Source organism: Pantherophis guttatus, chromosome 2, assembly GCF_059756535.1.
Source record: "Pantherophis guttatus breed Tessera chromosome 2, ASM5975653v1, whole genome shotgun sequence".
Lineage (NCBI taxonomy): Eukaryota > Metazoa > Chordata > Lepidosauria > Squamata > Colubridae > Pantherophis > Pantherophis guttatus.
In genome coordinates, this window is record NC_142064.1 from 125124747 (window position 1) to 125246642 (window position 121896).

The 121896-nt window shown below is 40.5% G+C and overlaps 2 protein-coding genes and 1 long non-coding RNA gene across 3 annotated transcripts; 1 reads left to right on the forward strand and 2 right to left on the reverse strand.

Moving 5' to 3' along the window:
* Positions 1-4123: 4123 nt before the first annotated feature.
* On the reverse strand, positions 4124-35057 carry TWIST2 (twist family bHLH transcription factor 2). The gene is made up of 2 exons (XM_034419316.3): positions 33892-35057; positions 4124-6710 (listed from the first exon to the last, which is right to left on the reverse strand). Exon 1 carries the CDS (start codon positions 34475-34477, stop codon positions 33905-33907), a length of 573 nt encoding a protein of 190 aa, XP_034275207.1. The 5' UTR covers positions 34478-35057; the 3' UTR covers positions 4124-6710; positions 33892-33904.
* A 19675-nt stretch (positions 35058-54732) lies between these two features.
* Positions 54733-85749, forward strand: LOC148115311 (uncharacterized). Its single transcript, XR_015732378.1, has 2 exons — positions 54733-58629; positions 82940-85749. It is a non-coding gene; the product is annotated as an uncharacterized LOC148115311 (long non-coding RNA).
* Positions 75960-98126, reverse strand: SLC48A1 (solute carrier family 48 member 1). Its single transcript, XM_034419315.3, has 3 exons — positions 96642-98126; positions 79774-79941; positions 75960-78625 (listed from the first exon to the last, which is right to left on the reverse strand). The coding sequence occupies exons 1-3, from the start codon at positions 96778-96780 to the stop codon at positions 78489-78491; spliced, it is 444 nt and encodes a 147-aa protein (XP_034275206.1). The 5' UTR covers positions 96781-98126; the 3' UTR covers positions 75960-78488.
* Between the last annotated feature and the right edge of the window lie 23770 nt (positions 98127-121896).

Below are 121896 nucleotides of genomic sequence, written 5' to 3' on the forward strand. Positions count from 1 at the left end.
TGGTTTGTGACTCCTTGCCAACTTTTGAAGATATCGACCTGGCAGCTCCCCAAGCCAGATAAGTTCTGTGACTGTAAATTCACCCTTGAAAGACTTTGCTGGATGTGAATGAGAAGAATTCACAGTAACTTAATAAAAAAGGGGATTTTGTTGGGACAAGGAATCTGCTTCATGGTTTGGGGAAGCTTAGGTCAGAACATTAATGACTATAAAGAAAAGTGAGGTTAAACTATAGTAGGGATCAATAGAAAGATGTGTCCCTTTGTTGCTTATTCAAAAAGTATAGCATTATAGGGAACAATCTCAACTTCTTCCTTTCCAACCAGTTTCCAATCAGGAAATTGTTATACTAACCCTTCCCTCAACTGCTATCTTCTACACTCATCTTCACTGCACTTAGCATAGGCACCATCCCACATGCCTTCACCTCGAGCATCAGGTAGCCACATCTGTCAGTCATGGAGGATCTCACCAACATAGCTTCTGTTTTGCAGATGTGTTGTCCAACCAGGTTTTCCCATTTCTAACCTGGAAGAACCAATACTTGAATTTCTGCCTATGCAAATCATATTGACCCAGAACCTAAGCCTGAGGTGAGGAGTATTGGTGCCCTTGTGCCAGGGAAACAGAGTTGGTACTCCAGCATAGAACATCTAATCTAATTCACTGGTGCAATGGCACCTCCATGCCAAGATGCCTGTATTCGAGGCGGCTAACTCAGGTTAGGGACACTGAAGTGACTTCAAAGAAGCAGGGCAGAATTAAGAAATCTGGCTGCTAGAATAACAAACAAACAAAAATCACTTGCTAATTGAAGGGCATAGAAGCAGAGAGTTGAAAAAAATGATAGTCCAATGTAAGTGAAGAAGCTTGGCAGAACGTGAACATGGGAAAGGAGACTCTCTGGCCCACATGCCAAGCTCTATCCTTGTTTTATCTTATATCATTTTCTGCAGTATCCTATATGTGTTTTCACCTTGGGTATACCTGATGGTGCCCTGCTGGTTTCCACATGCTGGCACTGAAGCCTTCTCTGACATGGACCAACAAAATTCACTTTTGCTGTGGAACCTAGAAGGTGGTGGATGGGCCAAGTGGCAAATAGATTTCTCTTCTAAATCTTATTGTTACCTCCCTACATCTATTGCCTTATGAGAGCATCAAGTGTTGCATGTTGTATGATCCCGAGTGAGGTGGGGAACCCAAAGCAAATATAGGGGAATAAAAATGCCAAAAAATGGGGAATTTGTTGGGGTTTTTTTTTTTTAATCAAGTGGTATCTAACTGGATTGCATAAGCTGGACTTTTAGAAGGGTTGTCTCAAAACCAAAACATCTTGTCCACTGTTTGTCAATTTGCTATCAAAAGCAACAGGTTCCTCATTTGTCCCGAGGTTATCATGCAGATGCAAAGCAAATTAGAAATGAGATGTAACACCTCTAGGTGTCTGCAAGGTGTGGTCAGAAAGGACAAGATGGTAGCCACAATTGTGCTATTGAAGCTCCAGCACATATCTAAAAGATGGACAGATTGCACTCTTGTGAGGCACCCTCCTCCAGATATTGTTAGATCACAACTCTCCACCTGCATTTACTCTAAGAGCATTGGAGACTTGTCCAGCGAGAGGTTGCATCACACCAATACGCAAATCCTTCCTCTTCAGATCTGTTTTCAGTTGATGAGGAAGGTACACATTGCTGTTTATTAGCAAGTTTGCCTCTTTAATTGTTTTTGTTATCTTTGAGTCCATCTTGACTCCTAATTACTATAATGGACAAATCAAAGCGGTTTCCTAAGGAGCATTTTTTGGAAAAGTGTACATTTTGCTTTTCCTCATTAGATTAGATTAACAGTTGGAAGAGACCTTGTAGGTCATCTAGTCCAACCCCCCCCCCCCCAAGCAGGAGACCCTACCCCATTTCTGACAAATGGCAGTCCAATCTCTTCTTGAAAGCCTCCAGTGGTGAAACCCCCACAACTTCTGAAGGCAAGCTGTTCCATTGGTTGATTGTTCTCACTGTCAGAAAATTTATCCTGATTTCCAGGTTGAATCTCTCCTTTTTCAGTTTCCATCCATTATTCCTTGTCTGGCCTTCAGGTACTTTGAAAAATAGCTTGAGCCCCTCTTCTCTGTGGCAGCCCCTCAAATATTGGAACACTGCTATCATGTCTCCCCTGGTCCTTCTCTTCCCTAGACTAGCCATGCCCAGTTCCTGCAACTACCATTCATTATACATTTTAGTCTCCAGTCCCCTAATCATCTTGGTTGCTCTTCTCTGCACTGTTTCTACAGTCTCAACATCTTTTTTATAGTGTGGTGACCAAAACTGGATGCAGTATTCTAGGTGTGGTCTTACTAAGGCTTTATAGAGTGTTATTAGTACCTCACTTGATCTTGATTGTATCCCTCTGTTAATACAGCTTAGAGAAAGAGTGATTGGGTCAAAGTTACCAGGATGAGAACTCGAATTTCTTTACTCCTAGTCTTCCACCTTAATCACTAGACCAAATTGGCTCTCATATTACATCACATAGTCCCCTGGAAAGTTTTAGAGCATCCATGGGGCCCTAAAATCAGGCAGCACCAGCTGAGTTTCTCAGCCTCCCATCATAAGGGGGCTTTTCTTGTTGCAAGATATTGCTATAATCTGATTGCTGTTGGGAGTGGGTGGGGGTTAAAAGTGAAAACTATCCCTGACTGGTGCAGTTTACTCTGATGTCACAACGACTCAAGTGCAACAATGGGGGAAAATGTTTTTGACCTTGGTGCCTGTCCTAAGGGTACATCTGGAGTGAAGAAAGAAGCAAAAACAAGCCTTCGGCTTTGTTGTTTCCTGGCATAAACATTTCAAAGGAAATGAAGCAAGGGGACTGAATTTTGAGGCACTGCTTTAGATTCTTAAGGCTATTGAGGTCTCGAGTGGCTGACTTAATTCTCAGGTGAGTTAACCCAGAATGGAGTTATAGCCCAGCATAACTCAGAGGACATTGTTTGCATGAAGTTGGCAGGGCCTTCAAATTGTGTGTGCCCTTTGGCGAAATGCAGAAATTTAAGAGTCCTTCATTCCTTGATGGTCAAGACTTTTACAAGAATCCTCTGCTTAATTTCTGTGCCAGAATGCTGGTATTGGCAGAGGAGCAAAGAGAATAATTTTTTAAAAAGTGGCATTTGATAAAGCACTTGCAAGGTTAGTACACCACTTTCATTTATTGAGATGGGTCTAGGGCAGTGATGGCTAACCTTTTTGCCGTTGTGTGCCAAAAGTGGGGGGAGCGCGGGAGGATCGCGTGCGTGCCCACACCCATAATTCAATGCGCCCCGCCCCCTGTGCATACACGCATGACCCCCCCCCGGGTTCCCCCCACTTTTGGCACGCGATGGCCTGGTGGGCCCAGTAGGCCTGCTTTTTGCCCTCCCCAGGCTCTAGAGGCTTTCTAGGAACCTGGGGAGGGCGAAAACAGTCTTCTCCACCCCCACTGGAGGCTGGAAATGGCCTGTTTCCAGACTTCCGGTGGGCCCGAAAGGCCCAAAAATCAGCTGACCAGCGCATGCATGCGTGCTGGAGCTGAGCTAGGACAACACTCACCTGTCCACATATATGGCTCCGTGTGCCATCTGTGGCCCGCATGCCATAGGTTCACCATCACAGGTCTAGGGTTTCAAAACTAGGTGAAACACGTTAAAGACAATAGGCCCTTTAAACCATTCTTCTCCCCATTTTAGGAAATCGGCAGAAAGAGACATGAATGGAATAGAAAAATAGCATTCTGGTCACTTGCTAATGCCTGCAGGTGAAACTGGTTTGAAAGGCACAAAAACAGCTGCTTGAAAAAGAACTTAAGATCTCTTTCCTTCTCAATTCATGTTTAGCCGTATTAGTATACAGGCAGCTGAAACACAGTTTTGTTCATTCCCAGTGGGAGATGGGAACTGTAGTACAATACAGGGGAGCAAGTTGAAAAAATGTGCTGTATTGGAAATAGAAATGTCCATCTCTCTCCTTTTTGTCTGTGTGCCCATCCCCGTCCTTGTTTTCAACAGGATTTGCATGTGCTCTCATTCTGTATGGAGCTCACAAAATAGTTGTGTGTAGCCTATAAATAAAGCCCGTACAACGAGGACTTGGTTAAAAGAATTTTAACAACTCAAATAACATGCAGGTTACAATGTACTAGGAAAAGTGTCCTTTTTCAGACCAAAGTCATCCCTTGATGATGATCAAACTTATTAATTCTTCATAGTAAGAAGCAATACAAAGCTGAATTAGACTGTTCATCAAACCTGGAGTAGCATCCACTAGTGAACGGAGGAGGTCATCAGTGACTGAAAGGGCTCTGTGGTGGATCCCCCACTGTTTGATTCTTGAACTTCAGCGAAGAGTAAACCAATAGGTGTGACTGAACTGTGACCCCCAGTTGCGTCTGTTAACAAGGCTAATGGCAATGGATGCTGGGAATTGTAGTTCAGCATGCAGCTAGTGCTGCAAAGATTGACCCGGTACTGGCAAGCATGCTCCCTGCATTCATAAGTGGCATGGCTAAAGTAGAAGCATGGATTTATTCTCAACCAGGCTGTCCCACAAACAACCCTTAGAATTGAGCTTTTGGTGAAGGTGGAAGACCTTTCATTCTTTACCTTGTGATATAGTTTTACATTTGTGGATACAACCAAGCAGGAGTATTTAGTTCTTTCTGGGCTGCTATGTTCATCCTATTGCCATAAAGAATAGCTATCGTACACCATGCCTATTTAGGGCTTTCTCCCAGCGGGACCTAAAATGGCCGTTTCAGTTGTTGTGGAATTGCTAGAACTTGCAAACTGAGTTTAAGGTTGAGAAAGCGGGAGCCAAAACTTAATACAAACCAGGTTTCTGTCAGGATGCTTGCAGGCAAAGCTCGTCTTCTCTTATGCAATCATTCCGTCTTATACAAGAATTTGAAAGCAGTTGGCACGGGATCCAGACACGCTCTTCTTCTTCATGCAGCCTTCCCTTCCCATCACTCCCTACCACCACCGCTCCCTCTCTCCCCACTTCTTACAAGCCAAAAGTCACCAGAGGAAAAGAAGGCAAAATGCCAATTTGCAGCTCTACAAGCCATTCTCAGCTGGAATAATACGGTGCCAAAAGAGCCATTTTTGAAAAAGTTCTTACTCTTGTGAAAAAGGCTCCCATTTTTTTCCCTACTCCATTCATAGCAAGCTTTCGGATCCTTCTTTCTGCTCTGTCCTTCTGGTGGTGAAGGGGCAAGGGGGCTCCTTTTGTTTCCCATTATGTCATCCTCTGCTGTTCTGCTGCTTCCTGATTTCAAAAAAAAAAACCTCACGGGAGAAGTACTCCCTTGATGCTTCCCCTTGGGACGGAGTTGAAGCATGGGAAGCCAAGGAGATCGCACATCACTAGAGAGATGATGCCATTATGGAAGACTGAATGCTTGCAGATGTCCCTTCGATATCCCCCTACAACTCTAGGTAGTCCCCCTATATATCCTTCATCCTTGCTGTTCTTTGCCATCACACTGAATGGGAATGATGAAGTGCAGAAGGCTTTTTCAGCACAATACAAGTAGTCCTCGACGTACGACCACGATTAAGCTCAAAACGTCTTGTCGTTAAGAGAGACATGTGTGAAATGAGTTCTGCCCCCATTTTAAGACTTTGCTTGTCACCATTGTTTGATAAATGAGTAACCCGGTTGTTAAGTGAACCTGGCTTCCCCATTGACTTTGCTTGTCAGAAGGTCGCCAAAGGTGATTTACATGACCTTGGGACATTGCAACCATCATAAATATGAACCAGTTGCCAACCGTCTGAATTTGGATCACATGACCATGGGAATGCTGCAAAGGGCATGACTGAAAAACGGTCATAAGTCACATTTTTCAGTGCCACTGTAATTTTGAATGGTCACTAAACAAACTGATGTAAGTCGAGGACTACTTGTACTAGCACCAAAGCGCCCTGTTCTGAGAACTTTTTCCAGGACCAAGATTTAATCTGAAGCCATGAAATGATACCACAGAAAGCCTGCTTCCGGGTATATGCAACTATTTCTTTTGCTGGAGAGAGAGAGGGAGAGGGAGAGGGAGAGGCAGGGAGAGAGGGAGAGGGAGGGGGGCAAGGCTTCACAGCGGCTCTCTGATCAGAATTAAGCCCTGGCTGAGGTTAGAAGGAACGTTGCATGAAAAGCATTTAAGTCCTTCGAGGTTTAGAGTATTATTATGATTTTGGCAAAGCAGCACTCTCTGTACAGTCCGGTAAGAAAAGAAAAAGAGCCGTCAAGGGGAACAGGTCTACCTTTGGGAAAATGGGAGGTTACTGCCAAATATACAAGAATTGTGAGTGTCAGGCAGGAGGTTCTAATAAGAAGAAAAGGAATTCTTAACCTGCAACTTCAAAAATAAATTAGCTCTTCAAAGAGTTCTACGTAGACCTGTTGAGATCAGCTTGTTACAAGCCAAGCTTCAGGCCGCTGCCTCATCTGGTGCCCAGTTCATCCCAAGGCAAATACGGAAAGCTTGCCCTCTCAATCCTGGATCGGCCTTAGGCATTCCTTTCCCAGTCTCCCCACCCCACCCCAAGATGGCAGGGCTGATCGTATCTTGAGTGCGATGAAGCAGCATGAATGGTCCAGGCCTTGACTCTCTGAATAAATGTGTCTCGCTGCTCTTGGGAAAGGGGGTTCGCCAGATTTCTTCTTTTCTGAGGATGCCTAGGAAAAAAAAATAGAGACAGCCAGAGGGAGACATCAGTAACAAATTTGAAACTTTAGGTTGGTTTTCTTAGCGAATGTGAAAATAATCTGGTGTACGAGCAGGGGTTCCTCAAGGTATGGCCAAAACAGTCAAGATAGCCGCCACAACAGGACAATTGAAACTCTGCTTGTCCTTAATGTGCACTGGACATTAAAAGAAAAGTTGAACTCAGTGGTAAAATCCAAATTTTTTAACTACCAGTTCTATGGGCGTGGTTCGGTGGGCATGGTGTGGCTTGGAGGGTGTGGCTTGGTGGGCATGGCAGGGGAAGGATACTGCAAAATCTCCATTCCCACCGCACTCCAGGGGATACTGCAAAATCCTCATTCCCTCCCCTCTCCTGGGTGAAGGATATTGCAAAATCTCCATTCCCACCACACTCTGGGGCCAGCCAGAGGTGGTGTTTGCCGGTTCTCTGACCTGCTCAAAATTTCCACCACCGGTTCTCTAGAACCTGTCAGAACCTGCTGGATTTCACCCCTGGTTGAGCTTCATATCATTGTGTCTACTCTCTTAACTGTTTTGGCCACACCCTGTAGATATCCCTGGTTATAGGACATGATGACAGCAAGAAAGGACTTTCCTGATTCAACCCTCTCTCCTCCTAAATTGAGCACAATAGATATGGCTCTTTGGCATAAGGCCAGGTCCATGTGCAAAACATGTGAGGGTTTGGGTTTTTTGTTTGTTTGTTTGTTTGTTTTTTGAGGTGGGGGATATTTGGTGTGAGGTGTTAGGAAAAATACAGTCATAGAAACAGCCTGCATGCAGAAAACTAGCATACAAAGAAGAAGGTTAGGAAATAACTTACTTCTGGCAAATGTAATTCTTTAAATGCAGAGAAATTTTCATTTTGTTAAACAAAATGCACACTCACTCATTCTTGTAAATTGATGCATTATACGATCCTCATCAAACATTTTTTTAATTAGGTTATGAAGCATTATAAAATGAAAAATACAAAAGTAAATAAAAGAGCAGTGAGACGGGAGGGGAAAGGAGGAGAGAGGTGAGGAACGGTAGGGAAAAGAAAAAGAAGCATTGACTTCTGACTCTCTCTGTTGCCGTAGAATAGGGCATTAACACCAAATCACAGCTGTTTGTTTTTCCATAATAATATGAACAAGTCATTTCTATAAAGATCTATCCATCTAAACTGTAAAACCCAAAGTCAAAGTTACATTCTTTTCCACATCAAGCTTGATCCGTTATACAATCCTGTGAGCAACTTTTGTATGGATAACTGGGCTAAAAATGCAATTGATAACCATTTCCTCACCTGCAATTTTAATTGGAACAATATTACCAAACAACTATTTCAGTGGTGGGTTGCCCCCAGTTCGCACTGGTTCTACAGAACCGGTAGTAAAACTGGCAGGAGGCTCCGCCCACGGATCCTGACATCATAAAAACACTTCTGTGCATGCGCAGAAGAGCGCACACGCACCCATTGCAAACCGGTAGTAAAGGTAAGTAGAACCCACCCCTGAACTATTTGGATTAGATAACTTCAGAAAGCGAAACTTAAACCCTTTGGAGATAAGACAAATGTGGAATTCCTAAGAATTCCGCAATGAGAGACAATACATTGCTTAAGGTTTATGAAGGTGCCACAAATCGTACATTTTATCGCCAAGGTGCATTCGTCCCTTTACTACTAAAATTTTTGCTTTTATAAAAGATTTGTATTTTCGTTGGAAAACCTTCAGGTTGCACCTTCTGAATGCCAATCCATCAACATATTTAATATCTCACCTTCCATCTTGCCACTCGGTCTCATTGTGGGCCAGTTATCCTTTTTTCCCAGAGGAAATTAAACACATTTAAAAAAAAAAAACCCTTTCCAAATGAGAGAGGGGATCTTTTTGAACTCCACTTCCTTTTTGATTTAAATGAAAGCAGCTGAAATGGGTGTGCTTCTCGGAGATCACAGACCAGATGTTAGATATATAATGATTTGATCACTTAGGCATGTACAGTATATGTAACTCTACCCAACTTTTAACATTTAAATTCTCTTAACAAGTGCAAAGTACCCACAATCCAATCCTATTCTCCATGCCCTGTCTGGATTACATGTCGCTCTAATGCATTATATAAAGCTATCAAAGGACCGTTAATGAGATCGTTAGTTGAAACATTTAGAGAATGAAACAAAGCCCACGATTCATCCTTTCTTCTTAGAGGGTCAACCTCTTAATGATTTTGGAGGCATCAGGTCAAAGATTAAAATGTAGTTTCATCTCGATGAGAAAGAAGCAACATGGGACTCATCAGACATTTTGCATTACAACTATATGGATTTAGTATGTTGTCGGACGCTGATGCACTGGGAGACCAAAACATCTGAAGGCTGCAAGTAAGACTAAACTGTTCTAATAGATTTTAAACAGTGGTCAAGCTAGGCCTTTGTGACTGGAAAAATCCCGCTCCTTTCCTTTCCTTTCCTTTCCTTTCCTTTCCTTTCCTTTCCTTTCCTTTCCTTTCCTTTCCTTTCCTTTCCTTTCCTTTCCTTTCCTTTCCTTTCCTTTCCTTTCCCTTCCTTCCTTCTTTTTTTCCTACCCTTAATAAATTTGAATTGTTACCAGTGGTGAAATCCAACTTTTTTACTACCGGTTCTGTGGGCATGGCTTGGTGGGCGTGATGTGGCTTGGTGGGTGTGGCAGGGGAAGGATACTGCAAAATCTCCATTCCCACCCCACTCCAGGGAAGGATACTGCAAAATCTCCATTCCCACCACACACTGGAGCCAGCCAAAGGTAGTATTTGCTGGTTCTCTGAACTACTCAAATTTCCGCTGCCGATTCTCCAGAACCTGTCAGAACCTGCTGGATTTCACCCAATTGTTACTCCCTATGATTGCCAGAATATCAGCCCTGGTTCTTTCGAGGTTTCTTTCATTTTGATAGCTGATTCTTTCTTTTTCTCCCCCCACCCCACCCCTAATACTGAACTAACATATATTCCAGGAAATTGGAAGCTATTCCACTGAATGAAAAAGATGTCAACAAGCCGATGAACTGCTAACATGCCCCTCCTTTGGTTTCTTCTAAAGACAAACAAGGGATTTTCCTAAAGGCCGTTACAACCTCTCCACACTTTCAAGACTGAAAGCTAGAACGGATCCTTCTGATTATAACATAGAGCTTGTGGGGGGGGGGGGAGGAATAATTTGATTTATTCTATTTTGGCCCTTGGGGTCCAGCTATGCATGATAACTCTGACCAGATCTCCCAGAATGTTATGCTTGACTTCAGAACATCCATAGAATTACTAATTCTGATCAGGGAAAGGCTGCTGGAAGCGGATGGGGTTAACCCTTTTCTGTTATATCCAACCCAGGACCTCCACTCAATTTCTATCCACCCTTGGTGCTTCCTAGCAGGAAAACAGCAGGGTAGGAAAGGGGTTAACCATCCCCTTCTCCCCCACCCCTCCCTTGTTTCTCTGATCAAATTAACAGTGCCTCATAGCTGCTTTGAAGTCAAGAAAAAGACATCTGGAGAACCGGTCATGGATCTTCCATGTCGACATGTTAACACGTGGACTTAAAAGTGGTTTCTGAGCCCGTCTCCTGCTGTGGGAGTTATGGGCAAGAGAAAGCAATGTTGACCGCTTCAGATAAAATGCAAATGGCTGTCCTGAAAAGACTTCCAATTTTTCTGCGTTTGGGGGATGTTGGGATCAACTACCAACTATGCATTGTGCATGAAATGGCTTCCTAGTCCCACTTGGTTTGTTCAGGACTATATGTGTTTGACAATGGCCTTCTTTCTTAGCTTTCACCTGATTCTGTTTCGGAAGCATCTGAAACAAGAGACAGGAATGCTATGGAAAGCTACAAAGATCCAACACTGGGTGGAACCAACAGAGGAGCTGGAACCTGGTCTGACGAAAGCTGGGAAGTTTGGAAATGGTTGAATAGACTGTGCATGGGTACAGCACGATCCAGAGACACTAAACAAATGGGGCTCTCTGGTGACTTCTGTTCTTTGCTGTTGTGTTGACATGCAGACAACAACACATATGTATACCTCCCCTTTGTATCCTGATCAGTGTATCTTTGAGAATCTGATGGCAGTGTGACAGATCTGCAATTATTGTTGCTAGCTTCTGGCCAAGATCTGTTTAATTTGTACCTATTTTAACCTTGTATTTTATATTTCAATTTTTATGTCATGTAGCATGCCTCGTTTTAATTGTGATGGTTTCACCGGTGCAGGATGTGTTGGCCATTCCTTGCTTTTGATGAACCTGACAAGGTTGAGGGAAAAGCAAAAAAAAAAAAAAAAAAAAAAAAATACCTCATAGATTTCAGTCAGGTTGATTTTCTTCCTTAGTCTGCTCCAAACTTGGCTACCTTGTCAAAGATGTGAGGGAAAGCAAAAAAAAAAAGAAAGAAAAAGAGGAAAACATTCTCTTACCTTTCTTGGCCTAGAAAGCAGATGATGAAAGTGGTGGTGGGACAAATTAGAAAGACATGTTGAGATTCCATCCATATTTGTTTGGAGGACGATGTATAGTGTGGGAAGCATTTGCTGTGCTTCTCGTGTGATGACCTTTAAAATCAGGAGCACCACTTGTATGTGGATGGCAAATGTCCCTCATTATTTTTAAATAGAGGGATTTGTTCACTATAATTAGAGCATTTTAAAATATACACAGAGCTTTGGCTGAGGCCTTTGGCTTGTTTCAAAATTGCAAGCGATGCCCTCTCTTTCTCTCCAAGAGCTGGTGCAAGGCCACGCATACTGCATTTCCCCCCACCACACCACCCTTTGAATTCTTCCTAAAGGGACATTTCTTGTGATGCGCCAGAAACCACTTTTTAGATTCCCCTTATTTTGATACAATTATTCAAAGCTAGCTTTGCCAAGAGAAACCCAAGATGGTTGATGGGGCACACATAAGTTTGTGTGTGAATCTCTGCTGTGGGCATACCGTGTTTCTCCGAAAATAAGACCCTGTGTTATATTTTTTGAACCCCAAAATAAGTGCTTGGCCTTATTTTCGGGGAGGTCTTGTTATTTTTGGGGCGTGTGGAGCGAGATGGGGATCCTCTTGCTGTCTGATTTCCAGCTCTTTCTTCCTAACCCTAACTAGAGGAAATGGTAGGGACCGGCTGCGCACATGTTTAAATATTTTTGGGGAGGGCTTATTTTCAGGGGTAAGGCTTATTTTCAGCGGAGGGCTTATTTTTGGGGAAACACAGTAGAGTATGCAACTCATAGTCTGTATCACCGTCTTAGCTAATATTTTCCCCCTTAATAGCTATCTGCACAATTCTTGTGCACCACTTTTAAAAAGTGCACTATGTACTACTGGAGGTACATAATGTATGTTTTCATTGATTATCTGTTAATTCTTCTGTATGATCTGTTCAGCTGTTTCTTACCTTTGGCCCTCAAGGCCCTAGGTCTCCCCTCTCAATTTTCCTCTCTACAGACAGGTTGGCATTGATTGTTAGGTGCATAGGTTATATGAAATAAAAAGTGAAATAAAGCCTTTTGTAAGGCTTTCCAGTGGTCTAGAATTTTAGATATTTAAAAATATGTCTTGCCTACTTCATAGAGAAAGGTGAAGAAAATCCATCTATTGCATGTGCTGTTGGCCCTGCTTCATCATTCATTTGAGATGAAAAAAATTAATAAAATTCAAACAAAACACGTTGGGCCCACTCACCCCTTATTTGAATTTCTGTAACAAGATTGTTCCACCTGCATTCCTTGCAAATGTTTCTTTTTTTAAAAAAAAATGCAGTGTCCTTCTGCATTTTATTGATTGAAATGCCTGCAATTTCCCCCCCAGCATTTTTCAGTGTATGCAATTTTATAAGTGTGTATAGTATTAAACAAAATTCTCTGAAAAAGTCTTAAAGGGCTGCTTGATGAAATTTGGATAAGTGTGAATTTCAAAAGCAGGCTGTGTTTTGGTTTCCATCCTGAAATGACAAAAGTAAGTTCATCTTGAAGTGTTTGTGACTTCTATGCAAACAATAGTCCTGGCTGGTGTCTTAAACAAGGTCAGCCAAGGCAAATCTCCCCCTCCTTCTCTTTTGCTCTGTTTTGGAGTGAGAAGCTGCCTTTAAACAGAAATGCCTTGTTCATGGGAATGACGGGCATAGATTGAGATTCCCCGCATTCACAAATGTTTTGGTGATGGTGTCATTACAAGGATCATCTCATGGCACAAATTTGAAACTCAGATGAACTCAGCCTTGTTCATCATCTCCAGTAAAAGGTTTAAAAAGAGTCTTTTTTCTAAGAATACCCTGCTTTGCTTTCATTTTACTTGTCAAGAGGAGGGGTTCTGTTCTCTTGTTGCCAGAATGAAAATCTGCCCGGAATTTTGTAATCTGTTAAAAAAGTTGGCACGTTAGAGGTTTTTGTGAAATTCTTTGCATGGTCTGCTGGACATTTTCTAGCATAAAGAAATGATGAAAATGCATCTTAAAGAAGGCCTGGTCAAAACTTTTCCTTGGGGGGAGAGGAAGGAAAGAAAGGAGAACACAATTATTTGTTTTTCTGCATACAGCCTTCCTATTTTACTTTTATTCATTTATTATCTTCAAGTCAGCCCTGCCTCCTGGCAATTCCATGATCAAATCTAGGCAGTTTTCTAGGTAGCATTATCAGAAATGGTTTCCCATTGCCATCTCCTTATGGTTGAGAGAGAGAGAGAGTGACTCGCCCACTCTCAGTTGGCTTCTCCATCTAAAACAGGAGTAAAACTCAGGTTCCCTCACTCCCAATTCAATACTTTAAGCCCTGGACCAAACTGACTCTCTTCTGTTCTGGCACTTACAGCTTAATCTCCTTGGAAGACTGAGCACTTCCATTTCACTCCCCTAAAAATTGGGTGAAGTTTATTTTTATTAGCTCCTGCCCTGCTTGTGAACACTTACGCCAATTGGGTTTTTAAAGACATGTTTATCAATGGGACTTAAAATCTCAAAATTCCAGAACTTGCACACGAATTGAACAGCAATAGACTAAGATAAGCTAGGCCAATCATAATATAACAAAACCTCCTTCCTTCCTTCCTTCCTTCCTTCCTTCCTTCCTTCCTTCCTTCCTTCCTTCCTTCCTTCCTTCCTTCCCAGATTCTTGGAGGCCTTTTCAAAGAATACAAAAAAGGGAAAAAGGGAAAGAACGTCTAGTAGGATGAGTGAATGTACCACAAGGGTAGGAACATGTCTCCCAGTAATGCTTCTTGGTGCCTTCTCCACTGACTGACTGACTGACTGACTCTCCCTCTCCCTCTCCCTCTCCCTCTCCCTCTCTCTCTCTTGCACCTAATTTTCTGATTATTCTTGATTCCATTTCTCCCTCAACAGTGCAGCAATCAATCAGCTGGCTCCAGTCCAGGATATGAACTGGAATGGATCTGTCTGCAGTTTCTCAACCAATTTACAGGAAATTGGTCCTGAAGAGGTTTCAGCAATGAGGGCTTAGGAACAAATAGCTGAGATACCCCAACAACTGCTAATTTTAGGGGCAGTCTTATACAGAAATTATGTCTAGTAATGAAAACCACATATGGCCAGAATTTATAGCTCTTTGTGGTAGGACAAGGGCTGCCATTGGCTTTGAGGTGAAAACTGGAGGCCATGTGCTAAAAATTGGGCAAGCTCAATTCAAAATTTCAATGTCATTCCATTTCAATTAAGTTGACTCAAAGTCATTAACATGGATGCTCTCCATATATTTAATAATCTCTATCTTCTGTACCTAAAAATGTTGAAAGTCTTCTGTGCACAATTCTGAATTTGTACCTGGGGTTTTCTTGTCAATTTCTCACTTAGTATCTCCCAATGCCAAAATACCAATTGGCTTTCAGGATTCTTCTTTGAATTCATGCTAACCAGTATACATGGCAATGAATTGGTCACAGTCCCTGCACCAGATGTTTCAAAAGACCGACATCAAATTCAATTCCCTTTAACCCAGAAAGAATAGTGTTCCTTACCTTACCTGGGCCTCAAATACTAATGCTTAATTCAGTAACTCCAACTCCTGATCTCTATTTTGCCACCCTGTAAAACAGGCAACCTGGTGTCTTCCAGATGTTTTGGATTAAGATCCCACATTCTTTTGCCATTGGCCATGCTAGCTGGAGTTTGTGGAAGTTGAAGTTCAAAACATCTGGAGGGCATCACGTAGCTTGCTCTTGCTATGCAGAGTAAATGCAAATATTACTGGATTACAATGTCTAGGAAAATAAGCCAATACAGTGAAAACTGAATGAACGAATGAGTAAATAAATGAATAGCTAACATGAGGGATGGTGGGAGTTGTAGTAGCTGTTTCAAAGAGTTGAAGGTAGGTATATTTAAACAAGAGTCAGTCTACAAACCCAGTCCATTCTGTTTCATTTGACACAGCATGTTAAAAATGTCATTTTCCAACTAACTGGTCATCTAAATAGAGTTTCACACATAATAATGCTAACTTCTATTGAATGGATGTAAAACACAATTTCTTTTCAATCATCAAGTTTGAACTGATGATACCAACTACCTTCCTGGCAATATACGCATAATAAGGGTCAGCTTTTCCCAATCTCTGTTAAGAATTGTAGTCTCATACCCTGCTTCCCCCAAAATAAGACATCCCCTGATAATAAACCCAATCGGGCTTTTGAGCGCATGGCAATAAGGCCAAGCACTTATTTCTGGGTTCAAAAAAATATAAGACCGGGTCTTATTTTTTGGGAAACACGGTACATCTGGAGAGTACCAGATTGGGGAAAAGTTATTATGAAAGCATGCACATGGTCCCATATTTAATGGATGGAATTCATCTCCCAATATTATGTTTCTGACACCACGACAGAACTATGATGAAAACCTGGTTTCTCCTATAACTTCCTCTTGCTGCAAAAAAATTAGTTGTTTTAGTAGATTTCCGGGTAAACAGCAATGAACCATCTCCTAATTACTTAGTAAAAGCAACAGCAAAATAAGCCCAACTGACTCCTAAATGAAAGAGTTAAAATGAAGAGGGCTTTGGAAAACTCGGAGCAAAATTTAGCAGGGTTCTCAAGAGGAACATTTAGGTCAGAAATATTCAGTACTAAGCATTTGTCTTCTGCATCAGGTTCCAGCTGCTACAACTCAAGGTCCTAGTGAGTAGATCTCACAAACCTGAAGTAGATCCATCAGCTCTAGAACCTACTATTGAATTAAAAATACTTTTTATCTATCTTTATCCTTGCAAGGGAATAAAATGTATCAGCATGAAAAGGGCTATTTGCTGTTCATTATTCTGCCCTGGCTTTTTTTGCCCGAGTCACTGAAGTTGGCTAATTTCCCTCTGCTACAGAGAGTGACAAAGTCCAACAGATATTACACAGGCTGCTGAGACTGCTTTTAGAGTCTGTTGGAATAAGGAAGAAAACACTGCTTTAATACAAAACATTTGCTAGACCAATTCTCAAATACAGCTCATCTGTCTGGAACCGCACTGCATATCAGACATTAATACAATTGAACATGTCCAGAAATATTTCACAAGAAGAGTCCTCCACTCCTCTGCTCACAACAAAATACCTTATGCCCACCAGACTTGAAATTCTGGGCTTAGAAAACTTAGAAGTACGTCACCTTCGGTATGACCTAAGCGTAGCTCATAAAATTATCTGCTACAATGTCCTATCTGTCAATGACTACTTCAGCTTCAACCACAACAATACATGAGCACACAATAGATACAAACTTAAAGCTCCAAACTCGTTTGCAGAAAATATGAGTTCAGCAACAGAGTGGTCAATGCCTGGAATACACTACCTGATTCTGTGGTTTCATCCCAAAACCCCCAAAATTTTAACCTAAGACTCTCTACTGTTGACCTCACCCCATTCCTAAGAGGTCTGTAAGGGGCGTGCATAAGTGCACCAGCGTGCCTACCGTCCCTGTCCTAATGTTTCCTCTATTTGTATCTATTTTATGTATTCAATTCATGCTTATACGTGTATATATATATTACCTAATACGTTCTTGACAAATAAATAAAATAAAAATAAATAAACATGGGAGGCCTTAAGCCCCTGTCATGGGCTGGGGACTAGATGATGGCAAGGCCATGTTAACCCAGCAAAAAAAAAAAAGGATATTGCCAAGTTTATGGAGATTCTCAGTCATCCAGGTCATGGTTGTCCCAAATGTGCTTTTATTTTCTTCAAGAGGCAATTGGACATTCTGTTTTTTCTTTGAAGATGTTTTGCTTCTCATCCAAGAAGCTTTTTCAGCTCTGACTGAGTCTTATCTTAGATAAGAAGCAAAACATCTCCAAAGAAAAATAAAAAAGCACCTTTGGGACATATTGCCAAGTCATGTCCATGCTGTGATTGGGTGCACGTGAGGAGAAGCCATTAGACAAGCAGGCATCAAAAAAATGGAACATGCTCAGATAAAGACTAGCTAAAAGGAAGAGCATCCCACTGCAATGTATTCTTAAAAATGCAATTACTGAGTAAGTCCAATTTTATGAAGAGCCAGTTTGGTCTGATTAAGCTACCAGGTTAGAAACCATGAGTTCTTGTCCCACCTTAGGCACAAAACCAGTCACTCTAGTCTAACCTTAGGGCCAGTCACTTTCTCTTAGCCTTAGAAAGAGGCAATGACAAACCACTTCTGAAAGTTGTGCCAAGAAATCTACAAATATTTAACCAGGCAGTCACCAAAAATCAAAACATACTTGAAGGCATCAAAAAAAATGCATAAGTTACCAAATAAAAGGAAGAAAATGTCTGGAAGAAAAAGCAAGTTATGGGAGTGTTATGTGACAGGACCCAGAAGGAGAGCCCACCTTTTGGAACATTATCCCATTGGAGATTAAATTGGCACCAATTCTGCTTGCCTTTCCAAAGGCTCTAATGCATAGTCATAGTTCTGTCAACTTGCTTAGGAATCCAGTTATGGTTTAGGACCTATCAGATAGCTATTTTTGATGGATTCATGACTTGGACTTGCCTGCTTTTTCTGTTTCTCAATTTTAATTTTGTTTCCCTCATTGGGTTTTTAATTTGGTTTTAAAGGGGGTAACTGATATTTGTATTTTGTTTAGTAGTTGTGTTATTTGGTTGTTTTTAATTTTATGAACTGCCCAGAGTCACAAATGTGAGATGGTTAGTTATGCAAATTGAATGAATGGATTAATATTCCATAGTATAGCTTAAAGTAACTGTGGTAAAACAATTCCATATCCCCACATCTATATAAATCTGAAGTTAATGAGTATATATGTTGTCGAGGATTTTGCTGTGTTACTCTGAATTACCTCTCACTCCACCACTCTTCTTCCTTTTCTTTGGCAGCAGACCTCAAAGTGGTTCACCACATCACTTTTTGCATTTACGTGATGGTAAAATAAACTTAGAGTTGCCCGACTTTCAATTTTGGAGAAAATAATTGGAAGCCTTGTGGTGCACCAGCATAACTTTAACTAGAGCGAGAGTAAATCGAAAGCTTTTTCTTTCTTTTTCTTTTTCTTTTGGAAAAAAATAATTCATTGCCATCCGAATATTCATGAGCCATAACCCAAAATTGATCCAAAAGTGAAAGAATGCTGGATGTTGTAGTTCATGGACTTCTGGAGATCACAGATTCTCTATCTCTGATTTAAAGATTGTAAAACTTAGCTTTGACCTTGAGAAGGAGATGGGAGAAGTAAAATTATCACTGAGCCCGGGAAAGTAGAAAGTGTGCAAAAAAGAACAGCTTTGCCTTGACTTTGCTGCATTTAAAAATGAGCAGAAAAGGTTCCAGACACATTTTCAAAATTTATTATTTATCTAGCGATCTACCTACCTACCTTCTATCTATCTATCTATCTATCTATCTATCTATCTATCTATCATCATCATCTATATATTATATTCCCTATTTCTAAAACACCCGTCCCCCTTAGAGGGTTTTGTTAATAGTCCCTACACCGATATAGCAGCTTTCGTGGAACCCTTCTATGTCTTTCCTTGACTTGGCCTATCTTGAAGGGTGTATAATGGTGTTCTGGGAATTGCAATTCTAACATGTCAATTGAGAAAGGCTGAAAATTAAAATTTAGCTAATTCGGATTAAGTGATCTTCAGTTTGTACTCTTGTTTAGGAACAGTCTTCCCAAGCTGGCAAACTCTATTAGTTGTGATGCCTTGAGATGATGATGTGAGCAATAGCCTAGATTGATCTAGAAGGCATTAAGACAGGAATGGATGTTTAAGAATATCAGAAATGCATGTTGGATCAGATCAAGATTTCTCTAGTTTCTCATTTTGACATAAATCCCAACAAACCTGGTTTTCCAGAGTCCTGAAATTTTGAGCATTGTATGTAACAGTGAATTGTACTAGGGTAGTAATTAGAAAAGAGGTAACACTGTGCTACTAAAAATGTGAAAATAACAAACAGGATGATCAAAGAAGAAGGAAAACTACAGAAGAGTATTTTTCTTTAAAAAAAAAAAGAATAGATTTGGCATATGAAATGCATTTGTAATCTCTGAGAGAATAAAAAATTGTAAAACATCCATTGGTTCCAGTATACCTCCAATTCTCTCTTCCCATCACCATTTCCTTCACCATTTCCCTGAAGGAATTGTTGGGCAGGCAATTTGGACCTTTATATATATATTGGACTTTGCACCCCATAACCATTAAACTGGATTATCCAGGGAATTGTGGGAGCTGTTGCTTCTCAAAAGGGGTTGAGGAGCATGAAGGTGTTTTATCTGTGATCTCGGGGGGGGGGGGGTTGAGGCGTGCCCTCTCAGTTTGCATAGGAATCGATGTGAATTTAGTATAGCTCCTAATAATTTAAGAATCAAAGAATGATGATGAATGATGATGATGACAGAAAAAAATATACGTGCTTATTTGCCCATATAGCACTTCTCTCTCTCTTTTTAAATTGTGGGGCCAAGAATCAATACTGTTATGAAGATGTACTAAGGAGTTTTCAACTGACTGCTATTTCAGAAGAGTATTATTATTATTTCACTTCTAATTAGTTAATACTAACGGCAAGCATATTTTGTGAACAGGTCCAATTGGAACTTCGTTTTTTTAAAAGCACAGTATTAGGAATTCACAGCAAAATAAAGACCAAACTGAGGCAACATTCTTTCAAGCAAATCAGGTATAACAAAAATGCTCACAAGAATCTGATGAGGCAGGAATGACATCCTTCTCGGCCATATATCTAGCGGCCAAGCAATTCCTTGTGGTGAGAAGAGATAGCAGGACCTCTGAGGAATGCCTCAGAGGAATACCTAATCTAAGGAAAATCCTACATTTGTATGTGATACAGGGCCAGGCTACCTACAGAACCGGCTTCGTCCCATCTCATCAGTCTGTCTCTAAGCAGTTGTCAAGCTGAATTTGAAGATCTCCAAACGTTTAGCAGCTGTATGCAGATAGGTGAAAGTATTTTTGAATGTTAAAGAAGTGTGGGAAAATCTGTGATAGAATGCGGCTTTTGTGGATAGTTGGGCTAACTTCCATATGGTTTCCGATGGTTCCAGTATTCATGCCAATTGCTAGAAGAAGCAAAAAAATAAAAAAACCGATGATCTTACATTGCTGTTGAATGTTGTATGGGAAATGGAATTTTATTTTGAAAGGAAGTTTTCCAAATAATAATGGAGAGAGAAAAGAGGAAAAAAGAAAGGAGAAACGTTGTGTTGAAAAAGTTTGGCCATGAAAATCATGGATGCATTTGGATTCATATCTCTGTGTGTTTGCGTGCGTGCGTGCACATGTTCACACACATACGTGTAAAAGAAAGTCATCGTAAGATCTTGATTATCTTACAATCAGTTGATGTGCAACAATGGGCAAGTCAATTTTTTCACAGCTTGGAGATAAAGATGATAATCAACTAATGAGTGCACTTCATGAGGTTAGAAACTTAAATACAATTCAGTTCTCTCCCTCCCTCCTCCCTCCCTCCCTCCCCCTCTCTCTCTCCCCCCACTGAAGTAAATTAAACACAAAGTGAAGGAGGGACATGCCCCCAAGATACTGTGAGATAGTATCAAGAATGAGGACTCTCTTTTGCATAAAATTGGCTTGTGATAATCTATATACTTAGGTACACTAGAAATAATTCTTCTAACTAACTAACTAACTAACTAACTAACTAACTAACTAACTAACTAACTAAGAGAAATGTGATACTGCCCATCTCATCCCAATGGAAAACTTTGTCACCAGGTGATCTTTAATACTTAAGTTATCCAGTTTTTAATGGCTATTGCCAGCTATTCTCCTTACCTATGGTGATTTTAATACAGTCTTTAAAATGAACTTGTATTGGGGACTTCCAGCCTTTCTAAGGGAGATCTGTTTATCAAGCCAGCTGTGCAAGTCTAAGCATCACTTAGGCAGCACCATCAATAACTTCTAACTATTTTCTTTCTACTTAGGATATTTTACCAGCACTAAGTTGGTCCAGACATTTCTTTTCAGCATGCATGAGTATATATTTTTTCTTAACATGAGCATTCTAAGGGATTTGGAAGGAGGGGTGTTGGTTAAACGTGAATAAACCAAATTTGGAAAAAAAATGTCAATTTGCACATATTATAGCACTTGGTTACAGGAAGTTTAATTTGTATAAGTTTCCACTCAAATGCAACCTAAATGTATATTTATCTAGTTATGGTATTTATTCACTGCCTCAATCCAATCACAATGTCTGAATCAATAATAATAGTGTGGGATTTCCAAATACAAACTGACAAAGTCTGGGCGTGTAACTGTGGTTGAAAAGACAAAAAAAAGTGTGGGTAATTGATGTGTGGTAATACCAGGAGGCTGGGTTGACAAAATCAGAAATGAGGAGGTAATAAGCCACCTGGGAAAGCCAAGGGAAATCATCAAAACTATTAAAAAGAGAAAGTTAGAATATTTTAGACATGTGATGCGACACTCAGAAAAATACGGCATACTTCACTTAATCCTCCAAGGAAAGATTGAAGGCAAACGAGGTCCAGGCAGAAGAAGAATATCATGGCTTCAAAATCTAAGGGACTGGTTTGGACAAAACTCAGCAGCACTTTTTGGTCCGCTGCTGATAAAAATAGGATCATCAACATGATCGCCGACGTCCGATGACAGATATGGCACAAGAAGAAGAATACCAGGAGGGACAGAGAATAAAAGACAAAGAATGGGAGAAGATCACAAAGTATACAAGATCTGAAAACTGAAGTTGAAAGATGGTTGCATAAACTGGCCATGGTGGTGATCAGCCCATTGGATGTCTTACCCAAAAAACTTTGGCCAGCACTTAGAAAATCTGTGCATTGACAAAATTTCCATCTGTCAATTACAAAAGGCCACATTAGTTGGACCGGCGTACATATTACGCCAATACATTACGACATCCTACATTCTTGGGAAGAACTTGATGCATATGAGGGCCAACACCAGCTAAAGAATTGGCAGCTGCAATTGTTGTGTATAAAAATATAAATAAGAATAGCACAGAAAACAATATAGTAAAAAAAAGTGCATTATAAAGCTAATTCAGCATCAATGACTCCACCATGAATCCCCAAGGAGACTCCAATTTCAGAGGAAGGGGTTGTCATAAAAGTTGGGGCTATCTTCAATTAGTGCATAGGATGGGAACCTTGTTATATCCTATGGTAAGTGGGGAGCCTTAACAGCCAGTATTTGCCTGGCTGAATTATCTTCTGATGCCTCTTCCAGTTGGAAAGAGTCAGACAGGATATGAGAGCAACTATGACTTCCTTCTTTGATGACTGGTTATCAGAGGCACAGTTCCTCCGAGAATGGAGCCATCGGGAGGAATATTATGATTAAAAAGTCTCCTTGGAGTGATTGTCTCATCTGCTTTTGGTACCCGGGTACCAAGTGTATCAAACCGACTTGGCCTCTAGCCAACATTATCAAGAAGCAAAGGGATCTCTGGATGTGTTTATGCTTGCTAAGGCAACTTGATTCCCGTACCATATTTGGACCTGACTACAGTAATATCTTGATAGCAAGTAAAGGCCATGCTGTAAATAAACACAGGTTCTGATTCCATTACTTGCAATTTAATTTCAGTTAAATATTCAATTATTTTTTACTAGCTGCAAAATTCATAATCTGTCTGAGAACAACTCGGGGGGGGGGGGAATATATTGTATAGGGTATAGGGATAGATTGTATAGGGTATTCTATACAATGGCAAGACTTTCAATATTAAGCCCAAAATGCTCTTTTCTGCATTAGCAACAGACTGTCCTCAGACATTTGGGATTGCCTTTTAGAGAGAGAAAAAAGAGGCTGCTTTCAATGCCAGTGGCATTCAAGCGGTATCAAACTAATTGTTGTATTAAAGTTAAGGTGTGGTCTGTACTGCACAGTTCCTTATGAGACTATGTTTAAATTTTAAACCTAAAAAAAAAAGAAATCAAGAATTTAACACATCAAAGAGACTGATTTGATTGTGCAAGGAAAAAATGTGTGTTTTTCTATGCTGTGAGTTATATTCCTCAATAAAATTCTGCATAATTCAATCCTAATAAGACGGAGTTACTGCTTGACTGTTAGTTCCCTGTCTGCCCCAGTAATACCTGTTGATGGGATGGCACTAGTCTGAAGGAGGAAGTCTATTATTTGGGGACTCCAGAACTTGTGGGTCCTGCTGGAAGAGCAGATGGAGGGTTTGAACCAGGGAAGCCTTCACCCAGCTTCAGTTGATGTGCTACCACGTTCTTATTTAAGCAGAAGGTCCTTGCTACTGTGACTTATGCCCTTGTCACTACTGATTTAGACTAATGCAGTGCTCTCTACAATTGTACGGGATGACACTGTGGCAGCTGCAATTGGTTCAAAGCACAATGGTCTAGGTGCTTGCTATCATTTGCCAGAGAGAGCATTTATACAGTATGAGCCATACACCGGTGGCCAACAGTTTTCCAGGTGTAATTTAAAGTGCCGGTATTAACCTATCAAGCTCTACCTAGTTTGGCACTTATATATCTGCAGGACCTCACTCTCCCAGCTCAACTAGTTCAATGTAGCCAGGAAAAATCTGTGAACAGTCCCCTACTTTAGAGAAGTGAGAGAGACTGAAGTTTGGTAGTGGCTCCGGTCTCAGGGACCTCCCTGTTGCTTCCTAATCCTTTGAGTGCTTTTCTAAAGCAGATTAAAATAGAGCTCTTCTGGAAGATGTTTGGGCTACGATATCATCTTTATTGGGTTATAGATTGGCTTTCTTATCTCATTAGTATTCTGTGTTGATTAATTGGCTTGTGCATCTTTTAATTGTGTACTTTTATGGTATTTTGGTTATTTTATCTTGTGAACCACTGAGAGTCCTTCAGCGATTTTTAGCGGACTATCAATGTCATAAACAAATATATATTCTTTCAGCTACATGCTAGTTGTGTCAAGAATATTAATATTTATTTATTTATTTATTTATTTATTTATTTATTTATTTATTTATTTATTGGTTTGATTTATATGCTGCCCTTCTCCGGAGACTCAGGGCGGTTTATAATGTGTTAAGCAATAGCCTTCATGCTTTTGTATATACCTGCTTAGTAGGGCTTTCGCTCCCCCCCCCCCGAGCGGTGTTCTTTTTTTATACAAAGTCAGCTTATTGCCCCCACAATCCGAGTCCTCATTTTACCTACCTCGAAAGGATGGAAGGCTGAGTCAACCTTGAGCCTGGTGAGATTTGAACTTGCAGTAATTGCAGGCAGCTGGTGTTACTTAACAGCACTTTAGTCTGCTGCGCCACCAAGGCTCTAATAAAACTTAGACTGACTTTTCTTCACAGGGACAATTTCCTTCCACTGAAGATTCATTACGAACTGAATTGATCCAGGAAACTGAACACTTTGCACAGCGGAGTTTTCTCTACCCCTGGGGAATTCTAAAGAAAAAAGGTGGTGGGCTTAATTTGAAGAGGAGATTGCAGTGATGGTCTCTTCCAGACTTGCTGTCCCTGCAGACATCTCTTTGCGTTGCGTCTCAGATGCCGCATTTCCCCAGAGCAATGTAAGGCTGGGTATAAAGCTGGCAAGGTAATCAAACCAGATACAAAATGATTTTTTTTTTTAGTGAGGGTTTAGTTCAACCCAGAAGACATGTAATCAGAGGAGCTGCTCCAAATTTGTCTTTTATTTATTTGTGGCTAAGAGAAGAGAGGAAGGCCAGAGATAAGTTTGTTTCTTGGGCGCTAGGGTGATAAGGTATGGAAGATAAATGCTGAAAGAAGGGATTCCGATAGCCACTGAGCCATCCCTTCTGTTTCTTAAGAAAGTCTGCAGTCTCTTGAAAAAAACAGCAGTGGCAGACTAAGAAAAACACTTAAATCTGCATTTGATCAAGGTTGCAGTTCGAGTGGTGAAACCCTTGGAGATCGTGATTGAAATGGTCAGGGTCAAATTCATAAAGAGATAAAATTGGATGTTTGCTGATCATGAGGAAGCGTGCAATAAAGGCAATTGTGAATTGAATTATGAAATGTTTTGCACAGATTCTGAATCAGGGGTGAAATGCTCCTGGTTTGGACCGGATCGCCAGATCCAGCAGCGATAGCAGCGGGTGGTTCGGAGAAATGGTAGCAAAAATCCCTGCCCACCCGCCTCACCCCCATGCCCAGCTGAGCTGCGCGGTCACCAGAGGCTTTTTTTTTTAACTTTTAAAACTATTTTTTTGGCCAAAGAAAAAAATGCTTTTAAAAGTAAAAAAAAAAAGCCTCTGATGATCGCGCGGCTCAGCTGGGATCGTCAGAGCCTTTTAAAAGCATTTTTTCTACAACCTCTTCAGCCGAAGCATTTTTTATACAAAAAATGCTTTTAAAAGTTAAAAAAAAAAAAGCTGGCCATGCCCACCTAGTCACATTACCCGACCACCAAGCCACGCCCACAGAACCGGTAGTAACAAATTTTACATTTCACCACTGTCCTGAATGGAAAGTGGGCTGCTGAATACCCTAATGTGAAAATAAAGGCTGTGTAAAGCCTACAGGCAATGCTTGGTAAATGGCTCGATATGGGAAACCATTGAGCAGGGAGTAAAAACAAAGCTATAGGATTTCCCCTTATTAACAGGTTAACAGAGTTGGAAGGGACCTTATAGGTCATCTAGTCCAACCCCCCGCTCAAGCAGGAGACCCTATATATTTCTGCATAGTTTAAACAAGCTTGGGGTGGCATTGAAGGTGTGACGATTCAGGATATGAATGTGCACTTACATGCGTATGTAGAAGATGCCATATTGTCAGCTGCAGATTTCAATGCTTCTCGGCAAATTGTGTGATGCAGTGAGGCGTATGGCGCTGAAAACTAACGCATCGGGGATCAAAGTAGATGCATCGGATAAAGGAAATTGTAAGTTCCATAAATAGGGAAAACCTAAGTAGGTGAAATGTGTCTAACTTGGTAAAAGGTTTACTAAAGCATGGGGAATAGGCAGAAAAATTTAAGATAAGCTTCATGGTGTTATGAAGGTGGTGGACAATATGTGGGCAATTGCAAGGAATGGATAGTTTTTAAAAGGGCCAAAAATGGCTGCGTAAAAGAGAGTTAGAAAAAGAAGAAAGATTTGTCCATGGATGGGTTGGGTGGGGGAGGCATAATATCAGGAATTAACAGTGATGAATGAATTGACCGCAACGGCGAGTGATTGGAAATGTCATGAGGTTCAAAAAGAAAGGAAACAGAAAAAAAAAATTTTTTTTTTAAAAAAAAGAACGACTTTCAATTTTCTTTGGTATGGACACTAACTCTCTTATTGTAAAGTTAACATTTGCCTGCATTGCTTCTATAATCCCATTAATCAGCAAATCCCAAAAAATCAATGTTTCATTTCTTTCACTTTCACAAAAAAATCCAAAAGTGGTTTCCAAGTAGAAATAAAATTGGTCTTTTCTTTAATCAAAGCTGTCCATTTTGCTATCTCTGCCAATTCCATCAGCTTCATCATGCAGTCTTCTATTATAGAAGTTTGTAAGTTTTTTCACCTTTGTGCATACAAAAATCTTGCCGCTGATATCATATATAAAAAGCAAAATTCCATAAGATCTTACATTCTGTTTGTCAATTAAAACAACAACACCACCAAAAATCTTTGGTTGCACTTGTATATTTATTTTTAAAAACTTTTTTTTCTTGCTTGTTCATCTTTTAATCTTGGGGAGGAAGGCTAAAAATCAATAAAGTTAATATAATAAATATTTTTTTTAAAAAAGTCATGGATAGGTGGAGCTGACTAGTTCTTCAAAAAAAAAAAAAAAAGAAGAAGCGAGAAGATTAAAGAAAAGGCAACACGTGGTTCAGTGTCCAATATAGATGTAACGAGAGAAGGGATGTTTTCTCAAAGGACAGAAAGATAAGAAGAAGTAAAGTGAATGGTGTTTGTGTGAACTTGATTTAACTATACTTCTTTCTCTTATTTCATAGCATAAATTTCCTTTGCTTATTATTTTTACCGCTTTTCTGAGGCTTGCATAGCATGGTGAAAGGGAATAATACGATGAGTATGCGCATGTATACATTTTATTACAAACTGTGCTTTCTGCATTAACTTGTTTTAATAACCTGTGACCCAAAATAGACTGAAATAAGTGCAGAGGAACATAGGTTTTTTATTTTTTATTTTTTTTTAAATCACTAAACCTAAGGAATATGGGCTGCTACCTTTACAATGCAGAGAAGGAGCAGGGCTAGAAGTTACTTCTCTAAGTAATCTATCATGTATGTAGCGTAGAAGCCATATCTGACTTTGAGGATGCACAATGTTAGGTATGAATCTACTAAAGCGTTTCCCGTCTCTTTCAGCAGAATCGTTAATTTGTAACGATTAGTAAGACTAAGCTTCCAGGATCTGGGCCTGCAAAAATCCAAAGCACCATTAGTTGGTATCAAAGGGATGTTGAGAAGCGTTGACCTTTTGCTGCCATCTAATGGTTGCCAGAAGTTTTGCAGCTTAGCTTTAGTGGCTGTGGAGTAGTGTAGGAGTTTTTAGTAGATATACATAGCACTGTACAATTTAAAAAAACAACAACAACCACAGAATGGGGAGCACTACAGTTCTGTTTATATAAATATCAGTACCCCCCAACAGTTTAGCATGCATTTTAGGATTTCTTTTTTCGGACTCACTTCATATTTGTAAGTACTTTTTCAATCTAGCTCATTTAGATAGAAAGAGATTACAAAAATGCTAATCAGTTAACCCACTTTACTGTCACAGTGACTTATCATGCAATAACTCATTGTTGCAGCCCATGCCAAAATTTCTGAACCAGCCTCTGGCACTTCCAAGCAAAGCTTGGAAATCCTGGAAAGGGTTCATTCCACAGAGAACATGAACAATCAGAAGATGGATGTGGGATTAAGGGAAATTTACTACAGATCAGGAAGGATTGCCTACTTCCAGTAGCCTAATGGTCATAATAATTGAGGGGAGGGGATTCTTCATGAAATTATACTATTAAAATCATGAAATCTTACAAGGGTGGGAGAAAAAAGGCTAGATCTATGTGTGAAAGGCATTAATTCTTATACTATTATTCATTCCTAGACTAAGCTAGGATTTTTTTTTTCTTTTCATTATGATTTGTCCTTGCTCTTTTGAAAAGAACAAGGCTCCTTTGTTGTTCTAAAAAAAAACAAAGCAAATATATTCTTTAACCATACCGTAGGCAAAACGGACAAGACGAAATCCAGGGTCTGAGTCAATCATCAATCATCTTCCTGCCTTTCTCAATAGTAGAACTTGTGCAACTATATCCTGGAACTTCATGTGCTTGGTCACTCATTGGAATGTGAGACTTACTATCTGGTGGAGAAATGTTTTATTTATCCCCGTGCTCTGTTGTAGCCTGGCAAGTAGGGTTGACTTGACTTTCAAATTCAGTTCTGCTTGCATATTTGTTGTTTTATGATTTTTGTAAAGATCTGTCTTGCTCCTTGCATGCAGTTTTGATTTATCGGATTAACAGTTATACAAATATAATATAAAAACACGATCTAGCTGGGTAGCAAAAGAGAGATGGAAGACCGTCCCTTGCCGGCTGCATTCAAGCAAAGAGTAGAAAGCTATCTGCCTGGGATGTTTTAATTTAGGTTCCTACACTGAACATGGGGTTTGACCTGATGTCCTCAATGGTCACCTTCAATTCCAGATTTATCTGAACTGGAATTAATTCTTGGACTGACACAGGATAGCCATACATGTATATTAGTTACAGTGGACTCTAAAATGGAAATGCCATGCAGTAAAATTGGAATGAAGGCATGTAACTATGAAGGTGCTGTGGGTGGAGGTTGGAAGTATGCTGGACAACCGGAAATCCACCAAGGTAGCTAAGAAGACCTAAAACAACGTTTATTGAGAAGGTATCCTATGTGAGCTCCAAAACTGTGAAATAAAGCTAAATATAAGAGATGAGAGCATGGCTGCATCCATCAGATTACAAGATGGCCTCCTTTGATCAGGAGAAGTGACTCTCTAGGGCTTCCGATTTATGCATTTATTTGTAAGAATTATATCCTATCTTTCCTCTAGGATCTCAAGGTGACAGATGTAGCGCTTCCTTTTGAGAATAATTGGCCGGAATTCACCCTCTGAGCTTTCATGGTTAAAGCTGGATTTGAACTTGGGTCTCCCCAGTCTAGCAGCTTAACACATACTGGCTCAAGATAGGACTGCAAGAACATAAGACTTTCCATATACAATTTGTGTTTTTTCCCAATGTGCATACTTCCCCAAAAACATATGACATGTTTAGATCTATTTATTTGATTTTTATCCAAGCTCTATTATTTTATAAGTAATTCAAGGCAGCAGACATAATACTTCCTACTCCTATTTTCCACACAACAACAACCCTATGAGGTGGGTTGGGATGAGAGAGTGTGACTGGCCTAAAGTCACCCGGGTAGCTTGCATGCCTAAGGCAGGACTAGAACTCACACTCTCCGGGTTTCTAGGTCAACATCCGAACCACTGCACTAAACTGATGCTGATGGACAAACGAAGATTCACTGTGTGCTAAATAGGCATCTGTGTGGCAATGTAGATTAGAGAGCAATCTGCTGAAAATGCTATCTTTGAAACAATGGGCAACTCTGGGCAGAGCAATGCCTATTCGTGCAATCAAATTTTCAGATGAAAATTTTCTAGATGCCGCCTTTTGTATCAAAGATATAATAACAGAAAGAAACACTGGCAGTTCCAGAATCTAAAAAAAAGCTGGACTTTCCCTTGCCCTGAGTCTGATTAGGATATTTTCTCTTCTCTGAATAGGAAAGTGGAGAAAATAACAAATGCCCTGAATAGTAATGATCACATTTCAACTATTCTTTATTAAGAAACCATGTTTAATACATGAATTGGAGTAGGTCTGAAGGCTGGGCTTCACGGGCCAAATTAAATTCCTTTGGAAGCCCTGCTCTGTGTAGATGGGAATGTTAAACCCAGGCAAAGTGGAAGGCCTTGCTTGGGTACAATTCTACTTGCATGGTATATTTATAACTAGATTAGATTGCAGGATGACCCTTATTATCTGAGGGACAAAATACAAGCAGTTCGCATCTCTTACCTGCATGTTAGAGGGATGTCAATACAGCAGATATTGAACAGAAGGCCACCAATTTCTACACCAGCAACACGGGGAGAACATTCCAGCTTGAGCTGCATGCAAATGCCAATTTATTACTTAATTCTGAGCCTAAAGAACTCACTTCTCTCCACTCCTTTTCCTCTTTAGCTTCTTGTGCCTTTTTCATGCATGCATGTCGTAACTTTTTTGTTTAGAAGCCTGAGACAGGGCCTGTATTCCACTCTCTTTTTATCTATCTATCTATCTATCTATCTATCTATCTATCTATCTATCTATCTATCCATCCATCCATCCATCCATCCATCCATCCATCCATCCATCCATCCGCTTTTGATGTGCATTTCTTAAGGAGTTAAAAATGCAGCACACAAAGTGAATGAAAACTGTAAAACCAAGGGAAAAGAGTAGTTCTAGACTAGAGCAAATGGTTGGTCACCGATCTATTTTTGTTTTGTTTTGGGGATTATTTTTTATGGGAGGAGAGAAATGACTCAACTTTAACCAACTTGTGGGTTGCTATCGTCTTGACCCATCTACCGTGTTTCCCCGAAAATAAGACCCTGTCTTATATTTTTTTGAGCCCTGAAATAAGCGCTTGCCCTTACTGCCATGCGCTCAAAAGCCCAATTGGGCTTATTATCAGGGGATGTCTTATTTTGGGGGAAACAGGGTACTTGCAATAGGAGCTAAGCTAACCACATCCTGAAGACTCAGAAAAGTGCTCCTGGGCTTGATAGCTATTTGTACCTTTTTCCCGGGCAGCAGATTGCCCAATGTACTATATGGGAATGAACAAAATCTGATATCGCTATCATTCAAGAGAGCACAGAAGCGGCATCAAGAGACACTTTGAATCAAAGGTTCATGGCCACAGAGTTAGATCACATCTCCTTTCCCAGGTTCTTCTCTACCCAAAGCAATCTTGGAGAGCAACTACCTTTGCCCTCAGCTCTAATTACTTTCTTTTACTCCCACCCTGTCCCTAATTTTGAGCAATGCATGGGCCATACACATCAAGAAGAATGTTTCAGCATGTGCCAATGTGACCTGGTGCTTTAGAACATGCTCTCTTGTGTGAGTGGTTATTGTCAATGGTAAAACGCCAACGGCCCTTTTAGGAAATGCAAGAAAAAAAATGGGGAGGGAAGAGAAGAATAATTTCAATCTTTCAGATTCCTAGTTTTGGAAACCTGCAAAGTTTGAATTTGAAGTAAACATTTTCTCAATGCATCTTTCCAGGGGCAGACGTTTTCCACTATAAATTTATCTTTGTATTGATCTGCTGCGGCAAGAGTTTAGCACAGCTTTTGAGTAGCATAATCAAAAATTCATATTTGTTCCTATTGTATATTAAACTTTCTGCATTTTTTGAAAAAAAAACCTGGATGCTTTCTGATTTTTACTGTGGGGCAGAATCAGAATTAATGGTTTTTTTAAAGGCGTTGGAAGCTGCTATAGGAAATGGCTGGTTTTAAAAAAAAGATACAGAATGGGAAATATATATATATAAATTGATTGTGAGAGGTTAATGGAAACTTTATTCATTTCACATAGTTTTTCCAGGGTTCTTCCTCCTCTCCCCAGAAAATAGTCAACCTGTGAAGATGCCTGCTTTAACTATACAATTTATAGTATCGTTTTATGCAATTATTGTAGCTTCTAGACGTGGTAAATTGGGCTTACATGCACGTATGTATAAAACTACAGCCTTCGTTCTTTAATGTCATATATTTTTTATGGTCTCCGTTGGGTTGCACACCGTATATGCTTTTACCATGTTGTGCATCATTTTGCAATTTATCGGCACCCATGCAGGGATACCTGCATAATTTTCACTCTACTGGCTGTAGAATTTTTATTTGTGGCACTGCAGATTTCAGAATATGATTACCTTTCAGGATAGGAATCTCCTAGGCAGTGACAAGTTGAAAGGCCTGTCCTGTGGAAACCACTTCCTTCAAAAAGGCAACTGAAAGCTAAGGTAGGTTTAAAATCCTTGATCCCGCAAGGAAACGGAGCAGGAATTTGTATGTTGCTTCAGGCAACAAAATGTCCTGAGACTGGCAATTTCATCGGAAGCAGAAAAATGGTGAGTATTTAGGTAGTCCTGATCTAAAGTCATTGATGCTTCTAAATTGTGTCGATCCATGTTAATCCATGTTAAATGCTTGGGCAACCAAAACAAAAGAGTTCTATTGGTTCCTTAGGTCTATCTGTCCGTCTATCTGTCTGTCTCTATATCTATGTCTATGTGTAAGTCAGTGCCTATGTATTATTTGAAATGAATAACAGATCCCTCTTTCTTTACATCAAACCAACAAGCCCTGCTATTTCTAATGCACAGTGTTTCTGGATCACAAGAAAGACTCCACTGAAGGAAAGCTGTTGTTTGATCAACCTGTACTCCTTAGTATATCGAAACAACAGTGGATTTTCTCCCAGAAAAACAACAAGAAGAACAAATGGGTAAAAAGACTATACCTTTACATAAACGACGTGTGAAAGATATGGCGATAGATAGCAATTTGAAGGGGACTTGGATGAATGTAGATTTTTTTAGAAATGAGCATTGCAGCCTTTTGTGCATAAAAATGCTCCCTAGAAAGACTATATAAATGATAAAGCGTTCAAAGAGGGACCCCTTTCGTGCCCGCTACTTTCCTCTAAAAGTAAGTCTAAGCAGATCAAATAAAAATGTAGGTAAGTTGGCAGAGACCTAGGAGCAAAGCTTTTTTTTTTTCCCCTCCCCTCCCTTAGACCGTGATCAGTTTTGATGCTGTGATTCAAGAACAGTTCGACTAAAGGACATGTTCAGATCACATCCAACAAAACTGGGCCTTTAAAAGAAACGAAAAAGAAATTGGTGGATATGTTCACGCTATGCAATTGTGTCATGTTCTTTCTGAAGTCATTCCCACTGAATTCAATAGGGCTTGCGTTCAAAAACATTTGCTTAGGGCTGCAATGCTTGGAGCTTTGCCCAAAGGCTTAAAAATAGACATTTTCAGACTGGAAACTCATGATAATAGGTTCTTTTGTTTGGGGGAGATGTCAGGGAGAGAGAGCGCTGTTTGCCTTTGGTATGGGGTCTCTAATATCCAACCTGTTGCCTTCGCCTGAGAAGAAGGTTACGCTGACAGGTGATGGTGGAACAACAGTGAAAGCAGAATCTCCAGAGATAACACTTTCGGTGCTCTCTTTCCAAAAAAGCCAATTGTCTGTCTGTTGCAGCCCAACATTGCCAGGATCTCAAGTCAATCTGGAGATCAGGTCTTTGGATCTGGAAACGCTTATTCCCTAAATTCAGCTGTGGGGCAGTTGGCTGAGTTGTTCCCTGGTGGTGGAAAGACACTCTGCACATGGTCAAAGTTGCTCTCTTTGGGGGGGGTTAAATGGTGAAGTGCTACATCCCAATTCTGAAACCAGAAAGAGGCGCTTTGTCCGCTCCCACCACTGAGTTTCTTCTCCAGGGGAGTTGTAATGCTGGCAGAGAACAAGAGGCAGCTGGGGAGAAAAAAAAGAGTGGGACGCAAGAGGGAACATACCTGTTGTTGGACCTCAGTGGGATGCCGACATGGACCAGGCCCCTTCCATCCTCCAAACAGAGAAGGCATAGCTAAGCCTCTCGTGGGCCAGGTAGTTGCAGCTGGAGATCTTGTGGTCAAGTTCGTCACTCTGCAGGACCTGGTAGAGGAAGTCGATGTAGCGGGCAGCCAGCTTGAGGGTCTGGATCTTGCTGAGTTTGTCCGAAGGCAGGGTAGGGATGATCTTGCGCAGCTCAGCAAAGGCGTCGTTGAGCGACTGGGTGCGCTGACGCTCCCGCACATTGGCGATCACCCGCTGCGTGTGCATGTCCTCAAAAGTCTGGGACACCGGGCTGCGCTTGCTGCGCTTCCCCTGTGGCAAAGGGCTGCTGCTGTACTCTGGAGGGGCTGAAGTCAAGGGTTTACCCAGCTGGCTCCTCTTCCGAAGACTCTTCTTGGGCATCTTCTCGCTTTCCTCCTCGCTGGTTCCCATGCTGCCCTCCGGTGAGTCTGGGCACATGCTTTCCTCTTTCATCCTCTCCAAGTTGGCTTCCCTTTCCCTTCCGCGCACAGGATGAGGAGCTGGACCTTGCAGGCCACGGTGCATATAAGCCAACCAGGTTGAGCAAACTCCAGGACAAGGATCCCCAAGAGCCGAGATCTGGAAGGCTTCAAACGTTTTTTTGTGACTCCAACCTTCACTGATCTGCTTATTCACCTTCCTTTCCCCCCTCCTTTAGGGCTTAAAGAGAGGAGGGACATTGTTAAAAGTCTCTTAAAGCCCTTTACGGATAGGGTAGGGAGTTTGAGGGGAGGGGCTGTGTGCAGACCAATACAACCGTGCACAATAATGCAAACATCAAGGGAGCTTATGGGTTCCAGATTGCCTTCCCTTCTTTTTTTTTCTCCTCGGCATTCTCTCTTCTCCAAACCGCCCCCTCCCCTTCCTTCAGCTCTGAGACACAGATGCTCCAACCAGCCGCCTGGATGCCAGAGGTCATTCCCTTCATCGGTTGTAATTGACAGGGAACCACCGGCTTGACCCCACCCCACCCCACCTCACCCCACCCGCAACTCTGCCCTGAAGAGTGCAGAGCGGCTCTTCCTGCAAGGCTGATCCGTAGTCAACGGTGCCATTTCCACTTCTGGGTAGGCTGCTTGCCTGCTCGTTGCTTCGAAGAAGTTCTCACTTTGGACTCGGAGAATTCAGCTCTCTCTCTCTCTCTCTCAAGTGAGCTGACCTCTGTTTGAGAAGCTGCGTCTCAGCATTTGAGTTAAACAGAAGGCTTTTTAAAAAGGGCTCTGCTTATACAGAAGGCTTTTTTTTTGGCCCTGACCCTATGTGCCTGTTTGCTATTACTGTATAGCGCTTGCTTGCTCCCTACTCTAATAATAATAATAATAATAATAATAATAATAATAATAATAATAATAATAATAATAATTTTATTTCTATACCGCCCTTCTCCCAAAGGACTCAGGGCGGTGTACAGCCTATTTAAAAACACAAGACAAACATCAATTTAAAATTTAAAATTATTAAATAAATTTGGCTCCATTTAAAACCCCAGAAATTTAAAATACTTCTTTCTAGGTGAAAGAAGCATGTGATAATCATATGCACTGATAGTCCTTGACGTACAATCGTTTGATTAATGACCGTTCAAAGTTACAACGGCACTAAAAAGCGACTTACAGCTAGTCCTCACACTTGCAACCGTCACAGCATTCCCCACAGTCACATGATCGAAATTTGGGTTCTTGGCAATCGGCATTACAATGGTTGCTGTATCCTGGGGTCATGTGATCACCATTTGCAACCTTCCCAGCTGGCTTCCGACAAGCAAAGTCAATGGGGGAAACTGGATTCACTAAACTAACAGCCCCCAACCTTTCGGGCACCAGGGACCGATTCCGTGGAGAGAGGTTTTTCCGTGGTCTGGGGGGGGGCGTAGTTTCGCATGCTGCCTGTATCCTGCAGGTGGGGCTTCACTTGTTTGCGTGGACCGGTTTGTGGCATGCCGTGAACTGCTGCTGGTCCGCAGACCGGGGCTTGGGAACCTCTGCACTAAACAATTGCATGATTCACATATGATTCAGTTATGATTCACAACTTTTTTTATTATGGTAAGCCCCATAGGGAGATCAGTGGCAAATAAAGTTAACAAATAAATAAAAATAAATAAACAAAGCCAGTGATTTGTTTAACAATCGTGGCAAAAAAGACTGTAAAACTGGGCATGACTCGCTTAACAAGTGTCTTGCTTAAGAACAGAAATTCTGGTCTTAATTGTAGTCGTACGACTATCTGTAGCACAGTCCCCTGTGGTTACTTTAAAGTAAGCTCACTGAATTCAATAGGACTTACTCACAAGTAATATGTAGCCTAATAGACTTAACCAGTTAATATTTTAGTGATGAGCCTTACTTTTGAGGAGTCTTTCTCAGGCTTCCCTTCCCTTCTAATGCATAGACAGTATGGCCAAAAGCCCAGTTAATCATGGGATATGTAGCTCAAAATATTGGGAAGGCATACAGCTGGGGATGGATGATGATTGTAGCTATGTTTTGTATGGTTATTAGAATCATCTGTTTTAAAATAATTGTTTTTTGCAAAAAATAAAAAATAAAGAACGATAGGATCGCACAATCTATAATATGCAAGGCGGCTAGGTTGAAGATATTTGAAGATTGTGCAAATATATTTTCTGCTTCCAAGAAGAAGAAAATAAAGAAGCAATAGTCCCAATAAATCCAATCAAAGCCAAATTGCCACGATAGCTTCCTTCGCAGCTTTTCTTCCCAAGATGAGGAGGTGGGCTGCAAAATTAATTTGCTGCCCCAGAAAAGAGTTTCTATACATCCAGGCAATTTTGTATAACCCAGGAGGCTTGGATCTTTCCTGGCCAGGAAATATCAAAACTGTCTGGCCCCTCTGGCTGCCAATTTACCTGCCTTTTCTTTCTCACCCAATGGGGCAAGGCAAGGCGGGACAAGGCTGGTAGGGATTTCTCACTGCCTGCTGGCTTGACAAAGGCAGGTGACTTGCCAGTACAAGGGAAGAACAGCAACAGGTGATCTAAAAGTTGAGAGGGAAAAGAGGGTTTTTAAGGTTAAATGGCATCTCTAATGCTCTTTCCTTCCAGTCATATTGCACAGGGATTCTTATTTTTTACAAAGCCCAACACAGACTGTATTGAGGAAGGTGATGTTTTCAAAGCCTTCTTCTTCTTCTTTTTCTTGTGCCACATCCGTCATCGGATGATGGCGATCCTGTTTTTATCAACAGCCACACGAAAAAGTGCTCTTGAGTTTTGTCCAAACCAGTCCCTTAGATTTTGAAGCCATGATGTTCTTTTTCTGCCTTGACCTCGTTTGCCTTCCATTTTTCCTTGGAAGATTAAGTGAAGTATGCCATATTTTTCTGGGTGTCGCATCACGTGTCCAAAATATTCTAACTTTCGCTTTTTTATTGTTTTGATGATTTCCCTTGGCTTTCCCCAGTGGCTTTCAAAGCCTACGCTGAGAAAATAATCAAAAAGAACACTGCATGTATTTAAGTAAAAAAACAACAACCAAAAAATGAGTCTGTGAAGGAGACATCGAAAGTCACAGATTGTAGATGATGCTGAATTGGGAGATGGGGAAATTATCAAACAGCAAACAGATGAAAGATTTTCATTATTTTTTAACCTCCTCCACCTCTCAAGATAAAGAAGACTCCATTGATAACGCAGCCAATAAAATGAACTAGATTTATACATGGTGACATATCTTTACAGCACTCAGCTCCTTGCTGTCGGCCATCAAACCTTAATGCCAGCCCTGCATAGTTCACCAAAAGCATTAAGGTAAAACTGTCACCTTTCCCCTTCTGCCATCACCACCACCACCCCATTTTCACCCCTATAAATATATTTATTATACTTTACTGTAAGGACAAGTTCTTCATGGAGCTGATGATTGTGGGCCTTGTACTGTTACATCTGTAACAGTAATTGGGTAGCCTTTAAGGCATCACAAGGAAACAAGAGCCAATGTCCCATCCACACACCATTCCCCCTGCCGAGAAAGCGTGCTCAGATGATGCTGTGAAGTTTGGAAGGCTGACCCCCAGCAGGAGGAAAGGTTATGCCAGTGGAGAAGCAAAGCAAAACAAAATTCTTTGCAGGTTTTTGCAGCCAAAGTTGAGTTTCCCCTGTTCAAATCCACTCAGAATTGAACTGGCCTATTTACATTCTGGGTCTCCAGTCATGGATGGCAACAACATGCTTCCCAAGACTTTCTTTGGCATCTGCCAAGCAGCCTGTCCTAGTTTATTATATTTTTAAAAAATAGAGATGAGAGCTAAAGGTAAGCATATGGCAATGGGTCTGCCTCAAGTCCATTTTGCATTTACATTGAAGTCCGGGTCAATCTCAGAGTCATTTTACAAGCACAAAATGGTGGGCTTTGCCTCTTGGTCTGCAATAGTGACATATATCAGTAGCTCCGGTGTAGGATGAGGGTGGAAATTCATTCTCCGAGCTTGTGGGTTGGTTTCCGAACGTTTTGTTAGGTAACATCTTCAGAGAAATTTAGGAAATGTCAGTTTTGGTGTTTTAAATTCTGCTGAAGATGCTAGCCTGGTAAAGAAACATTTGGAAACCAACCCACAAGCCTGGAGAGCAAACCTCCAACCTTTGCCTCTTGGTACACGAGCAGCCCTCATGGCAGAGGTGGGTTTCAGCAGGTTCTGACCAGTTCTGGAGAACCGGTAGCGGAAATTTTGAGTAGTTCGGAGAATCGGTAAATACTACCTCTGACTGGCCCCGCCCCCATCTATTCTCTGCCTCCCGAGTGCCAGCTGATTGGGAGGAAATGGGGATTTTGCAGTATCCTTCCCCTGGAGTGGGGAAGGAATGGAGATTTTACAGTATCCTTCCCCTGGAGTGGGGTGGGAATGGAGATTTTACAGTATCCTTCCCCTGGAGTGGGGTGGGAATGGGGATTTTGCAGTATCCTTCCCCTGGAGTGGGGAAGGAATGGAGATTTTATAGTATCCTTCCCCTGGAGTGGGGTGGGAATGGAGATTTTACAGTATCCTTCCCCTGCCACCACACCCACCAAGCCATGCCCACAGAACTGGTAGTAAAAAAATTCGAAACCCACCACTGCCTCACGGCCAACTCCAAATGTGCTCATTGGCTCAAAAAGATTGTGGCTCCTCTATTCAAAGAATCCCACTGTTCCTCTTGATTTGCTGCAGCAAATCTTCAAAAGATGAAGGATGATTGGCCTGTGAACAAAGCCAGAATACCCCTTCAAAAGGATATTCTGGCTCTGTTCACAGGCCAGCCATATTTGCATTCAGCAGATATCTTGCTTCCTGAAACTATCAGCCTTAACTTTGAAAGAAATGATGAAAAACAGACATCCAGTCCTCGTGGTTTCTGCATAGGCATATTGCTTGGCTGCATGGGTGTGCATGAGCGTGTCAAGGAGAGGCAAATGACAAAGCAGAATCATGGTGCCAGCTGTGCCCCCTTTTCTACATGGTTGGATTCTGTGGACAAATCTGTGTACATTGTTTAAAGCCAAGGAAGTACCATTTTCAACTCAGGAGCACGCCTCTCATTTTGTTGCTTTCTCCATTTTCCCTTTTTTCCTTTGCTTATTAGAGGGAGGAAATCCATTAACCTATAATGTTGCTAGAAGAGATTGACTACTCTTGTATCCCCCAAAATATAAACATCTGACTTGTCTCTAATGCAATTTATATCTATTCTTCCCATATTAGTTGAAATGCATGAGTTTAAGATTGTTACATTGTTAGGCACAGAAAGATGAGATGGAAGACAATCAGACATTCGTTCAGCCCTGTCTATTCTGAAACATTCAGAAAGAGAGAGAGAGGGAGGGAGGGAGGGAGGGAGAGAGAGAGATTGAACTATGCCCAGAAATTTAAATTTATTACAGCTAATGTCCATTTATCTAGAAAATAATATTCCATCTTAATAGATGTCATTATTTCATTTGATATGCCTGCATTTCAGAGTAGGTAAGGTTGAGGTATGGAAAATATCATAAAGGTTTCTTGCTCTGGGTTAATTTGATAAAAAGAAGATATCCTGCAGGTAAACATAGATGACTTCATGGGTCCAATAAGCTTGGCTCACCTGATTCTCTCAATCGGATCTTATAAAATCAAATGATTTCAAGTCGTCGTTACCGCTTCCCCCACAATGTGGAGGGGACCAATGGTGCTTAATCTTATGTTATATTTATATTATTAAATAGAAGGTCAACCTATTCTTCAAAGCACCTTGAAGGCAGGACAAGAAGCCATGGATAGAAACTAATCAAGGAGAGAAGCAACCTAGAACTAAGGAGAAATTTCCTGACAGTGAGAAAAATTAATGAATGGGATGACTTGCCTCCAGAAGTTGTGGTTGCTCCAATACCGGAGGTTTTTAAGAAGAGATTGGGCAACTATTTGTTAGAAATGGTATAGGATTTCCTGACTGAGCAGGGGGTTGGACTAGAAGACCTCCAAGGCCCCTTCCAACTCTGTTATTCTGTTATAGTACCTCTGATTTGCAAATAACCCAGAGGGGCTGGACCCAAAAAGGGTTTTGGCATAACCATTCTTCTATCTGACACTAGAAGAAAGGAGAGCAAATTTAGCCTTTCTACCATCTCCAATGGATTCAAGAGCAACTTTCATCAACTGTTAGATGTTTTAAATTAGAGATCTAAGTACTGAGCAGCATGCCAATATTTAGTGGATGCAGATTGGGAAGATTGGATTAGAGAGTCAGATTGGAAAGGTTGTCCTAGATTGCCATAGGCTGCACCGTATAGGTAAGTCCAACTACAGTATTCCAACCTGTTTGCTCTCTAGATGAGTGAATTTCAATTCTCAGGGTTCTTCTGCTGGCATCGTCATCGTTTGGTATTCAGAAATCCACACACATTTGGGAATTGAAGCCCCGCCCTATGTTGAAGGCTTACAGTTTAGTTTAATATTCTAAAAGATTTACCAATAAGCAGGTTTTGGAACAATAGCATTTTTGACAATATTCCCCCTCTTTAATACTGTTTCAGTTTTTGGGAAATTTCAGGCACACAAGATTATAATTTGGGCAAAACTTGGTGGGGGAATTGGAAGTTGGGGAAAATGGGTTTCATTTAAGATCCCAAAAAATCAGTTTGAGGCAATTCACCTCATGAACTTGATCTTGGTAGGATATTTGTTTCCTCTTATTCAGATATTTGCCTCAGATATATTCTTTGAACCTGGTATAAAATGAGTATTTCCCAAGCATTTGGTGCAGCCATCAAACTCCCCACCACCACCATTTCCTGCTGACTTTTAATATTTCTTGTGACAAACAAAAAGAATTATTAAACATGTGGAGAACAGCCTTGATAAAGTTTTTAAATTTCATTTAATTAACTGCTAATTATATTAAATTAACTATTTTGATTGGTTTAATATTAAAATAAAATCAAGCTACATTTTTCTTCATGTTTTGGCCACATTGCTAAGGTTTTCCCTACTTTTGGAATACAGCCAAATCTGATCTGAAAAAAATGTGCACTCCTCTTTAAAAAAACAATCTCCTCCAAACACAGAATTGGACTCAATATGAATGTGACATTTTTTGCACCTTTAGCCTTTAGATTCTTGCTTTCACTGTTATTTAATATTTAAATATTAAGACCTGAGTCCCTCTAATTTTATAGCTGTATAAATCTAATACTTTATTAATTATTTATTAATTTATAATGATCAGTTAATAATTCTAATTTGCAAAGAACAAAACCATTCTTATTATGGGTAAGATGTAGCACCTTTGAGCTACATTTTTAATATTTTTAATTTGCAGGAGATGCCATCAGTTAATTGTAGAGCCAACAAGATGCAAAGCTAAGTATCTTGAATGTAAGAGAGCCCAATCCTGAGTTAAGGACAGCGTTAGAACTATGAGCAGCCTTATTTATTTCTACAAGGACTTCCTCTCTACTACAGGGATGTGCACATTTGTTTTCCGCATCACTGTTGTCTTCTCTTGAGCTGACAAATTATAGCAACCAAGGCTATGGGAGAAATTTGAACATCCTCGAATATTTCCAATATAGAGAAGAAAGATGTCCATAAATTATACTCATTTAAGGGAAAATACATAAGCATTTTGTTGCATCGCAAGATAATTTGCCCCATCCCTTTCTGTATAGATGCCAAAATTTAAAGGTTTTACTAGCCCTTAACTTAGCTGGGACATTTTAAAATAAATTTATAAAGGACATAAACTTGAAACTGTTGAACATTCTTTTTAAGAACATTTTCCATTGATCCAAACCCCTTTTTATACAGCGAGTGAAAAAAATTCACTTAATTTTCTTCTCCTCTCATGTCATAAGGAAATGATTCATCCACTTCCTCTGGAAGTTTTTTGTTGTTGTTTTTTGCGGCTATAATTTATGCATTTATTTATTGGAATTATATTAAAAAAACATTATAAAATACCATTATAAAATGTCTGCCCACGTTGGGAATTTTCTGAGCGTTCGCAGAAACCTAGCAAGAATCTTCATCTGTAAAATATATCTGTTTCAACAGATCTCAGCGGGCGGGATGAATTAGAATTATAAAACATTTCAGACGGCTGGATGAGCAATAGTTGGGTAATATCAGGAATTTTTGAGTTGGGCTCCTCTCCCTTAAATTGCTTGGTTACAACAGTGAAGTTGGCAATCAGGTTAATTAACTAATTCCCAAAGAAATGAGCAGTGACTTGAATAATGGAAGGGAAGAGAGAGAGGCAGAGCAAAGCCAGGACTTTCCTTGAGTTCCTGCTTTGATGAGAATCAATTTTTCATCCTCCCCAGTTTGTTAACGTCCCCAAAGGACCATGAAATGCATTGTTTTTGTCTTGCTTCAAAGCTCCAAAATATATTTCCCATCATTCTCTTTTCTGGGTTGGCTCTTCTTCTGTTCCTTTTACCTCTCCTGATGGAACATTACCAGCTTACACCCAAACCTGGCAGCTGGTTTGTTTCAGCCAAGTTCTTTGAGAGCCGAGGGGATCATTATTGTCTCAATATATCACTTGCGACCACAGCTCTTTCTGCCAACGAGAGAAAGGGTAGAAAGCAGTCAGGGCAGTTCGGTGATATGCATCTTTCCTCCTCATCTCTGCCAATAAAGTGTTTTACACCTTGGCCAGAATATCCCACAAATGCTTTTCCATTTTCTTCCAGTAAAAATGCAAAAATAATAAGTGGAACCGCTTACAGTTGGATGCCTAAAATGCTTGTCTTGCTCTGAACTGCTCTGAGAGGAACGGGAGGATGAATTCTGGCCATTATGGTCAATAAACTTTCCATATGGTGTGATAGGGCTTTCACAACCCTATCACAACACAAAGTCAGTAAAGACTTGATGCTTTCTTCAAGCTTAAGGAGAGGATCGTGGTGCCTATTATTCAGTTCAATTGCTCACTTTTAACTTCCCGGTTTGTCTATTGTAATGCATGGCTTTTAACTTTGATTTGATTTGTAGGTGACAACATTATATTGATTTTGTCTGTCTACAGTACCTGTTTTCAATCAAGTTACGGATTTGGGGAAGTCAGAACAACCTGTAAGGCCAATCAATCGATGGTTTAGTCAGGATCAGAGTATTTATTGGTTTGTATTTTTTCCTATACACAATAGAACAGGGAAATTCCTAGATTTGATAGGTAAAAAAAATTGTGTTTGCATCTTATAAAACTCTGCCATTTTTAAAATGGTTCTCTTTCTTCTTCTTCTTTTTTTTCTTTCTTCAAAATGATTAAGAAGGATCTGAGAGAAGCAAAGTTGTCATATAAGTCTGACCTGTAGTAATTTCAAAAGCCACAGAATTTGATTCATCATTCAGGTCATCCAGTTCATCTGCCTCATTTTTTTTCTTCTCTCTCCAATATTACTGAATATTGAGAGAACGTTTTTTTAAAAAAGCTGTTGTGTTTTTCTAATATATGCAACTGCTCCTATTGACTGCTAAAACCCCCACACTTAAAAACTGCTATGCTTAGCAATGTTTCTTTGATATAATTAAGAATAATATAATTCCCAACAATTTCAGATGGCCATCTTATGGATGAAGGAATGTAACGTTTGCAATGTTCAGCTTTTTTTTCGTAGACATCTCCATGCTACTTGTTTTCATATCACCTGGCAGTTTTAGTCATGTCGTCCTTTTCATTATATGTATATTTTTCTCAAGGATTTTCCATGCATTTCTTTTGTTTCCTAACTTCCTAACTTCCTAAAAAGTTGCTCCATTTCTGAACTTTTTTAAAAAATCTCACAACTGCATTGTTAAATTTGGGGTATTAGGGTGTATAGGAATATGAAATCTGCATGTTAACTGCATTCCAAGTTTGTCTATTAATCCAGGAAGTACAAATTAAAGGCAGTTTATATTAAAATTCAAACCAAATGAGTTTCCCCACCCCCCACTCCTACTTTTAAAGCTACGTCTGGATTCAGCCCAAAGAATTTTGATCCAGCTATATATACAATTGTGTCAAGTTTAGTTTAAACCCCCCCCCATGCAAGCACTTTGGGCGTTGGTTATAATTTCCACGCAATCAAGCACTGGAGTAGAACAGCCCTGATCTAACACTGCAAAAAGACAGCGCCTACGAGAAAGAAAGGGCACACTGCAAACTCAGCCCAGGAACGAAACATTGGGACAAGGCAACTGCGCATAGATGTTTTTCCAGCTCAAAAATTAAAGACCAAACAGAAAATCATTTTGCTGTGCAAGTTCCACTTTAGAAAAGGATTGGGGGGGAGGAAGCAAAAGTATATCAGATAGCGAGCTTTTCAGCAGCAGAAACAATAGATATGTGGCAGGGTGTTGAGGCTTAGGTTCAGCCAGGCAACAGAGAAAGCCCAGCTGACTATTCATTTATGCATTACTATTCAGAATAGAATAGGGGTCGTGGTGGCTCAGTGGCTAAGACACTGAGTTTGTCGATTGAAAGGTCGACAATTGTTTAGTATTAAATCAAGAGTTAGCAAAGCAATATCTTCCTTATCTTTTTTTATTTATTCGCGGTGGCTCAGTGGCTAAGACGCTGAGCTTGTCGCTTGAAAGGTCGGCAGTTCAGCGGTTTGAATCCCTAGTGCTGGGTAATGGGGTGAGTTCCCGTTACTTGTCCCAGCTTCTGCCAACCTAGCAGTTCAAAAGCACATAAAAAATGGAAGTAGAAAAATAGGGACCACCTTTGGTGGGAAGGGAACAGCGTTCCGTGTGCCTTTGGCATTTAGTCATGCCGGCCACATGATCACCGAGATGTCTTCGGACAGCGCTGGCTCTTCGGCTTTGAAACAGAGATGAGCACCATCCCCTAGAGTCAGGAATGACTACGACATACGTGCGAGGAAACCTTTTATTCAGAATAGCCTTCTTCAGTCCAGGTATCATAGATCGCTATAACTCCATTACCTTGGGAACCATGGCAGTGATAATCCAGCAATAGAGAAAATTGCTCAAGAACTTTGGTAGTATGTTATTTCTTGCTGGCATATCTATCAATGAAGAACAGTTGAAACAAGGAAAAAAGACGGGAAGGTATACAAAGATCCAAAGTCAATCAATGCAGCTTTCACTCCTAGATGGGATTTGATATGAGAGAAGCTGTACTTCGATGATAGAGTGAAGAAGACTTAACACCATGCATCCTAAAAAAAACCCCTATTTTTAAAAATAGTTTAAATACTAATTTCCAAAGCACCAAAAGGCATGACAAGAAAGAATGGTTGGAAACTAATCAAGAGAGAAGCAACCTAGAACTAAGGAGAAATTTTCTAACAGGGAGAGCAATCAACCCATGGAACAGCTTGCCTTCAGAAGTTGTGGGTGCTACATCACTGGAGGCTTTCAAAAAGAGACTGGACCGCCATTTGTCTGAAATGGATGTAGGGGCTCCTGCTCAAGCAGGGGGTTAGACTAGAAGACCTCCGAGGTCCCTTTCAACTCTACTATTCTACGTTCCTGCAGTTCTTGGAGGCTTGATGATGATCACCATAATGTTGAAGCTTTCAGCATTTCATTTCCTTCCCACAGAAACCCACAAAGGGTTATCTTTCACCCTGTCTTTCCTGAAAGTTGCTTAGAACATATTATTCATTTTATCAGCAAAAGAACCGTATTTACAAAGACTCTCCAACTAATCAAGCTGGCTAATTGCTTTTTAATTTTTTTATGCTGGATCATCAAGGAATATAAATAATTATTGCTTGATGGGACGGAGAGAGTGCTACAGATTCCTCCCCCCACCCCTCCACCCCCATATATCAGAGAGAGAGAGAGAGAGAGAGACAGAATTGGGAGAGGGACTTGAGCCAAGGAGATTTGGGTTCACAGATTTTTCATATTATTTTTGTCCTAGAGTGGAAACATATGTGGTGTGAATAAAAATGCAAAGCATCCTCCGGAGTGTGCTGTTGCTCGGGTAACATGGGCATGCAGGATCTCAGGGAGGCTAGCTGTAAATGGGAACTTATATGCTCAGCGATGCTTTGATCCTGCAGCCCTGGATAGATGATGGCTCCGCAATTCATTTCCTTGTCATTGTGACATCACCTCTTTGGAACCTTCCCTTCCCCCATGGATGGGAAAAAAAGATGCTGATTTAGGTTTGGTCTCTTCCCAAGCAACTCCATCCCAAAAGTTGAATGGAAGCAAACTTGGCCTAGGAGGGACTCTGGACTGATAGGAAGAGACAGACGATCCTTCTCTGCATCAGAAAAAAAAAATGTACCTCTGCCCTCCATGCACTGAGAGCTGCCTAGGCCGGTATAGAATGTACAGTATAGAATCAACTCCTATGCGTTTTAAGAAAAGAGTATCCATTGGATATGGAGAAGTGTCTACTGATATTCAGCTTTTCAAGAATCTGAGGCTTGTTGCTTACTTCAGAGCTAGCAGATGTTGCAAAACAGAAACATCTATTTTAGTTGCCCCATTCTTTAGTTATTTCAAAATTGTGCGTGGCTGTGCACGCACGCGTGTACACTGATAAAGTTATCCCAACAATTTGTATGCATAGTTGCATAGATTATAGCAGCCAACTTTTCTTAATTCTTTTTTAAATTAGTGCAAAATGGGCACAATTCTACATTCAGCTATCCAATCTTCTCCCTGCCTTCCTAAGCAAATAATGCTACTTCTGCTACTTGCTACTATAGCAAATAGCACTGCACATCAGAACAACGAGACACAGGAACAGTTTTTTCCTGAACGCCATCACTCTGCTAAACAAATAATTCTCTCAACTCTGTCAAACTAGTTACAAAGTCTGCATTACTATTAATCTTCTCATCGTTCCTATTACCCATCTCCTCCCACTTATGACTGTATGACTGTAACCTTGTTGCTGGTATCCTTAAGATTTATATTGACTGTTTCCTAATGTGATTTGATTGCTTAGTTGTTCCCTATTACTATCATTAAGTGTTGTAAGTGTTGTACCTTATGTACATCGAGGGCGTATGCACCAAGACAAATTCCTTGTGTGTCCAATCACACTTGGCCAATAAAGAATTCTATTCTATTCTATTCTATTCTATTCTATTCTATTCTATTCTATTCTATTCTATTCTATTCTATTCTATTCTATTCTATTCTATTCTATTCTATTCTATTCGTATTAAATGTTTATTCACGTGACGCTGCAGTTCTTATGTTACTAAGAAACTAAAGTGTAAAGGCATTTTTCCTATTGCTTCAGTGTCTCCCTAATATGAAAATTGAAAAGAGGTTTAGAAATGGCAGTTTTACTTTGGTTTCTCCCACTTGCTGCAAGTAGTGAATAATAGGATAAAAGAGTTGGAAGCGACGTTGGAAGTCTTCTAATCCAGCCACATGTTCAAGCAGGAAACCCTATACCATTTCAGACCAATGGCTTTTCAGTCTCTTCTGGAAAGCCTCCAGTGTTGGGGCACTCAAAACTTCTGAAGGCAAGCATTCCAGTGGTTGATTGTTCTCACAGTTACATTCGGCTGTATTGTTCTACTGCATAAGGTATAGCTTGGAACATAGATATACCTTTGAGATGATGTACACAGGATATGTGGGCTAAACTCTGTGCACAGGTAGGCCTTTTCCTTGGTGAGATCTAGGTCCTGCCAAGCAAGGACCCCATTCCTTTCTGAGTATCCCCAGATATGCCAGAATAAAACACAATAGTCCCAATGCCATGCCTGCCCTTCTGGTTCCCTTTCTCCCAGACCAAGTTCTCGATCTTCTTCAGAGGTGAACTATCTATTCCAGAGGCATTTGGAAGTCTGCAAACTTTGGCTCTGGGGGGGCGGGGGTTTGACCTTCCTCCTCCCTCAAACTGGTTCCATCCTCGCCCTAACAGGCATCCAAAAATCTTCAGGTTGCCACATCAGAAGTGCTGTTGCTGCAGTTGACTTGCTGTACGAGCAACAGACTTTACTGATTTTTGCCAGAGGAAATTCACAACCAATTACATTCTGTTTGATGTGGAAGGAGGAGAAGGAGGGGGGGAGGGGGAATGATGTGTGTGAGAAATTGTGTTTGTATGTGCGTGCATGCAAGGCTGGATTTTTCTCCAGAGACTGCAGGAAGAGAAAAGGAAGAAAATTAAGCAGGGTATCTGGAAGTTTGCTCTGAAGAAAATTCCAGTGCCTTTCTTTAAAATTGGGGGGGTGGAGAGGGCAAAAGAAGATCAGCTTTATCTGCTCGGGAGTAAGAAGAGTGCATTTGTAAGTTTCTCTAAGCTTAGGACCCCATTACACACTGATTGACTTCATGCCTCATTTTAAGGTACATTTACTTTAATCATGGGTTGTCGATTAATTTCATAATATATGCACCGGCACAGAGTGAACCTATAAATCTGGATTACAAATCACAAGAGCTGCATTCACATAATCATAGTTAGTTCAGCTAATCTTGGCTACAGAAATGACTGTGAAGTCTTCTGTACCTCTCATGCTATTGTTCTAGCCTGGCTAGGTGGCTCAGTGGCTAAGACGCTGAGCTTGTTGATCAGAAAGGTTGTCAGTTTGGCAGTTCGAATCCCTAGTATAGGTCTCCTGCATGAGCAGGGGGTTAGACTAGATGACCTCCAAGGCAGGGGTGAAATCCAGAAGGTTCTGACAAATTCTGGAGAACCGGTAGCGGAAATTTTGAGTAGTTTGGAGAACAAGCAAATGACACCTCTGGCTGGCCCCAGAGTGTGGTGGGAATGGGGATTTTGCAGTATCCTTCCCCTGGAGTGGGGTCAGAATGGGGATTTTGCAGTTTCCTTCCCCTGCCACGCCTACCAAGCCACACCATGCTCACCAAGCCAGTAGTAAAAAGAATTGGATTTCACCACTGCTCCAAGGTAACTTACTGTTACTGTTTTCTGGATTTGTTTAGCCCTGATCTGATAGCTTTACAAATAGTCTTCAACTTATGACCATGGGTTTAATGACCAAAGTTATAGTTGCAGTGAAAAAAGTGATTTACGAGTGATCCTTGCACTTACGACTGTCGCAGCCTCCCATCCCACCCCTTGGCCATGTGATCAAAATGTGGGCACTTGGCAACTTGCATGTATGTATGACGGTTGCAGAATCCTGGAGTCCCATGATTGCCATTTGCGTCCTGCCCAGGAGATTTTCAATAAGCTAAGTCAATGGGAGAACCTGGATTTGCTTAACAACCACAACAAACAAAAGATCATAAAATTGGGCACAACTCAATTGCATAGCGATGGAAGGTCCGGTCCCAATTGTAGTTATAAGTCAAGGGCTACCTGTATAGCTGCTAAGAAGAAATCCATTATACGAACAGTCAAGTCAACAAATTCACCTTGGAGAAGTTATCAAAGGCTTGCAAGAACAATTCAATGATAGGATTTTTTTAAAGTATTAGTTCTTGCCCCTGTTCTCTATCGTGAATGGGTTGGCCTAAGGGTGAAACAAGTACCACAGGTAATGCTTTTCCAGCAAGTCGCCTACATGTGACACCCTGTAACTGGAGACTCTGTAAAACATTGTAGGAGAAAGAGTTTAAGAGCCGAGGTGGCGCAGGGGTTACAGTGCAGTACTGCAGGCTACTTCTGCTGACTGCCGGCTGCCTGCAATTTGGCAGTTTGAATCTCACCAGGCTCAAGATTGACTCAGCCTTCCATCCTTTTGAGGTGTGTAAAATGAGGACCCAGATTGTTGGGAGCAATATGCTAACTCTGTAAACCGCTTAGCGAGGGCTATAAAGCACTGTGAAGCCGTATATAAGTCTTAAGTGCTATTGCTATTACAGTAGATAGGCCTGTATATTACAATACGTTACAGTTTGTCTGATGTAAGGGGACGGGTAAACTGTACAATTAAAGTGGTAGTCGTGGTTAGTGATGTTGCAGTCCAGGGGCTGGAGTAAGGTGCTCTTTCCCCCAAAATTGGCAATATTCAACTTTGGCAATGTTCTCTCTGACAAATTCATTTTTTCCTGAGCCACAGTGATATATAAGAAACTGGAACTTTGGAGCTTTTTTTTTAAAAAAACCCAAGCGCACATGGGAGATGCAACCAAATTGTCTCAAGTACATCAACATTTAAACAGACTTGAAGACCTTCCCTAAGGATGTATTTTAAGTAGTCCTCACACCCTCTACTGACCCACTAGTTACTTAAATCACACTTCCTGGACTAAAGCACCTTAACATGGTTTAATGCACTCCCATCGGTCAATTATAGAGGGGTGCCTCCCCTTGTTGTTTCACCACATCGCTCTCCTTCTACTTGTTTCCTTGCAAGACTCCCTCATCTTGAAACACAGCCAAAGATTTTGGGGAGACAGGTCTATGCTCTTAGACCTACGAGACAGATCACATCTCATTTACAAAGTCCTACAAAACGTGGACTTGGGTAAGTTCAGCTGCAAAGACCCAGTACATTCTAAAGAATGGGTGACCTTAGAGTTTTGAGACTTCTCCGGGGGAAGCAGTGGTTCCGATTATCCTTGATGCTGTCAGAAGAATAATTCGGAGTTCTGTCTTGAGCTGGGGTTGTGCAAAAATAAATAAAAATGAAATCTAGGCAGCTGTCAGGAAAGGAGAAATATTTATCCCCCTTTGGGGGCAGCGAAAATATTTGTCCCATCTGCAGAGAAATGGGGTACAGGGAACATTGTTTTATATGGGAGCTTGTTCTGGGTATGGAAGCATATGCATGTTGATTCTAGACTGACACGTGAGGGATGTGAATGTATGATGCAGTCCCACTGGTAGACCAGTTTAATTAACTCTAATTGTGTTTACTTCTCCTTTGATATGTGAATTAGGTCCGAGTAATTTATTTGGGGAATATAAATAAAATAAATTTTAAGAAAGCTTGAGTAAAAGAGTTTCCCCCTTGTGCTGTTTTTACTTGATTAGCTTAGTTTCAGCTTGACTGTCAATTATCTAGCAGAGAGCTGATTCTTAGTCCATTGTGGATTCTGTTAATGTTTAAGGGAGTGTGGAATAAAATATATTTCGATATAAAACTTGCCACAATATCCTGTCTAGTACTATTATAGACCCAGGCTTTGATACCTCATTTCTAGTCACCTGTGAACAGAGAACACTGTAAATTCTAAATTTCACTTCAACTGGAAAGAGGAGATAAAATGGCAGCAGCTACCTACAGATTAATTATTATTTTAGCTTTTGCATATCTGGCAAAAATAGTCCCTGGATTGCAGAACAGAACAGAGGTTAGGGATTTCTGGACTGTAGGACCTGGTCTTGGGCCACAACATTCTTATTGTGCTGTCCTTTATCTTAAGGCCAGTTCCCCTGGTCAGAATTTCCGTGGCCCACTTCCATCTCATACTGCTATTTCACCATTGTTCCAGCAGTCCAGCGAAAGCCATCCTATCCTTTCCTGTTCCCATGCTTCAGGGAAGCCATTTACAATCTATTATTTCAATAATTATTTTAGCACCCTGGCAAAGGTTTTGTAGGTTGCATGGTTGTCTTAATCATCTTCCTTTTTGTCTGGGAAGAGCAGAAATATTAGCAGGATATTAGCAGGGATTCTGGAAGGGTAGATGGTGAAAGCATGCTATCTAGGGCAAACACAGGAGACCAATGAATCTGGCCTCTTCCCTTTTACCTCCCCAATAAGAGATGTGGTGAGCTACTGTGGGTCACTAGCCACTGCCGGACTAGCAGTGGCCCATGGTAAAACCAACAGCTGTTCTGTTTGTGCAGCTGAATAGGGGACAAGGGGCATGTTCAGAGCAAGCCAAGCCAAACCGCAATGGGACACCTCTGAAGCATTGGGCTCCCTTTAACCCCCTTTCTCTGCTTTGGAGCGGATAAAGATGTCTGAAAATTGGAATGGGGAAAATAGAAATGTGTGTGCATGATTGCAGGGAAGCGGGAGGAGAGAAGACCAAATAGAAAGTTTGGGAGGGATTTTCTGAGTCTGAAAGTCACTCTAGTCTAAGAGGTTTTGTTCAGCAGCACCTAGGAAAGATTCTCTTAGCTGATCTATATATTTGGGCAAAAAGCCTCAGTCTGTTTGCTTCCGAGATTTGCGAAATTCTTTAGTTTCTCGAAGCATGCAAGCTCATCTATCACTTCAGAATTTTGGAAACGGGGGGAGGGGGGGCGGAGAAAGAAGCAGGAAGGCTCATTTGGTATTACTAAAGTGTCCCACCGTGCCTTTTATGTGACATGTTAATTTTCTATGATTGGGTTGTTTCAAAAACCAATCTAAGCTGCTCAAACGTCCCAAGGCATCTGAATGTTCATCCAATCGGAAAAGATAACCTAAAAGGAAACTGCTTTTTCCTCCTGATCCAACTTATTTCAGCTTTGTCTATACCAGAAATATGGGACCAGCAGTTTCAGTGTCACAGATGCAGGGGTATCCACAGGGAAAGATTTATTTATTTTTATTTTTAAAGTCAACCCTCCTCCTTCAGCAGAGGCTCCCACATGGCTAATCAAAAGATGAATTTCCAAAATTCAGTTGAAGAAGTAGCAACCAATTTATCATGGGCCTCTAACTACGCACAGTGCAGACATATAATTTTTAATGGACCAGGAAGAGGAAATTGTAGAAGATATGATTGAAGAGTATCTATCTAAAACATATTTAATTTCGATTAAATTCCAATGTAAATGCTTTTTATTTTCCTGGCTCAACTCGCTATTTTGGGGGGTGGGGGGGAGTAGCATCTGGAACGCTATTTAAAAGCCACATGTAGTCCTTGCCTAAGAAAAATAGGCCACCCCTGATCTCCTCAACTTGGTCTCTCAACTTTTCCCAACCACACTTAAGACAGATGGATAGATGAGCTGGGTTAAGTCGATTATCTTCTGAGGTAAAGCAATTACTCTGGCTAGGGCCCTTCCCTCTTATTCTTCCATTCCTCTAAGGCATGGGTGTCAAACTCAAGGTCCACAGGCTGTATCGGGCCCGTGGGGTGCTTAAATCTGGCCCACAGGCCTGCCCTGGAAACAGTGAAGGACTGGCCCACAGTGCCTCTGCCAGAGAAAACAGGCTCCCAAGCTCTGTTTTCGGCTTTGAAAGCCTCCTGCAATGGCCCACCCGAGCTCCGTTTTCATTGGCAGAGGGTTGCAAGAGGCCATTGCAGCCAAAAACAGAGCTCGTGAGCCTGTTTTCGCTGGCAAAGCACTCGGGCCACCACAGGCACCAACACAAATGACATTAAGCTGGCCACGCCCCCTGGCCATTATCCCCCTTGCCCCACCCCTCACCCCCGAGATCACAAACAACCCTGATGCGGACCTCAATGAAATTGAGTTTGACACCCCTGCTCTAAGGAATTTGTGGGAGCCAGTTTAGTGTAGTGATTAAGATACCAGGCCAGAAACCTGGAGACTGTGAGTTGAGTTCTAGTCTTACCCTGGGCCAGTGGTGAAATCTAAAATTTGTTACTACGGTTCTGTAGGCGTGGCTTGGTGGGGGGTAATGTGACTGGGTGGGTGTGACTAATTTTTTTTTTTACTTTTAAAACTATTTTTTCTACAACCTCTTCGGTGAAGAGGTTGTAAAAAAAGGCTTTCAAAAGGCTCTGACGATCCCAGCTGAGTTGGCTGATCGGCAGAGGCTTTTTTTCTTTTAAAAGCCTCTGCCGATCAGGCAACTCAGCTTGGATCATCAGAGGCATTTAAAAGAAAAAAAGCCTCTGTCGATCAGCCAACTCAGCTGGGATCATCAGAGGCTTTTTTTTTACTTTTAAAAGCATTTTTTTCGGCCGAACAGGTTATAGAAAAAATGCTTTTAAAAATTAAAAAAAAGCCTCTGATGATTGTGTGGCTCAGCTGGGCATGGGGGGAGGGCAGGGATTTTTGCTACCGGTTCTTGGAACCACCGGCCTCCATTGCTACCGGATCAGGCAATCCGGTCCGAACCGGAAGCATTTTACCCCTGCCCTGGGCACAAAACCCGCTGGGTAACCTTGGGCCAATCCTTTCTCTCAGATCTAGGAAAGGGATCATGGCAAACATTTCTGAGAAATCTCTCACTAAGAAAATTGTAGTGATTTGCCAGGCAATCTCCTGAGACTTAGACATAACTGAATGGAAGGGGGAAAAATGGAATTTTTACCAGCTTTTCAGCTTAAATCCATACAAGGAATAGCTCTGTAACCCAGATGTATGCACACTTGTACACTGAAAACAAAACAAAACCCACTTTGTGCATTCTATCAAAAAAACCCTTTAATGTGAGACTGTTCAAACCGTGTACAAAATCCCAGTAGTGTAGTCCTGGGTTTAAAATATATTTAAAGAACAAATAAAAAAGGCCAAAGAGACCAAGCATTGGACATTTTATTGACCCGTTGTTTTACAGTTAAGGATAATTTGACAAAGCTAGAAGAAGCCAACAACTAGGTAACATATTTACGTTTTTCTCATTGCAAGGAATAATTGTTGACCTATTTGCTGGGCTGAAAGTCTGAACTACAAAACCTGGCTTCTCTGCTAGATTCTATACCAATCCCATTATGTTTGAAATTTATAAATTCCAAATGCCATTAGGGGATGTTGATAAGAAACATCTCCTAGAAACAAGAGAATTTCACATATCTCAGAAATGAATCGACTGAGAACATCAGTATGTAGCTTAAATAATAACTATTAATATTATAATAATAGCCAATTAAAGATGGCTACAATTTTTTGGTCTTCATTTGTAAGCAAAAAACTCTAATTCACAATATTCTTAGACTAAAAATCGATTCAGAGCACATTTTCAGATTGTATTTTTCCCCTCAATATTAGCCTCCAGCTCAAAAATTGTTCAAAATGTGAACGGTATCAAACATTATGCACTGAAGTAAAGATGTAAAGAAAAACGGCATTTGCAAACAAATGTGATTTTCCCCCATCATATTTTAATTTCAGACTGATGTGGAAATGAGTCAGGACATACTTTTTCACTGATTGAACGGCTGGATACAAGTAAAACAAAGATGGGTCAGAAATAGACTGGTTTGTCATGCTGCATTTGTAACCGTTTTTAAAGAGCAAACATCAAGTCACAAATTTCAGCATTTTATTTCATACCAAGGGCAATACAATTGCTATACTAGATCAAGTTAAGATTGTGTGATTTGGCAAAGAAAGATATGCAATGAAGCAGAATCTGAAAGCATCATTTGAATCACTTTGCAAATTGGGGCCTTTTATTAACTGTAATTGAAGATGAATTTACACCCTCTTTCTCCAATCCCAGGAAGTTAATGGTGGCATGGTAAAATAGAAGAATTTAAAGAAATGTGGTGGCTAAAATTATAAATCTGTCTCAGGAGGCAGAATAGTACTAGAAAGACTTGCTGTTGGACATAATGCTAATAATAATCTATTAAACTATATGCTGCCCAATTCTCAGTGATTCTGGGAAACTCACATCAATAAAAGAAATTGTAGTATACTCAATAAAATTTAAAGACAAATGGCAGGTGTGATGAAGCAAGGTGTCTCCCTTTCTGTCAACAAAGGCCGAGGTAAAGAGCCAGAGGTTTATGGCTTATAGCATCTGAAAAACAAAAAATAAATTGCACTGAATTGTGACTTGTCCACCAATCTGAAACATCTAAATGTGGTTTAGCTTTCAAACCACATTTGTTTGGTATGATATACATACCGAGATAATGGAGGGGTTCATATAATATCCTTATTCCATAAACCATGATTTACAAGTTACTGTGGCATGTGACTTAGAATTACAATTTAATACACTGCAGAGTCTAAAATTCAAATCTCTCCACCTGGGCATCATATAACTATTTAGCCAAAATGAGGCTTGTCTGTTTGGGGTTAACTTTGATCATTGAAACTGGTTATTGTTTATAAATTCATGGTTTAGCATTATATGAATACCTGGCTGCTAATGTGTTGTTTCACAAATCCAACTACAGCTAAGTGTGATGTCACAATATAGCCAGTGAAATAAAGCTGGTTGCATGACAATTATAATAAAGCCTCCTTTGAGTCAGCCTCAGCTCTTGATGACTCACAGCCATATTTATGTACATATACTAGTTTTATTAGTAATTATTCAGAAATTGCATTGCTTTTTTCCTGGATTTTTTTTTTTAAAGTCTTAGGTTAGACTACCAGATATTTCTTAATGTTCTCCTAAGGAAATACTAACCTGGTCTACCTCTGCTTAACTTTCTGAGATTATCAAGAACTCCTAGTTGCTGTCACTTAACCAGACATGTAGCCTCAGTTAAGCAGCAATAGCCATATGAAACCTAACCAACCAAGATCAACATCTGAGTATAGTGGCTTGGGCTGATCCTGAGATTTTATGCAGACTCCAAAGCTGCCTGAACACTGAGGAGCATAAGTGGCTACATTCCTACGATAGAGTTGCCTTTCGTGGATTTATTATGAGTGCCAATCCAGGAGGCAACCAATAATAACTGAGGAGGACAACAGCTTTCTGGTCAGTAGCACCAATTGTATGCAAACCACTGGGAAATTTCAGATTAACCCTCATCCCCTCCTGGTTTTCTGAACTGCATTTTAAAAAGAGGATATTTATTTTTACACTCAAACCTTCCTGTATTTGAGGGTCATTTTCAATTTCATATTGTGCCTTGGCCTTCAAGTACTGTGTGAGTTTATCCACGACGTTTTATTTTATTCAGCTCATGAACCACTGCAGGCTGATATCCTGGGAACTTGCAGGTTATAAATAACGATAGAAGTCTAAATAAATAGCGATTCCCCTTTTTTGCTTTTTCCACTGGTCTGGAGTGAAAAAACTGGGTTCAGAGGCAAGCTAGAGGGATGCAGCGATGTTGCTCCAAGGCGGTGGCCTACCCAGGAGAAGAGAGAACTTGCAAAACTAGTGATAAGGGAGAAAAGAAAAAAACATCATCATCATCATGTCAAGGTTGACTCAGCCTCCCATCCTTCCGAGGTCGGTAAAATGAGGACCCGGATTGTTGGGGACAATAGGCTGACTCTGTAAACCGTTTAGAAAGGGCTGTAAAGCACTATGAAGCGGTATAGACGTCTAAGTGCCATTGCTCTCATCATCATCCCAATAAAAACCGCTATTATTCTTAACTTGGCTTTTATAAGCGGATTCCTTGTTGGGACGTGGCAGAGTCCCCCTTTTTCCCCCACACTGGTAGCGGGAAAAATGCTCCTCCCTGCTGGATCGTGTTCATAGGCCAGCCATTGCCCGGCTCGGCCAAACGTGACAATGCGCGCTATTTTCTCCCCAAGTAGTTTCGTTTTTGGGCACCGCGCAAGGACGCATCAGCTATCGGTATCGCTGGAAACGGTCCTTCCTATAGCCGATCGTCCCCCACAATCCCCCCACGCCCCGATCCGGGAAGCCGCTCCTGCGCCCTCCACCCGGTTGTGGCCCTGCTGCTGCCATGTGGCGGGCTGCCCGCGGGAGGCATGAGGGGGGATGGGGGAGGCGAAGAGCAGCAGCAGGAGCCTCGGGCCCCGAGGCTGCAGGGGGGCGATTCCCTTTTGTCTGACGGAGAAAATGCGGTTCCATTTATGGCGGGCGAGAGCGGGGAGATCAAAGAGAGACATCAAAGGCAGCGTCTCCTTCTCTATTAACGTCTTCCACATTGCGCTGCCTGCTGCTCTCGGGCCGGCCTAACCTCCCCGCCTCCCGACGGCGCAATCTCCCGGAGGATCCCCATCGGGATCCCCAGGCCTGCGCGGGAGAGAGAGAGAGGTGCAACGACTCAGGATACGACGAAAAGGGCTCAGCGGCCGCGCACCAGCACGGACGGCCACCTCATTTGTAGTCGTTTTCCGGCGAGGCTATTTAAGAGCCGGTTGTGGTGCCTTTTCCCAAATAATTCATCTTTAAAACGGGAGGTGGTTTTTCAATTTAGAGGATTGTCCAGTAAGGAGGTCAATGAGAGTCTTTGGCTTATCCTACGCTTTTTTGGAGGGATTGTTCTGGACCACTATTCTTAAAAGCGACCTGTTGAGCAGTTTTAGATTCCGTGGTTTTTGTTTTTTTTTCCCCCCTGGAAAGTCGATATAAAGAAGAGGACTGCACGTTCAGTATGGATCAGGAGCAATGGGTAACTTGAAGGACGCAAGGATTTGGCTTCTTAAAGGCCCAAAAAGTTTATGGCAGCCTGAGCTGGTGGCCTGCGGGCCATGACATGGGATGCAGGGATCATTAAGTCTGCGATCCTCTGAATGCACTCTCCGATATACAACGTCTGTACAGCTCTTGGTTTTTGTGCAGGTATGCCCTCTTCTGGGCTGTCCTATTCTCCCTTCACTCCTCTTTCTTCCCCCTCCCATCCAAGAGCATCCCATGCTCCTCCGACTGTCTATATTAGGTTTCCTGGGGTGGGGAGAGGGCTCCAAATCTGTGACCAAATGGACAACAATTCACTAGGATTGTGGATTAGAAACTGCGACTCTGAATTCTTGTAAGCTGATAGCTGTAGCTGTTTTGTTTTTCTGCCAGACATTTTCTATCTGCCAGACATTTTCTATTCTATCATCTTCATTTTTTCCCCAAGTATCAGGTTGTTCTCCAGAGCCCTCTATCCTCCCCGCTTTCTCCCCCCTCCCCCAGCTATATTTTTGAAAACCTGCTAGCATTGGTCCTCTTATGCATTTCTTTGGCTACAGAAGAATAGACACTTTTGGATGCTTATATTGGATATGATGAATGAAAGTGCTCAGTCTGTATTTGTCTTTGTCTAATTGACACTGCTGGGAATTCTTTGCCTGTAGAAAGAGCCCAGATCTTAAGACAGCAAAATCATAACATAATCTTCATATTCATAATTAGAAAACAGATTTAGTCCATTCTATCATGTGTTCCTATAAGTAAGGCCTCCTCCTATTGAGATACATACAAACTCAAGTCATTCAGAAGGGTAAAAAAATTGCAGCTTTAAGCTTTTCTCTTCATTGTGACAATCTTTTCCGCTTTAGAATGAACCATTCCCCTCAAAAAAGTTATCAGAATGAATGATAGAGCCATCATTTTTACATATACTTTGATGTGGTTTACTTTTATTCCTTTATACATTTACTCTGTAAGTAACCAACACACTTTAATCTACAACTGATCGGTTTAGTGTCATGTTAAAAGAGTCATTTAGAATGTTTCTCCCATGATATCTGTTATCTTACCACACAATAAGGAAAGATAATGAGGCACCAAATACATTGCATTCTTAAGTTGTATACAGTAGCACGGACTCATTAGCCAAAGATTTTAATTTCCTTGAAAACCCATGAGAGATTCTTTTCACTTTCATTCAACTGGGCTTATAAATCACACCGACATCTCCATGGAATCAATCATCCCGTAATAAATAAAACTACTTTTCTTGAGCTACCAAGTTGCTTATTAGAAAAGACAATAAGTATAATTGAAGAGTTTAGTGGCTTGTATTTTAAATCAAATGTTTGGGCGTAAGCAAAGAGTGCTGCTTGAATTCCACACGGTCACTCATATTGCAGTTTATTTTCCTCCCTTTTGTAGACATCCCGAATCTACTCCGTAAGGCTCCTTCAATCCCAGGCACCTCTCCTACTTTTGGTAGAGGAAAAAAAGAAAGTTTTCTTTCCCAGACTTGGAGGAAAATTATGATGGCCAGTACTTAAAACAGAATGAACAGCAAGCTGGGTTGGGGATTGGAAGAAAGCTTTTACCTCAGTTTTCTATACTGGTGTTATAGTTCTGGCACCCTCTGGATCCATTAAAATCCATAGAATTTATTTCCAAGATTTGGATTTGGATTTGGATTTACTTGTTATGTCCTGCTGTGTTGATATTTCTCTAGCAGCTTCTCTGGTTTACGGTGGGACTAAAAACCTAGAATTATAACCCAGCGTATATATTTGGAGCCCTTTCCATAAGGATGCCTACAGCAGTCTTACAAAATACAAAGAAATCTCAGAAGTAGCCAGTGGTAAATTACTTGTATACCGTTGCCCAGTGTATATTTGTTGTGTTTGTTACATGGACATGTTCCTGAAGCCATCAAGAGTCAACCATGACTCCTAGGGCAGTTGATATCCTTTTTTTAGGTCTAGTCTGTACAATAAGGTAAGGTAAAATGAGCTTGTTTGGTTTTGGCTTGACATATTTTTAGGCATGATAGTTTATGAGGCATGGTGTGTTTTATGAATGTTGGCAATTATAGTTTATGTAATGAAGTTTAATAAATACAATTGTGACTTTGTTCAACCTGTATACCCAAGCACAATAATTGGGGGCTGTAAAAATGCTTAGATCTAGATAAGAAGGCTAAGCTGTAAAATGATTTGTCCATTTTAGAGATACGGCATGTGTGAGAACCAATTTGATCTAGAAGTTATGGCATCAGGTTAAAAACCAGGAAATCGTGAGTTCTAGTCCTGCCTTAGGCGTGAAAATCAGCTTTGAACCCGTAACTCTCTCTCGGCCCAAGCCACCTCACAGGGATAGGAGAAGGACCTTGAGGTATTTATAAAAACATAATAAAGGTGTGGTAATAAACAAAGAAACAAACAAATAATAAATCCAGATTGTGTAGTTTGTTGAACCTTTTATAATAAGAGTTGGTAATATGAAGCCATGGACCCATGAAGGATGCCTAAATCCGCTGATCTCCCACAGATCACCATTGCTCATAATCAGTGGCACGGACTCCACTTTTTAATGCACGAAACCCACCCTATAAAGTAGACTTTAGAGTGCCGGTATTTAGAGCATTGTTTCCTAAAATGGGGAATTGATTATCAACAGGCTATCAATTATTTAACTAATAATGTATTATTTAAAGTAGGGTTTATTAAATTCATATATTACATGTTTGAGGGTGAACAGTAAATGATCTGAAACTTCATGACGGGATCGATGAGCTGAAGAGTTTGGAGAGCCCTGATTTAGAGCAATAACCCAGAGCCTTCCCTCCACACTTTTAAGAAGAAACACTAAAAATCATAATCTTGTCTAAATGACACAGTCTTGCCTGCTTTTTATAACTTTTTATAACTTATAAAATTCATGAAGTCCACTGGCTACCAAAAAGTTGTGCTTGTCAAAGATTTTAGCATGATGTGTAAAGCCAGAAGTACATTATGCTTATTTAAAAACCATCAATATACATACGTTATGTGAGAGGCAAATTCTTCTGAGTTAGGGATTAAAATTTAGCCTCCCAAACTGTTAATTGAACCCAATTTTAGTTTGATTTGGATATGGGAAGAGGAGGAGATTAAAGATGAGAAAAGGAATATTGTATCTCATAGAGGAAAACATGTATCTTGCTCCAAATTCCCAAATCAAGCCCGAATTGGTCCCCAGAAAATTGACAGTTTTGTGATGAATTTCAGTAGTGCAATTTTGAGTGCTGCCTTCTTGGAATGTGTGAATTTGTTCTGTACTACTTCCTAAAGTTTACCTGTGAGTTCATAGTTTTGTAGAGGTTTAAGTTAATTCTGTGCTGAAATTTGTTTTCCAATTTCTCCATAGTTTTTGTCCCTGCAAAAGAATTCACTGTTGTTCACTTTTATTCTCAGGTTGCTTGACATATTATTGAAAATAAATCTTCACATTGAATGAGATAGAAAAAAAAATCCAAAATGTTTTTTTTTTTCTGTGGCATAGATGATTCTGGTTATAGTTATAGTTCTAACATTACAATGACTTGTATTGAATCATAAAATAAGTGGTAGGTTCAGAGTTCACCTTAGCCTCAACATAGACCTATTGAATATAGGTCTTAATAATTTAATAATTTAATCTTAATCGACTTCAAAGAGTTCTGATCTAAAATTAGCCAAAACTGAATCCATCCCATTATAACTTTCCCTTTCTTTCATATTGTGAATTAAAGATGTTCGCCATTTCCAGTTACAGATTTTCTGTTTTGTCAAATGGTTATTTGCACATGTGCCACATTTGAAATATCGCTGTCAGAAAAATTAAACATCCTCAAGCAGATTGCCTTTGATATGACAGATTTTGCAGTTTTCCTTTTGAACAGAATATTTTCCGCCTTGCACACAAATGCATTGCAGGGCAGCCTAAGGTTGAGCTGAGGGTGAGGGTCCTATGAGAAAAATGCAATCAGTTGATGGAATATAGAATTAACAGTTGAACCCTTGGGCCAAATTTGGCTGGTGGGTGGATTTCGACCACCAGCCAAATTTGGGGCTAGATCATCCCATCCGCAAGCGAAGTCTTTGAAAAGTACACTCTTTAAAACACTTCCTGATCTCAGCGGGGAAGAGTTTTGCACTGGAAACACCATCATGCTTACCTTTATTTTATGCACCTAAAAACATCCATGTAATCCCTTCTCATCTATATGTTGAGAGTTGTGTGTCAATCACACGATATAATTAGGGGAAGGTGCCTTCTCAGCATAGAAGAAACAATCCAATATATTGTTCCCAAACACTCGCTTTTAATTCAATCATGAGGTAAGAGAGCAAAGGTGATGCATAGCTCTTTAGGATTATGTCCGTAAATGATTTAATTCTCAAGCAAAGTATTTGTGGAAAACACCTTAAACTTGAACATTCATGTAAAGGTATCAACTGCAAGGGATTCTTCTGGGATTTGTACCTGAAAATGAATTTACTATAAAATATATCATTGTTCCAATTGGTGTTCAGTTATATTGCATAAAATATGATAATGAAAAAATTATAAGCATCATAAGATAGGGAATTTCTCTTTGGGTGAGAGTGATTGAAAGAGAGTGATTCTATTCTCTAGGGGGAGAACCTTCTCTGTGGGGTCACCTACTATCTGGAATGAGCTCCCCCCGGAGATACGGAGGATCCCGGATCTGTGCACCTTCTGCCGCGCTCTCAAGACCTTTTTATTCCACCAGGCGGGCCTGGCCTAATCTTTTCCCTTTTTCTTTTTAATATGAAAATTTTAATCTGTTTTTAAATGATTGGGGTGTTTTAAATTTTTCTGGGCCAAATTGTTTAATTCGGTTTTATTCTGTTTTTAAATTTTGTATTTATGTATTTTATCGTTTGGCTGTTCACCGCCCTGAGTCCTTCGGGAGTAGGGCGGTATATAAATCAAATAAAGATAAAGATACAACGGCAGTGAAATCTAAGGCTAAAATTGTATGAGTATGTTTCCCCCCCCCCTGCAAAATCTGTAAATTTGGAAATACAGAGGCAGTTACTCTCTTTAAATCTCTCTTGACTAGGTCTGCAATTTCTTCTTCTTCTTCTTTTTTGAAGAACATTTTTTTTGGCCAGAAGAAATAAAATTGAATCAATGTTTATTAGTAACATATTTCTTTGGTGGTCTTATTAATCAATAGATTTGGTAATTTTGCAAAATTTTTGACCAAGAACTAACAGTGGAAAGAATTATATATTGCAGGTGAGAATGCCTTTATTACATATTGATTTCAGGGTTTTTTGGCCAGGGGGATGAAATATAGAAGAGAGAAAGAAAGAGATGAATTCCTTTTCTGAGGCTATCATATAATTTCCTTATTTATTTAGAATGATTGATGTAGAAAACCTTACTTTAAGGGGTTTACAATCCAAATAGATACAGGAAGTGATAGGTGAAGTAGGAAAATAAAGATATTGAATACACAGGTGGAAAGTAGATTATATTTCTTGTGGTTTAAGATACTAACGTACGTTCTGTACTATAAGATGCAAGATCTGCAGGGATAGTCCAAAGATTTCTTGAGAAACAAAAATTTTAAGGAAGGATTTAAAGGAAGTAATGCAGTTAATTGCATAATGATGTTTAAGGAGCCAACGGAAAATGGAGAGATTTCAAAAAGCAGGTCTTTTTAAAGCTACATACAGGTGGCAAGAAGAGAAGTTTGAATATAAGAAAAGACTTAAAGCATTGGCTAATCTTAAAGGTTCACTACAGTTTGTCCTGATTAGTAACTGAATGGAAAACCCAAGGAAATTCCAGGGCTAGAGGGTAGTTGAGAAAGGAAGAAAGATGTGTACATATACCTACACTTACACCCACACACTAGAAGAAGACAGGGGAAACACAATTGTGTCCATGTAATCTCCAGGAATTGAAATCAACAGGAAGAAAAGTTGGTTGTTTTTAAAAATGAAGAGTTTAAAATGGATGAGGTCATGCGGAGTTGGAAGGGAAGGAGATAAAGCTTGTAAGAAATCCAAAGCAGACAAGCAGCTAAAATGGGCATTTCAGGAGAACAGTCATGTGAGGACAAAAGCTGGATCATTCAGCAGCACCAACTGGATGGAAGTGAGCGAGACAATGAAGGTGAAACACAGAAAGAAAAGAAAGAAAAGAGAAAAAAGGAAAAGAAGAAAGAAAAAAATAAGTATCGGGTATGAAGAATTTCATTGAAAGGAAAAGGAAGAATATATTTATAATGCTATAAACTGGGTGCACATCCTATCCCTGTTCCCCTCTGTGAACTCCTAAAATCTTGGAGCTAAGTCCCAACCCCAACAGTTGGTTTCAGATTGTAATTTTAAATGTGACAGAAGGAGGAAATAATTAAATGCAGAAGGAGTGATCATAGTGAGTGTATTTGATCAATTTAATTTTAATCACATTTAAACTGAAACAAGTGCAGGTTTTGAGCTTGGTTCCACCTATTTTGGGAATGCAGCTGGCATGATGCTCAAAGATCTACTCCTGGTGGAATTGAAGAAGCATCGGGTTTTGCTAATGGGCTTAACTGAAAGGCAAAAAGACAAAAAGGAAAACTCCAACCTTGTGCCTGATCAAAAAGGCCGAGAGTGACTTTGTGGATGAAAAGAAGAATGAATGTGGAAAGGGAGCGTCATGATGAAGAATCTTGGAAATAGGGGGTGGGAGATGATGAAGCACTGAAACAAAGCGCCTACTGTACAATATTGGGGTTGTAAGATTGGGTGGAAGGTGAATTATCTTCTTTGATAGAGTCATATGCTTTCCGCTGATTCTGGAAAACTGTAGAAAGACTTCTCCAGGGACAACTTTCTAGGAAAACAATGAAGGACGAAAGTTCCCAATACAATGAAGACAAGAAGTGCAAGAACGTCCTTATATTGGATGACTGAAAAAGCATCTAGAAAGGTAGAAAGAAATGAACGATAGACCAAGATTAATAGTTATTCTATGGTACTGTGTAGAAGGAGATGATGGGATTGAGTGGTAGAATGTTGATGCTTCTTTGTGCAGCTCTTTTGTCTTCTTCTCCACTCTTAATTACTGCCTGACATTTATCATCTGTTAAAATAAATATATGTTGGCAGAAATGAATGGGTATATTCCCTCAATGCTATATTTATATTCGTAGTGGTGTTATTAGACACAAGTTAATATGTTCTTTAAAAAAGAATCTTGTATGATCTTTAATTGAGTAGGAATCTAAGCCCAACAGCTTTAATATTGTCTAATCTGCATTGCCACAACTTGATTCTCTTAAGGACTATCAATGCTAGCCATTCAACTTTTGATTAAAAGCCTCTGATGTAGGAGCATCCATCACTTTATAAGCCTGAGTTCAGGGATATATGGACAGAGAGAGATCCTTTAATACCTTACAAAGCAGTTATGAGGTAAGCCTTGGTAGGAAGGAATAATAGTATACTTGCCAAATAAGGTGGATTTGTAGCAGCCTTTCGGAGGGCCCAAGAAATCCTGTGTTTCTTTCCATGCTCATTTGAACATTGACGCACAAGAATTGCATACTGTTGTAACGACTGACCTCTACTGGCCAATGTATTCTCCTGCAAATGTGCAAAGGGTTACTGTACCATTTCTTGTCTCCAAGGGGCTTTTTCAAAGGGCGATTAGACTATTTTTTTTCCCTTGAGGAACACGCTTTGCTTCTCATCCAAGAAGCTTCTTCAGGCCTGACTGGATGGTGGGGAGGAACAGAAGGATTATATTCTTTTGCAGTCATCTGGAGAACATAATCCATGCCCCCTCTCCCAATCCATTCAGAGCAGAAGAAGCTTCTTGGATAAGAAGTGAAACGTCTTCCTCAAGGAAAAAACGAAGTCCAGTTGTCTTTTGAAAACACATTTTGGAGGCAACCATGACCTGGATGACTGAGAATCTCCATAGACACGTACCATTTCTTGTCAGTGCAGCTGCTTCAGAATCATTGGAGTGAGGAATTATATCATGATTTATGATCACTGCTGAGGCTAACTCTACCAAGTCTCCGTACACTTTGTAGGCTCACTTTGGAAGAGCAACTTCACCTCCATTTAATAACTAGTTGCTTTTCTTTATAACTGAGAATGAATTTAATTTAAACCCTTGTTCATATCATTGTTTCATTGCATTACATTGGAAATAGATTTATACTGTACATGAGTTGAATCAGATTGGTGATGCATAATTTCACATCGATGCTTCACTTCAAAGTCGGTCACTTAGCAGCTAGTGTTCTTTTTGGTCACTCTGTGAACTCAAGAGTCTTGGGAGTACAGTGGTCTAAAGCACCCTGTTATTAAGACCAGCTGCCTGCAATTACTGCAGGTTCGAATCTCGCCAGGCTCATGGTTGACTCAACCTTCCATCCTTTCTAAGGTAGGTAAATTGAGGACCCAGTTGTGGGGGCAATAAGCTGACTTTGTATAAATATACAAAAGGATGAAGGCTATTGCTTAGCGCATTGTAAGATGCCCTGAGTCTCCGGAGAAGGGCGGCATATAAATCAAATAAAAAAAAAAAAAAGAGTAAGTGTAATCTTTTTCCTTTCCTTTTTTTTTTTTCCTTTGTTTTTGTTTTGTTCAGTGCTGATTCTGGCAACTGCCTGCACTACTCCCTGCAATATTTTGCCAAGGTTTTTTTGGAACTGATTTACCCTTGCCTGCTTCCTAAGACCGAGAGAAAGCAACTGGCTCAAGATCATGCAGTTGGCTTTATTTCTAGCCTGATGCCTTAATTACTACACCAAAGTGGCTCTCCCTTTTTCCCCATAAAGATTGTGTAATAAATCTACAAGCGTCATGATGAATTTGTCAGGGCTGACCAATTGACTTTATAGATAATTCAGGCTGCAGTGCTTTGCATATGGACTTGAGTGTAAGTCCTATATACCCTTGCAATTCCTATTCACAAATGTCTTGAATACTGCAGTATTGCAAACACAGTATGGTTGATGCTGCCATAAACCGTGTTTGCAATATTTTTCAAGCCAAGTACGAATGCAAAAACGCAGCTATTTAAAGAAAATGTAATAAAATGATATGTACGTAGATTAAAACAACACATTTAAAAGACATACATTTGCAAAATGAGTGCAGAATTTAAAAAATAATAACTCAACAAAATGTACTTAATATTATCACTGAGATTTCAAATAGCCTTTTGGTGAAATAACAGGCTGCTGCACAGGCCTGGGAAGAAATACCCTTAAGGTTGGTTAAATGAAAAATTCGGAAATAAAAATTGACAGAGTTGCCTATCTCTCACTGCAGCTATTAAATTACAATTAAGTAATATATTAGGTTACAATTAAGAATACAATTTAACTGAGATTAAAAGATTCATATGGTAAAAATGATTCTGAGAGGAGTAATTAATGGAGCATGGATAGAAAAAAAAAACCAAGTGAAAATTAGGGTAAATCTACTTTTTACTAATATAGAAAAGAAGAAAGAATGAAAATATTGTGTTGTGATATTTTATTTTCAGACTTATATACTACTTCTATAGAATTCTAACAATGCACATCTTTCATACCTCTTTTTTGCAACTAAGCATATAGTGTTCATAATAACAACATAATATAGCACATGATGCAAAAGCCAGTTTAATGCCAGAGTTTAGTATCAATAATTCAATTAACCACTCAAATTACAAGACGGAACAGTTCACAAGATTTCTACTCTTACCATCTGCTTAAAAAAAAAAAAAACAGTCTTTGGTGATCTGTCATTCAAAGGATAGATTTTAAAGCTATTTTGATTATTTACCTTTTATATACTTCCCAGGCAGTGTCAAGAATTGAGCTTAATCTGCTGGATGCAAGACCTGTACTTGACCCTTATACTTTTTTAAACAAAATTGATTATGTGCCATACTTTATTTCTCATGACAAAACGTTGTGGCCTTTGTGAGAAGAATGGAGGAGATATGGTTCTGAGGCAAGCGGAAGGATGGATGCTTCCTTTTAAAAACTGGATTTCTGGAAGAATTTCTGGAAACAGAGAAAGGGAAGGGTATATATATATTTCTTTCTCTTATTTATTTATTACATTGATATCCCAACTTTCCTCTACAATCTCAAGATGATATACATACTTTATTTTCTTCCATTATGCTCTACCCCAACTGTCTTGTAGGTTGGTCTGAACTGAAAAAAAAATGGCCAAGTAATTCCATTCATTTCTGTGGTCAAGTGCAGATTTGAATCCAGATTGCTCCATGTAGAGCAGGGGTGTCAAACCTGCACTAGGGTTGTGTTTGACCTCGTGGGGGGGGGGGCAGCGGAGTGGGCATGGCCAGGGTGGGCGTGGCCAACTCGACATCACTCGTGTCTGGGTGCTTGTGGTGGCCCGAGTGCTCTACCAGCGAAAATGGGCTCCCAAGCTCCATTTCCAGCTGCGATGGCCTCCTGCAACCCTCTGCCAGCAAAACAGAGCCCTCCCGAGTTCCGTTTTCACTGGCAGAGGCACTGTGGGCCAGCCCTTCGCTGTTTCCAGGGCAGTCCCATGGACCAGATCTAAGCACCCCACTGGCCAGATCTGGCTGCCAAGCCTTGAGTTTGACACCCCTGATGTAGAGAGTAAGACTGATGATCTTAATGGAGATATGCAGGAATTGTTACCTAAGCACAAGCCGCTGAAAATTATATTGATTAACATTCAGAAGCAGTCCAGGAAGATTGCTTCTTAATTCACAGAAAGAGGAGGAAGCACAACTCAATCAGGCCTGCAGAATTCTTTTATTGTAGCCAATCTCAACAAAAGTAGTTTTAGCCTTCCTGTGGAGCTGATTTCATGGTCCTGCCTACCTAATGGAGCTGAGTCCTTTGCCTCGGTCACAATGTCACGCTGATTGGCTTGCTTCCTAATTTAAAGGGAGAATGTTGGTTTATTCCCAACTGGGTGTTCTCCAGATAGCTTCAAGCTTTCCAAAACCCAGGCAGTAGGCTAATGATTATGCAGAAAGAGGAGAATTATGGGAGTAGAAGTCCGGCCCATCTGGAAGGCACCAGGTTAGAGAACTGCACACCCCCATCATCAATGTCAACGCTCAGCCCATCAATTCCTGTTCTATAAATACTGGGGCTTCTTTGGAGATGATGGGCAGCCAGACTGATCGCTCAATGTTCCCCCCCCCTTTCCTGAAAGACCCAGGTGTTCATGAGGAGGAGGGGGGAGAAATGTTCTAGTGAGCTGTTTCAAACTCTGGTTGTAATTGGTTCCAGATCCCAGCTGGCTGTTGCAGCATTGCACGGCTGGGGTGTTTAACCGCAAGGCTACAGAGCCTTGGCATGTGTCCTGCTCCAGGAACTCCATCAAAGCCGAGAGACCGTCCTGGCCCTTTGGATCCAAATTCATTCCAAATGTTCCAATTATCAAGGCCTCCCACCAGCATCTTTTGGCTTCTTGGCTCCAGGACAAAAATCCGCAGATGAGGAGAAACAAACAGCCACGCCTTTCCCTGTCATCATGCCAACACAGAGGCTGAGGCCCTGCAAGCCTGTCTGGGAAGAGGCCTTTGGCCCTGGCAGCATATGCTCCTCCCCCAACAGCGGCCCCCGATTTCCATCACAGGTTTGATGGAAAAGAATGCAAAAGTTCCCAGGCCAGGATGTGTGGGGAAGAATTTGGGGGGTGGGGGGTGGGTGGGTAACAGGACAGTTAGCCAAAATGTCTCTCTCTTTTCTTCCTTTCTGTGGGAAAATGGGAAGACCTCCACCCTAGTATTTATTTATCCATTTCTTTATTAAATCAATTTATATTACAGGCCTCTTGTGAGTTTTCAATATATGTCCGTGTGTATATATATGGAAGCTTACATTGCACAAAGCAGATAGTCCTCGACTTACAACAGTTTTGTTTACTGACCGCTTGAACTTACTGGCAGCATTGAAGCTTCCGGCCTAATATAGCTTCCAAGGCTTACGATGACACTGAAAAAAGTGACTTATGTTATGACCATTTTTCACACTTATAACTGTTGCAGCATCCTCACCGTCATGTGATCAAAATTCGGCTTCTTGGCAACTGACTCATATTTATGACGGTTGCAGTGTCCCGGGGTCATGTGATCCCCTTTTGCGACATTCCGACAAGCAAAGTCAATGGGGAAACCAGATTCACTTATAACAACCGTGTTACTAATTTAACAACTGCAGTGACGAAAAGTCATAAAATGGGGCAAAAGTCACTTAATTAGATGATTTGGGCATTCATGTAGAACCCTCCCATGGTTCCCATCGATATTTCCTTCTTGTCAAAACCAGATCCATTCAAAAGGACAGGCGAAAGGGGCATAGCATCCTAAAAATCCATGTAGCATCTCTTTGGGCGAAAGGATCCAAGGAAAATATGTCTTTTCTGGCTGCTGAAACATCCTATTTTTTAGCACTCCCTTCTGCCTTTGTCTTTTTTGGGAAGCTTTTTAAAATCTTCCAGGGGCTATAAAGGGTGGTAAAAATAAGCCACCCAAGAACCAGCATATTTTTTCCTGTTTCAGTGTGATGCCTGGAATATCTAGAGTCCTTGGTTCCATCCCCCCTTTTTCTTGGTGAAGCAGTGGATGGCATGCATTCCATTATGGAAACGGAGACAGAGGAAGTGAGGTAAAATAACACTTGCATTGATAGGGCAGAATGTGACAAGAAAGGCTGCCCCACCAGAGTTTGGTTGTTTTATTGTCCGAATGGAAGGGTACCATCTACACCAGTTCAGAAGCTGCCCTGGTTTTCTTCTTTGTTTCAAGGACAGGGTTTGCAGATCTGCAGGCCCACTCAACACACTTTTGGAATAAGCTCCTTTTTTGAAATCTATTTCAAATTTTTGAGAAGCATCAGCTGGAGAACACTGCTGAATGGAGAGCTGCATGGGAAGATCCTGTCACCTGGACCATTGGTGACCATAGGATGGAACTGAAATGCGTTTAAAGACCTTGATCTTCCATCAGTTTGATTGATCTGCCTTGCTTCCTGCACTATTTCAGGCATTTTATGCCTGTGCATTCTAAATTTTCTGGCTCCAGACTTGTCCTTCATGAATTCCAAAATTTCAGAGAATGGCTCCAGTTTTGTGCTGGTGTCACCACAAACCTTTTCTTGCTTGAGGTGTGGCTGAATTAGACCTAAACCTCCAATTGGTCAGAAACATGAGAACTATTCCATGTACATAGGAATGCCTTTCTAAACTAGTAAATGTGTCCTTCGTTACTCTTACATCAATCAAGGCATGATTTCATGGGCTACAATTGATTTAATCTGTGGCTATAAAATCATTTGAATCATGGTACTTAATAGATCATTTGCATTTCAAGGAACAACTTAAACAATAGATTGGGACTTTGGCTATGAAACACTCACCGTTCTCTCTCACACTTTTGTATAATTTGTTTCCCGCCTCTGGAAATCCAGAATATTTACATTCATCTTCATTACATTTCTTTCCAAGCATCGAGAACTTCTTCCATTTGACTATCTGCACTATTGTACCAAAATTTTTTAAGAATTGGGGGGGGGGGGGGAATGAAAATCCATTACTCTTAAATACTGATCTAGAAAGAATAGTATGGAAATGGATGGCCAAGAAACAATTACTCAAGTCTCATTTTGATATCCCTCAGTTAACTTGAAATTTCTTAACCCTGATGACTCCTGCACTGTTATTTTTGTAGCACAAGCAAGAAGGAAATAGCTCTTCAAACTAGAAACACAAGAAAGGTAGTGGGTCATTATTCCACAGATCAATTTTTCTTAAATTGTAGTCCTAGGATCACTGGGAATCCCTCAAGATCCACTCAGACATCCACAAAATCAAAAATTGACAGTCTATGTTGAAAAATAATACAATCTTAAGAACCCATCCAATAATTGTGAGATGCGGTAGTGGCAGTGAATGGGTTAATTTTAATTTTCTATTATGATAAATATTGAGAAATATAACACATACAAACAAAAGCTGTTTTGGGGTCTTCTGTAATTTTTAAAAGTGGGGAAGAGGCCTGAGAGAAACAAGAAACATGGCACAGATCATTGCCGACTGGTTTAAGAGAAAGAAACTGCTGAAAAACCATCCCCCCTATTCCTTTCCTGATGTAATGTGGCTTTTGATGCTGGAAAAGGATATATATATCAGTGGTGGGTTGCTACCGGTTCGCCCCGGATCGGGCAAACTGGTAGCGGCGGTGGCAGAAGGCTCCGCCCACCTGCCCGGATGTCTCTGCGTATGCACAGAAGCGTCATGCGCACGCACCCACGAGTGAACCAGTAGCGACGGGATTTGAAACCCACTATTGATATCAGGGGTGGGTTTCACTTACCTTTGCTACCTTTGCTCACACGCGTGTCACTTCTGTGCATGCGCAGAGCATATTTGACGACGTCCGGGTGGGTGGGCGGAGCCTCCTGCCGCTGCTGCTACCGGTTTGCCAAACTGGTGCAAACCGGTAGCAACCCACCACTGACCGATATATATGTATGTATTTGATTCATATACCAGCCCATCTAACAATTCTGGGTAGCTGAACATGGCAAAACAATGCATAGTAAGAGACACAGCATCTTATAACAAACTAGGCACTGAAGTTCACCAGGATCTGGAGGTTATTCCTGAACCTGTTGACCCCTGTGTTATATTGAAAACCAGGATATTATCTAATCATTCCCGTTTAATAAAGCCCCAGATTTCAGCCTTCCCAACCCCCATCCAAACAATGAGACTAAAAACATAAGGCTAAACAACATTTCTGAAGTTGACCACAGTGAGTGGGCTGTGTATGTATGTATAGGCAGGAATGGACTTTCTACATTTTTTTAAACCAGTTTTAGTAACTTTTTTTTCCTTCAAAAATGTAAATCTTGCCTCCAAAAGCCAGAAGGATTAGAAAGAGGTCTAGGGCCCATACAACAATATTCAGGAGCTATATAAAGGTTGGGATCTCAGATTACTCATATCTGGTCTAGTGGAAATTTACATCACAGACCTATGAGAGAAGAGTGTAGAAATCTGTCAGGTTACATCTGACCTGAGACCTGACAGGCAACATACTCAAGAATTTTGAAATTATAAACATTGGGAGCACAGCATTCAGGAAGAACCACCTTTCCTTCTTGAGTATTGCCTCCACCCCACCGACGTTACTCCGCTCCCTAATTGAAGCTAGCTTAGACGTAGAGTTATATCTCTATAAGTCTACTCACCATTCTCTTGATTAGTGGTAGGCCTAGAATCACCTTGGAAATGAAGGGCAATCTGGTGGCTTCCCAGAATATCAGTTGGCTTGGCCAACAAGCAATAAAGATGGGTGTCAAAGGCCCAAAGGTTTTAGGGAAAACCAAGAACACTGAAGAACAGACACTGTCAGAGGGGGTGAGGGCAGAAGGAGAGTGTATTTTTAGGCGATGATTTCTTAGATCAGAAATCTTGTATCTGCCATCATCCTTGAGCACTCCCTTCCTGCCACACTTTTAGGGTGGGGGAAATGGAATAAGCACAAAACATTGAGAACTCTAGTGTTTTTCTGGAGCTATACAAATTGGTTAAGAATAGGTTTTCTCTTCTGGCAGAAGGTAAAGATTTCACATGTTCGAATTCTCACATTTAATTTGTTTTTGTGGCCCATGTTCCTGCTTCAGTTAAGCAGCAATGTTTTATTTAAAATGGGATAATTGCAGGCCAAGGAACCAGCTACAGACACTCCTGTGATCATCAAGAGTGACCTGGGTGCAGTGGTGAGATTCAAATAATTTAACTGGTTTTCTACCCTAATGACTGGCTGGGTGGGCGTGGCTATGGTGGGCGTGGCTAGTGTGTGTGACAGGCAGCACTCTGCCTCCTGCATCCCCCTGGGAGCAAAAACGGGCTGTGGGGGGGGGGCGCACCACACACCCCACGCCCTGTTTTGGGCCTAGTAGGCCTCCCTGCACTTAACTGGAAGCCAAAATGGGGCGCATGGGAGCTTCTGGAAGGGGCAGGGCGTGGCCAGCCAGCAATTTAACAACTGGTTTGCCTGAACTGGCCCGAACTGGCTGAATCCCACCACTGCCTGGGTGCTGATCTTATTCCCTCAGTTGCAGCAAACCATTGTATACATTCCTGATGTAGGATAAAATCAGAAACAATGGACTTCCCCCAGACAAGGGTTTACTCCTCTACCTAAAACCAATGTCAAGCAAGAAATATGGGAAGAAAAAGAGGAGTTTCCTCTGTGTTGGTTGTAGTTCCAACTTTGTACCATAAACAATTGGTGTATTTTCCGCAGGGAGAACAGGAGACAGCAAAACTTCCTTACCTCTTGGCAGCTGACGACATCACTTTGCTGCAACCTGGGAGGGAACACCCTATAGGGGAGAGAGGGAATGGTTCTGCACACATGGTGGGCAAGCATGCAGAGCTCCATTTGTGCACTCACCTGTTTTTTGTTTTTTTTAAAATTAGATTTATATGCCGCCCTTCTCCGTAGACTCAGGGCAGCTTACAATGCGTTAAGCAATAGCCTTCATACTTTTGTATATTTTATACAAAGTCAGCTTATTGCCCCCACAAACTGGGTCCTCAATTTACCTACCTTAGAAAGGATGGAAGGCTGAGTCAACCTTGAGCCTGGGGAGATTCGAACTTACAGTAATTGCAGACAGCTGGTGTTAATCACAATGCTTTTAGTCTGTTGAGCTATCCAGGCTCCTGTTGCTCTCACAACTGGGGATGCGCATGTTACTGTTATTCCATAGATAATAGCAAAGCGCACGCCTGCCAAAATGTAACATCCAGAAACATCTATCATTTAAAATTGCTGCAAGAGTGCAAAGCTATTGTGATAGCCTTTAAAAACAAAAGCAAGTGTCCCTTTCTAATAAAATATCTAAACTAAATCATAGAGAAATTTGCTCCTTTTAAAAATGACGTCCAAAGGTTTTTGACATCAGCATTTTCCAATGATGGCCTACATTTGTACAGGTAGTCCTCAATTTACAACTATTTGTTTAATGACCATTCAAAGTTATAATGGCCCTGATAAAAAAGACAATTAGTTCCCCTCACAACTCTTGCAGCATACCAAGATCATATGAACAAAATTTGGGCATTTGGCATGTATTTATGACACATGCAGCATTCTGGGGTCATTTGATCACCATCTGTGATCTTCCCAGCCAGTTTCTGCCAAGTAAAAGTAAATGGGGAAAGTCGGATTTGCTTAACGGCTTTTAGTGATTTGCTTAACAACTGCAGCAGAAAAGGTTGTAAAATTGGGTGTGACTCACTTAACAACTGCCCTAGCAACATAAAATTCTGGTCCCAATCATGGTCGTTGAGGCCTATCTATACCAGTTTACTCAACACTTTTCTCCATCATATCTGGATACTTTCAGCATCTGCCTTGTACTTAAGAGATTCACCTACGTGCTCTTGACTTTCCTTTGCAAATAGAAAGAGACTTTTAAATGTGGTTTTTTTTCCCATTTTATTTTATTAATAAGAAAAACGGCATGCGAACATCCTTCACCTGGGTGAGCCATTTTCCTGTCACATACCTATTGCACATGGAGAGAAGAAAGCAAAACACAAAACATAATCTATCATTTGAGGTCCAGCAATCATGAAACAGTGAGATTAAAATGAGTGGATGAAGGTTTGCATCACCATTGGGTCCTCTGCGTACATAAAAGGAAAGCATGGACACAAAGGCCCATCTTCTCCACTGCCTGGCAACAGGCTGGCTCCCTTTTTCTTCACCATAACCTCCCTAGTAAATGATCTTTTACTATATTAGTATCTTTGTTCTATGGAGGAAATTTTGAGCCAAATAGATCTGTTCCAATACTCTTAAATTGCCCATGAAGATTTGGTGTCCTTGAATTTATCAAATCCCTTTTGTGCCATTGGAAAAAAAAGCCCCGAGAAACCTGATCCCTGCAGTGCAGATCACTAAGCCAGATGAAAATACCATGTGGCGTGTTTGACAAACAGAATGGCATTTGAAGCCTGAGGAGTTTGTCAATAAACTTGAAACATCTCTATATCTGCCTTATAGCCCATTAATTAACCCAGAGGGAACCATGAGCCACTTGATTTGCATCCCAGTGCTTCCTGACATATTAGGAACAATTGGGTTTGCCACAGCTGCCTGATTAGAGATCATCCTACATAAAAGTCTATGCCAGTGTTTCTCATCCTTGGCAGCTTCAACATCTGTGAACTTCAAAAGTCTCAGAATTCCCCAGTCAACATGCTGACTGGAGAATTCTAGGAGTTGAAGTCTTCACATCTTCAAGCTGCCAAGGTTGAGAATTATTGCTCTGCACATTTAACGGGTAAAGATACAGAAGTTTAAAAGACAGGTCATCCTCTATAATTCTGCGTTCAAATTAAAGTTACTTCAAATTTCAATAATCTATCCTTTGGATGGAGGACAAGTGTTAGCCTCAAGGAAACGCCAAGGGCTTTTAGAGTAGGGCCGAAAGACAGAAACTTCAAGGAGGATTGCACATCCTGCTGTAAGCAAAAAGGGGAGAAAATAGGTGAAGGAGGAACAGTGCAACACATCCCCCATTCAAACACATCCACCGTACAACTACTGAAACATTTTAAGTGAGATTACAATGGCAAAAATGTGTCCAGGTGAGGCAGAGAAATTCCCAAGTCACCATTTCTTCTCACACGTTGCACCCACCCCACTTCTTCAACTCTATCTCACACAAGCTTGAGCTAACTCAGTGAAGCATTCGGTTAAAACAAAAATGTCTTTTTGTGAATTAGTTTATGCCGGATATGCCGCAAAAAGTGAGTCCGCTGAAGGGATGACCATCCCATTGGGCCAACAGTCCAACTTATTGAACCCTGAATTCCTATTCAACCAGAAGTAAAAATCAGAGAATAAGATAATTGTGGCAATTATCTATTTTTGTCCCAGTCTTCAAGAATTAGACAACGCCGTTGACTCCAAAGAATGAATTGGCTTCCCCATTCCTAAAACATTTCAGTTGCTCATTTTATAAAATATCAGTTTTAGACTAAAAAAAAAATATATATGCAAAAATATGCAAAGTGTTGTATAGATAATGGCATTATGGAGAAGGAACTCAGGCCTTCCAGATACTTTTGAAGCCCAGATCATGGTATTCACCACCATGAAGCTGTTGGCAGCTGTAACTAACAACATCTGGAAGTCTCCAGGTCCCTGCCTATGTTGACCAGATAGCTACAGGGGAAGGGGAAATGTTTGGATAGGAATGTTATTTTCCTTCTTAACCCACATGGTCACTCTTCAAAACTGTAGATGCCTTTGCAACAATATTTAGCGTTGCCTAACTCAAATTAAAGAAGCATCCATCGTAACCATTTAAGACTGGCAAGAGGAAGAAAAAAAAAAGAGGTGCAGAGTTTTGTTCACAACATACATTCCTTGTCCCTAAACTGTGATCACTAACACTAGCAGCACATACGCAAGCCTCCTCACCAAAGCACCAGGGAAGGGAGGAAAGCTTGCTTTAAAAAAGTTGTTTTAAAATGGATTCACACCTTGAGCTATAAAAATACATCTGTATGAAAGGAGTACAAATCAATCCTTGCTTTATAGGACCGGACCATAGACTTTGCCCCTGCCCCCGCCCCAAAAGGGGAAGTTACTTCTCATTAAAGGGAAAAAAAATAACCCCTATGAAAAATGCCATAGGTCATAGACATTAGAGACTTGGGACAAAAACTCTGCTAGACATCTTGAATCATCCATTCAAACAACAAAGTCTTCGTGAATGATGAGCGCACACGGACAAACAGAACTAGTCAAAAGGGCGAATGACTGGACAAAAGCAATTAGGAAGCAAAGAAAATGCAGAAGCAGGTCAGGCACCTGCTGTCTGTTTCTTTCAGCCGCCTTCTGGCCAACCCCTTGCCTCCAACTGTCAATCAGATGAACAACAGCCTTCCTTGACCCTCCAAGGTCTTTCTTTGATGGAACGGACATCCAGGATCTCAGAAGTCACTCAGAATGCTGATGTCTGCAAACTCCTTCTTGTACCGATGAGAGTATAAGCCGAGGAGAAAAGCCCATTTGATGGAAAGGATGCTCCAGATGCAGGACAGATAGTAGCTCTGTGGATCCGTAAAAGCTGGGAAGAACAAGCAAATTGTAGCATCTTACTAAGAGGAAAAAGCAGTGCAGCTCCAGTGTTGATTACCTTGTTAACCAGGTTCATTACTTCCAATATCCACCCAGAGTATTCAATCTTCCACTGTTGTTGAACAATGAGAACCATCACTCAACAACATCTAGAATTTTTACCTAGCCTGTACACATGTGAAAGTCCCCAGATTAGAGAAGGGTGGCTTAAAGTGATCCAATAAATTTACAAGGTTGTTTTTGGCAAATCTTACAGAGTTATAAGACAGTAAGGAGAGTAGTGGTTCATGTGGCTAGGATGTGAGGCTGACAATCAGCAGGCTTGCGTTCGAGACCTGGCTGCTGCCATGTGATGGGACAAGCTCTCATCACTCGCTCCAGCTTCTGTCAACCCAGCAGTTTGAAAGGGGGTGACCGTGAGTAGATAAATAGGTACCACTTTGATGGGCAACTTAACAGGGACCTGAAAGGACATTCTCTGGGCAACAATGATGTCACCAGCTAATCCTTTCTACCCAAAAGCACCTTGGGCTTCCAACATGAGAGCGATAAGACAGTAATAAGCAATAACCAATCTCCAAGCCATTTTGAGGATCTACCGATCTACCACCCCTGGACTCCCCTTTCAAGGGAGGCATATGGTATTCAAGCATTATTGTAGAACCAAGTAGAATTAAAGTAGGAGTGGTGGATCCAGCCTTGAACTTGAGAAAGTGGATCTACAAGTACACAATGGCTCGAGCAAGCAATTGAAAAGCTGTAGGATTGGGATTCCAGCTCATATACTGTATAAGCTTTTGCACCTACACCTATTTTAGCAAATGATCCTTCCATACTGAGGTACAGGTTTCTAACTCAGGAGTAGGGAGTCAGAGGCTTCTGAATTACAATTCTGATAATCTTTGAACATTGATCATATCAACTGGGATTTATGGAGTCCAATATTGTCCGGAGGGTCCCATTCTTTACAGACAGAATGTGGTGAATTTTTCTGATGGATTCTCTAAATGAGGATGAGGGGGAACAGGAGTAGATTTCATGGCTGTCACTAAACTGGTTCTCCCTCCTTTTTTTTTTTTTTGGCAGCATAGAACTGCTAGCGTTAGACTTCCAAAGAGAAGCAAATTATGGACTTACATTGCTTCTTCATGATGGCCAGGGCCAGGAATGTACAGAATCCCACCAGGGAGAGTATGCCAAAGAAAATGCCAACACCCATGAAGAACCTCAGGCCTTTCAACCAAGTCCTCCAATAGTCCTGCATATACATCACATGTGTGATTAGGGCCCAGAGTGCCAAGACACCTATATGAAACAAGAGAGAAGGAGAATCATTAAAAAGTGAGCATGTAAACTCCAAAGTGGATCAGCAGCTTTAACCAGCAAGTTTCTGCAGTTTCCTTCAGGTCAGGGTGGCTTCTGACCAGTGGTGGAATTCAATTTTTTTTACTACCGTTCTGTGGGTGTGGCTTGGTGGGCATGGTGTGTATGGCTTGGTGGGCGTGGCTTGGTGGGCGTGGGAGGGGAAGGATATTGCAAAATCCCCATTCCCTCCCTACTCCTGGGGGAAGGATATTGCAAAATCTCCATTCCCAGCCCACTCTGGGGCCAGCCAGAGGTGGTATTTGCTGGTTCTCCGAACTGCTCAAAATTTCCACTACCGGTTCTCCAGAACCTGTCGGAACCTGCTGAATAGCACCCCTGCTTCTGACCCTTAAGCGGCATCCCAAAAAAGGGACAAGAGAAACACTGTGTTTGTTTGATTGATTTCAATTCAGAATAATTTAATACAATTCCATGGGTTACAACCTGAGAACCCCAACACGGGTTACAACCTGAGAATCTTCAAAATTGCCTACTTCATAGAAAACCTGCCCACCTAAGATGTGTTGGGAGAACGTGAAAGTCCCTGCCCCACAATGGCAGTATCTTTTCCAGAATCTTTCCAAGTATTGAGTAAATGTAAAGTGTATGTGTGTGTGTGTGTATGTGAGAGAGAGAGAGGAGATGTAGTTCATGTTTTATTATTGTTATGACATTTTTGAATATGTGGGTGTATTGATATTTTTGTTGCAGATAAACTCTATTGTGAGTTTAGTTTTTGTAAGTCACTTCAATTTAGGTGTGTGTTTTTTTAAATCAAAGTGATCATAAAATCATAATAAACAAACCAATAAATAAGTCCCAGTGCATTTAAAGAATGTTACAATTCTGTCACATCCCAAACTGTATGTGGGTGATGGTTTTTGGAAGTGCCCTGGGAACATCATCCAAAGCTTTTTAGGGTCATCTGCTCTCTCTTGCACCTTTGCTCCAGGTTTTCAGCATCTTCAAATGTTTTGCCATGTGCCACTTCAAAATGAAAACAAGTCCTTCTTTAAGGAAACAATCTCCCATCCAATATACTCTTCCCTTACAAAAAAAGTCAGCACAGCAGGAAGAAAAGTAGGCTAGATAACTTTTTAGCACTATAATCAGGCCCATTTTCTATGTTCTGGGGACTTTTGGGTCTATGGGGGAGCAGCCCTGTATATAGTAGGGGCCAAAATTGCGAGAATCTTTTGGGAAAAATGTTTTTTTGAGGTTTGATGCTAAAAACACTTTTTTTGGGGGGGAGTTTCAAGATAATGAAACTCCAGTTCGCTCCCACAGAGAGGGCCTCCTCAGGGTGCCGTCGGCCAGACAATGTCGGCTGGCGACCCCCAGGAGGAGAGCCTTCTCTGTGGTGGCACCTACCCTTTGGAACAATCTACCCCCAGAGATACGAGTGATCTCCGACCTCCGGACTTTTAGTCGGGCCCTAAAAACTTATTTTTTTCAGTTAGCCGGTCTGTCCTGATTTTATGGTTGGTTTTAAAATTTGATACGGATTTTTAAATTGATAAGTTTTAAACTACGGGCCAAATTTATTTAATTATTTTAAATCTATTTTTAACTTTATGTATAAATGTTTTTTATCTTGGCTGTTCACCGCCCTGAGTCCGAAAGGAGAAGGGCGGTATAGAAGTTTGAATCAATCAATCAATCAGTCAGTCAGTCAGTCAGTCAGTAAGTAAATAGCCTGGGAATAGCCCAGACCTTAACCCAATTGAAAATCTATGGAGCCGACTAAAGAAACTTGTTAGTCAGAAGCGACCCAGCGATAAAACCTAGTTAATAGAAGCAATCATTCAATCTTGGTTTCACATTATAACAGCTGCAGAACTAAAAGACTTGGTTCATTCCATGGGAAGACGTTGTAAGGCCATAATTCATGCTAAAGGTTACCCAACTAAGTATTAACTACATGGTGATAATTTTTGTATATCTCATTTTTTCTATGTGTTTCACTTTTCTTCTTTATACTGTAACTGCTGTGCTAATAGCAAATCCTTCATAAAAGTTATTGCATTACATTCTTGATTAAATTATCTTTCCATTGATATTTAATTGTATGGTACTACTCCCCCCTCCCCCAAAAAAGTGGTGTAATTAGCTGGTTTTAGAAGATCCACTTTTCCCAAAAGGTTTCTACAATTTTGGCCACTACTGTGATTTAGCAAAACTCAGACATCAGAGCTGTGCAGTGCTTCATTTTCAATACCAAATAAGTGCCAAAGAGTGTATGTATGCTGGGGGTGGGAGTGAGGCTCTGCGGCTCTTTAAAGCACCTGTGTCTTTTTCCAGGATTATGGGACAGCTGCCTTGGTTGCCAACTTCAGCAACTGACTCAAACTGGAGAAGATTTAGCATCTTTCGAATATGCTAAGTCCCACCCCCTTCCATTCAAACTAGTTATTGGCCATTCCTGCTGAGTAAAAAGAGCAGAGATCGATATATCTGGAAATGTCTGTGCTGGGAGGCCAGAACATCCTCTTAACCACAGTATAGCTGTTGTTTAACTTTGGGTAAATATAGTTTCAGAGTTCAGTGACCCAAACAAACCAGACTTGCCTTCTGGTGGTAAAAAAAAGTTTGCTATAAACAACAGGCAGCGGCTGAAATAAGCAGCAGGGGAGAGTTAGAGAGTATATACAACACTTTTTTGGGGGGGTCCTCAAGAGGGTCTCCACAGATGGCAACAATGTTGGTTAACTTTATGGTGATGAACAAACTAAGCAGGACCAGATCTGGTTAGCATTTGGATGGGAGAATTAATAGAGAATTCCAAAGATAGAACTCAGAAGTTGGGGTGGGGGGACTCTGGAAAAACGCAATGGCGAGATACTTCCATTTTATTCTGCTGCCAAGAAAACTGCTTGAATGTATAAAGTCATCACAAACTGACCTTGACTTATCTTTCTTTTTTTTTTTAATCTGGAAGAACAAAAAGTCCAAGAAAGAATGCCTATGCTTTAGAGATGGAGAGCTGCAAATCAGAATGCAGAAGCCACATGCAAACGGAGGATACTTTGCAAAATGAGATGCACCGAGACCTCCAAAGCAAGGGGAAGCCGGTATGCTCGTAAGAAGAGCAGGGCTGGATCACACCGGAAGCCAGATGCCAAGAGAATGCCGCTTAGACAGGCATGCGGTGGCACTCATGCATTTATGGTGAGCCACGGTGGCGCAGTGGTTAGAGTGCAGTACTGCAGGCTACTTCTGCTGCCTGCAATTTGGCAGTTCAAATCTCACCAGGCTCAAGGTTGACTCAGTCTTCCATCCTTCCGAGGTGGGTAAAATGAGGACCCAGATTGTTGGGGGCAATAGGTTGACTCTGTAAACTGTTTAGAGAGGGCTGTAAAGCATTGTGAAGCGGCATATAAGTCTACGTGCTATTGCTATTACTATGCACCCCAAGGACTGATACCACAGGCACTGGGAACCACTGAGAGCCTGGCTGGCAGCATCTTTAAGAGGAAAAGCAAACTCTAAGGTCTGGAAAAACCATGTTTGGGAAGTGGTGTAGAGTTTTCTGCCTAAGCAGGGGGTTAGACTCCGACATCCCTTCCAACTGTGTTATTCTAAGGAATCACCAGGGTTCTTTTGTACATATGAAGCTAACTCCTGAACGTGTGGAGGTGGTAGGGGAAAAGTTGCCTCTATCTGTCACCAGAGATGAGCTCAACTGGGGGTGGGGGGGTGGGGGGGCTTTTTTTTTTACTTTTACCACCCCTTTAAGAAATCAGCAGCAGCTGTTATAGGTCTGCCCTAGTGGGAATGCATCAAGATCTCTGAAAGAGCACAGAAATAAAACTAACAAGCAGAGAGCTTAGTGTTACACCCACATAGTGCAAGTCTATTTGCAAATCTTTAAGCGAGTGTTTATGTACATATATCTATCTATAGTGAACATATGTAAACATTTCACTCCAGATATGCAGATGAGCCGAGGGAGAACCTGCAAGAAGGACTGATAGGTTGCGTCCTGGAGGTTCTGCAACACAACCCACAGCTCCATTAGCAGCAATTGTTGGCAAATGCATTAGGGGCCACCTTCTTTTAATTTTAGTATATATTTAAAACTCACAATCAAGAGAAAAAGAACTGGAAAAAGAAAAGAAAAAGAAGATTGGCAAGTCATATCAAACTGAACCAAAAAGAGAAAGTAATATTAGATTATTACAGGTAGTCCTCAATTTACAACAGTTCATTTAGTGACTGTTTGAAGTTACAACGTCACTGAAAAAAAGTGACCAATGACGTTTTTCATATATACGACCATTGCAACATCCCCATATTCACATGATCAACATTTGGATGCTTGGCAACTGGTTCATATTTATGACGGTTGCAGTGTCCTGAGCTCATGCAATCTCCTTTTGCGGCCTTCTGACAAGCAAAGTCAATGGTGAAGCTGGGTTTGCTTAGCAACCGTGTTACTAACTTAACTGCAGTGATTCATTTAACAACTCTGGCAAGAAAGGTCGTAAAATGGGGCAAAAATCCCTTAACAACTGTCTCACCTAGCAACAGAAATTTTGGGCTCACCTGTGGATGTAAATAGAGGACTACCTGTACAGCATATTAAAGCACTACATCTCATTTGAAGATTTCAAAATCTTTAAATCAAATCAATGGTCAATAATTAACAGAAATGGCCAGGATAGAGAATATGAATCATAAGCAAGAGTTAATAATGAACACAATTGCTACAAAAAAAATCCGAAAGATATCTTTTTTTTCAACCCGTGAATTATAGAAAAAATATGGAGGGTTTTAAATGTAACTACTATCTTAAGTAGGAAAAAGTTGACTATTGGGTACCAATAGGAGCTTCCTCCTCATTAAAAAAACAACAACCCACAGTTTATTGTTAACGCAGCTTGTATGTTTCTTATTGATACGGGAGAAAAGGTGTATTCTCTCTGATGGAGGGGAATCCCAGTGAACTCCCATAATATGCATGACTCTTGGAAATCCCCGTTCTTTTCAGCTTTCTATTTTTCCTAACTAAAAGCTCTTCAGATATCGCTGACAATTCTGAGAATTTGCCAGAAAGGCATTAAGAGTTGTTAACCTAATTTTGCGAAGCTTCTTCTCTGGTAACATTGTACTGCTAACTAGGGCATACAAAACCTTTGCAGATCAATTCTCAAATACAGCTTGTCTGCCTGGAATCCACACTGTATATTGGACATTAATACAATTGAGCGGGTCCAGAGGTATTTCATGAGAAGAGTACTCCACTCCTCTGCTCACAATAGAATCCCTTATGCCACTAGGCTCGAAATTTTGGGCCTGGACAACCTGGAACTACTCCGCCTACGGTCTGACCTAAGCATAGTACACAAAATTGTGTACTACTTCTTACCTGTCAACAACTACTTCAGCTTCAACCTCAATAACACCCGGGCAAACAATAAATACAAATTCAAGGTAAACCGCTCCAAACTCAATTGCAGAAAATACAACTTCAGCAACAGAGTGGTCAACATCTGGAATGCTCTACCTGACTCCGTTGTTACATCCTCAAACCCACACAGCTTCAACCTTAAACTGTCTACTATGGACCTCACCCCATTCCTAAGAGGTCCGTAAAGGGGGTGTGCATAAGCGCACCAGCGTGCCTACTGCCCCTGTCCTATTGTCCCCATTTATGTGTACTCATTTCCTATGTTCATGTCCATGTTTATACTTATACCTGTTATCTTGTACATGTTTGACAAATAATAATTAAAAAAATCATAGGCCATATCCATATGTCTGAAGAGCACAGGTTGGGAGAAGAAAGCCCACCAGCAAAACTGGAACAGAAGGACTCACAGGTTGACTGCAAGAATGAGACTAATGGTTATAGCTAATTCTAGAAAGTAGGGGAGCTAGTCTAGAAAATTCTTTAAGATGAATATGCACTAAAAAACCAACATACAATGTAACGGGCTTCTGTGAGTTTCTTTAGGAGGAAACAGTAAACCACAACGTGTTTTTCAAAGTTCACCCAAGGAGGAAACTTCCTCTTTTTTTAGAAGTTGACATAAAGACAAACAAACTTCTGGTCGACATAAGCAATTAAATATGCCAAGTCACATTTTCATTCCTTCCCTGTTTTTCTGAGCATGAAAGTGTCAGATTCAGTTTTTTTCCTCACGTGTTCAAAAATTGAGTCAGTTTTTAAGGAAGCCAAACTGCCTTGTGATGAGGGACTCCAGAGACTCCTGACATTGCACTGAAAAACGCCTCTGTGACTCAGCAAAATACTTCTTTTGGAAAGGAATGACTTGGCAAAAATGTTCAACAAATCAAGAACTTCCCAAAACCCCAGTAACAATTTCTACATTTGCACCTCTGGTCAAGTAAGCATAAAACCTTGTTTTTGTTTGTTTTTTAAAATGTAGTCGGTGCAATCTACAATATAGCTACCTCCAAGTATATTTTATTTTATAGTATATTTATTACTAGGAAAATACTTTATTGAATTATTAATTAGCATTAAAATTTGATAATCTATTACCACATAGCTCCTTTGAGCTGCTTAGTTCAGAAAAAAAAAGTAAAAAAGACAAAAAAAGAAAGCTTTCTAGAGGCACATCAAGTTGCAATCAGGATAATTTTTAGTATGAAGAGCTATCAATTAAATATGTATGCATCCTCTTGGAATAGTTACATGAAAACAGTTAATGAGATGTTATAAAGAGACTTAGTTTCTTAGCTAATGTTGCATTTTATTCATGCACTTATAATTTATTAAGGAACACGATGGCTCAGTGGCTAAGACGCTGAGCTTGTCAATCAAAAAGTTGGCAGTTCAATGGTTCGAATCCCTAGTGCTGCGTAACGGGATGAGCTCCCGTTACTTGTCCCAGCTTCTGCCAACCTAGCAGTTCGAAAGCAGTAGCAGAAAAAAGTAGAAAGTAGAAAAAATAGGGTCCACCTTTGGTGGGAAGGTAACAGCGTTCCATGCGCCTTTGGCGTTTAGTCATGCCGGCCACATGACCACGGAGACGTCTTCAGACAGCACTGGCTCTCTGGCTTTGAAACAGAGATGAGCACCGCCCCCTAGAGTCAGGAACGACTAGCACATATGTGCAAGGGGAACCTTTACCTTTATAAATTATTATTTATCAGTTCTAGAAACCAAAACAAACTAAAATGCAGCTAGACCTCAACTTACAACCATTCATTTGGTGACCAAAGTTACAAGGGCATTGGAAAAATTGACTTATGACTATTTTACGAGTGCTGCAGAATCCCCATGATCATGTGATCAAAATTTGAATACATGGCCATTTTGTTTATATTTATGACAGTTGCAGTGTCCTGGGGTCAAGTGATCACCTTTTGTGACCCACTGACCAGCAAAGTCAATGAGGAAGCCGGATTCATCTAACAGCTGTGTTATTAATTTACTGTAAGGATTCACTCAACAACTGTGGCAAAAAAGGCTGTAAAATGGAGCAAACCCCACTTAACAACTGTCTTCTTTAGTAATGGAAATTTGGGGCTCAATTGTGGTTGAAAGTTGAGGATACCTGTATAAGAGCAAAGATTTTGACTTTCACCAAAAGTCAAGTATCTCATGGGGTCAGTTAAAGTATCCCATTTGCTTAACCCAGGTGCTCGTCAAAACTAAGTAATATGAATATAGATAGTCCTCAGCTTAAACCACATTTGGACCAGAATTTTTTGTTGCTAATCAAGGCACTGTTAAGTGCCTTAAGTGAATTGCAACCAATTTTACAACTGTTTTGTCATTGTTGTTAAGAGAATCACTGCAATTGTTAAGTGAATCTGGCTTCCACCAATGGCTCTGCTTGTCAGAAGCTGTAGGAACTTCAGCACCTAGGAAAATGAAATATTCTAGGAAATATTAAAAAGGCAGAATATTATATTTTCCCTAAAGGAGAAACATGTTTTTAAAAGACATAAACTCAGAGCCTCAGCTCCCTGCCCCCCACCCCCACCCCAACAGCAGATATTTTGGTGACAATCTATCTAAAGACAGGGTCAGTTTATCTACAAAACAAAAGACATGGCTCTCAGGACATGATAGGATTAGCCCTCACTCAAGATCCAAACCAGAACAAAGCCATTAAGCCATAATAGGAATTGCCCAAAGCCCCTTCATTACATCATCACCCAGCAAGATCCACCCAAACCTGGGACTCAAGACAACCTACAAAGTTACCCCTGCATGGCACCATGGGAGTCTGACAACCAATCAGAATACATTTCTTACACAGGAACAGGAAGCTCCAAGGCAGGGCCCAAGAGAGGGTATAAATCTATATCTCTCTCACCCATGTGCTCATTTTGACCAAGACCTCAAACCATATGGTCCTGTCCACCATTAAACCATCTTTCCAAACAGCCTCCATATTTCCAGTGTCTTTCTCCCAACTTGGAACTTAACCCAGATGGACATTTCTTCCAACAATACCTACCCAGAAAATTTGATCCTGCAAGATTGGCACACTCCTTTTAGGATCCCAAAAACAGGTCTTTTCAGTATTAGCACCTGCCCTCTGGAAAGGGATGCCCCCCAGGTGTTAGCCCTTCCAGGAAGACCAGAGTAGATACCAAAGATATGAATACTAACTTTGTGGGAACTCAAGGTAGAATTCCCTTTAATTTTCCCCCTACAACAACAGTGCAAAGTACGCTGGGCTGAGACAGAGGGCCCAAAGTCACAAAATGAGTGTCTATGGCTGAGGGACAACCGAAACTTGGGTTCCCCTACTGCTGATCCAATACTTTAACCACAATTCCACACTACAACATCCCAAATTTCCAGACAAACTGGTCCAGGCATATCTGGAGAGCATGTGGCTGACGAATGCCGAGTGTCACCCCTGTATGAGAGTCTAGGCAAAAGCAGAGGACAATCATGATCTGGGCCTGGAATTCCTTCTCTCCAAGCTGCAGAAGATCCATGGCTCTGAAGGATCATCTCCCCTAAGCATAAAAGCCCTTGTAAAAAGGCCAAATATTCAGGCATGACCTCTTTGGTAGACATCCAATGCAAGCAAACTCTTGGCTTGTTCATGCCAGACTGCTCCAGAAAAACAATTGGGTTGATCTGTTTCCCCTCCCCCTCCCATGGGTGTGGGAGAAGTGACATCAGCAATTGTCCAGCAGGACGTTTAAGGGAGGTACCGTTTGCAGCTTGTTGTTGTCTTCCCCAGCCCTGAATGCAGTCATTCTTTTGGCCCAACACAACCCTCTTGCTAAAGTCCTAGCTTGTATTCCAGATGTGAGGCAACATCTGACTGATGAAAATCACTCAAGGTGACTTGTTCAAAAGAGCAGCATATCCAGGAAACAACATGCACTCAATTCCACAATTTCCAAAAAATTCATTTGGTGGAATCCCAGATATGTTCCTACACTAATAAGTATTAAATTTGCCCATAATTAGAGCAAAAGAACATCACAAAGGCTCAGAGAACCCCCAGTGTCCATCCATACACACTGACGTATTGGACCAGTGTGCAACCACTACTGTTCATCCACACCTCTTATGATTCTTTGCAGTAAGGATCTTCAGGGTGGGGGAAAAATGGTACCTCCTTTCCGGAAGAAGTCAAGTCAGGTTAACAAGTACAGCCCTAACAAAGCTGACAATCAGCTTTCTCAGGAAAGGTTAGCTAAGCCATCTGCAAACTCTTCTTCTCAAGAAAGCCTTTCTTCACACAGAGCACATCCTGAACACAGCTCGATCAGCTGGTCTGAAATACCAGGCCAACTTTCCAAATACGTATTTTAAAAAGCTGCTTTGCAAATCACATCCTCATACATTAATATGAATCTTGTGAGTCTCTTTTTAACAGTTTTCCTGACATCCGGGAAGGAAGCAGATTTTTAACTGATAATGTTTGTGGCCTGCAACAGTCTGGAAACCAATATTCCATTGGAGTTGGGATATTCAATTTAAATAAACAATAAACAAATATTCCATATTCTCGGGAGGGGAGAAGTTAATGCTTGAACCTGATGCCTTCCTTAGTTTGCAGCATTGTTTAATTTAAAAATAAAAAATGCAGATAGGGAATATAATATAAGATACTGTAACAATGTGAGAGAAATGGCTTCCCCCACCACCACCCCTTTTAACAGGTTTCTTTCTGTCAGCCAAGTAATTCAGTCTATTGGGTAAAACAGCCTTATGTCTTGCCCAATTAACTGATTTTAAAAAGCGTTGGAGGAATGGGGACTGGAACCCTGCAGAATTGAGACATCATCTATATCTCAGCCTTTTGGGGAATTAATTTTCCTCATTAGGAGGAAATCTGATTTATGAGGAAAATGTTCCAAGTTTGTATTATATTTCTGAACAAATCTGGATATTTGCATTTGATAAAACACAGTAATACTACTTCATGCTCCAGGACTGCCCTCACCTATACCCCTTAAAAGCACTGTGCATGACTAAAACATCTCCTAAATACTGATTTTTATCAGTTATAATAATCCTACAATTTTACACACACCTATTTCAAGGGACTTTGGATGCGACCAAAAAAAAAAAAAAAATTCTAACCTGACCCACAAGTTTGGAGAACAAACTTCCACCCTCATCCTACATCCAAGCTACAGATATTCGCCACTATCACCAAAAAAAAAAAAAAAATCTAAATTCAGACTGTTTTATCAAACAACTTGTCAGTTATTTAGAAAATCAATCTAGTCAAACTCATGATTTGAAAAAAAAAATAAGATTTTATTGAATCACATTGCTCAACTGCTCAGCTAATTTAATTAACTACGGTTCAATTAAATAAATATTTTTAAAAGTAAGAAAAACTGTTCGGACTCGTTTGGAGGAAATATCTTGACCCTCAGCTTGAAGTGTGTGTGTGTATGTTTATTATCCCTGCTGCAACAATGCAAAATGAAATTCGTGGCACTTAGATATCATTTGGGTTAAATACATGCAACTAGATAGAAAAAAATAAACACACACATATAGACAAAAAATATTACAGCTCAGTGAAAGAAAATACATTTTGCATACGGTATGTAAATATGCCAGGTTTAAATTAATACAATTTTGTTTAACGAGTCTTGGACACTTAAGATGGCAAAGATTTTTTTGCTAAACATTTGCAAAGACATTGGTTGCAGAAAATGTGTTATTGGATCCTAAGGACTAATAGCTTCAAAAAAATAAAGAAAAAAATCAAATTATTGTCTGTCTCCCCAGGTTTAGCTTTTAAAGAATTCCCCACAGCAACTCAGGATATATGCAGATGTAACTATCAAATTAGAAAGCCCAACACAAACCATCTTCTTACGGCTCCAATCCTGAATCTCTCTTACCCCAGCATAAAGCCTCAACGAATCACCTTTTGGGAATCCTTGTGTTCCACCTGTCTTGGAAGCATGGTTTTAGTAAATCAGACATACTTAAGTCAATCAACTCACTAGGAATCTCCCTGTGCTTGCCTTTTCATATAGAAAAAAATCTTAGCAATGTCCTTAAAGAACATAATACACCTGTCATTCTCTCTTCCCCATTATTTCTTCAAGCTTTTCTCAGGCTATGTTACAACACTATTGAGTAAAGCTGCAATGCGATTACCAAATATTCACATGACTCCTCTGAAGTACAGGTAGTCATCACCTAGTGATCATTTGAAGTTGCCACAGACATCTGCAGAGCTATTTACACCCTAATTCTGGAGTTCCAATGGCCACATACACACCCCAAAGTCACATTATTGCATTTGGGATGCTTGGCAACTGGCTAGCATTTATAGCTGTTTGCAGCACACCCGAATCACATGACCATGTTTTTCTGCATTTTTTTTTTTTTTTTTTTTGCTGGATACAAATTCAATACATAAAATATGTGAAGAGTCAGATCAGTGGTCTGATTCAAGATAAAGGAGTGAATGAATTTACATTGCAAGTGTGTTTCTTCAAATCACCTAAGCCAGGGCTGTCAAACTTGCGGTCCATAGGCTGGATGCGTCACATGCTGGCCACGCCCATGCCCGGTTTAGCGAAGGGGAAGCAAGTCCCGATACGTCATGTGATGCTGCGTGATGATGCGAGTTTGACACCCCAGACCTAAGCCATCAATGGGGGGGGGGGGGAGGTGATTGTAGGAGGAGAGATGTATTACTCTATGGTTGCAAAAAAAAAAAAAAAAAAAAAAACAACCTTAAAAAAGAAACTGGTAATCTCTATTCAGACCAACATTTTATAAAGGTATATGCTTTTGTGAAATCTTACATCAGTCTAGCCACCCTATGCTCTGATGAAGTGAGCTGTACCTCATGAAAACCTAATAAAATTTGTTAGTTGGAAAAGTGGCTACCCATTTCCTTCTGATCTCGGGGAGATAATTCCATCAGCACAATTTCCTTAACGAGGCCTCTCAATTGACTCTATAACTTTCCCAAAAAGGCTAGGAACAAGGACAAAGAAGCATTGTACACTCTTGGTGAATCTTTAGCTTTCTTCTTATATAAAACCCAGTCATTCTCATTTGACAGATTAAAGCCACACACACACCATCTATAGATAAAATCATCAAGGAGCTCAGATCTTCCATTAATCTCAGGTGATATCAATTTGGAACTACGATCTAAGGCCAAACTCTTAATTATTACTTCTGATTTGAATCAATTCTCCATCACCTTCAGCATCGGTGTCACCAAAACCATGTTTAAGAATTCCTCAGGAATGACTTTGGACACCTTGCCTGTTGGACTAACACAGGGGTGTCAAACTCAAGGCCTGGGGGCCGAATCCGGCCCGTGAGGTGCTTAGATTTGGCCCGTGGGGCTGCCCTGGGAACAGCGAAGGTTTCGCTGGCAGAGGGTTGCAGGAAGTTATCGCACGTGGCCCTCCCGAGCTCCATTTTCGCTGGCAGAGGGTTGCAGGAGGCCATTGCAGCCGAAAACGGAGCTCGGAAGCCTGTTTTCTCTGGCAGAGCACTCGGGCCACCACAAGTGCCCCCGACACGAGTGACATCGAGCTGGCCATGCCCACCTTGACCATGCTCACTCCATCTCCCCAAGGTCAAACACAACCCTGATGCAGCCCTCAAAGAAATTGAGTTTGACAACCCTGGACTAACAGTTGTCCAGACAATTATTTTCTTTTTTCCCCCCTTGTCCCTTTGGATCAATCTTAACTCCTGTCTGTACAAATCCTTGTGGTTTTCTTTGCAAGATTTCCAGAAGTGGTTGAGAGAGGGTAACTGGCTCAAGGTCATCCAGTTGGCTTTGTGGTGAAGGTGAGACTGGAATATATGGTCTCCTGGTTTCTAGCTTGGTGCCTTAATAATTCTTGGCAGACAATTCCTACCCAAGTAACAAAAGAAAGTAAAACAGATGTCCACCGTGCATGGTCCTGCCCTGATGCAAATTGCCACTTGCTGATGAAAGTAAGGCTGACAGAAGAAATACAGACCCATTTGCATCCTAACACAAGCAGACTTAAAATGGATAAGATGGGAAGAGCTCACTTATTATTTCTGGGTGGAAAATATATGCAACTGACAAAACAGGACGCCCACGGCTTTGGTTTTGTTGTGGCTTAATGCTCAACAGGTCTGTTGGCTTAAATTTTCTACACTCCCACTGCAAGCTTAGAAATGACAGCAATAGAGAAAGCACTTTGGCAAGGCACGATATCTATCAGACAAACTGTAGTCGGGTAGCACCCACAAGAGTTTATTGCTTGGAAGGCCATACTCAGCCAATTGTGCGCTAGGGAGAACCAGATCAATTTCAACATCAAGATCAGCGTTTCCCATGTTACTGGTGGCAATGGAATCCAAACTACTTGGAGGGCATCAGGTGAAGGCTGCAATGCCCAGTGTCTTTAAAGTTAATAGGACTGAGTCAAATAACACTTTGCACGGCACTCCAAGAGTTTCCTAAACCTTTTTCTTTGTGGCTTTGGTGTTGCACACAATGGCAGTTTGCTAAGAATGCCTACTGCCTTTTTCCTACATAATGAAGGTTATTGTTGAAAAGCCTACTGCATTTGACCAGAATTAGGAGGAAACCAGAAAGCACATGAAGGCCTTTTCCGTGGCATAGACATTCCAGTTATGATACAGATTCCCTAGAGAGGCTCATGAGGACGAAAGCACTGGTTTTTGAGCACCAGGCAAAGACTCTTTCATTCACCAATCCGTTGAAGGAAGTTGCGTGTTTAGAAGCTCATTTAGAAGCTGCATGTTTTAACTGTGTGGCTTTGTCTTAGCTGTTTGCTTGGTTTCTACCGTACACTGCTCTTCTAAATATACGCAGAGAATTTCTGCTGCATGTAAAGCAAGTGGCATAAATAAATGCACTGCAAGAAATAATGTAAATAAAGTCCTTAGCAGACCAGGCTACTAATTACATAATACAAATGCAGAGTCACATTTAAATTGGTAAATCCATCTTCTTCACGGAAGTCTGGCTCCTAGGTGCTGTGATACATTGATGGCACATTAAAATGCTGACTCCAGGGTTACTAGCGGGCCTCCACTGGAACCTCAGACATCTCTTTTAGGGCCTACAGGCCCCTTGCCTCACCTTTTACCTCTTTTTTTAAAAAATATGCTAAGTTAGTGAGACTGCACTGAGGTGCTCTTGGCCGTCCAGGAAAAGCAAAGCAGGATAAGACCTGGTTAGTTGGTAAATGAGAAAGAATCAAGAAATATTCGGGTTCAGACATGGGTGAGAAGTCCCCAGAATGCATCCATGAAGTCAATGACAAACTACTTACGCAGAATTACACAGATGGGTTTCTGGAATTACCAGAAGTTGACCTTAACTCAGGGGAGACTTTAACTAAGAGAAATTGAAAACTTACAAAAACTGGTTTCTTGAATCACCCTTTAATTCCAGGAATGCCTCGGGACCTCTAAGCTTTCTTAGAAAATAAAAATGAAGCATGCGAGCTTTTTGCTTGCTGTCAAAAGGTGCCAACCAGCCTAAAAGGTTGGAGAACATTGGTGTCATGAACTGCAAGAAGGTATCCTCAGTTACATCCACCCAGCCCATCAGAATCAGAAAATTACGGGACCCATCTATAAAAAAGCATTATCTGGCAGGAACCAGGAAGAGAGCCTTTTCTGCTGTGGTGCCTGCCCACCCTACAGAACATCATCCCTCCAAAATTTAGCTTGGGCCCGACCCTCCTGCCTTTAAGAATGGCCTTGAAGATATGGCTGTGCCACCATGACTAGGAGTCTGGGTATGGTGAGGAGCTCTTACAAATGGCTGTGTTGAGCTGATGTAGGATAAATTCTGCTCTGATCATGATTCTCTGTTTTTTAATTGATTATGGATTGGTTGTACATACTTGTTTTTGATTGGATTGTTTTTACCTGTTGTGAACTGCTCAGAGTCCCTTAGATGAAGTGGGTGGCCATATAAATTGAAAAAATAAAATGTTAGGATCAGAGGTTAATTAAAGTTTTAAAGACCCATTCAAATTCTTAGTCACCCATATGATTTGCGGGTCACTATTTCTCTGGCCATCCTACTTCACAGGACTGTTGTAAACATCTGACGAACTGAAAAGATCAGATGACATCTGAAACTCCTTGAAGAGACAAGATACCAATGTAACAAATGAAAACACAAGATGGACATGGCTTAGCATGATGGTCCTGAGTGGTGCATCATTAACCACTACACAAATAAAATTATGAGAAAAAAATTGTGATCAACACAGTGTGGATACAAATCACAACCACCCAACCAAAATGCATCAAAAGCTGAAAACAAAACAATCAACTGACTTTTCAGACACATTTCTTTTTAATGTCTCTGTATTTTCAATGAGTTTCATTTTGGAGCAGGCCTAAAGCAACAGGCAGGAAAATAAAATAAAATAACTGTTGAGACAGATGGTAAATCAAGGCTACTATCTGTCATACAGAAAACTCAGCCTCAGCCACAGAAGCTCGCAGGATGACTTTGGGCCTCTCATTCTTTCTCAGCCCAATTTATCTCACAATGTTGTTGTGAAGGGAAATAGACAAGGGGGCATCATATTGCATCCTGATTGGAAAATGGGATATACATCTAATAAATAACAACTAAATAACCCTTTTTTTTGTTTTTGTTTTTCTTGCCTTTGAGGCAGTTTCTGATTTCTGATCACTGCTTGGACAAGTCCCTGGTTATTTATTAAGCTTTGCAGACTAGAAACTTTGATTGTACGATTGGCTGTTTGAATTAGGTGCCATCACTTCTATGTTTTTCTTGGCAGGGCCGCCTTGGGCACCTGACAGTATACAGAAAAGCGAGATGCAGAGCAAGCCACTTGGGGGCAGGGAAATGAGAAAAATAAAGATGACACCTACAAACCCTGTTCGCCTTTAAAGCCCTACCGAACTCGGTACAACTTACTTTGGAGTAGGTAAAACCCACCCCGCCGCCCTTCTAAAACAGCCTTTTTCTCCCTCCCCCCCCCCCCCGCAAACAAACCCATCGTGTGTACCGGAGTTAGGAAACGAGACACGCGGGTTGGCAGGGTTGAAACGGTACGGGGTGCGGGGGGAGCGCGGCTATGCTTCCCTCCTGGGCTTGGAGGGAGCCAGGGACGGACTCAACAGCAGAGGAGAGCGCGGAGGCCAAGTCAACCAGATCCGTAGGTGCGTTTCCCGCTGCCGATCAGGAGAGGCTCACCCGAGAGTCCGCCGGCGGAGGCGGTGTAAGGCTGCCGCAGTCTCGGCGCCAGGTTCCAGGCGAGGAAGGCCGACAGCCCCGAGATCATCCCGACCACCGAATACGCCAGGCGAATTGCGATCTTCCGCGTCACCGCCATCGCCGAAGAATCAGCCGGCCGCCGCGGCAGGAGAGATTAAAAGGCAGCGGATCCACACCCGGCAGCCTCCGAGCTTCGTCCTGTCTCCGCCGCCGCGGCTTTGCAGCGACTCCTTGCGAGCAGGGGGACTCAACACTCACTCGGGCCGGGCTTACATTTGCACCCTTTTTAACGCAAAAGAACACGGCCCATGTTATAAATATGCATGAGATTAGGAAATCGTTTATTCCGTTCTTCAATCCCGCCCGTTTTCGAGGGAGCGGTTGAAATTTCCCCTCCTCGCCTTCCTTGTGTTGTAGGGGACTCTTGAGAAGCAAGTAATAATTCAGGTTACCCGTTGCACTGAACCTGCGCGGGGTTGTATTTGGTTGGTTGGTTGGTTGGTTTCATTAACTACGATACAACGCTTTGAAACTTTTAATTTAATTGCTTAGGTTAGGTCAGTCAGTGTGTTTTTCAATCTTGGCAACTTTAAGACCCGGGGACTCAATTCCCAGAATTCCCCAACCAACATGCTGGCTTGAGAATTCTGAGAGTTGAGGTCTACACATCTTAAAGTTGTCAAGATGGAGAAACGCTCGCTTAGGTGATATCATACACATAACTTCATGCACAGTTTCTCTCAATGTCTATATAGTGTCCCAGCATATCTAGATGAATCAATGAAAGGTCTAAAAATGATAAAACCTAAGCCTGTGATGGCGAACCTATGGCACGCGTGCCACAGGTGGCACGTGGAGCCATATTGGTGGGCATGCGAGCTCAGCTCTGGCGCACATGCACGCACTGGCCAGCTGATTTTCAGACCTTCTGGGTCCACTGGAAGTCAGCAAACAGGCCATTTCCAGCCTCCGGAGGGCCCCCGTTTTCGCCCTCCCCAGTCTCCTAGAAAGGTTCTGGAGTCTGGGGAGGGCACAAAACGGGCCTACCGGGCCCACTGTGCCATCGAGTTCCAAAAGCGGGGGAAGCTCAGGGGGATCGCACACACATGCGTGGGGGTGGGGTGCATAGAATTATGGGTGTGGGCATGCACTTGTGTGACTCCCCCGTGCTCCCCCCCACTTTTGGCACATGATGGCAAAAAGGTTAGCCATCACTGACCTAACCCATACATTACAGCAAAATATTCTTTAGTCTGGAATAACTCATGGAGTGAGATAAATTCAGAATAATGTTGCTTTTAATAGTAAATCTAAAAAAAAAACCTTTAAAAAGAGATTAGGTAATATCAGTGGTGCAATCCAAATTTTTTTACTACTGGTTCTGTGGGCATGGCTTGGTGGGTGTGGTGTGGCTTGGTGGGCATGGCAGGGGAAGGATACTGCAAAATCTCCATTCCCACCCCACTCTGGGGCCAGCCAGAGGTGGTATTTGCTGATTCTCTGAACTGCTCAAAATGTCCGCTACCGGTTCTCCAGAACCTGTCAAAACCTGCTGGATTTCACCTCTGGGTAATATTCTATTTTGGAATATTCTATTTTGAATCTATTTTAGTATCTACAGGCAAAGAGAATCAATATACAATTTTAATCATATTAAAACGTGATGTGTTGATTATTGACTATCTGTACTATTATAAAGTGACACACTTTACTAAAACTAAGAGGAAAAACATGAATGAGGCTGTTCTCTCCTTACCAACTAATAGAAGTTCCAATCTGCAAGTCATCTAAGAACCTCCAAACCTGTTTACCTTTTCAATTGAATATTTAGTGGTATCGAGAAACTCTATGTCCATAGGCTCCTGCATTTCAGCAAATATCGGGGATCTTTTCCTTCTCAGTGGCCCTGTGTGGCTCTGTTTCTTTTGGCGTCTCACACCTGTATATGGCAGGAGAGAATGAAATTCCTGCACAAAAGATATGCTCTGAAATTCTTGTGAGAAAGAGCAGCATGAGACAAAAAGAAACACCTTTACAAAATTATTAAGCTGGCATGAAACATGTCTAGCTCCAATGATGTACAGCGCTCATACGCAAAGACTCAAATTTCACCGCTTGCTGCATTGTACTTGATCTCCTATAGCAAAATGCCTTTGGCTAACTTTACTGGAATTCCATGTGTATTAGCGCTGTGTTGGTGGTGCCAGTGAATGATGCCCAGTCAGTGTCTTGGATCTACTTGCTAGTCCACTTGTGACAATGTGTGAATTGAAATACTCCTGCCCACACCTCCCAGTGGTGGAAACCATCATAGTTACAACATATGAAAGAAAGAGCTGACAGAATTTCATTAGCACTACTTCCTCATAAGGTAGAAGCTGATGATCTGGAAATGATTGTTTTCCTGTTACTGACAGCAAGGAAGGTGATGGATTTTGAGAGCCGAGCCATCTCCCTTTTTAGCACAGTGAGATTAAGCTTCTATCACTACATTGATTTATTTATTATTTAGTGTATGATAAGAACATTAAGAAAGAAGGCCAATATGGTATAATGGTTAAAGGAGTGGCAAGACCAAGGTTCTAGTCCCTTCTTAGCTGGCTGAATGACTTTGAGCCAGTCACTCTCTCTCAGCCCTGATTTGGATGTCCAAAAAACATCTATTTACCAAACTTTACAGGACTAGCATATCAATTACATTCTATAAACTTCAATTAACAGATCCTCATCCTGCAGTAGATTTATTCAAGGTGAGGACAATGATGTTGATGATATTAAGAGAAGAACTATTTACTAAGAAGGAAATTGGTTTTCTTCTGGAACAAAAAATACTCTTCTATATAAGGTACAACCACTATGTTTTCTTCGTTCTATCATGAATAATGATATAATATTTAAAAATACATTTTAAAATCCCTATAGTTCTGAAAAGATTTTTCTACATACAAAACTGTTTATGCCACCACAACAACAATTAGCACTAGCACTAGCACTTAGACTTATATACCCGCTTCACAGTGCTTTATAGTCCTCTATAAGCGGATTACAGAGTTAGAATATTGCCCCCAACAATCTGGGTCCTCATTTTACCGACCTCGGAAAGATGGAAGGCTGAATCAACCTTGAGCCGGTGAGAATCGAACTGCTGAACTGCTAGTAGCCAGCAGTCAGCAGAAGTGAGACCCAGACTTACATGAGACTTCTCAGGAAATAACAACTGAATGAAAAACTGCTGGTGACCTTCTACCGCTGCACCATAGAGAGTATTTTACCTTACTGCACCTGTGTATGGTTTGCCAATTGCATAGTGGTAGATAGGACAGCACTCCAGAGGGTTAGGCTCATTGCCCAGAGGATCACTGGTTGCCCTCTCCCTGCTTTGGAAGAGCTTTATAGCTCCTGTTGCCTTAAGAAAGTTCAAAACATTCTTAAAGATCCATCTCATCCTGGGCACCCTTTTTTGGAACTATTACCATATGGCAGACGGCACAGGATAATAAAAATAAGGACAAATAGGCTGAAAAACAGCTTCTATCCCAGGGCAGTAACTATAGTATTTTGAATTCTACTGTATAGTGCAATACTAATGCAATATCGGGTTTTCAGTTCAATTGTATAGAATGTGAAGGATGTGTGTTTGTGTTTTATATACACTAAAGATGGCATTTAATTTCGTTGTACGAGGTGCAATGACAATAAAGTAAACTTAAGTAGCCTGCAATACTGCACTCTAACAACTGCGCCACCACGGCTCTTGATGGGAAGAGCTTATTTGAATCCCATAAGCATAGAAATTGCTTTGAAGGAGTGGCATTGTACTTGCTTACTAATGTGTTGCTTTCACTCAGTCGGATCTTCTGAATTAGGCTCTAACTCAAATCATATTCTGACTAATATGCACGCTGAATGCATGACCCAGTTTTGGCTGTCTGAGATGCTGATGCTGACAATCACCTGCCTTGGACTGGTTACTCTGAAGGTGGTTCATAGACAATGTGATACATGGCAGCATGAATTGCATCGTTTGAACATTAATTGCATCGTTAATGCAATCAAAGACACTTCGATACCTACCATGGGCGAATGGTTGGAGAAGTTGATGGAGTTGGTTGAAATGGCAAAACTGACTACTCTGATTAAAGAAAAGAACATAAGTACTTTTGTTTCCACATGGAAACCGCTTCTGAATTCCGTGCTTGATGTGGAAAAGAATGTAACTTTGACTTTGGGTTTTATAGATTAGATCGATAGATCTTTATAGAAATGACTTGCTCATATTATTATGGAAAAACAAAAAGCTGTGATTTGATGTTAATGCCTTATTCTACTACAACAGAGAGAGTTGTAAATCAATGCTTCTTTTTCTTTTCTTTTCTTTTCTTTTCTTTTCTCTACCTTTCCTCACTTCTCTTTCCCCTTTCCGCTCCTCCCTCACTGCTCTTTTATTCACTTTTGTGTTTTGCATTTTATAATACTTTATAACTTAATAAAATGCTTTTTTAAAAAAGAATGTGTTAATGCACTCACTACACACTACAAGCACACACTACTCACTACTCACTACACACCACTCATTACACATAAAAGCACACACTTGCACAAATCTTTACACAGCTTAACAATGCACATATACATAGTGAAAATTTACAAATAGCAGGGATATGATTGAATTCTCCTACAGGCTACACACAAACAGTATAGTATTTTCCATTGCTTGGTCTGTGGGCAGATGATATAGCTATCAGAGAAACCTTAAACAGTTTTGGAATGAGAGATGGCTAAGGAATCCGATCTGCACGTGATGAAAGAAAGGCTGGATATAATGTGCTACAGATGTAGCACACATGTGGAACAAAGTAATTTTGCAGCCTCAGTATATGGTAAGAGTTAGTTATGCAATATGTAATTCAGACAGAGTCTAATACACCCACACTGAGTCCCGTGAATGTAACAAGCATCACCGCAAAGTGACAATATTTTATACAGTTCTTAAGGAACAGTATCTGCAAGATTGCATCTATTGTTCTCACATATGGACATACCTTTATCATTATTACCAGATGGAAGATTTCCATCCTGAATTCTTAGCGTAATAGTTATTATTTTCCATAACAATTTTATTTCTGAAATTTCTGAAATGCCAATCTCTCTGCTTCCTTCAACATTGTTTGGAAAACTTCTATCTTTTAAAGCTTTGGATAATGGTTAGGATCGCTAAACAGTTAGCTCCTCCATTGTCAAGTAAAAAGAACTGCTTTCACCCACTTTTACAGGAAAGTTTTGTGTCTCTTGTCACACTTGTATGGCATCCAGGTAGCTTGTGTATGCTATAAGTATAATAGTTGGGGATACAAGCATCCTACTAGCAGAGTTGATGCAATTAGCTTTTGGGCTTTTATAAAGTGTAATGTAGATATTTTCGCTTTGAGCCAAAAATGGGCAGAAATAGTAATGGATGCTAGTTCAAAGACAGGTAGAACTGCCTGGTCAGGTCAAAGATTGATAAAGTGATAATTCAGTGGAGAGATGAAAATGAATTTTCAAAGGTTCAGAATTTGGAGTGCACAGAGAAATGGATTGAAAACCCTTTTTTATCCACCATCCTAATGAGTTGGATTAAAGCTCCTATAATCCCCAGCCAAGAGACCAACACATTCAGAAGGCTGCAGGTTGAAGAAAACTGGTTTGGAAAAAGAAACAGCCTGAAGAACAAGAAATAAGTGTAAAGTATAAGGGTGGATGTAGGGCGTGAAACATGAAGCACAAAGATGGAGGAAACAGGAAGCCAAGGCAAGGTTTGACATATAAATTATACCAATTATGTATTATCATTTTGTTTTCAAGATCACCAGTAACATGTGATGTACAAAAGATAATTAATCCCTTCAAGACTATTACAGTAATGTTTCTCTGGCATGATTGGAGGCTGATGGATCAAACCTTATGAATTGGCATACTCCTCTATTTGCCAGGAAGAAACTCTTTTTTGATAGCTAGGCAGCTGATTGAGAAGTTACTGGCCAATCAACAGTGCCCTTTATCTCTGACCTTTGGCTATCCTAGTTGGGATTGATGGGCATTGGACTCAATCTGTAAAAATCAATTTACCTTGTGTAAGTAGATGCCCTCATTTTGTTTCCTCTCCCCTTTTTCTCACTTTTGGAAATGTCTTTTTAATTCTTCTGGATTTGGTCTTCTCCCTGAAAACTTTAGAATAATATTTATTATTATGACCTTATTGGCCTTCTGCAGAGCTGTAAAGACTTGGCATTTCTCCCATATACTGGATTGAGATGGCAGATACCATAAACTAATATGGCAATTAGTTTAACAAGTCACAGTCCTGTCTGATGACATCATAATAGCAATAGCACTTACTTATATAGCAGTGCTTTACAGCCCTCTCTAAGCAGTTTACAGAGTCAGCATATTGCTCCTAATAACCTGGGTCCTCATTTTACCTACCTTTGAAGCAGTGGTGGGTTTCAACATTTTTTACTACTGGTTCTGTGGGTGTGGCTTGGTGGCCATGGCATGGCTTGCTGGGCATGGCTTGCTGGGCATGGTAGGGAAAGGATACTGAAAAATCTCTATTCCCTCCCCAATCCAGGAAAAATTTACTGCAAAATCCCCATTTCCTCCTGACCAGCTGGGACTTGGGAGGCAGAGAATAGATGGGGTGGGGCCAGTCAAAATTTTTTACTACTGGTTCTCTGAACTACTCAAAATTTCTGCTACTGGTTCTCCAGAACTGGTCAGAACCTGCTGAAACCCACCTCTGCTCTGAAGGATGGAAGGCTGAGTCAACCTTAAGCAGGTGAGACTCAAACTGCTGGCAGTCAGCAGAAGTAGCCAACAACCACTGCATCACCATGGCTCTATAAAGTCCAACTGTGTGACTGTCCCTTGCCTATAATGGAAGCCTGGACATTCTAGTGCATATGGAGATAGGGTGGGCTGGAAGTTTGTGAGCCTTACTATGAGAATAGTAACTTGCATGCTTGTCCTGCTTTTTGTCTTTTAAATATAAAAGAGGAAGAGAGGTTTAAAAGAGGTTTTAAATATAAAAGTGGAACCACTGATTCATTTATCAGTTTTTTGGGGGAGTGAGGGCAAATTAGTATATAACCTGTTACAAGTGTTTTCTCTTTATGAGCTGTAAATGACAGCTTCCAAATTCTGTCCATGGTACTGATCCAACTGGTTAATGGTTTATTTGTTTGCTCATTTGGTTTACTCCCTTTATTTAATGGAGATTCATACAGCAAAGCTGTAAATTCATCTTTATTTAATCTTAGGTCTGAAGAGGCCCTGCCCATTCCCCCATCCTTTCTCAGGGCCTGTGGTTTGGCACAAAGCCACCAGAAAGTGAAAAATGGGCCCCTAAGTAAAAGGTCATCAAGTACTAACCAGTCTCATGTGAAAGCTGAGCTTGAAGCTATAATAGTAGTCAACTTGGAGATATATTAAAATTTTAAAGTGTGAATGCCCTGATTTTCCCATAGAGGGAAAGGTTGGCTTATGTGGTTTCCAGAAGCATTTTTATGTAGACATTTATGGAATAAACAGAAGTAAATTTAATATAAATATAAAAGAGGCTTTTGCAATGCATTTTGCAATTCTGTTGGGCTATGAAAGGGACTTCTTTTCCATTTTATTCGCATGGATGACCTATTGTTTTTCTTCTTCTTCATCATCATCATCATCCTCAATTGGGGACTTAAGATAGCCAGCCCTATAATTATATCATACAAGCAGATGAGATTTTATTGAGACCTCTGACTATCTGCTGCCATATTTGGGTGGGAGATCAGTAGTAAATGGCAAGTTGTAGATTAGAGTGGGAAATCAGACATAATGAAAAAAGCCAGTGGCAAATTACTTCTATGTTATTACACCAGGATTTATGTTTAACTCAAGAGAGTCTTTACTTACAGAATGGATTAATCTAGCCCTGTCATCTTTGAGCAGCTCCACCTCTGTTGTTCCTCCCCAATATTTACTTTATCCCCCATAAGTCCAACAGAGAATTGTATCCATAATTCTTCTTCCCCATCTGTTGAAGATGCTTAAGTTTGGATTCCTGTACTGAGAAAGGATTAGATTCAGTCACCTAAATCAGGCATATTGGCTGAGGATTCTGGAATTGGTCCACACATCTTAAAGTTTCCAAGGCTATGAAACACTGAACTAAAAACAGATAGTCCTCAACTTACAACAATTCATTTAGTGACCATTCAAAGTTACAACAGCACTGAAAAAAGTACTTATGACCATTTTCCACACATGACCATTGCAGCATCCCCATGGTCACCTGATAAAAATTCAGACGCTTGGCAACTGACTCATATTTATGATGGTTGCCGTGTCCGAGGGTCATCTGATCCTCTTTTGCAACCTCCTAAGTCAGTCGGGAAGCCATTTAACAACCATGTTACTAACCTAACCTGCCTGCAATTTGGCAGTTCAAATCCTACCAGGCTCAAGGTTGACTTAGCCTTCCATCCTTCCGAGGTTGGAAAAATGAGGACCCAAATTGTTGGGGACAATACGCTGACTCTGTAAACTGCTTAGAGAGGGCTGTAAAGCACTTTAAAGTGGTATATAAGTCTAAGTGCTGTTGCTATTAATAACTACAGGGATTCACTTAATAACTATAGCAAGAAAGGTCGTAAAATGGGGTAAAACTCAACAAATGTTTCACTTAGCAACAGAAATTTTGGGCTCACATGTGATCATATGTTGAGGACTACCTGTAATCCCTTCAACATTAAGATTTTGTGTCTAGTTAGGCTGAGGCCTGAATTCTGCACTTGCCTTGTAGGTTCACTGCAAGCCTGCCTTAAGCAAAAGCTGTTTTGAAACAGCTCCTCTCTTGTTGCTAATTAATTTTATGAAATCCCAGTTAGTTGTTTTCAATCATTTGTTCCTCATCAGTGATTGCATAACCTCTATGGATGCCATATGCTAAATAAATAAATAAAGTATATATTGATGTCAAAGTGTAAATTTTCCTATCACAGGTGAAGGGACTTAAATCTGATTTTTTAAAAAACCGCCAAGAATGCTGAATCTTTTCCAGAAATATGAATCAATGTGGGAAAAAAAAACCCTCAGGTTTTTATTGTTGAATGTGGGGAGGGGAGTAACATGAAATTGGAGCTTGCCAAATTCACAGCGCTGTCCCAGGTATTTCTATAATGAACACATGAATAATCCTGAAAATGCTTGAGGCAGCACAAGTATTTAATTAAAATGTTGAAACCCACTCCCCTGCCTGGGGTTCAAAAGGTTCAGGGAATAGATCCTCCCCCCTCCCCCAAATGCTAATGGCTGCTGCTTCCTTCCTTCCAGATTAGGAACGTTTGCTTAATTTTTCCTCGCTTATTAAGATTCTTGGCTTATTAAATCTCTTCAGTAAGTCAAGGAGTCCATCCTCCCTGTTTACTTTTGGTTTTGTCTTAGGATGCTGCACAAACCTAACTGCTGTAGCTTGTAAGCCACAGTTTATGATGTAGAATCTTCTGAAAACCATGATTATGATTTATGGAGCAGTTTATGGCTAAACAAACCCTGGCTTAATGCCATATCTGAGCAGGTGAAGGCTTCCCAGTCTCATCACAGCTTCCTCAGAAAATCTGCAGGAAGGAAAGCAAATGCTGTAATTCTGCTGAGCTTATGCTGAGCTCCTACAATTAGTTTTGACTTGATGGATAGCAACTCCCAGACTTTCTCCTGCTAATGAAGGAAGTGCTGCCAATCATTATAATTGGCCAGCTCATATGCTGCACTTGTGCATACATGTAAGCATCATATGGCGCAGGAAGTACAATATCTGAATCAGCCATTTCACCCTAGTGCTTGAAGAAGAGGAACTCAAAGTGATTTCTTAGGGTTCCCCCCCCTTCTTTTTAATTATGTATGTCCAGGGCTCTTTGTCTTAAATGGTATAGGGTCTTCTGCTAGAGCAGGGGGTTGGAATAGATGACCTCCAAGGTCCCTTCCAACTCTGATGATGTTCTATGTACTTCAGCCATGCTTACATAAACAATTAATGTTCATAAATATTAGAGATTGTCAAAAATGTTTCAATGTTAATAAGTTCTCCCCACCCTGATATAAATAGACTGATGGTCATGTATTCAAGCCAGCAATGAAACTGTTATATATTCAAGACTGCACTGTTGAGTAAAAAAAAAAACAACAACTAGTAGTTGAATTTAATGGCTAAAATGAGCTGTAGTTCCAGGTGCATCTGTAGTGGGAAGGGGTGCAGGAAAGCTAAGATTCTGGTTGTGACTGCATGTTCAAAACCCGGCCTTTTTTTGCATGCATTGCACATGCAGCACTGGTTAAAGGGGGGCAGAGTTTCAACCCCACGAACATGGACATCATCTTGACCATTTCTGAGCTTCTCTGCTAAAAACGCATATTCTCCATTCCAAAGAAAAAGAAGAAGAAAAAGGCATTCAAGAGATTCCAATATGGACAGTCACGTTTTAAATATTAAATTATGCTGTTACTAAAGCTAAACCTAGATTCAAATACCGCAGACATCTCAGCATCTTTTGATGATGCTGTATCGATATGTGGCAACGGAATGCAAGATTCTGTGGTCTGGAAGTGTTTCAGGGTTAGACTACATCCAAACAAAGTGAACAGCTTCTTCTCTGGAATAATCACCCCCAGAAAATGATTATTCATTCCCACAACAGCCAAATCTGTGTACTCCAGGGGGAAAACATAATGTTCTGCTGAATTGGCATATTAGGTTCCTGGGGCATGGATTTTTGCATATATCTAATAAGTAAACACCAGAGGTGTGCAGAGTCTAAGCAATATGGCTTGAGGCCCTAATTTAGATCTTGGGGAATGATCTAATCCAGTTCAGGTATTTCTGGATGTGATCCAATCTGATCTGATACCAAAACCAAGGTACTGATTGAAGCTACACACACACACTTTTTTTTTTTCTTCCTCAAATCTAATTTCAAAAAACAACCCTTGTGGAAGTTTTTCCTCAGCAATAAATATGAATTGTTAGGATCAGTTAGCACTTTTCAAGGATTAAACGTATTAGTTTAAGCAAATTGATCTAGCAGTCTTAAAATTGTCAGTGTTTTAAGTGCTTATAATTATACTGCTGGGAACAGAATAATGAGATTTGCAGTGGTACCATAAAGATCACCGAGGAACACTGGTGCAAAACAGAGAAGTTTAGGAGTACTGTGCAAAGGAAGAGGGTATTTATAAAAAAATGTAAATTTGCTAAATACAGTGAGTCTTATTTATTCAAGGCATGCTAGGACTCAAACTCAGGTTGGTAGAATTCATTAGCCTGCCTGCCTTCTTTATTTATTTTAGTATGTACTGCTATACAATGGTGTTATAAAACCCATGGATTCTGTCCTCTGTATTTTGGAATTACATGTTGACATGGATTAAAACAAATCAATGATAGCATGGCTCTTATAAGCCTTGATGATGGGTTGGGACTTAGGTGGCAGATAATAGATGCAGGCGGGGCCAGTCAGAATTTTTACTACCGGTTATCCAAAAAAAAAAAAAAAGGGATATGTAAAGAACCACTCTCTATAATTTAAAATAGTTTTTATTAAAGAGGAATGTGTATGTGATGGATTCTGAGAATTCAGAATAGGAATAGCTGACTTGAAATCAGAAATATGGATTAACAAAGTACTATTTGTTTTTCCTGAAATGTAAAATACTGTATAGACCATTGGATTTTAACCTCATACTTTTGAGCCTCATACATATACAATACTTCTGCATTTTTTCCAATAAACTGGATAGATAATGCTTTATAGAAATCATCTTGTCCCTTTTCTCTGGAGACCTTGAAGTAGATTCCAAGATTAATTTAAGATGAAACCAGTAGCAACAAAGATAATTGTGTGCCTTAATGGAATGCATTGTCCAGAAATGTTAAAAGGGACCCGATATTCTACAGGCCTTCCACAAGAGGTCCTCCTTCACTTGGCTGTAAGCAACTATTGTTCATACATGCTTCATCCAAAACATCCTTCTACCACCCTTACATAAGTATAACTTTCTTTTTCAGCTGGCAATAACTATGACTGCATTTTGTAGGTTTTATCCATCCACACTATAGAATTGGGCAAATGCTTATGGTTTTATTTTGAATACCTGAGTTGGATTCAAATTTAATCAGATTTACAACAGAAATCATTAGAACTTACAATTAGTTCTGAAAATGTAATGGTCTGCATTCATTTCTTCCCCCCCCCCCTTGTTTTCTGCATCATGAGAAAAATACATCTTGCCCTATAATGTTAAGCCCAGGCTGCAAACAATCTGGACAAGTACAAGATGGAACTCTCAATCCTCTGGGTTGTTTGCAACCTAGATCTGCCAGTCCTATTAATGGTCTACTACTTGATTCTGTGGTCTACTTGATTCTGATTTATGATTTGATGCATACACTTAATTGTTGTGGTTTTAAAACATGGTTGGTGGCTCAAATGAACCAAAGCATTCTAGCTTGTTCAACAAACCAGAATATTCAAGCACTATTGTAGAGCATCCCCAAGCTTTTTTGGTGGGGGTTAAAATGACCAGAAAAACCAATTTGATGTATTCCCTGCTCCATTCTCTAACTGTTCACATTGATCAAGCTTGCAACATCTGGATTTGTGAAGTTTTCAAAATTCTCACAATTAGATATTTCTACAATGGTGTGACTTGCTTGATCCAGCTGCCAGGATGGAAAGAAACTCTCCTCCCTCCCTACAAGATTATGAATCCATTTTTTCCAGAAATACCAGTTGCCTTACCAGCACTAAAAAATCCCCATCCCCCTTTCCTGGTTCCTGATCTTTATCTCCTTCATCTGCACCAAGGTCAGAGAGCATGGAAAAGAGAGCTAACAGGCCACGCCTGCCTCAAGGGAAGAAAAACAAACTAGTTGTGTTTCTTATCTATAGCAGGAGGGAGCAAAGAAAACAGGCTTTTTCCATTCGGGAAGGAATTAAGTACAAATATATCTCTCGAATGTTGGCTGGACTGAGGCGGGTTTCAAGTATGTTAGCAAAATGTTCATTTCAAGTCTCACTGGCATAATTCATGGAAGAATTAGATTTGATCCTTGGCATTTGAGGAAGGCGTGAGAAACTCCCTGTTTTTTGAAATTTTTGGATTCTGCCAGGGAATCCATGGCAGGGAATAGCAAACAAGCACCACATTTTGCAGGACAAGAAAGGTTTGGGGATTTGAAGAGGGAAGCAACAAAGGCAATGTTCATACAAAAGGCATAACGTGTAGCTGTTTATTCAACGAAATGTAATTTTGGAGGGGATGATACATACATTAATCCATAGACTAACCACAAAGGCTATGGGGTAAACCAGCTTGCAGTTCAGGACATTGTATAAACACAACCAAAGAAAACCACGGACTTTGTAAAATCATGGCTTTCCCCAATAACCCTGACCAGATTTTCCTCACCTGGTGCTTGCTTAGGTGCATTTGAACCACTGGTGGGATTCAGCCGGTTGTGGGTATCCCAGGGTCGTGCGATCCCCTTTTGCAACTTCCTAACGAGCAAAGTCAACGGTGGCTGCCAGATTCATGGAACGACCGGGTTATTAACTAACCCACTGCGGTGATTCACTTAACAACCGTAGCAAGAAAGGCTGTGAAATGGGGCCAAGCTCACTTAACAAATGCCTCAACTTAACAAGAGAAATGTAGTTAAATTTCTGGCTGGCCCCTCCCCTCCCCGCTCCTTAAAGGAGTCCCCACACACCCCATTTTGGCTCCCAGGTAAGTGCAGGGAGGCCGAGTGCTGCCTGTTACACCCCCTGGCCATGCTCACCCAACCGGTCATTAGGGCAGAGAACCAGTTGTTAAATTTTTTGAATCCCACCACTGATTTGAACTATAACTTCCAAGCATTCCCAACAAGCAGGAGCAACCCTCAACTGGGGAGAAATTTAGGCGGCTGAAAACCCCATCTCATCTGGATGGTATCAGGTTTAAGATTAGACCAGTTTAAAGATCTGGCTATTGTCTTTTTAAACAGCCATTTGAGATGTAGAAGTCAGCAGGTGCACCTTTGGCCAGTTTAGGCATAAGCGGGGACCACTTGCTAATTGCTGCTCATTAAAGTGATGATTAAAAGTGCAGGATAAAAGGGGGAAAACTGGTATTCCTCAAATAAGGTTTTTTTTTTTTTTTTTTTAATGACAGTTCATTTAGGACAATTTGAAAAGCTTGGCTTGAAAACTTCATCTCCTTCCAAGTTGTTCTGTTTTTCCTGGCAAAGCCCAATACTCACCTACCTGGGGCTGTTCTTGGCTGCTGTTGTAAACAATTAATGATGATTCAGGCACAGCTTGTGAAATAATCTGATCATATGAGACTGAACAGAGTTAAGTGCTTGATTTAATGGGACAATTACAGGCATCCTTTCTTTTACTGCCCAGTTTTTGCTGGCTTAGGTATTCACAGCTGGGTAAATACCGAAGGAAAAAACCAGCAGTCTTGCTTCAATGATGAGGATCTCCAACGGAGGTTAGAAAAACAAATAAAAACTGTGTTCTGATAAAATGCTTGATTTATTTATATTATGTTCTTATCCTTCTTGCAGTGTTAATGTAGCATATTAAGTTTTCTTTATGTACTCCTTTCTCTGATCCCTAGGAAAGCAAAGGAAGCTGAGATAGCTGAGCTTAGCTGTTGTCTTAAATCAGAATTTGTACTGATAGAAGAGAATATTTGAAACTCAAGGTTGAACTGTAGGGTCTCTGAGTTTGGTTGTTTTCTTGCAGTCATTTCTTTGGCAAAACTAGGTAACACTATCAGTGCTAACCCCACTCCCTTCCAGCACTGATGATACTACATAGTTTAGTAATAAAACATCTGCAAGAAAACAAACAAGTTCAGAGAGCACTAAGGACCTTATACTAAAATTTGTGTTTACCATCAGGCGTCAAATGAGATACAGTGAGATGTTTCACATAATATACTGTAAATAGTGATAGGACTTAGACTTATATAGTGCTTCACAGTGCTTTATGGCCCTCTCTAAGCGGTTTACAGAGTCAGCATATTGCCCCAGTAATCTGGGTCCTCATTTTACCAACTTGGAAGGCTGAGTCAAACTTGAGCCAGTGAGAAACAAACTGCTGGCAATCGGCTGTCAGCAGAAGTAGCCTGCAATTCTGCATTCTAACCACTGCACCACCACAGCTCATAAATCATGGTGTAAGGCTGCAAGAACAGGAATTGTGTATAGTGCCAGTCCAAAGAATCTATACCTCAGTGCAATGTGAGAACCAAGTCCTAGTGGCTCCATTTCAACTTCTTCTCTCTGGAAAAATCTGCAACTCTCGAGAGCATGTCCTATATTGCAATGTTGGTTATAGCACACTGCCTGGCATTTATGGAAGCTACTGTCACAGGCTGCAGTAATAGCCACTTGTTCAAATGAGATCATAGTCAATTAGTTGTGATAGCCAGGTTGGGATTCTGGTTCATACTGTAGAATTCTCAGCCAGCCTAATGATTGTTAGGTTGGGGAAAGGAAGTACTAAAATGTCTTTCAGGCAGATGAACAAAGCAAAAGAAAAGGAGTAAAAAGGTGTGGGAACTTGTGAAGAATGCAAAAAGCTCCAGCATCCTATATAGCTTGGGTGGGGGTTGGAGTAAATGACTTAGAAGTCCCTTTCAACTCTGTTAATCTGTTAAATCTACAGTACTTGTGACTGTATCTGCAGGCCATGATGGCAAGTAGTTTCATTGCTCTTTTCCTATCCTATATTTCACTTTTTGTCTCTAACATATGGAAGTCAAAATCACATACAAATACATAACCAAAGTTAAACAATAATTATTCTGTGAAAAAGTTAAATATTATATAGTAATTTTTCTTCTTCTATTCAATTGTATCCAATTCTCAGAGACTATTTGGACAAGTCCCTGTCTAATTTATTGACAAATGAGTTAAAGACCTTAACATTTCTTATATTGGATATCTAATATTCATCCTTTTTAAAACATTCTTTGAGGGGTTCCAGTAAACACAAAATATTTTATAGTGAATTAATTTCATTTTTAAATCGTATGTTTCATTTTCTAACATTATGATCCATTGATTATCTAAAACTGGATACTCCATTTTTTTTATTACATGGTCCAAATACTTAACTATATGTGACTTCAATTTTTCTTTGTAAAATGGAATTGTTAGTTTCTGTTCAAGTTCAACACCTCTTAAAGAAGGTACAATCACAGGTAATTGGAGACTGTTAAATCGTTGGGACCATACTGGTTAGTTAATACACATTTCAATTGTATATAATGCCACACATATATTATAAGCACAGCAAATTCAAAATATTTCAAAAACCTGAAAGCAACTATTGGGAATCAACTGATTTAAAGTACTAACTGCTTGTTTAACACAAGCATTGCAATAAAATATCTAACCCACAATTTTCATATTCAAGTAATGTGATAACATCTGTTTCTCATGTGATTGGAATCAAAATGTAACTACTTACCTATTAACTACCTATGTCTAGCAGCTTTCAAAACATAAAACAATGTCCCAGCGTAATATTGTATATCTGGACCCTAAAAGTTTCCAACATTTCAAAGATATTATATGCTGCTCTCCCAACAGTACCAAAGAGAAGGGCAATCATTATAAGTTTCATTCCAAAACAATACAGGTGTTAAAATAAAAATTCAGTAATGTGGTTGAAAATCTAGTGAGTAAAAGGCACCATCAACACAAGATAAGAATCAGTTTAGTCTAGAGCAGTAGTGTCCAACCTTAGCATCTTTAAGACTTGTGGACTTCAACTCCCAGAATTCCCCTGCAAGTCTTAAAGTTGCCAAGGCTGGACATTCCTGATTTAGTGGTTATGACACCAGGCTAGAAACCAGGAGACTATGAGTTCTAGTCCTCTTTTAGGCATGAAGACCAGCTGAGGGATTTGGTGGCAGGCACTCTTTCTCGGCCCAACCCACCTCACAGGGTTGTTGTTGTGGGGAAAATAGGAGGGATATTAGGTACGTTCATCACCTTGAGATAGAATATAACAAATGCAGGATATGAATAAATAAATAAGCTAGATGCAATTTAATGCAAGGGCTTTAACCTGAAGATAATTGTTTCAATAGTGTTATTTCAGGCTGGTTTAGGAAAAACAGGCAGCCTTTACCCTGCAGCCAGGAGAAAGGCAGAGATATAGTACTATTAGCCCATAAGTCAAAGAAAGCATTAATCCACCTGAATTTAGCCTACCTTTTAGATGTCTTGCGAAATAGTTTACAATAGGGTTAGCTCTGAGATTAACTCAACTTCGTCAAAGGCCAAGCCTAGTAAATGTAATGCACCAGCTGCCTTGCACAAAGATCAAGAATCGAATGGATAGCGAGAGCCACACACTGACCAATTCTGTCTGGAGCCATACATGATCCTATGTGTTTTGTGCTTGAAAAGAACATAAAACAAACACCTTCTCAGTATTCTCAAATACTATATACCAGGGGTAAAATGCACTTACCTTCACTACCGGATTGCAAATGTGAGCATGTGCACCTTTTCTGCTCATGCACAGAGCCTTTTGTGCATGTGCAGAGGGTCAGCGCACGGGATGTGATGACCTCCCGGGCAGGTAGGCGGAGCCTCCTGCTGCCGGCCCTACTGGATGGAGCGAACCGGATAGATCCAGCTGGATTTCACCACTGCTATATGCTGTATTCTCAAATACTGTACAGTATTCTCAAAGCAATTGACTATCCACAGTGTACAACTCCATATATCAGTTCTATCCCATCTATCCCAATTTTCCACAATCCCCATAATAGTAAAAAAAAAAAGAAAATGTAAACAACTAGGAGTACGAACTGTCCATAGTATTCATTACTGTCTCTTCATAGACAGCATAATTCTCAAACTGAGAACAGTATAGTTCTCAAACTTTTCCCACTTGCATGATGATTTAGAAGGAAAATGAGTGGCACTTGGATTTTGCTACCATCTGGTGTTAAGAGCACAAATACTTTTCTTTTAATCTAAGGCATGGGTGTCAAACTCGCTGCACCACATTGCTGTCACGTGATATTTTGCAATGTTTTCCCCCTTCGCGGAGCTGGAGTGCGTGTGGCGTGCATGTGACACATCTGACCTGCAGGCCACCAGTTTGACACCCCTGACCTAAGGTGTCTTTTAAACCCAGCCACCATAGAAGCCATAGTTCAGGACTGTCTTTTGTAAACCAGGTCTATTACTATTTTGAATTTTAAAAATTAGATTTCAGACCTATAGTCCAAATATGGCTGAGTGGTCTATAGCTTAGTATGGGGTATGTATCCATCCTATTGTGGCTTATTCAACAAAACTATGGTTAAATTAATCATGGCCTAGCATAGCCTATAAATGTAACTAATACAATCTTTGGATTTCGTTCTCACTGCAGATATTATCCTGGAATAGAATAGCTGGAAAGGTGGTGCCATATTAAAGATGGGTGTACTTGGGGCATATGAGCTATTCTGTTCTTATCCTACATTCATTGTAAAGCTAAGTGCACATGGCTGCTGTGTTTTTTGCATTTCATAAATGTTTGGTCCCCTAGTTCAGTTTTTGCATTCTGTGTGTATATCTATCTATCTATCTTGTCAGATGTAAATGCCTTATTCTCTAATGTGTAAATAGTATATGAATGGGATATCAGGGGTTAACTTATTCTTCAATTCCTAATGTATTCATGATTCACCACTCCCACTTATAGCTCCACCCATTGTATATATAAGGAGCCACCTTCACCCTTTTCCTCGCTTCTATCTGTGATTATTCAGTGAATATAGAATGCCTATTGTAAATAAAAGGAAGTATATTTAAACCTTTAATTCTTACTATTATTATTGAGTCTGATCCTGAAAATATTGCAACAAGCTGGTAGCAGAGGATGGTTAATTGACTCAATAAAAAACTTAAAAATGTCTAAGAAGGATAGGCCCAACACCAGAGCCTACAGCAAAGAAATGGAAACAGAACAAGAAATAATCAACGAATCCACAAACGCAATTTCAAGAGAATCCGAAGAATACACCACTGAAGACGAAGAAATAATAGATGAAAATGATGACCAGGAGGAAATCGAAATAAAGAATAACGAACTCAGGTCAGAGATATTAAAACTATTAAAAAGCCAGAAGAATGATGAAAGCCTCATCGCGAACCTCCAAGAAATGCTGAAGAACAGCGGAGCAGCGAGAGAGAAAAACATCACTAATGAGAAGTCTAAAGAACCAAAAATAGTAAGTGATATGACTACAGAGAAAGTCATTAAGAAGAAGAAAAAATGTGATCCCGCGCGAAATTTTGAATGGCAGCCATCTTGGTTTCAACAGGCCTCCAAGGTGAACGAAGCAGAGCCAATCAAAATGCTCAGTTCAAAATTTCTGGCGCGAAAAACGTTATCAGATAACGAAAATGAAAAAGAGGATTCAAACTCCTCGGAAGAGTCAGAATCAGAAAGTGAAGGTGACTCAACGAAATCCCAAGTAAAGTCAGCGATGAAAACGCTTCTTGCTGCATTTGGGCCAAAACTAAAAATTATCAAAAAGCCGCCTAAGAAGAGAGCGAGCAAGCCGATACCTCAAGACCTGCCCGCTCCCATCCTGACTTCGAGAGCGACGACGCCCGAACCTAGAGAGCCTTGTCGATTCCGCCCTACACCACAGACCGAAGCAAGTGACAACGCCCACAAAAGAAAAAGAAGAGCAGCCGCCGTCGCCAGAACTCCCAAGGCCGAACCAGAGACCGACTCGTCTGAAGAGGAGCAGAGCGAGCGAGCCGCGATGGAGAGAACCTTCCACGACGACGTCAAAGAAGAAATGGACAACGCGCATGCGCGAAACTACACAGACGGTCCGGGAAGACATGAACTGGTGAGAGAACCACGCAGACTCGTTGCGAGCATCCCCATGCCGTTTTGCAATTTTCTACACTTGCGAGACCACGGACTACCTCAGGTTGTAAGTAATGGACAGAATAATGTGGGAAACTTACCCAGTGACTTCCCAAAACTAAGGGTTGATGGCATTAATTTGCAAGAATGGTATCAACAGCTCCAGGTTGTCTTTATGAAGGAAAACTTACTATTCTTTATCACTAGTCCCCCAAAAAGACCTTGGACTTTAAAAATAGATTGTCTACACCATAGAGCTTTTTTCTTAATAATATCTAGTGTGTCTCCTGCAATGTATCATAGCATCAAACCAAATCTGACTGTTTCAGAAATTATTCAATGCATGTTTAATTTGTTTCACAGCGACAGTGTAGCTACCACCACAAGAATATCTAAGGATTTCTTTTCATCTAGGGTAAAACCAGGGGTTTCCATAAGTGAGCATTTAATATCTTTAAACAAAGTAAGAGCTGAGCTGCACTTGAGGGGGGAGGTGATTTCAGACCAAACAATGAAAAGTGTTATTATCAACTCACTTGATTCATCATGGGATAGTTTTATGTCACATTTAGACACTATCAATCTAGGATATTTATCCATAGAAAGTCTATCCAACAAATTGATAGCAGAAGACAATTCGAGAAAAAATCGTTCTAGCAATCACACAGAACACAAACCTTTTAGGAAAGTAGCTTTCCAAGAAAAATATAATGAAACATACAAATGTCACAATTGTGGATCCAGGGAACACAATAGAAGAGATTGCCCCAAAATTTCAAAGGAAAGACATAGGTCAGAATATAGGAACAAATACAATTATAGACAGTCCTCCATAGATAGACATAGATATAGAAGCCCACTAAATTACAGAGAAAATAGAGGGGGCAGAGAAAATTCAAAGGATAGAAAATCTGGTTCACTGAATGGACTAAATAAACAAGACAACACTAAAATACAGCAAAATGAGAACAATAATTGGCTTATTGATTCTGGAGCAACTAATCACACCACTAATAACAAAAATATATTGTCTTCATTTACAGAAGATAAATTTGTAATAAAGGTAGCTAACCAAGAGAAGGTTCAAGTATTAGGCAGAGGGAATGTAACTTTGCCTGGTCTAGGAAAAATAGAGGGGGTATTGTTAATACCTGAAATACCTCATAACATACTAAGTGCCATAAAACTAAGTAGAGATTCTGACATTAATATAGTTTTCTCAAAGGGAAAAGCGACTTTGGAGAAGAATAAAACAAATGTAGGCACTGTAATGATTAAAGGAGGCCTACCTTATCTGATAATAAAGGAAGAATGGTTGCATAACATTGATTCAAATATAGAAGATTGTATTGAGGCAGATGATGAAAACATTAGCAACAGTGACAATGATGAATGTAAAATATCTCATGATCATACAGATGCACACGATAAAAAAAAACCAAAAATAGGTAAGCCAATTCATGATGAGTGTGCTCACATCTTACATAGGAAGTTAGGACATGCCAGTTTTCCTGTAGTACAAAAAATGACTGAACACGCAGAAGGTGTCAAAATAAAAAATTGTGAAAACTATTTGGAATGCTCAGTATGTAAATCTACAAAACTAAAAACTAGTCCCAGGCCAAGAAAATCTACTAGATCAACTAACAAAATTTTTGACTTAGTACACATGGACCTAGTAGGTCCATTAACCCCATCAATCACTTATAGAAAACGTTACTTCCTGACAATAGTAGACGATTATAGTCGTTATGGGTTTGTTTACACATTAAAACATAAAGATGAAACCTTTCAAAAATTTAGGGAATTTTACAAACGCATAGAAACACAACACAATATCAGAATAAAACAAATTATGACAGATAGGGGATGTGAATTCATGTCTAAAGAATTCTCCCAATGGTTAAAAGATAGAGGAATGCTACATTACACGTCTAGTCCATTTTCTGCGTTTCAGAACGGGATTGCAGAGAGAAAGAATTCCACATTACAAACAATGATTAGGTGCACATTGGAGGATGCTGGCTTAAGCAAACAATTTTGGTCAGAAGCCTTACATTATTCAAATTACACACAAAATAGAACCTGGTCCAGTATTATAAATAAGACACCATATGAAGTAATGTATAATAGGAAACCAAAATTAGCACACATACACATTTTCGGAGTCACTGCAGACGTACACATACCTAAACAGTTGAGAAGAAAGGGAGAAAATGTATCCAGAAGACTCAGATTCATGGGATACGAAACTGGCACCAAAGGATACAGATTCATTGATAATAATAACAAATTTATAGTTTCCAGAACAGCTGTGTTCCATGAACAGGCCAACTGGTCTAAATTACATCTTAATGAAATATTTCCAAATAAATGCAAAGAAACAAAATCTCATGAGGAAGGGACCATAGAAAAACAAAATATCAACAAACATAAAAGCAAAACCAAAACTTGGACAAATAGCCAACACAAAATAAAGACAGACACACTAACAAAAAAGGAAGCAAGATATTTGCATGATAACAATAGCAAACCTGAAAGAGCCATTAGGAACAACAGGAATCAAATGCCAAATAAATACAGAGATTACATAATGCATATGGATGGTGAACCAATAACACCTAATACATATGAAGAAGTGTTAAAACTTCCTCGTGAAGAAAAAGAAAAATGGGAACTAGCTATGAAGAAAGAGATGGAAAGTTTACAAGGATTAAATGTATTTACACCTGCAATAGCACCTAAAGATAAAACAATTATTGGTACCAGGTGGATATATAAAATTAAGAATTTAGAAGGAGGCAATACTCTATACAAAGCTAGATTAGTTGCACAGGGTTATGCACAGAAATATCCGGAGGACTATACTGACACGTATTCCCCCACAGTAAGAACAGAGAGTGTCAAAACAGCTCTAGTGGTAGCATCAGCACTCAACCTTGATGTATTTCAATATGACATACAGACTGCGTATCTACACGCGAAACTAGATAAGGAAATATATGTAAGAGCACCTCACAGTCAATACACCAACAAAAATGAAATTTGGTTGTTGAATAAGAGTTTATATGGATTAAAACAATCTGGTAAAAGATGGTATGATTGTTTAGTAAAAGTACTTAAGACCATGGATTTCAATGCTACCACTGCTGATAACTGTTTCTTTGTCAAAAAGGGTGATGATTACACTGAATTTGTATTGATTTATGTAGATGACATTTTATATATAGGAAAACACAAAGAGAGAAGAGAAACTTTTGTAAATAAGTTAAATGAACATTTCTCGTTGAAATCCCTAGGTAAAGTGAACAAATATCTTGGTGTCCAAATTAATAAGACTAGAAGGGGATTCAAACTTACTCAGAGAGATAAGATTATAGAACTTTTAAATAAATGCAATTTAATCAATGCCAAACCCTGTGATACCCCCATGCAAACTGATTTTCTTAGAAATACTGATGAATCTTCTCCTGAATTCAAGGATAACACATTTTATAGATCAATCATAGGTTCACTTCTTTATATATCTAATTGGACTAGGCCAGATATCGCCTTACCACTCAATTTACTATCCAGACACGTCAGCAAACCCACAATGTACCATTGGGAAGCTGTTAAAAGAATTTTAAGATATCTGAAAAGTACACTAGATTTTTGCTTAGTATTAGAACCTAGTGATAACAAAGAACCAAAGCTTGTATGTTACGCAGATGCGGATTGGGCTGGAGACACGTCATGCAGAAAAAGTACATCTGGTTATATTTTTCTCTTAAATGACTGTCCAGTTTACTGGTACACTGGTAAACAAGAACTAGTAGCCACTTCAACGACAGAAGCGGAATATGTTTGTTTATCCAAAGCTGCAAATAACCTTGTATGGTTTAACGATTTAATTTCAGATGTTTGGAAAAAACCTGCTTTGCCTTTTGTTATGCATGAAGACAATAAAGCAGCCATTGAAATATCTAGATCCGATGCCATTGGACAAAGGTCCAGGCATATAGACATAAAATTTAAACATGTGAGACAATTGTCTCAGGATGGATTTATTAAAGCAGTGCACTGTGATACTTCAGAACAATTAGCTGACATATTGACAAAGCCTTTACCTTCTAAACAGCACAAATATTTAACTTTTAAACTGTATATCTTGTATTGTCCCGAATCTGAATGTAATTGGTGTTGTATAACGAATCGGCATTTAGAGGGGGATTTGTCAGATGTAAATGCCTTATTCTCTAATGTGTAAATAGTATATGAATGGGATATCAGGGGTTAACTTATTCTTCAATTCCTAATGTATTCATGATTCACCACTCCCACTTATAGCTCCACCCATTGTATATATAAGGAGCCACCTTCACCCTTTTCCTTGCTTCTATCTGTGATTATTCAGTGAATATAGAATGCCTATTGTAAATAAAAGGAAGTATATTTAAACCTTTAATTCTTACTATTATTATTGAGTCTGATCCTGAAAATATTGCAACATATCTATCTATCTATCTATCTATCTATCTATCTATCTATCTATCTATCTATCTATATCTGAGCATATATATATATATCTCTGAGCAAAGAAAAGCATTTAATCCACCTGAGTTGAGCTCCAACTAAGGATGATACCTTCTGGAGCTGATTGTTTCAGCTCTTGGTTAGCAAAGGTGACTTTCAGGGAGGTTACCCCTCCCCCACTTCTCCTATTGAAAAAGAGCAGCTTCTCGGGCTTGGCCTTCTTCTCCCTTCCCTTTGTGAAATCTGAACCTTCTTCAGGACCCTCTGTCTCTTTGAGCCTCCCCCACCTTTCACTCTCTCAAAGAAAGGAGGCCAGCCTTTAAAAGGAAGAGATTAGATTGATTGCACCACTCGCTGGTGATAGCACGTACACTCATTCTCTGCAAGCTACAGGCAGCCCAATGCAATCATAGTCTCTTTTAAAGGTAAGTTTGGGTTCTTGCTTGACTCATTATTTGGCCTTTGTTGTGGCTGTTGTAGTAATTAAGGGAAAAGAAGTTGTCTCCAATAGTATCCCCTGCCAATTGTTCTGGCCTGGGAAATTCAGGAACCTGTCCACCTTTTAATCTGAATAATAGGGTTAAAATGGCTAGTGTTGTCCCTAAATCAGGGATAGGTTTGGGGTTTCATGTTGAGCCTCTAATGTGCTTTCAACAGTTCATGGAAAAGCAAAGGATTTGTTCATCAGATGAGAAAGGGCCCATTCACTCTTGGTCTCCTTCCTTTAGGTCCCTTAAGATGGGGTTTCTAAA

Excerpts from the sequence above, each read along its gene's own strand:
- TWIST2 (XM_034419316.3), bottom strand. The coding sequence starts at position 34,477 with ATGCACCGTGGCCTGCAAGGTCCAGCTCCTCATCCTGTGCGCGGAAGG.
- SLC48A1 (XM_034419315.3), bottom strand. The coding sequence starts at position 96,780 with ATGGCGGTGACGCGGAAGATCGCAATTCGCCTGGCGTATTCGGTGGTC. Across the intron at positions 79,942-96,641 it reads CTCCGCCGGCGGACTCTCGG|GTGTCTTGGCACTCTGGGCC; the intron begins GTGAGCCTCTCC and ends TGTTTCATATAG. Across the intron at positions 78,626-79,773 it reads GGCCATCATGAAGAAGCAAT|CTTTTACGGATCCACAGAGC; the intron begins GTAAGTCCATAA and ends TGTTCTTCCCAG.